This window comes from Oncorhynchus nerka, unplaced genomic scaffold (assembly GCF_034236695.1).
Source record: "Oncorhynchus nerka isolate Pitt River unplaced genomic scaffold, Oner_Uvic_2.0 unplaced_scaffold_1346, whole genome shotgun sequence".
Classification (NCBI taxonomy): Eukaryota; Metazoa; Chordata; class Actinopteri; order Salmoniformes; family Salmonidae; genus Oncorhynchus; species Oncorhynchus nerka.
The window spans coordinates 7,671-130,542 of record NW_027039999.1 but is presented as its reverse complement, the minus strand read 5'-3'; the positions used below and the strand labels follow the sequence as shown (position 1 = coordinate 130,542).

Sequence of the window (122,872 nt, the reverse complement as noted above, 5' to 3'; positions counted from 1 at the left end):
TCAATCCGGGGGTCTGTGGAGGTACTGCAGGGGTTCTCAATCCGGGGTCTGTGGAGGTACTGCAGGGGTTCTCAATCAAGGGTCTGTGGAGGTACTGCAGGAGTCCTCAATCCGGGGTCTGTGGAGGTACTGCAGGGGGTTCTTAATCCGGGGTCTGTGGAGGTACTGCAGGGGTTCTCAATCCGGGGTCTGTGGAGGTACTGCAGGGGTTCTCAATCCGGGGTCTGTTCTGCAGGGTTCAATCCGGGTCTGTGGAGGTACTGCAGGGGTTCTCAATCCGGGGTCTGTGGAGGTACTGCAGGGGTTCTCAATCCGGGGTCTGTGGAGGTACTGCAGGGTTCTCAATCCGGGGTCTGTGGAGGTACTGCAGGGGTTCTCAATCCGGGGTCTGTGGAGGTACTGCAGGGGTTCTCAATCCGGGGTCTGTGGAGGTACTGCAGGGTTCTCAATCCGGGGTCTGTGGAGGTACTGCAGGGTTCTCAATCCGGGGTCTGTGGAGGTACTGCAGGGGTTCTCAATCCGGGGTCTGGGAGGGTTCTGGGAAAATGCACTGGGGTTCTCAATCCGGGGTCTGTGGAGGAACTGCAGGGGTTCTCAATCCGGGGTCTGGGGAGGTACTGCAGGGGTTCTCAATCCGGGGTCTGTGGAGGAACTGCAGGGTTCTCAATCCGGGGTCTGTGGAGGTACTGCAGGGGTTCTCAATCCGGGGTCTGTGGAGGTACTGCAGGGTTCGCGGCACCCTGACTGTACTCGTTGCAATGTAAGACATTTGATAGGATTTTTACATGACAAAACCACTTTGCCTACTCTTAATTATTGCCTAATATAATGGAATGCATATTTTTTAACCAATTGTGATGGTTGTTACCGTTATATCAACACTCTCTTCACACCCGTTGAACAACTCTAAATATCTTTGGCATAGTAGGCATCAAGTCCCTTGCCAATAATGTTGCCTACAATGTTCATTTTCATTGAACACATATTACACCCCAGATACCTTCAATTGCCCAATTTATATCCATCCCCAATTTAGGAGTATTTTTAACAATATGATGTTGCGCTCCAAAGAGAGAACTTGAAATAACATGATGTAGATAATTAAATCATCAAAAGAAAACGTGTTTAGAAAACAAGGTTCCTTATAAAAAGGCTTCTATCACTTCCTTAAAATATGAAATCAATAAAAGTTATATATATTTTTGGGTTCAGTGAAGAAGAACCTCTAGAGTTCTGATCAACAAAAGGTTCATGTTTTGAGGATGTGAACCCAGCAGCCATCCAGTGGTCAGATCAATTCCACCTGTTTTTCCAGCGCCCGGCCCGGATTCGAACCAGCCACCTTCGGTCACAGCTCCAACTCCAACCTGAGTTAATCTTCAGAAATAAGCATGAGTTAATCTGCCAAAATGAAGACAAAATGCTATGCATACATGGTATCACTTGTTATGCATAATTATCATACATAACTCATCGCCAAAAGCACAAGACATACTGTTGCATGTAGGTCTATATTATTTATGGGTTGATCACATAGAAATATAAAAACATTATTTTTAACTACTGCAATGCAATTACATGTGGCTCAGGAACCACTGACTCACTGCATGATTCTATAGTATTATCAAGACACCTGCTGTTAACTCTTAACTACTTAGGACAGCTCACGAGGTGTCCTAAATATCTACTGACTAGGTGGGTAGGTAATTTAGGCAATGGGTAGGTAACTAGGTCATTTATACCCATAAGTGTAAAATGTCTTTATTCTCAGCACTTATACGACCAATTTTCTACTCAGACACTTTGGCCATATTGTCATAAAAAAACTGAATGTTTGATCTCAAAATGTTGTTATAATTTTGTAAAAATGTTTGTTAAACATAATAATAAAAAATGAATATTACTAATGTAACCCACTGTAAAGACTGGGTTTAGGTTATTGTGTTGCACTGCTCATGTCCGCGTTCTGGAACTGTCCGCGTCCCCGTACAGAACTGTCCGCGTCCACGTTCGGTGTGGATATTGTCCGGTTACGCGCAGAGTGGACTGAGGTGATCTTGGGGAATAAGTTTGTTTTAGTGTTGAGACACCGAAGTTTATTGTTCAATTTGCTTTTTTCTTTACGGTGAGGGACATTATGAGTGTAGCCAGATCCTTTTCACTCTCTATCCTCGTTTCATTTTGTGGTTCACCGGATTCATCATCGAGACGAGGGACAGACGAACGACCTGCTAACTAACCAAGCTAGTCGGTACAGCTCGGTAAGCTAGCTAGCTACTCTACCAGCAGCATCCTAGTTATCCTAGCTATTCGGTACAGCTCGGTAAGCTAGCTAGCTACTCTACCAGCAGCATCCTAGTTATCCTAGCTATTCGGTACAGCTCGGTAAGCTAGCTAGCTACTCTACCAGCAGCATCCTAGTTATCCTAGCTAGTCGTTACAGCTCGGTAAGCTAGCTAGCTACTCTACCAGCAGCATCCTAGTTACCATAGCTACCACTACATCATCACCGGCTCCCCGGTTGTTTCTTTAGTGTTTAAACCCTCTGTGTCCAAGGACCGAACTTTTGAATATTATTTTCAGGACGCCTCAATAGCAGGTATTGAACACCGGGTAAATAATCACTAGTCAGAACTTCAACCTCAGTATACATTCATTATAAAAAATATATTTAATATCTGATATTGTGAGTAAACAACCTCGAGAGTGCGTCTTCCAGCCCTCCAATAAATTACATCATTCAAACCCTCCCGGTTAGTAAATTTACCTCAACATCCCCCGGAGAAGGCAGAGTAACGACACCAGCCTTTTAGCGGGGCTGACAGACTGACTACAACGCTCGCGTCGATAAATTAATCTCGTCATTAAAAATGACACACTGCTCGCGCGTGTTAACTAACGTCTGGAAGTCAGTTCTATTTGTGAAACTCTTCTTATGTTTCCCCATCTGAGCTCAGAGTAGATGAGAGATATAATGTTTGTCTCTGTTGTGTTGAAGTCCAATCAAGCAGGAGAGACCAGCCTCCCCTGTTCCCAGCTGTGTGTCCATGAAGAGTGACCAGTCTATGCATCAACCTATACACTTTAGAGAGGGAGACTTTTCTACTGAACAAAGGTAAGAAGAACTCATGGGTCCTGGTCAGTGAGTTAAACAACACTGTCTCTAGTCATTTCTTCTCTCCCATTTTCCAAATCCTTTTGTCCATTTTCATAGTCCTAAAACAATATTAAACAAACACAACATTCCCTCATTGACTCAGTACTGGTACTCCTTATAGTCTCATTATTACCTCAACTACCTGGTACCCTGCACATTGACTCAGTACTGGTACTCCTTATAGTCTCATTATTACCTCAACTACCTGGTACCCTGCACATTGACTCAGGACTGGTACTCCTTATAGTCTCATTATTACCTCAACTACCTGGTACCCTGCACATTGACTCAGTACTGGTTCTCCTTATAGTCTCATTATTACCTCAACTACCTGGTACCCTGCACATTGACTCAGTACTGGTACTCCTTATAGTCTCATTATTACCTCAACTACCTGGTACCCTGCACATTGACTCAGTACTGGTACTCCTTATAGTCTCATTATTACCTCAACTACCTGGTACCCTGCACATTGACTCAGGACTGGTACTCCTTATAGTCTCATTATTACCTCAACTACCTGGTACCCTGCACATTGACTCAGTACTGGTACTCCTTATAGTCTCATTATTACCTCAACTACCTGGTACCCTGCACATTGACTCAGTACTGGTACTCCTTATAGTCTCATTATTACCTCAACTACCTGGTACCCTGCACATTGACTCAGTACTGGTTCTCCTTATAGTCTCATTATTACCTCAACTACCTGGTACCCTGCACATTGACTCAGTACTGGTACTCCTTATAGTCTCATTATTACCTCAACTACCTGGTACCCTGCACATTGACTCAGTACTGGTACTCCTTATAGTCTCATTATTACCTCAACTACCTGGTACCCTGCACATTGACTCAGTACTGGTACTCCTTATAGTCTCATTATTACCTCAACTACCTGGTACCCTGCACATTGACTCAGTACTGGTACTCCTTATAGCCTCATTATTACCTCAACTACCTGGTACCCTGCACATTGACTCAGTACTGGTACTCCTTATAGTCTCATTATTACCTCAACTACCTGGTACCCTGCACATTGACTCAGTTCTGGTACTCCTTATAGTCTCATTATTACCTCAACTACCTGTTACCCTGCACATTGACTCAGTACTGGTTCTCCTTATAGTCTCATTATTACCTCAACTACCTGGTACCCTGCACATTGACTCAGTACTGGTAATCCTTATAGCCTCATTATTCCGGTCGGTAACATTTGAGAGTGAGGCAAATATATAGCATTTTGCGGAAAAAAAACATGATTATTTGTCTCTCTGAAATGAAGACATCAAGTGATTTTAAACAAATACATATCTGTCATTGAACAACCCCATGATTAGATAGTGAACAACCCCATGATTAGATAGAGAACAACCCCATGATTAGATAGTGAACAATCCCATGATTAGATAGTGAACAACCCCATGATTAGCTAGTGAACAACCCCATGATTAGATAGTGAACAATCCCATGATTAGATAGTGAACAACCCCATGATTAGATAGTGAACAATCCCATGATTAGATAGTGAACAACCCCATGATTAGCTAGTGAACAACCCCATGATTAGATAGAGAACAATCCCATGATTAGATAGAGAACAATCCCATGATTAGATAGTGAACAATCCCATGATTAGATAGTGAACAACCCCATGATTAGATAGTGAACAACCCCATGATTAGATAGTGAACAACCCCATGATTAGATAGTGAACAACCCCATGATTAGATAGTGAACAACCCCATGATTAGATAGTGAACAACCCCATGATTAGATAGTGAACAACCCCATGATTAGATAGTGAACAACCCCATGATTAGATAGTGAACAATCCCATGATTAGATAGTGAACAACCCCATGATTAAATAGTGAACAACCCCATGATTAGATAGTGAACAACCCCATGATTAGATAGTGAACAACCCCATGATTAGATAGTGAACAACCCCATGATTAGATAGTGAACAACCCCATGATTAGATAGTGAACAACCCCATGATTAGATAGTGAACAACCCCATGATTAGATAGTGAACAACCCCATGATTAGATAGTGAACAACCCCATGATTAGATAGTGAACAACCCCATGATTAGATAGTGAACAACCCCATGATTAGATAGTGAACAACCCCATGATTAGATAGTGAACAACCCCATGATTAGATAGTGAACAACCCCATGATTAGATAGTGAACAACCCCATGATTAGATAGTGAACAACCCCATGATTAGATAGTGAACAATCCCATGATTAGATAGTGAACAACCCCATGATTAGATAGTGAACAACCCCATGATTAGATAGTGAACAACCCCATGATTAGATAGTGAACAACCCCATGATTAGATAGTGAACAACCCCATGATTAGATAGGGGACAACCCCATGATTAGATAGAGAACAACCCCATGATTAGATAGTGAACAACCCCATGATTAGATAGTGAACAATCCCATGTCATGATTAGATAGTGAACAACCCCATGTCATGATTAGATAGTGAACAACCCCATGTCATGATTAGATAGTGAACAACCCCATGATTAGATAGTGAACAATCCCATGATTAGATAGTGAACAACCCCATGATTAGATAGTGAACAACCCCATGATTAGATAGTGAACAACCCCATGATTAGATAGGGGACAACCCCATGATTAGATAGAGAACAACCCCATGATTAGATAGTGAACAACCCCATGTCATGATTAGATAGTGAACAATCCCATGATTAGATAGTGAACAACCCCATGATTAGCTAGTGAACAACCCCATGATTAGATAGGGGACAACCCCATGTCATGATTAGATAGTGAACAACCCCATGATTAGATAGTGAACAACCCCATGATTAGATAGTGAACAACCCCATGATTAGATAGTGAACAACCCCATGATTAGATAGTGAACAATCCCATGATTAGATAGTGAACAATCCCATGATTAGATAGTGAACAACCCCATGATTAGATAGTGAACAACCCCATGATTAGATAGTGAACAACCCCATGATTAGATAGTGAACAACCCCATGATTAGATAGTGAACAACCCCATGATTAGATAGTGAACAACCCCATGATTAGATAGTGAACAACCCCATGTCATGATTAGATAGTGAACAACCCCATGATTAGATAGTGAACAACCCCATGATTAGATAGTGAACAACCCCATGATTAGATAGTGAACAACCCCATGATTAGATAGTGAACAACCCCATGATTAGATAGTGAACAACCCCATGATTAGATAGAGAAAAAACACACCAATCTCTTTCAGAAATGCTTTGAACAATAAAAGCTAATTTACTAACATTTCTGAAAAGTGATATATAGTGTTTTGGAATGAAACTCTTATGTTTCCCCATCTGAGCTCAGAGTAGATGAGAGATGTAATGTTTGTCTCTGTTGTGTTGAAGACCAATCAAGCAGGAGAGACCAGCCTCCCCTGTTCCCAGCTGTGTGTCTATGAAGAGTGACCGGTCTATGAATCCTCCTATATCCTTTAGAGAGGGAGACTTTTCTACTGAACAAAGGTAAGAAGTACTCATGGGTCCTGGTCAGTGAGTTAAACAACACTCTCTCTAGTCATTTCTCCTATCCCATTTTCCCATTTATTGTTGTTGTTTTCATAATCCATATGCTAATCCTTTTGTCCATTCTCATAGTCCTAAAACAATTAAACACACAACATTCCCTCCGTGTGTGTGTGTGTGTGTGTGTGTGTGTGTTTGTGTGTGTGTGTGTACTCCCTGGATGAGGAGATGTAATCTCATGTTTTGTCCACAGAAACCAACAGAAGAGATCAGAGTCAGAGATTCTCAGTGGTCAGTCTTCCCAGAGTCATCAAACAGACCTGGCCTCCATATTCAGTGTATGTGGTCCTGTTATGTACATTTGTTTTTGTTTACCTCAAGTAAAGTTGATCTGTCAATCATTCATTAATGTGTTAATGAGAAAGCATTTATTCTCTTGCTTAACTTATTTACTTTATTTATTTCAGATGCTTGAAGATAAAATTATGACATTTGTGAAGAACGAGCTGAAGATGTTCAAGAGGATTCTTAGTCCAGAATTCCCAGAAGGCTTTGAGAGTCAGAAACAGGATAAGGAAGTGGTGGATGCTGAAGATGAGAAGCAGGAGAGCAGTGCCAGAGAGGGGGCTCTGAAGATCACACTGCACATCCTGAGGAAAATGAACCAGAAGGAGCTCGCTGACACACTGGAGAAATGTAAGATCTGTCTGCCTCATGTTGAATGATGTTTTATAACATTTAAAAGCTGTAGCTAAAGTACAGCTAAAGTAGCTGTGTAACTACATGATATTGTAGCAGCCTTCACACTGTAATTGTTCAGAGTAAATAACTCACAGACACTAGAGAAGCTTTAACCAAGTTTAATTCTTCCCAGAGGGTCGGTACAGCTGTTATTCAGACAACAAAACATCTGACACAAGCACTGATATTTAACCCTTTCTCCTAGGCTGAGTCTCCTCCTCCCTTTCTCCTAGGCTGAGTCTCCTCCTCCCTTTCTCCTAGGCTGAGTCTCCTCCCTTTCTCCTAGGCTGAGTTTCCTCCTCCCTTTCTCCTAGGCTGAGTCCCCTCCTCCCTTTCTCCTAGGCTGTCTCCTCCTCCCTTTCTCCTAGGCTGTGTCTCCTCCTCCCTTTCTCCTAGGCTGAGTCCCCTCCTCCCTTTCTCCTAGGCTGTCTCCTCCTCCCTTTCTCCTAGGCTGTGTCTCCTCCTCCCTTTCTCCTAGGCTGAGTCTCCTCCTCCCTTTCTCCTAGGCTGAGTCTCCTCCTCCCTTTCTCCTAGGCTGAGTCTCCTCCTCCCTTTCTCCTAGGCTGAGTCTCCTCCTCCCTTTCTCCTAGGCTGAGTCTCCTCCTCCCTTTCTCCTAGGCTGAGTCTCCTCCTCCCTTTCTCCTAGGCTGAGTCTCCTCCTCCGCAGCCGAACAGCCAATGTATCTATGTTGCTATACAAACCTTAGTGATATCTGTTCTTCCTCACTGCATCTGAGTGCACTATATACCTTCCTCCTATACCCATTACCTTCTGGTGTAGACCCTCCACTATATACCTTCCTCCTATACCCATTACCTTCTGGTGTAGACCCTCCACTATATACCTTCCTCCTATACCCATTACCTTCCTCCTATAACCATTACCTTCTGGTGTAGACCCTCCACTATATACCTTCCTCCTATACCCATTACCTTCCTCCTATAACCATTACCTTCTGGTGTAGACCCTCCACTATATACCTTCCTCCTATAACCATTACCTTCTGGTGTAGACCCTCCACTATATACCTTCCTCCTATAACCATTACCTTCTGGTGTAGACCCTCCACTATATACCTTCCTCCTACAGATACCCATTACCTTCCTCCTATAACCATTACCTTCTGGTGTAGACCCTCCACTATATACCTTCCTCCTATACCCATTATCTTCTGGTGTAGACCTTCCACTATATACCTTCCTCCTATAACCATTACCTTCTGGTGTAGACCCTCCACTATATACCTTCCTCCTACAGATACCCATTACCTTCCTCCTATAACCATTACCTTCTGGTGTAGACCCTCCACTATATACCTTCCTCCTATACCCATTATCTTCTGGTGTAGACCTTCCACTATATACCTTCCTCCTATAACCATTACCTTCTGGTGTAGACCCTCTAAAGTCCCTCAGTAACATGAATAAGTATATTTCATATTCTCAAAACAACACCTAGTGACCTCATCAAGTAGCAGCAGGGATGTGTTGTGGTGATTCATTTAGAGAGAGAGAACATTAATAATACCATCAATAATACCAATAATAATATAATCAGTCACACCAGTCTGTAATGCATTATGAAAACATTTACACATTTATACAGTCAGTTAAGAGATAATAAATTATTATAATGTACAACTTTATAACAGTCCTACAATACTGTAGACATTAAAACAGACGTAATATTAATATCCTCTGTGTTATTTCTAGATTCAGATGAGCTTGCTGTGATTTGCCAACGTGAACTCAAATCTAATCTAAAGAAGAAGTTTCAATGTGTATTTGAGGGGATCGCTAAACAAGGAAACCCAACACTTCTCAATAAGATCTACACAGAGCTCTACATCACAGAGGGTGGAACAGGAGAGGTCAATAATGAACATGAGCTGAGACAGATTGAGACAACAACCAGGAAACAAGCAAGACCAGAGACTGCAATCAAATGTAACGACATCTTCAAACCCTTAACTGGACAAGACAAACGTATCAGAACTGTGCTGACAAAGGGAGTCGCTGGCATTGGAAAAACAGTCTCTGTGCAGAAGTTCATTCTGGACTGGGCTGAAGGAAAAGCAAATCAGGATGTCCAATTTGTATTTTCATTCCCTTTCCGGGAGCTGAATTTGATGAAAGGGGACAAACACACTTTCATTGAACTTCTTAATCACTTCTCAATGGAAACCAAACAATCAGGAATCTCCATCTACAACAAGTACAAAGTTCTGTTCATATTTGACGGTCTGGATGAGTGCCGACTGCCCCTAGACTTCCAGAAGAACAAGATCTGTTGGGACGTCACAGAGTCAACCTCAGTGGATGTTCTGCTGACAAATCTCATCAAGGGAAATCTGCTTCCCTCTGCTCTCCTCTGGATAACTACCCGACCTGCAGCAGCCAATAAGATCCCTTCAGGGTGTGTTGACCAGGTGACAGAGGTACGAGGGTTCAATGACCCACAGAAGGAGGACTACTTCAGGAAGAGATGTAGTGATGAGGACCTGGCCAGCAGAATCATCTCACACATAAAGACATCAAGGAGCCTCCACATCATGTGCCACATTCCAGTCTTCTGTTGGATTTCTGCAACAGTCCTTGAACACATGCTGAAACATAAGAGAGAAGAGATGCCCAAGACTCTGACTGAGATGTACACACACCTTGTGGTGTTTCATACCAAACAGAAGAATGCAAAGTATCTTGTGAAAGAAGAGACAGGTCCACACTGGAATAAAGAGAGCATTCTGTCACTGGGAAAACTGGCTTTTCAACAGCTTGTGAATGGCAATCTGATTTTCTATGAAGAAGACCTGAAGGAGGCTGGCATTGATGTCAGTGAAGCCTCAGTGTACTCAGGACTGTGCACACAGCTCTTTAAAGAGGAATGTGTGCTGTACCAGGACAAGGTGTACTGCTTTGTTCATCTGAGCATTCAGGAGTTTCTGGCTGCTGTATATGTGTTCCTCTCATTCATCAACAACAATCAGAATCTAATGGATGAACTGCAAACAAAGTCCAGTGTCTTTTCTTCACTGTTCAGAGAGAAGCCTAAAGTTACTGAAGTTACTTTCTACAAGAGTGCTGTGGATAAAGCCTTACAAAGTGAGACGGGAAACCTGGACCTTTTCCTCCGCTTCCTTCTGGGCCTCTCACTGGAGTCCAATCAGAAGCACTTACGAGGTCTACTGACAAAGACAAGAAGCAGCTCACAGAGCCATGAAGACACAGTCGAGTACATCAAGGAGAAGATCGGGGAGGATCTCTCTCCAGAGAGGAGCATCAATCTGTTCCACTGTCTGAATGAACTGAATGACCATTCTCTAGTGGAGGAGATCCAAAGATACCTGAGCTCAGGAAGTCTCTCAAAACCCAAACTGTCACCTGCACAGTGGTCAGCTCTGGTCTTTGTGTTGCTGACTTCAGAAAAGGAGCTGGATGTGTTTGACCTGAAGAAATACTCCAGATCAGAGGAAGGTCTTCTGAGGCTGCTGCCAGTGGTCAAAGCCTCCAGAGCTGTTCTGTGAGTAAATAAAATGACATATAAGAACTAATCATCAGGAAGAAATATTCAGTTTAGAGAAAAATATGTATTATAATATGTATATAATATTACATTGAAAAACATATTGAATAAATTCATTGATTTTCACATTAGTATAACATTATGACCATACAATTCTAGGAGACGGAAGATGAATCTATATGTTGTTTCGGATAATTAACCAAATGCATCTGCCATTGTCCTTCTACACTACTGGTGTTAAATTAGCAGTGTGTTTGTGAAGTTATTTTTTATTTATTTTTTACCTTTATTTAACTAACAAGTCAGTTAAGAACAAATTCTTATTTTCAATGATGGCCTAGGAACAAGGGTAAACTGCCTGTTCAGGGGCAGAACGACAGATTTGTACCTTGTCAGCTCGGGGGTTTGAACTTGCATCCTTCCGGTTCCTAGTCCAACGCTCTAACCACTAGGCTACCCTGCCGCCTCATGATGATCTCTTTGTCAGGCTGTCATTCTGTGGACTCACAGAGGAAGGCTGTGCTTCTCTGGTCTCAACTCTGGAGTCAAACCCCTCACACCTGAGAGAGCTGGACCTGAGTAACAATGACCTGAACGATTCAGGAGTGAAGCTGCTCTCTGCTGGACTGGGGAATCCCCACTGTAAACTGGAGACTCTGAGGTCAGTATTCCTGTAGTTGGTCAACAAGTGATAACTGTTCACCAGATCCACATGTGTTTACCAGACACACATAGTCCACACCATATGTGTTTGGACAGTGAAGCTTACAGTTTTAAATGTGGTGCTTCGCTAAATCTGATTCCTCACTGTCTGTCTTCTGACTGATACTGCTTTTTAAACTGGTCTGGTCAGTCTACTATAATATTTGTACTATACATGTTTCTATCTGCAGGCAATACTTTGATCATTTGTCATTTTTTATGATGATACACTATTTTATGAATATATATGGAAGGTTTCAGGACACTGATATATCTGAATATGTTGAAAAAATATACTGCCACTATTTTCACCACCAAAGAATAGCAGTGTGATTTAATATGATTTGACTCTTTGCAGGCTGTCAGGCTGTCTAGTCACAGAGGAAGGCTGTGCTTCTCTGGTCTCAGCTCTGAGGTCAAACCCCTCACACCTGAGAGAGCTGGACCTGAGCTACAATCACCCAGGAGACTCAGGAGTCAGACTGCTCTCTGCTGGACTGGAGGATCCACACTGCAGACTGGAGAAACTCAAGTATGTAGAGGGTTTATGTCAATGTTCATATCAGACATGTTTGACTTATCAGGCTAGTTAAGACAAACATTCTGACCACCACTTGGACAAAGTTATATGCTGACCGTGTGTGTGTGTGTGTGTGTCCAATGTGAAACACACACTGGACATATACACACACACGCGCACTGGACACAAATACACACACTGGACACACAAACACTGGACACACACACACACACACACACACTGGACACACACACACACACACACTGGACACACACACACACATACTGGAACCACACACACACACACTGGTCACACACACACAAACATTCTTGCCAACGCTTGACAGTGTGTGTGTGTGTGTCCAGTGTTTGTGTGTGTGTGTGTGTCCAGTGTTTGTGTGTGTGTGTGTGTTCAGGTGTATCCCTCAATGACTGTCTGTTCTTTCTGCATACCGCTACAGTGTGGAACATGGTGGAGAGAACAGAATGAAACCTGGGCTTAGAAAATGTGAGTGTTGACTGCTGTGAAGAATATGACTAAGAATAAGTCTTAATTCAAGTTAAGTCAAAGTCAAAGACCAACATCATTACTGACTTGGTCATATTAAATATCAGCTGTAGTTCTACAGAAGCAGAAATCAGGGACACCAAAGTTTACAAAGAGTTGCTTTGACGTGTGTGTGTGTGTGTGTGTGTGTGTGTGTGTGTGTGTCCAGAGTGTGTGTTTGTCCTGTGTGTGTGTGTCCTGTGTGTCGTGTGTGTGTGTGTGTGTGTGTGTGTGTGTGTGTGTGTGTTTGTGTGTCTGTGTGTGTGTGTGTCTGTGTGTGTGTGTGTGTGTGTGTAATTAATGTGAATAAAAATAAGTGTGTTTTATATTACCATACAGTATAACATATGATCATTCAACAAGTCTCAAGTTACCTTAACTTCTCCTTTTGATACCTAGAAACATCTACATTAAATGAATTAGTGAAAAGTGAGTTAACATTCTAATGTGAATGATGATGATTTCTAATATTGTGTCTGGTTTCATCCATCAGATGTCTGTGATCTCACACTGGATCCAAACACAGTAAACAGACACCTCTCTCTGTCTGAGGGGAACAGAAAGGTGACATGGAGGAGAGAGAAGCAGCCGTATCCTGATCACCCAGAGAGATTTGAGGACTGGCAGCAGGTGCTGTGTAGAGAGGGTCTGACTGGGCGCTGTTACTGGGAGGCAGAGTGGAGGGGAGGGGCTGTTATAGGAGTGACATATAAAGGAATAAACAGGAGAGGAGGGGGTGAGGACTGTTGTCTTGGATACATTGACAAGTCCTGGACTCTGATCTGCTCTGACAACAGTTACTCTGCCAGGCACAATAATAATCTCACTACCATAGACGTCCCCCCCTCCAGCTCCCACAGAGTAGGAGTGTATCTGGACTGGCCAGCCGGCACTCTGTCCTTCTATAGAGCCTCCTCTGACACACTGACCCACCTGAACACATTCACCTCCACATTCACTGAGCCCCTCTATCCACTCCTCAGTGTCCCTGAAATAATAGTAATTGTCACACAGACATTGTGATATACACACACACACACACACACTGGACACACACACACATTGGACACAGTGGACACACACAGACTGGACACACTGGACACACACACACTGGACACACACACACTGGACACACACACACTGGACACACACACACACACACACACACACTGGACACACACACACTGGACACACACACACACTGGACACACACACACACACTGGACACACACACACTGGACACACACACACACTGGACACACACACACACACACACACACACACTGGACACACACACACACTGGACACACACACACTGGACACACACACACACACTGGACACACACACACTGGACACACACACACACTGGACACACACACACTGGACACACACACACTGGACACACACACACACACTGGACACACACACACTGGACACACACACACACACTGGACACACACACACTGGACACACACACACACACTGGACACACACACACTGGACACACACACACACACTGGACACACACACACTGGACACACACACACACACTGGACACACACACACTGGACACACACACACACACTGGACACACACACACTGGACACACACACACACACTGGACACACACACACTGGACACACACACACACACTGGACACACACACACTGGACACACACACACACACTGGACACACACACACACACTGGACACACACACACACACTGGACACACACACACACACTGGACACACACACACACACTGGACACACACACACACTGGACACACACACACACACTGGACACACACACACACACACTGGACACACACACACACACTGGACACACACACACACACACACACACACACTGGACAAACACTCACACACACTGGACACACACTCACACACACTGGACACACACTCACACACACTGGACACACACACACACACACTGGACACACACTCACACACTGGACACACACACACACACACTGGACACACACACACACACTGGACACACACACACACACACTGGACACACACACACACACACACTGGACAAACACTCACACACACTGGACATACACTCACACGCACTGGACACACACTCACACACACTGGACACACACACACACACACTGGACACACACTCACACACTGGACACACACACACACACACACACTGGACACACACACACACACTGGACACACACTCACACACTGGACACACACACACACACACTGGACACACACTCACACACTGGACACACACACACACACACTGGACACACACACACACACACTGGACAAACACTCACACACACTGGACACACACTCACACACACTGGACACACACTCACACACACTGGACACACACACACACACACTGGACACACACTCACACACTGGACACACACACACACACACTGGACACACACACACACACACACTGGACACACACACACACACTGGACATACACACACACACACACACACACACTGGACACACACACACACGGACACACACACTGGACACACACACACACACTGTACACGAACACACACACACTTGACACACACACTGGATACACACACACACACACACACACACACACACACACTGGACAAACACACACACACACACACACACACACACACTACACACTGGACACACACACACACTGACACACACACACACACACACACACACACACTGGACACACACACACACACACTGGACACACACAGACACACACTGCCACAGACACACACACTGGACACACACACACACACACACACACACTGGACACACACTGGACACACAAACACACACATACACACACACGTTGGACACGGACACACACACACACACACACACACTGGACACACACACTGGACACACACACACACACACACACTGGACACACACACACACACACACACACACACACACACACAGAGGACACACACAGACACACACTGGACACACACACACACACACACACACTGCGCATCTTCCTATAGTTGTGAGAACCTTGACCCACGACCTCTCTTCCAATGTATTTAAACTCTTACAATAACACTGTTAAAATACCAATGTGTTGTCTTTTATGTTGAATAACAAATTGTACAATTATATACAATTATATCTGGACATACGCTCCATAGTTGTACAAGTATACAAGGATATATTGTACTTTTCATAATAAAACATACTTGAAACAAGAAAAGCTTGTTAATTGTGAAAACAGTTTGTTTATTGATTTTACGTTTCCTCTGTCAGGTTGATGTTAACCTGCGACTGGTTGAAACATGAAACAAATATGAAATGAAATACAAAACAATTAAATATGTGGAATAGAATTAAACAAATTGTACAATTAGTACAACAGAGTGTTGTGATGCAGGGTTACTATAGCAACATAGTGTTGTGATGCAGGGTCACTATAGCAACAGAGTGTTGTAATGCAGGATCACTATAGCAACAGAGTGTTGTAATGCAGGGTCACTATAGCAACAGAGTGTTGTAATGCAGGGTCACTATAGCAACAGAGTGTTGTAATGCAGGGTTACTATAGCAACAGAGTGTTGTAATGCAGGGTTACTATAGCAACGGAGTGTTGTGATGCAGGGTCGCTATAGCAACAGAGTGGTGTGATGCAGGGTCGCTATAGCAACAGAGTGTTGTAATGCAGGGTTACTATAGCAACAGAGTGTTGTAATGCAGGGTTACTATAGCAACAGAGTGTTGTAATGCAGGGTCACTATAGTAACAGAGTGTTGTAATGCAGGGTTACTATAGCAACAGAGTGTTGTGATGCAGGGTCGCTATAGCAACAGAGTGGTGTAATGCAGGGTCACTATAGCAACAGAGTTCTCTCTGCTGCTCTTTGCCCTCTCTCTCACTCTCTGCTCTCTGCTCTGCTGCTCTCTCTTTTCTCTGCTCTCTCTCTCTCTGCTCTCTCACTTTGCTTTCTCAGCCTGCTCTCTGCTCGCTCTCTCTCTGGAATCTCTCTCCCTCTGTTCTCTGCTCTCTTTTCTCTCTGTTCTCTGCTCTCTCTGCTTTGCTCTCTGTTCTCTGCTCTGCCCTCTCTCTCTGTGCTCGCCTCTCTCTGCTCTCTCCCTCTGCTCTCTCTTCTCTGCTCTCTTTCTGCTCGCTCTCTCTGCTCTCTCTGCTCTTTCTGTCCTCTCTCTGCTCTCTCGCTCTCTGCTCTCTGAATCTCTGCTCTCGCTCTGCTCTCTCAGCCTGCTCTCTCTCTGTTCTCTGCTCTCTCTCTGTTCTCTGCTCTCTGCTCTCTCTCTGCTCTGCTGTTCTTTCTTTTCTCTGCTCACTCTCTGCTCTTTCTCTCTCTTTTCTCTGCTCTCTCTGCCCTCTCTGCTCTCTGCTCTCTCTCTGCTTTATCTGCGCTCTCTCTGTTCTCTGCTCCCTCTCTCCCTTTGCTCTCTCTGCTCTCTGCTCTGCTGCTCTCTCTTTTCGCTGCTCTCTCTCTGCTCTCTGCTCTCTCTCTTTGCTTTCTGCTCTCTCTCTTCGCTCTTTGCTCTCTCTCTTTGCTCTCTGCTCTCTCTCTCTCTCTCAGCCTGCTCTCTGCTCGCTCTCTCTCTCTATGCTCCCTGTCTTTCCGCTCTCTCTGCTCTCTTCTCTCTGTTCTCTGCTCTCTCTCTCCCCCTGTTCTCTGCTTTCTCTCTCCCTCTGCCCTCTCTGCTCTCTTCTCTCTGTTCTCTGCTCTCTCGCTCTCTCTGCTCTCTTTTCTCTGTTCTCTGCACTCTCTGCTCTGCTCTCTCTCTCTCTTTCTCCCTCTGCTCTCTGTTCTCTGCTCTCTTCTCTCTGTTCTCTGCTCTCTCTCTCTCTGCTCTCTCTCTGCCCTCACTGTTCTATTTCACTCTGCTGTCTGCTCTCTCTGCTAATAGGCTACATGATACCTACAGTCAGTGTCCAGACTTCAGTTAATATTATAATAGGCTACATGATACCTACAGTCAGTGTCCAGACTTCAGTTACTATTATAATACGCTTCATGAGGTGAGACCTACAGTCAGTGTCCAGACTTCAGTTAATATTATAATCGGCTATAATATTTCCATCTGCATTTCAAAGGTGATATTATGTCTGAGCCTGGCAGGCTGTGGATAACAACAGTAAACAGGATATGAGGTTGAGGCTCCATAATAGTTTTTAAAGCTTTTTATTATTATTGTTTTTGTTTTCTCTCAGTGTTCGAGGTAATTTTTTTTCTAATTTCATGGTAATTGTCCAATTGGTTGTTACAGTCTTGTCTCATCACTGCAACGCCCGTACAGACTCTGGAGAGGCGAAGGTTGAGAGCCGTGCGTCCTCCGAAACACAACCCAACCAAGCTGCACTGCTTCTTGACACAATGCCCAGAAGCCAGCCGCACCAATGTGTCAGAGGAAACACCGTACACCGGCCGACCACGACCACAGGAGTCGCTAGTGCGGACATCCCAGCTGGCCAAACCCTCCCGTAACCCGGACAACGCTGGGCCATTTGTGCGCCGCCCCATGCGTCTCCCGGTCACGGCCGGCTGAGACAGAGCCTGGACTCAAACCCTGAATCTCTCGTGGCAAAGTTAGCACTGCAATGCTGTGCCTTAGACCACTGGTCCACTCGGGAGGCCCAAAAGAGTTGAGTCAGTTTGAACACTTGGTAGAGTTTCTGACATGTTGATTTAGTCAGTTACAACACTTGGTAGAGTTTCTGACATGTTGATTTAGTCAGTTACAACACTTGGTAGAGTTTCTGACATGTTGATTTAGTCAGTTACAACACTTGCTAGAGTTTCTGACATGTTGATTTAGTCAGTTACAACACTTGGTAGAGTTTCTGACATGTTGATTTAGTCAGTTACAACACTTGATAGAAAAAGTATGTCAGTTATGTCAGTCAATGCATTTCCAGTTATAAGGCTCTATAAATGTTACTGAATGACGTATCCATGTATTTCCAGTTATAAGGCTCTATAAATGTTACTGAATGACGTATCAATGCATTTCCAGTTATAAGGCTCTATAAATGTTACTGAATGACATATCAATGTATTTCCAGTTATAAGGCTCTATAAATGTTACTGAATGACGTATCAATGCATTTCCAGCAATTATTGAAAAAAAGGGTCTCAATGAAGATGTGCAGTTTCACATGTTTAGTGTAAATCGTCACATTTTTAGTGTAAATTGCCACGTGACCAGAGCTGTTTACTTCCTGGTTGCACCATGAGAAGAGGATGGCTGCATCAAAGCTCCCAAACTAAAGGTTAGTAAAGTATGTTAACATTCAGAAAGGACAAAGCTCATCATCTTTAAGGTGTCTAGTATTGATATATGCATTTGAAATTACCCGACTTTGTTCAGTGTGGTCATAGAATGAGTAAACATGTTGACGGCAACAATAGAGACCGGTGAGATAACACAGTACATCTAGTTAAACACATACTGATACACATACATAGTTATACACATACTGATACACATACATAGTTATACACATACTGATACACATACATAGTTCTACACATACTGATACACATACATAGTTCTACACATACTGATACACATACATAGTTCTACACAAACTGATACACATACATAGCTCTACACATACTGATACACATACATAGTTCTACACATACTGATACACATACATACTGATACACATATATAGTGATACACATACTGATACACATACATAGTTCTACACATACTGATACACATACATAGTTCTACACATACTGATACACATACATAGCTCTACACATACTGATACACATACATAGTTCTCCACATACTGATACACATACATAGTTCTCCACATACTGATACACATACATAGTTCTACACATACTGATACACATACATAGTTATACACATACTGATACACATACATAGTTCTACACATACTGATACACATACATAGTTCTACACATACTGATACACGTATCATTTTTAATCATTTTAGTCAATAAGATTCTTGCTACGTAAGCTCAACTTTCTGAACATTCGAGACGTGTAGTCCACTTGTCATTCCAATCTCCTTTGCATTAGCGTAGCCTCTTCTGTAGCCTGTCAACTATGTGTCTGTCTATCCCTGTTCTCTCCTCTCTGCACAGACCATACAAACGCTCCACACCGCGTGGCCGCGGCCACCCTAATCTGGTGGTCCCAGCGCGCACGACCCACGTGGAGTTCCAGGTCTCCGGTAGCCTCTGGAACTGCCGATCTGCGGCCAACAAGGCAGAGTTCATCTCAGCCTATGCCTCCCTCCAGTCCCTCGACTTCTTGGCACTGACGGAAACATGGATCACCACAGATAACACTGCTACTCCTACTGCTCTCTCTTCGTCCGCCCACGTGTTCTCGCACACCCCGAGAGCTTCTGGTCAGCGGGGTGGTGGCACCGGGATCCTCATCTCTCCCAAGTGGTCATTCTCTCTTTCTCCCCTTACCCATCTGTCTATCGCCTCCTTTGAATTCCATGCTGTCACAGTTACCAGCCCTTTCAAGCTTAACATCCTTATCATTTATCGCCCTCCAGGTTCCCTCGGAGAGTTCATCAATGAGCTTGATGCCTTGATAAGCTCCTTTCCTGAGGACGGCTCACCTCTCACAGTTCTGGGCGACTTTAACCTCCCCACGTCTACCTTTGACTCTTTCCTCTCTGCCTCCTTCTTTCCACTCCTCTCCTCTTTTGACCTCTCCCTCTCACCTTCCCCCCTACTCACAAGGCAGGCAATACGCTCGACCTCATCTTTACTAGATGCTGTTCTTCCACTAACCTCATTGTAACTCCCCTCCAAGTCTCCGACCACTACCTTGTATCCTTTCCCTCTCGCTCTCATCCAACACTTCCCACACTGCCCCTACTCGGATGGTATCGCGCCGTCCCAACCTTCGCTCTCTCTCCCCCGCTACTCTCTCCTCTTCCATCCTATCATCTCTTCCCTCTGCTCAAACCTTCTCCAACCTATCTCCTGATTCTGCCTCCTCAACCCTCCTCTCCTCCCTTTCTGCATCCTTTGACTCTCTATGTCCCCTATCCTCCAGGCCGGCTCGGTCCTCCCCTCCCGCTCCGTGGCTCGACGACTCATTGCGAGCTCACAGAACAGGGCTCCGGGCAGCCGAGCGGAAATGGAGGAAAACTCGCCTCCCTGCGGACCTGACATCCTTTCACTCCCTCCTCTCTACATTTTCCTCTTCTGTCGCTGCTGCTAAAGCCACTTTCTACCACTCTAAATTCCAAGCATCTGCCTCTAACCCTAGGAAGCTCTTTGCAACCTTCTCCTCCCTCCTGAATCCTCCTCCCCCTCCCCCCTCCTCCCTCTCTGCTGATGACTTCGTCAACCATTTTGAAAAGAAGGTCGACGACATCCGATCCTCGTTTGCTAAGTCAAACGACACCGCTGGTTCTGCTCACACTGCCCTACCCTGTGCTCTGACCTCTTTCTCCCCTCTCTCTCCAGATGAAATCTCGCGTCTTGTGACGGCCGGCCGCCCAACAACCTGCCCGCTTGACCCTGTCCCCTCCTCTCTTCTCCAGACCATTTCCGGTGACCTTCTCCCTTACCTCACCTCACTCATCAACTCATCCCTGACCGCTGGCTACGTCCCTTCCGTCTTCAAGAGAGCGAGAGTTGCACCCCTTCTGAAAAAACCTACACTCGATCCCTCCGATGTCAACAACTACAGACCAGTATCCCTTCTTTCTTTTCTCTCCAAAACTCTTGAAAGTGCCGTCCTTGGCCAGCTCTCCCGCTATCTCTCTCAGAATGACCTTCTTGATCCAAATCAGTCAGGTTTCAAGACTAGTCATTCAACTGAGACTGCTCTTCTCTGTATCAGGAGGCGCTCCGCACTGCTAAAGCTAACTCTCTCTCCTCTGCTCTCATCCTTCTAGACCTATCGGCTGCCTTCGATACTGTGAACCATCAGATCCTCCTCTCCACCCTCTCCGAGTTGGGCATCTCCGGCGCGGCCCATGCTTGGATTGCGTCCTACCTGACAGGTCGCTCCTACCAGGTGGCGTGGCGAGAATCTGTCTCCTCACCACGCGCTCTCACCACTGGTGTCCCCAGGTCTCTGTTCTAGGCCCTCTCCTATTCTCGCTATACACCAAGTCACTTGGCTCGGTCATAACCTCACATGGTCTCTCCTATCATTGCTATGCAGACGACACACAATTAATCTTCTCCTTTCCCCCCTCTGATGACCAGGTGGCGAATCGCATCTCTGCATGTCTGGCAGACATATCAGTGTGGATGACGGATCACCACCTCAAGCTGCACCTCGGCAAGACGGAGCTGCTCTTCCTCCCGGGAAGGACTGCCCGTTCCATGATCTCGCCATCACGGTTGACAACTCCATCGTGTCCTCCTCCCAGAGCGCTAAGAACCTTGGCGTGATCCTGGACAACACCCTGTCGTTCTCAACTAACATCAAGGCGGTGGCCCGTTCCTGTAGGTTCATGATCTACAACATCCGCAGAGTACGACCCTGCCTCACACAGGAAGCGGCGCAGGTCCTAATCCAGGCACTTGTCATCTCCCGTCTGGATTACTGCAACTCGCTGTTGGCTGGGCTCCCTGCCTGTGCCATTAAACCCCTACAACTCATCCAGAACGCCGCAGCCCGTCTGGTGTTCAACCTTCCCAAGTTCTCTCACGTCACCCCGCTCCTCCGCTCTCTCCACTGGCTTCCAGTTGAAGCTCGCATCCGCTACAAGACCATGGTGCTTGCCTACGGAGCTGTGAGGGGAACGGCACCTCAGTACCTCCAGGCTCTGATCAGGCCCTACACCCAAACAAGGGCACTGCGTTCATCCACCTCTGGCCTGCTCGCCTCCCTACCACTGAGGAAGTACAGTTCCCGCTCAGCCCAGTCAAAACTGTTCGCTGCTCTGGCCCCCCAATGGTGGAACAAACTCCCTCACGACGCCAGGACAGCGGAGTCAATCACCACCTTCCGGAGACACCTGAAACCCCACCTCTTTAAGGAATACCTAGGATAGGATAAAGTAATCCTTCTCACCCCCCCTTAAAAGATTTAGATGCACTATTGTAAAGTGGCTGCTCCACTGGATGTCATAAGGTGAATGCACCAATTTGTAAGTCGCTCTGGATAAGAGCGTCTGCTAAATGACTTAAATGTAAATGTAAATGATACACATACTGATACACATACATAGTTCTACACATACTGATACACAGACATAGTTCTACACATACTGATACACATACTGATACACATACATAGTTCTACACATACTGATACACAGACATAGTTCTACACATACTGATACACATACTGATACACATACATAGTTCTACACATACTGATACACATACTGATACACATACATAGTTCTACACATACTGATACACATACTGATACTCATACATAGTTATACACATACTGATACACATACTGATACACATACATAGTTAAACACATACTGATACACATACTGATACACATACATAGTTCTACACATACTGATACACATACTGATACACATACATAGTTCTACACATACTGATACACATACTGATACACATACATAGTTCTACACATACTGATACACATACTGATACATATACATAGTTATACACATACTGATACACATACATAGTTATACACATACTGATACACATACATAGTTATACACATACTGATACACATACATAGTTCTACACAAACTGATACACATACTGATACACATACATAGTTCTACACATACTGATACACATACATAGTTCTACACATACTGATACACATACATAGTTCTACACATCCTGATACACATACATAGTTCTACACATACTGATACACATACATAGTTCTACACATACTGATACACATACTGATACACATACTGATACACATACATAGTTCTACACATACTGATACACATACTGATACACATACATAGTTCTACACATACTGATACACATACTGATACACATACATAGTTATACACATACTGATACACATATATAGTTCTACACATACTGATACACATACATAGTTCTACACATACTGATACACATACATAGTTCTACACATACTGATACACATGCATAGTTATACACATACTGATACACATACTGATACACATACATAGTTATACACATACTGATACACATACATACTGATACACATACATAGTTCTAAACATACTGATACACATACTGATACACATACATAGTTATACATTTACATTTACATTTAAGTCATTTAGCACATACTGATACACATACATAGCTCTACACATACTGATACACATCCATAGTTCTACACATACTGATACACATACATAGTTCTATACATACTGATACACAGACATAGTTCTACACATACTGATACACATACATAGTTCTATACATACATAGTTATACACATACTGATACACATACATAGTTCTACACATACTGATACACATACTGATACACATACATAGTTATACACATACTGATACACATACTGATACACATGCTGATACACATACATAGTTATACACATACTGATACACATACATAGTTATACACACTGATACACATACATAGGTCTACACATACTGATACACATACATAGTTCTACACATACTGATACACATACATAGTTATACACATACTGATACACATACATAGTTCTACACATACTGATACACATACATAGTTATACACATACTGATACACATACATAGTTCTATACATACTGATACACATACATAGTTCTACACATACTGATACACATACATAGTTCTACACATACTGATACACATACATAGTTCTACACATACTGATACACATACATAGTTCTACACATACTGATACATGCATAGTTATACACATACTGATACACATACTGATACACATACATAGTTATACACATACTGATACACATACATAGTTATACACATACTGATACACATACATAGTTCTACACATACTGATAAACATACATAGTTCTACACATACTGATACACATACATAGTTCTACACATACTGATACACATACATAGTTCTACACATACTGATACACATACTGATACACATACATAGTTAAACACATACTGATACACATACTGATACACATACATAGTTCTACACATACTGATACACATACTGATACACATACATAGTTCTACACATACTGATACACATACTGATACACATACATAGTTCTACACATACTGATACACATACTGATACATATACATAGTTATACACATACTGATACACATACATAGTTATACACATACTGATACACATACATAGTTATACACATACTGATACACATACATAGTTCTACACAAACTGATACACATACTGATACACATACATAGTTCTACACATACTGATACACATACATAGTTCTACACATACTGATACACATACATAGTTATACACATACTGATACACATACATAGTTCTACACATACTGATACACATACATAGTTATACACATACTGATACACATACATAGTTCTATACATACTGATACACATACATAGTTCTACACATACTGATACACATACATAGATACACATACTGATACACATACATAGTTCTACACATACTGATACACATACATAGTTCTACACATACTGATACACATGCATAGTTATACACATACTGATACACATACTGATACACATACATAGTTATACACATACTGATACACATACATAGTTATACACATACTGATACACATACATAGATACACATACTGATACACATACATAGTTCTACACATACTGATAAACATACATAGTTCTACACATACTGATACACATACATAGTTCTACACATACTGATACACTATACATAGTTCTACACATACTGATACACATACTGATACACATACATAGTTAAACACATACTGATACACATACTGATACACATACATAGTTCTACACATACTGATACACATACTGATACACATACATAGTTCTACACATACTGATACACATACTGATACACATACATAGTTCTACACATACTGATACACATACTGATACATATACATAGTTATACACATACTGATACACATACATAGTTATACACATACTGATACACATACATAGTTATACACATACTGATACACATACATAGTTCTACACAAACTGATACACATACTGATACACATACATAGTTCTACACATACTGATACACATACATAGTTCTACACATACTGATACACATACATAGTTCTACACATACTGATACACATACATAGTTCTACACATACTGATACACATACATAGTTCTACACATACTGATACACATACTGATACACATACTGATACACATACATAGTTCTACACATACTGATACACATACTGATACACATACATAGTTCTACACATACTGATACACATACTGATACACATACATAGTTATACACATACTGATACACATATTTAGTTCTACACATACTGATACACATACATAGTTCTACACATACTGATACACATACATAGTTCTACACATACTGATACACATACTGATACACATACATAGTTCTACACATACTGATACACATACATAGTTCTACACATACTGATACACATACATAGTTCTACACATACTGATACACATGCATAGTTATACACATACTGATACACATACTGATACACATACATAGTTATACACATACTGATACACATACATACTGATACACATACATAGTTCTAAACATACTGATACACATACTGATACACATACATAGTTATACATTTACATTTACATTTAAGTCATTTAGCACATACTGATACACATACATAGCTCTACACATACTGATACACATCCATAGACTACACATACTGATACACATACATAGTTCTATACATACTGATACACAGACATAGTTCTACACATACTGATACACATACATAGTTCTATACATACATAGTTATACACATACTGATACACATACATAGTTCTACACATACTGATACACATACTGATACACATACATAGTTATACACATACTGATACACATACTGATACACATGCTGATACACATACATAGTTATACACATACTGATACACATACATAGTTATACACACTGATACACATACATAGGTCTACACATACTGATACACATACATAGTTCTACACATACTGATACACATACATAGTTATACACATACTGATACACATACATAGTTCTACACATACTGATACACATACATAGTTATACACATACTGATACACATACATAGTTCTATACATACTGATACACATACATAGTTCTACACATACTGATACACATACATAGTTCTACACATACTGATACACATACATAGTTCTACACATACATAGTTCTACACATACTGATACACATGCATAGTTATACACATACTGATACACATACTGATACACATACATAGTTATACACATACTGATACACATACATAGTTATACACATACTGATACACATACATAGTTCTACACATACTGATACACATACATAGTTCTACACATACTGATACACATACATAGTTCTACACATACTGATACACATACATAGTTCTACACATACTGATACACATACATAGTTCTACACATACTGATACACATGCATAGTTCTACACATACTGATACACATACTGATACACATACATAGTTCTACACATACTGATACACATACTGATACACATACATAGTTCTACACATACTGATACACATGCATAGTTATACACATACTGATACACATACTGATACACATACATAGTTATACACATACTGATACACATACATAGTTATACACATACTGATACACATACATAGTTCTACACATACTGATACACATACATAGTTCTACACATACTGATACACATACATAGTTCTCCACATACTGATACACATACATAGTTCTACACATACTGATACACATACATAGTTCTACACATACTGATACACATACATAGTTCTACATTTACATTTACATTTAAGTCATTTAGCACATACTGATACACATACATAGCTCTACACATACTGATACACATACATAGTTCTACACATACTGATACACATACATAGTTCTATACATACTGATACACATACATAGTTCTATACATACATAGTTCTACACATACTGATACACATACATAGTTCTATACATACTGATACACAGACATAGTTCTATACATACATAGTTCTACACATACATAGTTCTATACATACATAGTTCTATACATACATAGTTCTACACATACTGATACACATACATAGTTCTATACATACTGATACACAGACATAGTTCTATACATACTGATACACATACATAGTTCTATACATACTGATACACATACATAGTTCTATACATACATAGTTCTATACATACATAGTTCTACACATACTGATACACATACATAGTTCTATACATACTGATACACAGACATAGTTCTACACATACTGATACACATACATAGTTCTATACATACATAGTTCTACACATACTGATACACATACATAGTTCTATACATACATAGTTATACACATACTGATACACATACATAGTTCTACACATACTGATACACATACTGATACACATACATAGTTATACACATACTGATACACATACTGATACACATGCTGATACACATACATAGTTATACACACTGATACACATACATAGGTCTACACATACTGATACACATACATAGTTCTACACATACTGATATACATACTGATACACATACTGATACACATACATAGTTATACACATACTGATACACATACTGATACACATGCTGATACACATACATAGTTATACACATACTGATACACATACATAGGTCTACACATACTGATACATACATAGTCACATACATAGTTATACACATACTGATACACAGACATAGTTCTACACATACTGATACACATACTGATACACAGACATAGTTCTACACATACTGATATACATACTGATACACAGACATAGTTCTACACATACTGATACACATACTGATACACATACATAGTTCTACACATACTGATATACATACATACTGATACACATACATAGTTATACACATACTGATACACATACTGATACACATACATAGTTCTACACATACTGATATACACACATACTGATACACATACATAGTTATACACATACTGATACACATACTGATACACATACATAGTTCTACACATACTGATATACATACATACTGATACACATACATAGTTATACACATACTGATACACATACTGATACACATACATAGTTCTACACATACTGATACACATACATACTGATACACATACTGATACACATACATAGTTCTACACATACTGATACACATACTGATACACATACTGATACACATACATACTGATACACATACTGATACACATACATAGTTCTACACATACTGATATACATACATACTGATACACATACATAGTTATACACATACTGATACACATACTGATACACATACATAGTTCTACACATACTGATATACATACATACCGATACACATACATAGTTATACACATACTGATACACAGACATAGTTCTAAACATACTGATACACATACTGATACACATACATAGTTCTACACATACTGATACACATACTGATACACATACATAGTTCTACACATACTGATACACATACATAGTTCTACACATACTGATACACATACATAGCTCTACACATACTGATACACATACATAGTTCTATACATACTGATACACATACATAGTTCTACACATACTGATACACATACATAATTCTACACATACTGATACACATACATAGTTCTACACATACTGATACACATACATAGTTCTATACATACTGATACACATACTGATACACATGCTGATACACATACATAGTTATACACATACTGATACACATACATAGTTATACACACTGATACACATACATAGGTCTACACATACTGATACACATACATAGCTCTACACATACTGATACACATACATAGTTCTATACATACTGATACACATACATAGTTCTACACATACTGATACACATACTGATACACATACATAGTTCTACACATACTGATACACATACTGATACACATACATAGTTCTACACATACTGATACACATACATAGTTCTACACATACTGATACACATACTGATACACATACATAGCTCTACACATACTGATACACATACATAGCTCTACACATACTGATACACATACATAGTTCTATACATACTGATACACATACATAGTTCTACACATACTGATACACATACATAGTTCTACACATACTGATACACATACATAGTTATACACATACTGATACACATACTGATACACATGCTGATACACATACATAGTTATACACATACTGATACACATACATAGTTATACACACTGATACACATACATAGGTCTACACATACTGATACACATACATAGTTCTACACATACTGATACACATACTGATACACATACTGATACACATACATAGTTATACACATACTGATACACAGACATAGTTCTACACATACTGATACACATACTGATACACATACATAGTTCTACACATACTGATATACATACATACTGATACACATACATAGTTATACACATACTGATACACATACTGATACACATACATAGTTCTACACATACTGATACACATACATACTGATACACATACATAGTTATACACATACTGATACACAGACATAGTTCTAAACATACTGATACACATACTGATACACATACATAGTTCTACACATACTGATACACATACTGATACACATACATAGTTCTACACATACTGATACACATACATAGTTCTACACATACTGATACACATACTGATACACATACTGATACACATACATACTGATACACATACTGATACACATACATAGTTCTACACATACTGATATACATACATACTGATACACATACATAGTTATACACATACTGATACACATACTGATACACATACATAGTTACACATACTGATATACATACATACATACGATACACATACATAGTTATACACATACTGATACACAGACATAGTTCTAAACATACTGATACACATACTGATACACATACATAGTTCTACACATACTGATACACATACTGATACACATACATAGTTCTACACATACTGATACACATACATAGTTCTACACATACTGATACACATACATAGCTCTACACATACTGATACACATACATAGTTCTATACATACTGATACACATACATAGTTCTACACATACTGATACACATACATAATTCTACACATACTGATACACATACATAGTTCTACACATACTGATACACATACATAGTTCTATACATACTGATACACATGCTGATACACATACATAGTTATACACATACTGATACACATACATAGTTATACACACTGATACACATACATAGGTCTACACATACTGATACACATACATAGCTCTACACATACTGATACACATACATAGTTCTATACATACTGATACACATACATAGTTCTACACATACTGATACACATACTGATACACATACATAGTTCTACACATACTGATACACATACTGATACACATACATAGTTCTACACATACTGCTACACATACATAGTTCTACACATACTGATACACATACTGATACACATACATAGCTCTACACATACTGATACACATACATAGCTCTACACATACTGATACACATACATAGTTCTATACATACTGATACACATACATAGTTCTACACATACTGATACACATACATAGTTCTACACATACTGATACACATACATAGTTATACACATACTGATACACATACTGATACACATGCTGATACACATACATAGTTATACACATACTGATACACATACATAGTTATACACACTGATACACATACATAGGTCTACACATACTGATACACATACATAGTTCTACACATACTGATACACATACTGATACACATACTGATACACATACATAGTTATACACATACTGATACACAGACATAGTTCTACACATACTGATACACATACTGATACACATACATAGTTCTACACATACTGATATACATACATACTGATACACATACATAGTTATACACATACTGATACACATACTGATACACATACATAGTTCTACACATACTGATACACATACATACTGATACACATACATAGTTATACACATACTGATACACAGACATAGTTCTAAACATACTGATACACATACTGATACACATACATAGTTCTACACATACTGATACACATACTGATACACATACATAGTTCTACACATACTGATACACATACTGATACACATACATAGTTCTACACATACTGATACACATACATAGTTCTACACATACTGATACACATACATAGTTCTACACATACTGATACACATACATAGTTCTACACATACTGATACACATACATAGTTCTACACATACTGATACACATACATAGTTCTACACATACTGATACACATACATAGTTCTATACATACTGATACACATACATAGTTCTACACATACTGATACACATACATAGTTCTACACATACTGATACACGTACATAGTTCTACACATACTGATACACATACATAGTTCTATACATACTGATACACATACATAGTTATACACATACTGATACACATACATAGTTCTATACATACTGATACACATACTGATACACATACATAGTTATACACATACTGATACACATACATAGTTCTACACATACTGATACACATACTGATACACATACATAGTTCTACACATACTGATACACATACATAGTTATACACATACTGATACACATACTGATACACATACTGATACACAGACATAGTTCTACACATACAGCTACACAGACATAGTAATACACATATTGATACACATACTGATACACATACATAGTTCTACACATACTGATACATATACATAGTTCTACACATACTGATACACATACTGATACACATACCGATACACATACTGATACACATACTGATACACATACATAGTTCTACACATACTGATACACATACATAGTTATACACATACTGATACACATACATAGTTCTACACATACTGATACACATACTGATACACATACATAGTTCTACACATACATAGTTATACACATACTGATACACATACATAGTTATACACATACTGATACACATACTGATACACATACTGATACACATACATAGTTATACACATACTGATACACATACTGATACACATACATAGTTATACACATACTGATACACATACATAGTTATACACATACTGATACACATACTGATACACATACTGATACACATACTGATACACATACATAGTTCTACACATACTGATACACATACATAGATATACACATACTGATACACATACATAGTTCTACACATACTGATACACATACATAGCTCTACACATACTGATACACATACATAGTTATACACATACTGATACACATACATAGTTCTACACATACATAGTTCTACACATACTGATACACATAGTTATTGTTCTTCTACTCTGTTCTTTCTTTTAGTTTGACTTTGAGTCCAGTTCTGGATGTGTTGGATCTAGGTGACGGCCCAGACAAGGCAACATTGCAGTTATCCCTCAAAATGAGAAAGATGCTGTCCTCCGTTATTGTGATGGCGATGGGTCAGATATGGACTATGAGGGGGAGACAGGCCATTTGCCAGCCAGGCTGTTGAATGTATCTGCTGAACCTATCACGAACAGATCATGACAGGAACAACGTTATCAGTGATGATGACCTACCCCATCCACCACCCTCCCCCATCCACGACCCTCCCTCCCCCGTTGATAATGAAGAGCCAACGGCCTCTACTCGCCAGAGGGTCCAATCAGAAGAGCTAAGGGCCTCTACTCACCAGAGGGACCAGTCAGAAGAGTTAAGGGCCTCTACTCACCAGAGTCTCCAGTCAGAAGAGCCAAGGGCCTCTACTCACCAGAGGGTCCAATCAGAAGAGCTAAGGGCCTCTACTCACCAGAGGGTCCAGTCAGAAGACCCAAGGGCCTCTACTCACCAGAGGGTCCAGTCAGAAGAGCTAAGGGCCTCTACTCACCAGAGGGTCCAGTCAGAAGAGCTAAGGGCCTCTACTCACCAGAGGGTCCAGTCAGAAGAGCTAAGGGCCTCTACTCACCAGAGGGTCCAGTCAGAAGAGTTAAGGGCCTCTACTCACCAGAGGGTCCAGTCAGAAGAGCTAAGGGCCTCTACTCACCAGAGGGTCCAGTCAGAAGAGCTAAGGGCCTCTACAAGCCATAGGGGTCCAGTCAGAAGAGCTAAGGGCCTCTACTCACCAGAGGGTCCAGTCAGAAGAGCTAAGGGCCTCTACTCACCAGAGGGTCCAGTCAGAAGAGCTAAGGGCCTCTACTCACCAGAGGGTCCAGTCAGAAGAGTTAAGGGCCTCTACTCACCAGAGGGTCCAGTCAGAAGTGTTAAGGGCCTCTACTCACCAGAGGGTCCAGTCAGAAGAGTTAAGGGCCTCTACTCACCAGAGGGTCCAGTCAGAAGAGCTAAGGGCCTCTACTCACCAGAGGGTCCAGTCAGAAGAGCTAAGGGCCTCTACTCACCAGAGGGTCCAGTCAGAAGAGCTAAGGGCCTCTACTCACCAGAGGGTCCAGTCAGAAGAGCCAAGGGCCTCTACTCACCAGAGGGTCCAGTCAGAAGAGCTAAGGGCCTCTACTCACCAGAGGGTCCAGTCAGAAGAGTTAAGGGCCTCTACTCACCAGAGGGTCCAGTCAGAAGAGCTAAGGTCCTCTACTCACCAGAGGGTCCAGTCAGAAGAGCCAAGGGCCTCTACTCACCAGAGGGTCCAGTCAGAAGAGCCAAGGGCCTCTACAAGCCATAGGGGTCCAGTCAGAAGGGCAAAGCTGCGAGTGATCAAAAATAAAGAAGATTGAGTGTTCAAACGATCGAAGAGACCTGCCACCGCTGTGATTCCAGAACACATAGTATACAGCCCCAATGCTGTGATTCCAGAACACATAGTATACAGCCCCAATGCTGTGATTCCAGAACACATAGTATACAGCCCCAATGCTGTGATTCCAGAACACATAGTATACAGCCCCAATGCTGTGATTCCAGAACACATAGTATACAGCCCCAATGCTGTGATTCCAGAACACATTGTATACAGCCCCAATGCTGTGATTCCAGAACACATACTATACAGCCCCAATGGGGCGGCAGGGTAGCCTAGTGGTTAGAGCGTTGGACTAGTAACCAAAAGGTTGCAAGTTCAAATCCCCGAGCTGACAAGGTACAAATCTATCGTTCTGCCCCTGAACAGGCAGTTAACCCACTGTTCCTAGGCAGTCATTGAAAAAAAGGATTTGTTCTTTAACTGACTTGCCTAGTAAAATAAAGGTAAAAAAAAAAAACATTCATATTGTGTTGTATAAAAGGTTTTTGATGTGTAAAATAGTCACACTAGAATGTGACGAGGCATTCTAGTGGCAATGCTGGGGACTGCTAGTGACAGAGTTTTAAATGTGTTAATAACTGGGCTGGGGACTGCTAGTGAGAGTTTTAAATGTGTTAATAACTGGGCTGGGGACTGCTAGTGACAGAGTTTTAAATGTGTTATTAACTGGGCTGGGGACTGCTAGTGACAGAGTTTTATATGTGTTTATATCTGGGCTGGGGACTGCTAGTGACAGAGTTTTAAATGTGTTAATAACTGGGCTGGCGACTGCTAGTGACAGAGTTTTAAATGTGTTAATAACTGGGCTGGGGACTGCTAGTGACAGAGTTTTAAATGTGTTAACCTCTTAAGTCGACCCTCTACTTTTTTGAACATTCTGTTAAAAATCGCGCAACATTTCAGCGCCCTGCTACTCATGCCAGGAATATAGTATATGCATTTGCTTAGTCTGTGTGGATAGAAAACACTCAGACGTTTATAAAACTGGTTAAATCACTGCTGTGGCTTTACCAGAACGGCATTTACATCAAAAAGCACAGGAAAAACTGATCACTGAAAATGGGAAAATATATCCATGCGCTACTTGAACCCATTGATAAAGGTGAACCACAATTAATTGACTGAGGTTGCAGTACCTACAGCTTCCACACGGTGTCTAGAGTCTTGTCATTTCCCTTCGAGTTTTTTCTTGGTCAAACACATGCAGGGCACCGTATCTCCTCTGGTCTAGGACCGGATATTTTCGTTGAGTTTCTAGCCGGACATTTTTCCAGACGGACAGCTAATGATCTTTACATCGCCTCCTGATGAATTTTATCGCTTATTAACGTTTACTAATACCTAAAGTTGCATTACAAATGTATTTCGAAGTGTTTTGTGAAAGTTTATCGTCGACTTTTTGAATTTTAAAAAATGACGTTACGTTTTGAAACAATGTTTTTTTTGTTTATCACACAGTCTACATATAACGATATCTAGGCTTTATATGGACCGATTTAATCGAAATAAAGACCCAAATAGTGTTTATGGGACATCTAGGAGTGCCAACAAAGAAGATGGTGAAAGGTAATGAATGTTTTCTATTTTATTGTGCGGTTTGTGTAACGCCGAAATGCTAATTATTTTGTTTACGTCCCCTGTGGGTCTTTTGGGGTGTTACATGCTATCAGATAATAGCTTCTCATGCTTTCGCCGAAAAGCATTTTAAAAATCTGACTTGTTGCCTGGATTCACAACGAGTGTAGCTTTAATTCGATACCCTGCATGTGTATTTTAATGAACTTTTGAGTTTTAACTTAATACTATTAGCATTTAGCGTATCGCATTTGCATTTCCAGAGCTCTAGTTGGGACGCAAGCGTCCCGAGTAGAAGCAAGAGGTTAATAACTGGACTGGGGACTGCTAGTGACAGAGTTTTAAATGTGTTAATAACTGGGCTGGGGACTGCTAGTGACAGAGTTTTAAATGTGTTAATAACTGGGCTGGGGACTGCTAGTGACAGAGATTTAAATGTGTTAATAACTTGGTTGGGGACTGCTAGTGACAGAGTTTTAAATGTGTTAATAACTGGGCTGGGGACTGCTAGTGACAGAGTTTTAAATGTGTTAATAACTGGGCTGGGGACTGCTAGTAACAGAGTTTTAAATGTGTTAATAACTTGGCTGGAGACTGCTAGTGACAGAGATGTGTTAATAACTTGGTTGGGATACATAAGAACTTTGATAACTGCACAGGAGAAAAATGTTAATTCAGTAACATTATCCCACCGGTCACAATTGTGACCGACCATAAAACACACTTTTCAGCTACTTTTCCTTTAAAATGTCAAAAAATGATGATTGATTACTTCAAAGGGTTACTAATGACACTTGATTTGGATATTTTCATGTCTGGGAAAAGTGTGGGATTAAATGGGTCAACGGCACAGACAGATTTTTACCTTAACGGCTCGGGTATTCGAACCAGTGACCTTTCGGTTACTGATCGCAAGCAGTCTGACGATACCAACATATTGGACCATACAACCTGTATGGATGGTATATTATCAGATGCTAAATGAGTTTAACATAGTGGACCAAACAACCTGTATGGATGGTCCATATTATCAGATGTTAAATGAGTTTAACATAGTGGACAATACAACCTGTATAGATGGTCCATAGTATCAGATGTTAAATGAGTTTAACATAGTGGACCATACAACCTGTATAGATGGTCCATATTATCAGATGTTAAATGAGTTTAACATAGTGGACCATACAACCTGTATAGATGGTATATTATCAGATGTTAAATGAGTTTAACATAGTGGACCATACAACCTGTATGGATGGTCCATATTAACATATTGGACCATATAACCAATAAGCTATCTACATTATCACCTGTATCAACTGATGCAGCATAGTGGCTATAAACACATGGGCTGATAAACACTCCTAACAACCAGACCACTAGGAGGTGTCCACATGGTCTGATAAACACTCCTAACAACCCCACCACTAGGAGGTGTCCACATGGTCTGATAAACACTCCTAACAACCCCATCACTAGAAGGTGTCCACGTGGTCTGATAAACACTCCTAACAACCACACCACTAGGAGGTGTCCGCATGGTCTGATTAACACTCCTAACAACCAGACCACTAGGAGGTGTCCACATGGTCTGATAAACACTCCTAACAACCCCACCACTAGGAGGTGTCCACATGGTCTGATAAACATTCCTAATGACCAGACCACTAGGTGTCCACATGGTCTGATTAAAACTCCTAATGACCCGACCACTAGGAGGTGTCCACATGGTCTGATAAACACTCCTAACAAACCCACTCCTAACTCCTCTCTTTTAAAAAGCATGTGAAAAAGGTAATTCAAATAACCAAATTCAACCTAGCTAATTTCCGATTTATACGAAATTGTTTGACTACAGAGGTAGCAAAACTGTACTTCAATTCTATGATACTCCCCCACTTAACATACTGCTTGACTAGTTGGGCCCAAGCTTGCTGTACAACATTAAAACCTATTCAGTCTGTCTACAAACAGGCTCTCAAAGTGCTTGATAGGAAGCCCAATAGCCATCATCATTGTCACATCCTTAGAAAGCATGAGCTCTTGAGTTGGGAAAATCTTGTGCAATACACCGACGCATGTCTTGTATTCAAGATCCTTAATGGCCTGGCTCCCCCTCCACTCAATATTTTTGTTAAACAGAAAACCCAGACATATGGCAGCAGATCCACAAGGTCTGCCATGAGAGGTGACTGTATAGTTCCCCTAAGGAAAAGCACCTTTAGTAAATCTGCATTCTCTGTGAGAGCTTCCCATGTCTGGAATACACTGCCATCAGACACACATAACTGCACCACATATCACACTTTCACAAAATGCTTGAAGACCTGGCTAAAGGTCAATCAGATTTGTGAACATGGTCCCTAGCTGTGTGTTGCCGCTTTCCATGTTGTCTGTTGTCTGTAGCTTGTGAGGTGTGGAAACACTTTGTTGCTTTTATGAATTTTGTTTTGCTGCTTTTTGTTCTATGTTGCTCTGTCTGTATGCTATGTCTTGCTTGTCCTATGTTGCTATGTCTTGCTTGTTCTATGGTGCTATTGTCTATATTGTAATTGTTTTTAATAACCTGCCCAGGGACTGCGGTTGAAAATTAACCGGCTGGCTAAAACCGGCACTTTTACTGAAACGTTGATTAATGTGCACTGTCCCTGTAAAAATAAAATAAACTCAAACTCAAACTCAATGAATGTACCTGGAAAAAACGTTTTTCTAGAGGTGAATTAATTAATTAATGTTTAGGCTTATTGATAATCGTTATATCAATGAAGTATAATTTCAAAACATGAGCATAAAAACAGGTAATAATAAACATGAATCATCATTATATTACTTCACAGTAATCTGTTAAATGCTTTTTCAGTGTTTCCTCTTGTGTTAGCAGTGTGGAAAGGGACAGAAAGAAGCACACAGGAGTTTTCCTGTGAGGGGAGTGGTGGTGTATCCAGGGAGAAAACTAAACTAATCTTCTGAAATGTCATTTGTGGTCTTATGCTGCCATCTATTGGAATTATTACATTTACATTTAAGTCATTTAGCAGACGCTCTTATCCAGAGCGACTTACAAATTGGTGCTTTCACCTTATGACATCCAGTGGAACAGCCACTTTACAATAGTGCATCTAAGTCTCTTAAGGGGGGGGGGGTGAGAAGGTTTACTTTATCCTATCCTAGGTATTCCTTAAAGAGGTGGGGTTTCAGGTGTCTCCGGAAGGTGGTGATTGACTCCGCTGTCCTGGCGTCGTGAGGGAGTTTGTTCCACCATTGGGGGGCCAGAGCAGCGAACAGTTTTGACTGGGCTGAGCGGGAACTGTACTTCCTCAGTGGTAGGGAGGCGAGCAGGCCAGAGGTGGATGAACGCAGTGCCCTTGTTTGGGTGTAGGGCCTGATCAGAGCCTGGAGGTACTGAGGTGCCGTTCCCCTCACAGCTCCGTAGGCAAGCACCATGGTCTTGTAGCGGATGCGAGCTTCAACTGGAAGCCAGTGGAGAGAGCGGAGGAGCGGGGTGACGTGAGAGAACTTGGGAAGGTTGAACACCAGACGGGCTGCGGCGTTCTGGATGAGTTGTAGGGGTTTAATGGCACAGGCAGGGAGCCCAGCCAACAGCGAGTTGCAGTAATCCAGACGGGAGATGACAAGTGCCTGGATTAGGACCTGCGCCGCTTCCTGTGTGAGGCAGGGTCGTACTCTGCGGATGTTGTAGATCATGAACCTACAGGAACGGGCCACCGCCTTGATGTTAGTTGAGAACGACAGGGTGTTGTCCAGGATCACGCCAAGGTTCTTAGCGCTCTGGGAGGAGGACACGATGGAGTTGTCAACCGTGATGGCGAGATCATGGAACGGGCAGTCCTTCCCGGGAGGAAGAGCAGCTCCGTCTTGCCGAGGTTCAGCTTGAGGTGGTGATCCGTCATCCACACTGATATGTCTGCCAGACATGCAGAGATGCGATTCGCCACCTGGTCATCAGAGGGGGGAAAGGAGAAGATTAATTGTGTGTCGTCTGCATAGCAATGATAGGAGAGACCATGTGAGGTTATGACCGAGCCAAGTGACTTGGTGTATAGCGAGAATAGGAGAGGGCCTAGAACAGAGACCTGGGGGACACCAGTGGTGAGAGCGCGTGGTGAGGAGACAGATTCTCGCCACGCCACCTGGTAGGAGCGACCTGTCAGGTAGGACGCAATCCAAGCATGGGCCGCGCCGGAGATGCCCAACTCGGAGAGGGTGGAGAGGAGGATCTGATGGTTCACAGTATCGAAGGCAGCCGATAGGTCTAGAAGGATGAGAGCAGAGGAGAGAGAGTTAGCTTTAGCAGTGCGGAGCGCCTCCGTGATACAGAGAAGAGCAGTCTCAGTTGAATGACTAGTCTTGAAACCTGACTGATTTGGATCAAGAAGGTCATTCTGAGAGAGATAGCGGGAGAGCTGGCCAAGGACGGCACTTTCAAGAGTTTTGGAGAGAAAAGAAAGAAGGGATACTGGTCTGTAGTTGTTGACATCGGAGGGATCGAGTGTAGGTTTTTTCAGAAGGGTGCAACTCTCGCTCTCTTGAAGACGGAAGGGACGTAGCCAGCGGTCAGGGATGAGTTGATGAGTGAGGTGAGGTAAGGGAGAAGGTCACCGGAAATGGTCTGGAGAAGAGAGGAGGGGACAGGGTCAAGCGGGCAGGTTGTTGGGCGGCCGGCCGTCACAAGACGCGAGATTTCATCTGGAGAGAGAGGGAGAAAGAGGTCAGAGCACAGGGTAGGGCAGTGTGAGCAGAACCAGCGGTGTCGTTTGACTTAGCAAACGAGGATCGGATGTCGTCGACCTTCTTTTCAAAATGGTTGACGAAGTCATCAGCAGAGAGGGAGGAGGGGGGGGAGGGGGAGGAGGATTCAGGAGGGAGGAGAAGGTTGCAAAGAGCTTCCTAGGGTTAGAGGCAGATGCTTGGAATTTAGAGTGGTAGAAAGTGGCTTTAGCAGCAGCGACAGAAGAGGAAAATGTAGAGAGGAGGGAGTGAAAGGATGTCAGGTCCGCAGGGAGGCGAGTTTTCCTCCATTTCCGCTCGGCTGCCCGGAGCCCTGTTCTGTGAGCTCGCAATGAGTCGTCGAGCCACGGAGCGGGAGGGGAGGACCGAGCCGGCCTGGAGGATAGGGGACATAGAGAGTCAAAGGATGCAGAAAGGGAGGAGAGGAGGGTTGAGGAGGCAGAATCAGGAGATAGGTTGGAGAAGGTTTGAGCAGAGGGAAGAGATGATAGGATGGAAGAGGAGAGAGTAGCGGGGAGAGAGAGCGAAGGTTGGGACGGCGCGATACCATCCGAGTAGGGGCAGTGTGGGAGGTGTTGGATGAGAGCGAGAGGGAAAAGGATACAAGGTAGTGGTCGGAGACTTGGAGGGGAGTTGCAATGAGGTTAGTGGAAGAACAGCATCTAGTAAAGATGAGGTCGAGTGTATTTCCTGCCTTGTGAGTAGGGGGAAGGTGAGAGGGTGAGGTCAAAGAGGAGAGGAGTGGAAAGAAGGAGGCAGAGAGGAATGAGTCAAAGGTAGACGTGGGGAGGTTAAAGTCGCCCAGAACTGTGAGAGGTGAGCCGTCCTCAGGAAAGGAGCTTATCAAGGCATCAAGCTCATTGATGAACTCTCCGAGGGAACCTGGAGGGCGATAAATGATAAGGATGTTAAGCTTGAAAGGGCTGGTAACTGTGACAGCATGGAATTCAAAGGAGGCGATAGACAGATGGGTAAGGATGGAGCAACTGCAGTAGTACTGAATAATGTGTAATTCCTTACGAAAGTATTAATTACTCGGAATTTCAAAATATAAAATCTTCTAGTTAATTTGATCAATTTACATAAAATAACCATTTATAGCATAACAAACAATGAAACTGACAGACACCAAAAGTGATCAAATTAACTAGAAGATTTTATATTTTGGAATTGTGATACAGTGAGTGATACAGTGAGTTATAAGTGAAATAATCTGTCTGTAAACAATTGGGTTTTAATGACTTCCGGAAGTTTACATACACAACAATCGTTTACAGACAGATTATTTCACTTATAATTCACTGTATCACAATTGCAGTGGGTCAAAAGTTTACATACACTAAGTTGACTGTACCTTTAAACAGCTTGGAAAATTCCAGAAAATTATGTCATGGCTTTAGATGCATCTGATAAGCTAATTGACATTATTTGAGTCAGGTGTACCTGTGGATGTAATTCAAGGCCTACCTTTAAACTCAGTGCCTCTTTGCTTGACATCATGGAAAATCTACAGATATCAGCCAACAAATTGTGGACCTCCACAAGTCTGGTTCATCCTTGGGAGCCATTTCCAAATGCCTGAAGGTACCACGTTCATCTGTACAAACAATAGTACGCAAGTATAAACACCATGGGACCATGCAGCCGCCATACCGCTCAGGAAGGAGACGCGTTCTGTCTCCTAGAGATGAATGTGCGAAAAGTGCAAATCAATTCCAGAACAACAGCATAGGACCTTGTGAAGATGCTGGAGGACACAGGTACAATAGCATCAATATCCACAGTAAAACTTGTCCTATTTCAACATAACCTGAAAGGCCGCTCAGCAAGGAAGAAGCTACTGCTCCAAAACCACCATAAAAAAGCCAGACTACGGTTTGCAACTGCACATGGGGACAAAGATCATACTTTTTGGAGAAATGTCCTCTGGTCTGATGAAACAAAAATAGAACTGTTTGGCCATAATGACCATCATTATGTTTGGAGGAATAAGGGGATGCTTGCAAACCGAAGAACATCATTCCAACTTTGAAGCACGGGGTGGCAGCATCACGTTGTGGGGGTGCTTTGCTGCAGGAGAGACTGGTGCACTTCATAAAATAGATGGCATCATGAGGGAGGAAAATTATGTGGATATATTGAAGCAACATCTCTAAACATCAGTCAGGAAGTTAAAGCTTGGTCGCAAATGGGTCTTCCAAACGGACAATTACCCAAAGCATACTTCCAAAGTTGTGGCAAAATGGCTTAAGGACAAAAAAGTCAAGGTATTGGAGTGGCCATCACAAAGCCCTGACCTCAATCCTACAGAAAACATGTGGATAGAACTGAAAAAGCGTGTGCAAGGAGACCTACAAACCTGACTCGGTTACACCAGCTCTGTCAGGAGGAATGGGCCAAAATTCACCCAACTTATTGTGGGAAGCTTGTGTAAGGCTACCCGAAACATTTGACCCAAGTTAAACAATTTAAAGACACTGCTACCAAATACTAATTGAGTGTATGTAAACTTATGCCCCACTGAGAATGTGATGAAATAAATAAAAGCTGAAATAAATCATTGTCTATACCATTATTCTGACATTTCACATTCTTAAAATAAAGTGGTGATCTTAACTGACCTAAAACAGGGAATTTTTACTGGGATTAAATGTCAGAAATGGCAAAAAACTGAGTTTAAATGTATTTGGTATGTCAACTTCCGACTGTACATATATATGGGGTGGGCAGTCTATGTTTGTTTTTCTATGATTTGGGGATTTCTATGTTTCGGCCTAGTATGGTTCTAAATCAGAGGCAGGTGTCATTAGTTGTCTCTGATTGAGAATCATACTTAGGTAGCCTTGGTTTCACTGTGTGTTTGTGGGTGTTTGTTTCCGTGTCTGTGTTTTTTCGCCACACGGTACTGTTTCGGGTTTCGGTCGTTTATTGTTTTTTGTATTCAGTTGTTCATGTGTACTATTTCTTATTAAAAGAGCCACGCCGCATATTGGTCCTCCGATCCCTTACATATATATATATTTATATATATATAACTTTTTTATTTACCTTTCAAAGCAGAATTACGTTCCCATTGTTCCTCAACTGTAGTGTTTTATTTAATCTCTAATTTTATCCGATGTAAAAAAAACACCATTTCATGTTTTGCAACATAAGACATAATTCAGCCGGTTGGTCACGTTTGGGAGAGGCATTTAAATAACATTTTGAGGGAAAAAACATGATTCTTTGTCTCTCTGAAATGAAACCATCAAGTGATAGACTTTAAACAAATGCATGTCTTTCATTGAACAACCCAATGCCATGATAGTGAAAAAACACACCAAGATATTTCACAATTTATTTAAAGAATAAAAGCTAATTTACCAACATTTCTGAAAAGTGATATATAGCGTTATGGAATGAAACTTGTTTCCCCATCTGAGCTCAGAGTAGATGAGAGATGTAATGTTTGTCTCTGTTGTGTTGAAGCCCAATCAAGCAGGAGAGACCAGCCTCCCCTGTACCCAGCTGTGTGTCCATGAAGAGTGACCGGTCTATGCTTCAACCTATACTGTTTAGAGAGGGAGACTTTTCTACTGAACAAAGGTAAGAAGAACTCATGGGTCCTGGTCAGTGAGTTAAACAACACCGTCTCTAGTCATTTCTCCTCCCATTTTCCCATTTATTGTTGTTGTTTTCATAATCAATAGGCTAATCATTTTATCCATTTTCATAGTCCTAAAACAATATTAAACAAAAACAACATTCCCTCGTGTGTGTGTGTGTGTGTGTGTGTGTGTGTGTGTGTGTGTGTGTGTGTGTGTGTGTGTGTGTGTGTGTGTGTGTGTGTGTGTGCACTCCCTGGATGAGGAGTGTGGTGGTTAATTTCTTTACTATCAAATGAGGAGAGACACACTTATCACACAAGTCAGAGTTACACATAAACTAAATCTTTAATAATACGAGCTTTGCAATAGCCTAGACTTGTCAATGATTCACCATTTATAATTATCCGTTGAGAGTGATAAATCAAAAGCACAAAGGTCTTTTATAGCCAAGATACACCCCTTTCAACATGACGAACAACAGATACATAGAAAGGTTAAGGCTCCAAACTAAAACTAAAACCATTTCTCCAACGGTAACATGAACTCATGCTCTTTCACCTAAAGATATCATACATCTTCTCTGTCACTTTTATGTCATAGAGGCCCATCATTAGTACACAATAGTTAACAGAATACTCTATTCTGTCGAAAAAAACAAACCCTGACGGGAGATATATGATTTATGTTTTGTCTGTGTGTGTGTGCACTCCCTGGATGAGGAGATGTAATCTCATGTTTTGTCCACAGAAACCAACAGGGGAGATCAGAGTCAGAGATTCTCAGTGGTCAGTCTTCCCAGAGTCATCAAACAGACCTGGACTCCATATTCAGTGTATGTGGTCCTGTTATGTACATCTGTATTTGTTTACCTCAAGTAAAGTTGATCTGTCAATCATTCATTAATGTGTTAATGAGAAAGCATTTCTTCTCTTGCTTAACTTATTTACTTTATTTATTTCAGTTGCTTGAAGAGAATATTATGACATTTGTGAAGAACGAGCTGAAGATGTTCAAGAGGATTCTTAGTCCAGAACTCCCAGAAGGCTTAGAGAGTCAGAAGCAGGATAAGGAAGTGGTGGATGCTGAAGATGAGAAGCAGGAGAGCAGTGCCAGAGAGGGGGCTCTGAAGATCACACTGCACATCCTGAGGAAAATGAACCAGAAGGAGCTTGCTGACACACTGGAGAAATGTAAGATCTGTCTGCCTCATGTTGAATGATGTTTTATAACATTTAAAAGCTGTAGCTAAAGTACAGCTAAAGTAGCTGTGTAACTCAATGATGCTGTAGCTGCCTTACCACAACACCTAGTGACCTCATCAAGTAGCAGCAGGGATGTGTTGTGGTGATTCATTTAGAGAGAGAGAACATTAATAATACCATCAATAATACCAATACTAATATAATCAGTCACACCAGTCTGTAATGCATTATGAAATCATTCACACATTTATACAGTCAGTTAAGATAATAAATTATTATAATGTAAAACTTTATAACAGTCCTACAATACTGTAGACATTAAAACAGATGTAATATTAATATCCTCTGTGTTATTTCTAGATTCAGATGATCCTGCTGTGATTTGCCAACGTGAACTCAAATCTAATCTAAAGAAGAAGTTTCAATGTATATTTGAGGGGATCGCTAAACAAGGAAACCCAACACTTCTCAATAAGATCTACACAGAGCTCTACATCACAGAGGGTGGAACAGGAGAGGTCAATAATGAACATGAGCTGAGACAGATTGAGACAACAACCAGGAAACAAGCAAGACCAGAGACTGCAATCAAATGTAACGACATCTTCAAACCCTTAACTGGACAAGACAAACCTATCAGAACTGTGCTGACAAAGGGAGTCGCTGGCATTGGAAAAACAGTCTCTGTGCAGAAGTTCATTCTGGACTGGGCTGAAGGAAAAGCAAATCAGGATGTCCAATTTGTATTTTCATTTCCTTTTCGGGAGCTGAATTTGATGAAAGGGGACAAACACACTTTCATTGAACTTCTTAATCACTTCTCAATGGAAACCAAACAATCAAGAATCTCAAACTACGACAAGTACAAAGTTCTGTTCATCTTTGATGGTCTGGATGAGTGCCGACTGCCCCTAGACTTCCAGAAGAACAAGATCTGTTGGGACGTCACAGAGTCAACCTCAGTGGATGTTCTGCTGACAAATCTCATCAAGGGAAATCTGCTTCCCTCTGCTCTCCTCTGGATAACTACCCGACCTGCAGCAGCCAATAAGATCCCTTCAGGGTGTGTTGACCAGGTGACAGAGGTACGAGGGTTCAATGACCTGCAGAAGGAGGAGTACTTCAGGAACAGATTCAGTGATGAGGACCTGGCCAGCAGAATCATCTCACACATAAAGACATCAAGGAGCCTCCACATCATGTGCCACATTCCAGTCTTCTGTTGGATTTCTGCAACAGTCCTTGAACACATGCTGGAAAATAAGAGAGAAGAGATGCCCAAGACTCTGACTGAGATGTACACACACCTTGTGGAGTTTCATACCAAACAGAAGAATGAAAAGTATCTTGGGAAAGAAGAGACAGATCCACACTGGCATAAAGAGAGCATTCTGTCACTGGGAAAACTGGCTTTTCAACAGCTTGTGAAGGGCAATCTGATTTTCTATGAAGAAGACCTGACAGAGGCTGGCATTAATGTCAATGAAGCCTCAGTGTACTCAGGATTGTGCACACAGCTCTTTAAAGAGGAATGTGTGCTGTACCAGGACAAGGTGTACTGCTTCGTGCATCTGAGCATTCAGGAGTTTCTGGCTGCTGTATATGTGTTTCTCTCATTCATCAACAACAATGAGAATCTAATTGACAAACCGCAAACAAACGACGAGCCTGAAGTTACTTTCTACAAGAGTGCTGTGGATAAAGCCTTACAAAGCGAGACAGGAAACCTGGACCTTTTCCTCCGCTTCCTTCTGGGCCTCTCACTGGAGTCCAATCAGAAGCACTTACGAGGTCTACTGACAAAGACAAGAAGCAGCTCACGGAGCCATGAAGAAACAGTCAAGTACATCAAAGAGAAGATCAGGGAGAATCCCTCTCCAGAGAGGAGCATCAATCTGTTCCACTGTCTGAATGAACTGAAAGACCATTCTCTAGTGGAGGAGATCCAAAGCTACCTGAGTTCAGGAAGTGTCTCCGAAGCCAAACTGTCACCTGCACAGTGGTCAGCTCTGGTCTTTGTGTTGCTGACTTCAGAAAAGGAGCTGGATGTGTTTGACCTGAAGAAATACTCCAGATCAGAGGAAGGTCTTCTGAGGCTGCTGCCAGTGGTCAAAGCCTCCAGAGCTGCTCTGTGAGTAAATAAAATGACATTTAAGAACTAATCATCAGGAAGAAATATTCATTATAAAATATGTATATAATATTATATTGAATAAATGCATTGATTTTCACATTAGTATAACAATATGACCATACAATTCTAGGAAACGGAAGATGAATCTATATGTTGTTTCAGAGAATAAACCAAATGCATCTACTATTGTCCTTCTACACTACTGGTGTTAAATTAACAGTGTGTTTGTGAAGTCATGATGATCTCTTTGTCAGGCTGTCAGGCTGTGGAGTCACAGAGGAAGGCTGTGCTTCTCTGGTCTCAGCTCTGGAGTCAAACCCCTCACACCTGAGAGAGCTGGATCTGAGTAACAATGACCTGAAGGATTCAGGAGTGAAGCTGCTCTCTGCTGGACTGGGGAATCCCCACTGTAAACTGGAGACTCTGAGGTCAGTATTATCAGATATGAAAGCACTTTATGTATGTAGTTCTCCCATTTGAAAAAGTCGTAATTATTCGGTTATATTCACTTATAGTGTATTAAAGTAGTCATACGTTTAGTATTTGGTCCCATATTCCATGCCTGCAGTGATTACATCAAGCTTGTGATTCTACTAACTTGTTGAATTCATTTGCAGTTTGTCTTGGTTGTGTTTGGGATGTTTTTCCTAATAGAAACTGAATGGTGAATAATGTCCTGTCATTTTGGAGTCACTTCACTTGTATTGTCAGTAAGAATAGAAGATGTTTCTGAACACTTCTACATTCATGTGGATGCTACCATAATTATGAATTAATCGTGAATGATGATGAATGAGAAAGTTAGAGGTACAAACATCATACCCCCTCTGGTATTGGTAATGGTGAGAGGTTAGCATGTTTTGTTGTAGCCTCTGTTATTGGTAATGGTGAGAGGTTAGTATGTTTTGTTGTAGCCTCTGTTATTGGTAATGGTGAGAGGTTAGTATGTTTTGTTGTTGTCTCTGTTATTGGTAATGGTGAGAGGTTAACATGTTTTGTTGTAGTCTCTGTTATTGGTAATGGTGAGAGGTTAGCATGTTTTGTTGTAGTCTCTGTTATTGGTAATAGTGAGAGGTTAGTATGTTTTGTTGTAGTCTCTGTTATTGGTAATGGTGAGAGGTTAACATGTTTTGTTGTAGCCTCTGTTATTGGTAATGGTGAGAGGTTAGCATGTTTTGTTGTAGTCTCTGTTATTGGTAATGGTGAGAGGTTAACATGTTTTGTTGTAGTCTCTGTTATTGGTAATGGTGAGAGGTTAGCATGTTTTGTTGTAGCCTCTTTAACTTTCTCACTCATTATTAGTCTAAATGGTGAAACAGATATGTATTAAAATACCCTCAAATAAAAGGTGACATTATATACTGTCACCTCATATGAAACATTTGATCTGAAATCCAAAATGCTGGAGTATAGAGACACATTTATTTACAGTGTAAGCAGGGAAAGCTAAGTGAAATATTTTAATACAACCTGTCTGTCATTGTATTTCTTCTGTGTTTCAGACTCACTGTCTGTAAACTCACAGACACATCCTGTAAAGTGTTGGCCTCAGCTCTGAGGTCAAACCCCTCACACCTGAGAGAGCTGGACCTGAGTAACAATGACCTGAAGGATTCAGGAGTGAAGCTGCTCTCTGCTGGACTGGGGAATCCCCACTGTAAACTGGAGACTCTGAGGTCAGTATTCCTGTAGTTGGTCAACAAGTGATAACTGTTCACTAGATCCACATGTGTTTACCAGACACACATAGTCCACACCATATGTGTTTGAGGTCAGTATAATATATATTGTGGACTGTATACTCAATACAATCTAAATCTGATACCTCACTGTCTAAATAGATATGGTGTGGACTGTATACTCAATACAATCTACATCTGATACCTCACTGTCTGTCTTCTGACTGATACTGATTTTTAAACTGGTCTGGTCAGTCTACTCACATATTTGTTAATATGCATCTTTCTATCTACAAGCAATACTTGGAAAATGTGTCATTTCTAGGCCTCTCTGGTCTGAGGCTAAACCCAACACGTTATTTGTGCACAGGTTACAGTGTAAGCAGAGAAAGCTAAGCGAAATATTTTAATACATCCTGTCTGTCATTGTATTTCTTCTGTGTTTCAGACTCACTGTCTGTAAACTCACAGACACATCCTGTAAAGAGTTGGCCTCAGTTCTCAGTTCAAACCCCTCACACCTGAGAGAGCTGGATCTGAGTAACAATGACCTGAAGGATTCAGGAGTGAAGCTGCTCTCTGCTGGACTGGGGAATCCCCACTGTAAACTGGAGACTCTGAGGTCAGTATTCCTGTAGTTGGTCAACAAGTGATAACTGTTCACCAGATCCACATGTGTTTACCAGACACACATAGTCCACACCATATGTGTTTGAGGTCAGTATAATATATATTGTGGACTGTATACTCAATACAATCTAAATCTGATAACTCACTGTCTAAATAGATATGGTGTGGACTGTATACTCAATACAATCTAAATCTGATACCTCACTGTCTAAATAGATATGGTGTGGACTGTATACTCAATACAATCTAAATCTGATACCTCACTGTCTAAATAGATATGGTGTGGACTGTATACTCAATACAATCTAAATCTGATACCTCACTGTCTAAATAGATATGGTGTGGACTGTATACTCAATACAATCTAAATCTGATACCTCACTGTCTAAATAGATATGGTGTGGACTGTATACTCAATACAATCTACATCTGATACCTCACTGTCTGTCTTCTGACTGATACTGCTTTTTAAACTGGTCTGGTCAGTCAACTCAAATATTTGTACTATAATGTTTCTATCTGCAGGCAATACTTTGATCATTTGTTATTTTTTATGATGATACACTATTTTATGAATATATATGGCAGGTTTCAGGACACTGATATATCTGAATATGTTGAAAACAATATACTGCCACTATTTTCACCACCAGAGAATATCAGTGTGATTTGAATATGATTTGACTCTTTGCAGGCTGTCAGGCTGTCTAGTCACAGAGGAAGGCTGTGCTTCTCTGGTCTCAGCTCTGGAGTCAAACCCCTCACACCTGAGAGAGCTGGACCTGAGCTACAATCACCCAGGAGACTCAGGAGTCAGACTGCTCTCTGCTGGACTGGAGAATCCACACTGCAGACTGGAGAAACTCAAGTATGTAGAGGGTTTATGTCAATGTTCATATCAGACATGTTGGACTTATCAGGCTGGTTAAGACAAACATTCTGACCCCCACTTAGGGCCTCATTATGAATGGTTAAGGTTTGGGAAACATGTCAATGGATATGGAGGGAAAGATGAAAAATTAAACAAGGTCTGAAAATAAAAGCTATTAATATATACTGTAACCCACCAATGAGAGAGGAAACATTCTGTTCTACCTCCTCTCCACCAATGAGAGAGGAAACATTCTGTTCTACCTCCTCTCCACCAATGAGAGAGGAAACATTCTGTTTATACCTCCTATCCACCAATGAGAGAGGAAACATTCTGTTTATACCTCCTCTCCACCAATGAGAGAGGAAACATTCTGTTCTACCTCCTCTCCACCAATGAGAGAGGTAACATTCTGTTCTACCTCCTCTCCACCAATGAGAGAGGAAACATTCTGTTCTACCTCCTCTCCACCAATGAGAGAGGAAACATTCTGTTTCTAAATCCTCTCCACCAATGAGAGCGGAAACATTCTGTTATACCTCCTCTCCACCAATGAGAGAGGAAACATTCTGTTCTACCTCCTCTCCACCAATGAGAGTTTATAACTCCTCTCCACCAAGGAAACATTCTGTTCTACCTCCTCTCCACCAATGAGAGGAAACATTCTGAGGAAACATTCTGTTTATAACTCCTCTCCACCAATGAGAGAGGAAACATTCTGTTATACCTCCTCTCCACCAATGAGAGAGGAAACATTCTGTTCTACCTCCTCTCCACCAATGAGAGAGGAAACATTATGTTTATAACTCCAATCCACCAATGAGAGAGGAACATTCTGTTTATACCTCCTCTCCACCAATGAGAGAGGAAACATTATGTTTATAACTCCTCTCTGCCAATGAGAGAGGAAACATTATGTTTATAACTCCTCTCCACCAATGAGAGAGGAAACATTCTGTTCTACCTCCTCTCCACCAATGAGAGAGGAAACATTATGTTTATAACTCCTCTCCACCAATGAGAGAGGAAACATTATGTTTATAACTCCTCTCCACCAATGAGAGAGGAAAAAATCTCCACCAATTTTTATTTTATTTTTATTTCACCTTTATTTAACCAGGTAGGCAAGCTGAGAACAAGTTCTCATTTACAATTACAATCTAAAAATCGCAAATGAAATGAAATAAATATGCCTGCTCTCAAGCTTATCCTTTTCTTAACAATCCTGTCGTCTCAGATTTTCAAAATATTTTGAACCAGAGAAAATCAATAATTTGTGTAAGAGTGGTGATAGCTAGCTTAGCATTTAGCGTTAGCATTTAGCACGCAACATATTCACAAAAACCAGCCAAGGAATCAAATAAAATAATTTACTTTTGAAGAACTTCAGATGTTTCAATGAGGAGACTCTCAGTTACATAGCAGATGTCCAGTTTTTCCTGAAAGATTCTTGTGTAGGACACATCGTTCCGTTTTGTTACTATGCATTTGGCTACCGAAACTAACCGAAAATTCAGTCACCTACACGTTGAACTTTTTTCCGAAATAACTCCATAATATCGACTGAAACATGGAAAACGTTGTTTGAATCAATCCTGAAGGTGGTTTGTCATATATCTCTCCATTGAAAGCCCAGTCCTTGAAGCCTGCTTTGTTCTCTGATTCGAATGGAAAAATACTGGGACCTGACTTTTGCGCACCAATTGCCACGCAGACACCAAGCGGGACACTTGGCAATTGTAGTCTCTTATGGTCAATCTTCCAATGATATGCCTACAAATACGTCACAATGCTGCAGAGACCTTGGGGAAACAAGATAAAGTGTCCGTTCATTCCTGTCGCATTCACAGCCATATAAGGCGATCATGGAAAACGTAGCCTCAGAAATCCTGTTCATTTCCTGGTCGGTCAAACATCTTGGTTTTGCCCGAAGCATTTGTTCTAGGGGACTCACAGTGAAAATCTTTGCAGTTCTGGAAACGTAAGAGTGTCTTCTTTCCAAAACTATCAATTCCAAGCATATTCGAGCATCTTTTCGTGACAAAATATTGCGCTTAAAACGGGCACGTCTTTTTATCCAAAAATGAAATACTGCCCCTATAGTACTAACTGGTTAAAGATGTTTATAAATAACCACGCTGCATTTTGGTCCTTCCCAGGAAGAAAGTCATTACATTCCCTCTCGCATGGAACCTCTTGTCTATAGATTTGGTCATCCCATTCCTCTTGATTTTGGTTTCCCTCTCCTCCTCATTTGGATATTTCAGTACTATTTGTTGAATCGGAACGATGGTCAATACTCCCACAATTCAATTGACCATTCAAGTTATCTTGTCCGTTATCTTGTCCGCATAGAATTCCCTTCCTGTCTCCCCACGCCTAGTTGATATCCTATTTGTACAAGATCACCGTCCTATCCTCCAGCACCTATTTAATATCCCTTCTTAATCTTGGGCGAACATGCCTCTCATGATTAAGTTTATTTTATTTACGGTATTGCACATTACCGCAGGTTTTTTTCGAACCTGCCAGTGTATATCGGTTATAAAAAAAACAGTGTATGTTGGTCATACAAAACCCTGTGGGAATAGCAAAGCTCCCATTATTGATCAATTCTACAAATTTTAGAACATCAAATCAAAGAACTTAAATCATTCCCCCCAGAATCGAGAATATAGGCTACTGACCTTGCCGCCGACTGGGAAAAGCACTGTTCGTTGGATCTAGTCACAGTCCCTGTCGGTCTGGGGTGTACACCGGCCTGGTCTTTTCCCTCAATTCAGAGGCCAGGTCTTAAATAACGGGACCCAACCCGCTCGTGCACGATTTTCGATGTACGACCTTCAGATGGCAGAGACGGGTATTTTAGATCCGGCTCGAAGGACCAATTGTTACAGGAATTAAATTCCTCTATGTTTTAATACCCAATTAAAATTAAACACTCTGTCAATTCCTAAGAATTTGTAAGACTCTGATTTGCATGAAATGGACAGAGACCAGTCTTAAAATCTATCAGCAGCGTTTATTCTCGAGAGTACTGAACATTTACATTACATTTAAGTCATTTAGCAGACGCTCTTATCCAGAGCGACTTACAAATTGGTGCTTTCACCTTATGACATCCAGTGGAACAGCCACTTTACAATAGTGCATCTAGGTCTTTTAAGGGGGAGGGGAGAAGGATTACTTTATCCTATCCTAGGTATTCCTTAAAGAGGTGGGGTTTCAGGTGTCTCCAGAAGGTGGTGATTGACTCCGCTGTCCTGGCGTCGTGAGGGAGTTTGTTCCACCATTGGGGGGCCAGAGCAGCGAACAGTTTTGACTGGGCTGAGCGGGAACTGTACTTCCTCAGTGGTAGGGAGGCGAGCAGGCCAGAGGTGGATGAACGCAGTGCCCTTGTTTGGGTGTAGGGCCTGATCAGAGCCTGGAGGTACTGAGGTGCCGTTCCCCTCACAGCTCCGTAGGCAAGCACCATGGTCTTGTAGCGGATGCGAGCTTCAACTGGAAGCCAGTGGAGAGAGCGGAGCAGCGGGGTGACGTGAGAGAACTTGGGAAGGTTGAACACCAGACGGGCTGCGGCGTTCTGGATGAGTTGTAGGGGTTTAATGGCACAGGCAGGGAGCCCAGCCAACAGCGAGTTGCAGTAATCCAGACGGGAGATGACAAGTGCCTGGATTAGGACCTGCGCCGCTTCCTGTGTGAGGCAGGGTCGTACTCTGCGGATGTTGTAGAGCATGAACCTACAGGAACGGGCCACCGCCTTGATGTTAGTTGAGAACGACAGGGTGTTGTCCAGGATCACGCCAAGGTTCTTAGCGCTCTGGGAGGAGGACACGATGGAGTTGTCAACCGTGATGGCGAAATCATGGAACGGGCAGTCCTTCCCCGGGAGGAAGAGCAGCTCCGTCTTGCCGAGGTTCAGCTTGAGGTGGTGATCCGTCATCCACACTGATATGTCTGCCAGACATGCAGAGATGCGATTCGCCACCTGGTCATCAGAGGGGGGAAAGGAGAAGATTAATTGTGTCATCTGCATAGCAATGATAGGAGAGACCATGTGAGGTTATGACAGAGCCAAGTGACTTGGTGTATAGCGAGAATAGGAGAGGGCCTAGAACAGAGCCCTGGGGGACACCAGTGGTGAGAGCGCGTGGTGAGGAGACAGATTCTCGCCACGCCACCTGGTAGGAGCGACCTGTCAGGTAGGACGCAATCCAAGCATGGGCCGCGTCGGAGATGCCCAACCCGGAGAGGGTGGAGAGGAGGATCTGATGCACTATTGTAAAGTGGCTGTTCCACTGGATGTCTTAAGGTGAAAGCACCAATTTGTAAGTCGCTCTGGATAAGAGCGTCTGCTAAATGACTTAAATGTTAATGTTAAATGTAAATGTTAAATGTTGATGGTTCACAGTATCGAAGGCAGCCGATAGGTCTAGAAGGATGAGAGCAGAGGAGAGAGAGTTAGCTTTAGCAGTGCGGAGCGCCTCCGTGATACAGAGAAGAGCAGTCTCAGTTGAATGACTAGTCTTGAAACCTGACTGATTTGGATCAAGAAGGTCATTCTGAGAGAGATAGCAGGAGAGCTGGCCAAGGACGGCACGTTCAAGAGTTTTGGAGAGAAAAGAAAGAAGGGATACTGGTCTGTAGTTGTTGACATCGGAGGGATCGAGTGTAGGTTTTTTCAGAAGGGGTGCAACTCTCGCTCTCTTGAAGATGGGAGGGACGTAACCAGCGGTCAGGGATGAGTTGATGAGCGAGGTGAGGTAAGGGAGAAGGTCACCGGAGATGGTCTGGAGAAGAGAGGAGGGGATAGGGTCAAGCGGGCAGGTTGTTGGGCGGCCGGCCGTCACAAGACGCGAGATGTCATCTGGGAGAGAGGGGAGAAAGAGGTCAGAGCACAGGGTAGGGCAGTGTGAGCAGAACCAGCGGTGTCGTTTGACTTAGCAACGAGGATCGGATGTCGTCGACCTTCTTTTCAAAATGGTTGACGAAGTCATCTGCAGAGAGGGAGGAGGGGGGAGGGGAGGAGGATTCAAGAGGGAGGAGAAGGTGGCAAAGAGCTTCCTAGGGTTAGAGGCAGATGCTTGGAATTTAGAGTGGTAGAAAGTGGCTTTAGCAGCAGAGACAGAGGAGGAAAATGTAGAGAGGAGGGAGTGAAAGGATGCCAGGTCCGCAGGGAGGCGAGTTTTCCTCCATTTCCGCTCGGCTGCCCGGAGCCCTGTTCTGTGAGCTCGCAATGAGTCGTCGAGCCACGGAGCGGGAGGGGAGGACCGAGCCGGCCTGGAGGATAGGGGACATAGAGAGTCAAAGGATGCAGAAAGGGAGGAGAGGAGGGTTGAGGAGGCAGAATCAGGAGATAGGTTGGAGAAGGTTTGAGCAGAGGGAAGAGATGATAGGATGGAAGAGGAGAGAGTAGCGGGGGAGAGAGAGCGAAGGTTGGGACGGCGCGATACCATCCGAGTAGGGGCAGTGTGGGAAGTGTTGGATGAGAGCGAGAGGGAAAAGGATACAAGGTAGTGGTCGGAGACTTGGAGGGGAGTTGCAATGAGGTTAGTGGAAGAACAGCATCTAGTAAAGATGAGGTCGAGCGTATTGCCTGCCTTGTGAGTAGGGGGAAGGTGAGAGGGTGAGGTCAAAAGAGGAGAGGAGTGGAAAGAAGGAGGCAGAGAGGAATGAGTCAAAGGTAGACGTGGGGAGGTTAAAGTCGCCCAGAACTGTGAGAGGTGAGCCGTCCTCAGGAAAGGAGCTTATCAAGGCATCAAGCTCATTGATGAACTCTCCGAGGGAACCTGGAGGGCGATAAATGATAAGGATGTTAAGCTTGAAAGGGCTGGTAACTGTGACAGCATGGAATTCAAAGGAGGCGATAGACAGATGGGTAAGGGGAGAAAGAGAGAATGACCACTTGGGAGAGATGAGGATCCGGTGCCACCACCCCGCTGACCAGAAGCTCTCGGGGTGTGCGAGAGCACGTGGGCGGACGAAGAGAGAGCAGTAGGAGTAGCGGTGTTGTCTGTGGTGATCCATGTTTCCGTCAGTGCCAAGAAGTCGAGGGACTGGAGGGAGGCATAGGCTGAGATGAACTCTGCCTTGTTGGCCGCAGATCGGCAGTTCCAGAGGCTACCGGAGACCTGGAACTCCACGTGGGTCGTGCGCGCTGGGACCACCAGATTAGGGTGGCCGCGGCCATGCGGTGTGGAGCGTTTGCCTGATACCTTACCTGATACCTGGATTGGAGGTTTTGATTCAGTCAAGGAGGGCTTATGGATGTGGTCAGATGGGTCCAGATTTGACTACACTAACTGGAACATTGGTGAGCCCAATAACGCTGGAGAAGGAGAGGACTGTCTGCAGATGAACGCTGCAAGTGAGAAGTTCTGGTTCGACGTGCCCTGTGAGTGGAAGTTTAGATCTCTCTGTTCCAGAAGAATTTAGGCTAGGAAATGACCCAGCCACTTCAACTCTCACCTCCAGGGGTCAACAGTCTACTTCACCTCTCACCTCCAGGGGTCAACAGTCTACTTCACCTCTCACCTCCAGGGGTCAACAGTCTACTTCAACTCTCACCTCCAGGGGTAAACAGTCTACTTCACCTCTCACCTCCAGGGGTCAACAGTCTACTTCACCTCTCACCTCCAGGGGTCAACAGTCTACTTCACCTCTCACCTCCAGGGGTCAACAGTCTACTTCAACTCTCACCTCCAGGGGTCAACAGTCTACTTCACCTCTCACCTCCAGAGGTCAACAGTCTACTTCACCTCTCACCTCCAGGGGTCAACAGTCTACTTCACCTCTCACCTCCAGGGGTCAACAGTCTACTTCACCTCTCACCTCCAGGGGTCAACAGTCTACTTCACCTCTCACCTCCAGGGGTCAACAGTCTACACTTCAATACTCAAACCAAGATCTGTCACTCACTGCAGATCACCATGACCTAAACTTGTGATGAAACTGTGTGATGTTGCTAATCCTGCTTTTGAAATTAAAGATAAATGACTGAATAGTTTTTCTTCATTTCCTATTGCTTAACTAGTTGGCATGGCACATCAGTTAGTCAATGGTAAGATATTATAAACTAGAATAAAGACAATCTCTCAATAACATGAACCTGCATCACTAAAAATAATTGATACATTTTTTTTATTTTACCAGGCAAGTCAGTTAAGAACAAATTCTTATTTTCAATGACGGCCTAGGAACAGTGGGTTAAAACTGCCTTGTTCAGGGGCAGAACGACAGATCAGACCTTGTCAGGTCGGGGATTTGAACTTGCAACCTTTTGGTTACTAGTCCAATGCTCTAACCACTGTTAATCTCTCAATAACATGAACCTGCATCACTAAAAATAATTGATACATGATAAAACCTTATCATACTGTTAATAATGATTAACACTCTTCCTAACAGACCATTTGTTTCTGAATGGTTTAGATGCAGGAAATTCCAGTTATATAACTATTAACATGAATTATCAGCTTTTTAAAATAATTTATTAATGCATTTTTTATGGTTTAGTAATTATGCATACAATTAATAAATACTTAGTAGATATTCAATGAATTATTTATTTATTCAGGTTAACTAATGCATTAACTAATGTACCATTATTGTAAAGTGTTACCGTTCCCTGTCTTTCATATCTGAGGCTAAATCCATGAGAGAGAGAGAGAGAGATTATATTTCTCCCTAGAATGAAGGACTGAAGATGCTCTGAGATTAAACAGGGAATGTGTCGAGAGAGAGAGAGAGAGAGAGAGAGAGAGAGAGAGAGCTATTCTATTTCTCCCCTGAATGAAGGACTGAAGATTAAAAAGCAGATTAGAAAGAAAAGGCGGAGTCACAGGGACGGAGACACAACAATAAGATAGAGAGAGTCAATCACACAACAATAAGATAGAGAGAGACCCTCACACAACAATAAGATAGGGAGAGACCCTCACACAACAATAAGATAGGGAGAGACCCTCACACAACAATAAGATAGGGAGAGTCCCTCACACAACAATAAGATAGAGTCCTCACACAACAATAAGGAGAGTCCCTCACACAACAATAAGATAGAGAGAGACCCTCACACAACAATAAGATAGGGAGAGTCCCTCACACAACAATAAGATAGAGAGAGACCCTCACACAACAATAAGATAGGGAGAGACCCTCACACAACAATAAGATAGGGAGAGACCCTTACACAACAATAAGATAGGGAGAGTCCCTCACACAACAATAAGATAGGGAGAGTCCCTCACACAACAATAAGATAGAGAGAGACCTGGGACTGGGAAGTTCTCCGTGTCCCAGGCAAGGTCTCCCCCATGGTATCAGACCTATGGTTTCATACAATCACATGGTATCAGACCTATGGTATCAGACCTATGGTTTCATACAGTCACATGGTATCAGACCTATGGTTTCATACAATCACATGGTATCAGACCTATGGTTTCATACAATCACATGGTATCAGACCTATGGTATCAGACCTATGGATTCATACCATCACATGGTATCAGACCTATGGTATCAGACCTATGGTTTCATATAATCACATGGTATCAGACCTATGGTTTCATACCATCACATGGTATCAGACCTATGGATTCATACAATCACATGGTATGAGACCTATGGTTTCATACCATCACATGGTATCAGACCTATGGATTCATACAATCACATGGTATCAGACCTATGGTTTCATACAATCACATGGTATCAGACCTATGGTTTCATACAATCACATGGTATCAGACCTATGGTTTCATACCATCACATGGTATCAGACCTATGGTTTCATACAATCACATGGTATCAGTCCTATGGTTTCATACAATCACATGGTATCAGACCTATGGTTTCATACAATCACATGGTATCAGTCCTATGGTTTCATACAATCACATGGTATCAGACCTATGGATTCATACAATCACATGGTATCAGACCTATGGTTTCATACCATCACATGGTATCAGACCTATGGATTCATACAATCACATGGTATCAGACCTATGGATTCATACAATCACATGGTATCAGACCTATGGATTCATACAATCACATGGTATCAGACCTATGGATTCATACAATCACATGGTATCAGACCGATGGTATCAGACCTATGGATTCAGACAATCACATGGTATCAGACCTATGGTTTCATACCATCACATGGTATCAGACCTATGGTTTCAGGACTGTAACATTCTAATAATTTATTAAAACACATTTCCTTATCAATCCACCCTTAAATAACTAGATGATACATCCTGAAACTAATATCCTACAAGGAAACATAACAAATAATCCTAATTAATACAAGGGAATATAATGTACATCAGATATTCATGACTGTTATCGGTCTAAATCCCATTGTAACACTTCCGTTAGGATTTGTATTACAAGCTTCATAACAATACGGTCTCATCCCTCCAAAATAACAGTCTCATCCAACACTGGCTCCTCATAGCTGAAAGAAACGGAATCCTCTGCCGGCCCTTGAAGCTCAAACTCGTCATCACACAGACCAGCGCTCGAAATCGGTACCCCATTAATAAAGTAGTGTAGACTACAGTAGACTACATAGACCTCTTTTACCCATTAATAACGTAGTGTAGACTACAGTAGGCTACATAGACCTGTTTTACCCATTAATAAAGTTGTGTAGACTACAGTAGGCTACATAGACCTGTTTTACCCATTAATAAAGTAGTGTAGACTACAGTAGGCTACATAGACCTGTTTTACCCATGAATAAACTAGTGCAGACTACAGTAGGCTACATAGACCTGTTTTACCCATTAATAAAGTAGTGTAGACTACATAGACCTGTTCTACCCATTAATAAAGTAGTGTAGACTACAGTAGGCTACATAGACCTGTTTTACCCATTAATAAAGTAGTGCAGACTACAGTAGGCTACATAGACCTGTTTTACCCATTAATAAAGTAGTGTAGACTACAGTAGGATACATAGACCTGTTTTACCCATTAATAAAGTAGTGTAGACTACATAGCCCTGTTCTACCCATTAATAAAGTAGTGTAGACTACAGTAGGCTACATAGACCTGTTTTACCCATTAATAAAGTAGTGTAGACTACAGTAGGCTACATAGACCTGTTTTACCCATTAATAAAGTAGTGTAGACTACATAGACCTGTTCTACCCATTAATAAAGTAGTGTAGACTACAGTAGGCTACATAGACCTGTTTTACCCATTAATAAAGTAGTGCAGACTACAGTAGTCTACATAGACCTGTTTTACCCATTAATAAAGTAGTGTAGACTACAGTAGTATACATAGACCTGTTTCACCCATTAATAAAGTAGTGTAGACTACAGTAGGCTACAAAGACCTGTTTTACCCATTAATAAAGTAGTGTAGACTACATAGACCTGTTCTACCCATTAATAAAGTAGTGTAGACTACAGTAGGCTACATAGACCTGTTTTACCCATTAATAAAGTAGTGTAGACTACATAGACCTGTTCTACCCATTAATAAAGTAGTGTAGACTACAGTAGGCTACATAGACCTGTTTAACCCATTAATAAAGTAGTGTAGACTACAGTAGTCTACATAGACCTGTTTTACCCATTAATAAAGTAGTGTAGACTACAGTAGGCTACATAGACCTGTTTTACCCATTAATAAAGTAGTGTAGACTACAGTAGGCTACATAGACCTGTTTTACCCATTAATAAAGTAGTGTAGACTACAGTAGGCTACATAGACCTGTATTACCCCATTAATAAAGTAGTGTAGACTACAGTAGGCTACATAGACCTGTTTTACCCATTAATAAAGTAGTGTAGACTACAGTAGGCTACATAGACCTGTTTTACCCCATTAATAAAGTAGTGTAGACTACAGTAGGCTACATAGACCGGTTTTACCCCATTAATAAAGTAGTGTAGACTACAGTAGGCTACATAGACCTGTTTTACCCATTAATAAAGTAGTGTAGACTACAGTAGGCTACATAGACCTGTTTTACCCATTAATAAAGTAGTGTAGACTACAGTAGGATACATAGACCTGTTTTACCCATTAATAAAGTAGTGTAGACTACATAGCCCTGTTCTACCCATTAATAAAGTAGTGTAGACTACAGTAGGCTACATAGACCTGTTTTACCCATTAATAAAGTAGTGTAGACTACAGTAGGCTACATAGACCTGTTTTACCCATTAATAAAGTAGTGTAGACTACATAGACCTGTTCTACCCATTAATAAAGTAGTGTAGACTACAGTAGGCTACATAGACCTGTTTTACCCATTAATAAAGTAGTGCAGACTACAGTAGTCTACATAGACCTGTTTTACCCATTAATAAAGTAGTGTAGACTACAGTAGTATACATAGACCTGTTTCACCCATTAATAAAGTAGTGTAGACTACAGTAGGCTACAAAGACCTGTTTTACCCATTAATAAAGTAGTGTAGACTACATAGACCTGTATTACCCCATTAATAAAGTAGTGTAGACTACAGTAGGCTACATAGACCTGTTTTACCCATTAATAAAGTAGTGTAGACTACATAGACCTGTTCTACCCATTAATAAAGTAGTGTAGACTACAGTAGGCTACATAGACCTGTTTAACCCATTAATAAAGTAGTGTAGACTACAGTAGTCTACATAGACCTGTTTTACCCATTAATAAAGTAGTGTAGACTACAGTAGGCTATATAGACCTGTTTTACCCATTAATAAAGTAGTGTAGACTACAGTAGGCTACATAGACCTGTTTTACCCATTAATAAAGTAGTGTAGACTACAGTAGGCTACATAGACCTGTATTACCCCATTAATAAAGTAGTGTAGACTACAGTAGGCTACATAGACCTGTTTTACCCATTAATAAAGTAGTGTAGACTACAGTAGGCTACATAGACCTGTTTTACCCCATTAATAAAGTAGTGTAGACTACAGTAGGCTACATAGACCGGTTTTACCCCATTAATAAAGTAGTGTAGACTACAGTAGGCTACATAGACCTGTTTTACCCATTAATAAAGTAGTGTAGACTACAGTAGGCTACATAGACCTGTTTTAACCATTAATAAAGTAGTGTAGACTACAGTAGGCTACATAGACCTGTTTTACCCCATTAATAAAGTAGTGTAGACTACAGTAGGCTACATAGACCTGTTTTACCCATTAATAAAGTAGTGTAGACTACAGTAGGCTACATAGACCTGTTTTACCCATTAATAAAGTAGTCTAGACTACAGTAGGCTACATAGACCTGTTTTACCCCATTAATAAAGTAGTGTAGACTACAGTAGCCTACATAGACCTGTTTTACCCATTAATAAAGTAGTGTAGACTACAGTAGGCTACATAGACCTGTTTTACCCATTGATAAAGTAGTGCAGACTACAGTAGGCTACATAGACCTGTTTTACCCATTAATAAAGTAGTGTAGACTACATAGACCTGTTTTACCCCATTAATAAAGTAGTGTAGACTACAGTAGGCTACATAGACCTGTTTTACCCATTGATAAAGTAGTGCAGACTACAGTAGGCTACATAGACCTGTTTTACCCATTAATAAAGTAGTGTAGACTACAGTAGGCTACATAGACCTGTTTTACCCATTAATAAAGTAGTGTAGACTACAGTAGGCTGCATAGACCTGTTTTACCCATTAATAAAGTAGTGTAGACTACAGTAGGCTACATAGACCTGTTTTACCCATTAATAAAGTAGTGTAGACTACAGTAGGCAACATAGACCTGTTTTACCAATTAATAAAGTAGTTTAGACTACAGTAGGCTACATAGACCTGTTCTACCCATTAATAAAGTAGTGTAGACTACAGTAGGCTACATAGACCTGTTTTACCCATTAATAAAGTAGTGTAGACTACAGTAGGCTACATAGACCTGTTTTACCCATTAATAAAGTAGTGTAGACTACAGTAGGCTACATAGACCTGTTTTACCCATTAATAAAGTAGTCTAGACTACAGTAGGCTACATAGACCTGTTTTACCCCATTAATAAAGTAGTGTAGACTACAGTAGCCTACATAGACCTGTTTTACCCATTAATAAAGTAGTGTAGACTACAGTAGGCTACATAGACCTGTTTTACCCATTGATAAAGTAGTGCAGACTACAGTAGGCTACATAGACCTGTTTTACCCATTAATAAAGTAGTGTAGACTACAGTAGGCTACATAGACCTGTTTTACCCATTAATAAAGTAGTGTAGACTACAGTAGGCTGCATAGACCTGTTTTACCCATTAATAAAGTAGTGTAGACTACAGTAGGCTACATAGACCTGTTTTACCCATTAATAAAGTAGTGTAGACTACAGTAGGCAACATAGACCTGTTTTACCAATTAATAAAGTAGTTTAGACTACAGTAGGCTACATAGACCTGTTCTACCCATTAATAAAGTAGTGTAGACTACAGTAGGCTACATAGACCTGTTTTACCCATTAATAAAGTAGTGTAGACTACAGTAGGCTACATAGACCTGTTTTACCCATTAATAAAGTAGTGTAGACTACAGTAGGCTACATAGACCTGTTTTACCCATTAATAAAGTAGTGTAGACTACAGTAGGCTACATAGACCTGTTTTACCCATTAATAAAGTAGTGTAGACTACAGTAGGCTACATAGACCTGTTTTACCCATTAATAAAGTAGTGCAGACTACAGTAGGCTACATAGACCTGTTTTACCCATTAATAAAGTAGTGTAGACTACAGTAGGCTACATAGACCTGTTCTACCCATTAATAAAGTAGTGTAGACTACAGTAGGCTACATAGACCTGTTTTACCCATTAATAAAGTAGTGCAGACTACAGTAGGCTACATAGACCTGTTTTACCCATTAATAAAGTAGTGTAGACTACAGTAGGCTACATAGACCTGTTATACCCATTAATAAAGTAGTGTAGACTACAGTAGGCTACATAGACCTGTTTTACCTGTTAATAAAGTAGTGTAGACTACAGTAGGCTACATAGACCTGTTTTACCCATTAATAAAGTAGTGTAGACTACAGTAGGCTACATAGACCTGTTTTACCCATTAATAAAGTAGTGTAGACTACAGTAGGATACATATACCTGTTATACCCATTAATAAAGTAGTGTAGACTACAGTAGACTACACAGACCTGTTTTACCCATTAATAAAGTAGTGTAGACTACAGTAGGCTACATAGACCTGTTTTAACCATTAATAAAGTAGTGTAGACTACAGTAGGCTACATAGACCTGTTTTACCCCATTAATAAAGTAGTGTAGACTACAGTAGGCTACATAGACCTGTTTTACCCATTAATAAAGTAGTGTAGACTACAGTAGGCTACATAGACCTGTTTTACCCATTAATAAAGTAGTCTAGACTACAGTAGGCTACATAGACCTGTTTTACCCCATTAATAAAGTAGTGTAGACTACAGTAGCCTACATAGACCTGTTTTACCCATTAATAAAGTAGTGTAGACTACAGTAGGCTACATAGACCTGTTTTACCCATTGATAAAGTAGTGCAGACTACAGTAGGCTACATAGACCTGTTTTACCCATTAATAAAGTAGTGTAGACTACATAGACCTGTTTTACCCCATTAATAAAGTAGTGTAGACTACAGTAGGCTACATAGACCTGTTTTACCCATTGATAAAGTAGTGCAGACTACAGTAGGCTACATAGACCTGTTTTACCCATTAATAAAGTAGTGTAGACTACAGTAGGCTACATAGACCTGTTTTACCCATTAATAAAGTAGTGTAGACTACAGTAGGCTGCATAGACCTGTTTTACCCATTAATAAAGTAGTGTAGACTACAGTAGGCTACATAGACCTGTTTTACCCATTAATAAAGTAGTGTAGACTACAGTAGGCAACATAGACCTGTTTTACCAATTAATAAAGTAGTTTAGACTACAGTAGGCTACATAGACCTGTTCTACCCATTAATAAAGTAGTGTAGACTACAGTAGGCTACATAGACCTGTTTTACCCATTAATAAAGTAGTGTAGACTACAGTAGTAGGCTACATAGACCTGTTTTACCCATTAATAAAGTAGTGTAGACTACAGTAGGCTACATAGACCTGTTTTACCCATTAATAAAGTAGTGCAGACTACAGTAGGCTACATAGACCTGTTTTACCCATTAATAAAGTAGTGTAGACTACAGTAGGCTACATAGACCTGTTATACCCATTAATAAAGTAGTGTAGACTACAGTAGGCTACATAGACCTGTTTTACCTGTTAATAAAGTAGTGTAGACTACAGTAGGCTACATAGACCTGTTTTACCCATTAATAAAGTAGTGTAGACTACAGTAGGCTACATAGACCTGTTTTACCCATTAATAAAGTAGTGTAGACTACAGTAGGATACATATACCTGTTATACCCATTAATAAAGTAGTGTAGACTACAGTAGACTACATAGACCTGTTTTACCCATTAATAAAGTAGTGTAGACTACAGTAGGCTACATAGACCTGTTTTACCCATTAATAAAGTAGTGTAGACTACAGTAGGCTACATAGACCTGTTTTACCCCATTAATAAAGTAGTGTAGACTACAGTAGGCTACATAGACCTGTTTTACCAATTAATAAAGTAGTGTAGACTACAGTAGGCTACATAGACCTGTTTTACCCATTAATAAAGTAGTGTAGACTACAGTAGGCTACATAGACCTGTTTTAGCCATTAATAAAGTAGTGTAGACTACAGTAGGATACATAGACCTGTTTTACCCATTAATAAAGTAGTGTAGACTACAGTAGGCTACATAGACCTGTTTTACCCATTAATAAAGTAGTGTAGACTACATAGACCTGTTCTACCCATTAATAAAGTAGTGTAGACTACAGTAGGCTACATAGACCTGTTTTACCCATTAATAAAGTAGTGTAGACTACAGTAGGCTACATAGACCTGTTTTACCCATTAATAAAGTAGTGTAGACTACATAGACCTGTTCTACCCATTAATAAAGTAGTGTAGACTACAGTAGGCTACATAGACCTGTTTTACCCATTAATAAAGTAAAGACTACAGTAGGCTACATAGACCTGTTTTACCCATTAATAAAGTAGTGTAGACTACAGTAGGCTACATAGACCTGTTTTACCCATTAATAAAGTAGTGACTAGACTACATAGACCTGTTCTACCCATTAATAAAGTAGTGTAGACTACAGTAGGCTACATAGACCTGTTTTACCCATTAATAAAGTAGTGCAGACTACAGTAGGCTACATAGACCTGTTTTACCCATTAATAAAGTAGTGTAGACTACAGTAGTATACATAGACCTGTTTTACCCATTAATAAAGTAGTGTAGACTACAGTAGGCTACAAAGACCTGTTTTACCCATTAATAAAGTAGTGTAGACTACATAGACCTGTATTACCCCATTAATAAAGTAGTGTAGACTACAGTAGGCTACATAGACCTGTTTTACCCATTAATAAAGTAGTGTAGACTACAGTAGGCTACATAGACCTGTTTTACCCATTAATAAAGTAGTGTAGACTACAGTAGGCTACATAGACCTGTTTTACCCATTAATAAAGTAGTGTAGACTACAGTAGGCTACATAGACCTGTTTTACCCATTAATAAAGTAGTGTAGACTACAGTAGGCTACATAGACCTGTTTTACCAATTAATAAAGTAGTTTAGACTACAGTAGGCTACATAGACCTGTTTTACCCAATAATAAAGTAGTGTAGACTACAGTAGGCTACATAGACCTGTTTTACCCATTAGTAAAGTAGTGTAGACTACAGTAGGCTACATAGACCTGTTTTACCCATTAATAACGTAGTGTAGACTACAGTAGGCTACATAGACCTGTTTTACCCATTAATAAAGTAGTGTAGACTACAGTAGGCTACATAGACCTGTTTTACCCATTAATAAAGTAGTGTAGACTACAGTAGGCTACATAGACCTGTTTTACCCATTAATAAAGTAGTGCAGACTACAGTAGGCTACATAGACCTGTTTTACCCATTAATAAAGTAGTGTAGACTACAGTAGGCTACATAGACCTGTTATACCCATTAATAAAGTAGTGTAGACTACAGTAGGCTACATAGACCTGTTTTACCCATTAATAAAGTAGTGTAGACTACAGTAGGCTACATAGACCTGTTTTACCCATTAATAAAGTAGTGTAGACTACAGTAGGATACATATACCTGTTATACCCATTAATAAAGTAGTGTAGACTACAGTAGACTACATAGACCTGTTTTACCCATTAATAAAGTAGTGTAGACTACAGTAGGCTACATAGACCTGTTTTACCCATTAATAAAGTAGTGTAGATTACAGTAGGCTACATAGACCTGTTTTACCCCATTAATAAAGTAGAGTAGACTACAGTAGGCTACATAGACCTGTTTTTCCAATTAATAAAGTAGTGTAGACTACAGTAGGCTACATAGACCTGTTTTACCCATTAATAAAGTAGTGTAGACTACAGTAGGCTACATAGACCTGTTTTAGCCATTAATAAAGTAGTGTAGACTACAGTAGGATACATAGACCTGTTTTACCCATTAATAAAGTAGTGTAGACTACAGTAGGCTACATAGACCTGTTTTACCCATTAATAAAGTAAAGTAGACTACATAGACCTGTTCTACCCATTAATAAAGTAGTGTAGACTACAGTAGGCTACATAGACCTGTTTTACCCATTAATAAAGTAGTGTAGACTACAGTAGGCTACATAGACCTGTTTTACCCATTAATAAAGTAGTGTAGACTACATAGTCCTGTTCTACCCATTAATAAAGTAGTGTAGACTACAGTAGGCTACATAGACCTGTTTTACCCATTAATAAAGTAGGCTTCATAGACCTGTTTTACCCATTAATAAAGTAGTGTAGACTACAGTAGGCTACATAGACCTGTTTTACCCATTAATAAAGTAGTGTAGACTACATAGACCTGTTCTACCCATTAATAAAGTAGTGTAGACTACAGTAGGCTACATAGACCTGTTTTACCCATTAATAAAGTAGTGCAGACTACAGTAGGCTACATAGACCTGTTTTACCCATTAATAAAGTAGTGTAGACTACAGTAGGCTACATAGACCTGTTTTACCCATTAATAAAGTAGTGTAGACTACAGTAGTATACATAGACCTGTTTTACCCATTAATAAAGTAGTGTAGACTACAGTAGGCTACAAAGACCTGTTTTACCCATTAATAAAGTAGTGTAGACTACATAGACCTGTATTACCCCATTAATAAAGTAGTGTAGACTACAGTAGGCTACATAGACCTGTTTTACCCATTAATAAAGTAGTGTAGACTACAGTAGGCTACATAGACCTGTTTTACCCATTAATAAAGTAGTGTAGACTCCAATAGGCTACATAGACCTGTTTTACCCATTAATAAAGTAGTGTAGACTACAGTAGGCTACATAGACCTGTTTTACCCATTAATAAAGTAGTGTAGACTACAGTAGGCTACATAGACCTGTTTTACCCATTAATAAAGTAGTGTAGACTACAGTAGGCTACATAGACCTGTTTTACCCCATTAATAAAGTAGTGTAGACTACAGTAGGCTACATATACCTGTTTTACCCATTAATAAAGTAGTGTAGACTACAGTAGGCTACATAGACCTGTTTTACCCATTAATAAAGTAGTGTAGACTACAGTAGGCTACATAGACCTGTTTTACCCATTAATAAAGTAGTGTAGACTACAGTAGGCTACATATACCTGTTTTACCCATTAATAAAGTAGTGTAGACTACAGTAGGCTACATAGACCTGTTCTACCCATTAATAAAGTAGTGTAGACTACAGTAGGCTACATAGACCTGTTTTACCCATTAATAAAGTAGTGCAGACTACAGTAGGCTACATAGACCTGTTTTACCCATTAATAAAGTAGTGTAGACTACAGTAGGCTACATAGACCTGTTATACCCATTAATAAAGTAGTGTAGACTACAGTAGGCTACATAGACCTGTTTTACCCATTAATAAAGTAGTGTAGACTACAGTAGGCTACATAGACCTGTTTTACCCATTAATAAAGTAGTGTAGACTACAGTAGGATACATATACCTGTTATACCCATTAATAAAGTAGTGTAGACTACAGTAGACTACATAGACCTGTTTTACCCATTAATAAAGTAGTGTAGACTACAGTAGGCTACATAGACCTGTTTTACCCATTAATAAAGTAGTGTAGACTACAGTAGGCTACATAGACCTGTTTTACCCCATTAATAAAGTAGTGTAGACTACAGTAGGCTACATAGACCTCTTTTACCAATTAATAAAGTAGTGTAGACTACAGTAGGCTACATAGACCTGTTTTACCCATTAATAAAGTAGTGTAGACTACAGTAGGCTACATAGACCTGTTTTACCCATTAATAAAGTAGTGTAGACTACAGTAGGCTACATAGACCTGTTTTACCCATTAATAAAGTAGTGTAGACTACAGTAGGCTACATATACCTGTTTTACCCATTAATAAAGTAGTGTAGACTACAGTAGGCTACATAGACCTGTTCTACCCATTAATAAAGTAGTGTAGACTACAGTAGGCTACATAGACCTGTTTTACCCATTAATAAAGTAGTGCAGACTGGTTGTTGGTTCTGACTACGTCATTTCCGGTCACAACTTGCAGGCTTGTTTTCGAGTTGCTGTGCGTTTTGTTGCCAACCTATTTTGCCTATTTTGCTACCTGACAACTTTACGGTTTTCACTTTTTAATTACCGTTCATATATTTATTTATTTTTTCCTCAACTTTTTCACTCCGGACGCTTTATCTGGACACGATTCGTCAGGACCTCCAACAGCCGAAGCTAAGTAGTAACATTAACATGATGCCTTCTAATTGCAGCCGCTGTGCTCGCCTTACGGCGAGGATAGCTGTACTGCAAGCCCAGCTTCAGACGCAATCGTTAGGCAAGGGTAATTTTAGTGTAGGAAAGGATGAAACAGCGTCTGTGCCACCAGTAAGTACAGATAGTAGTATAAATCCCCTGGCACAGTCCCCGCAGCCGGACAATTTTCTCACGGTTTCTGGAAGGAAATGCTGTAGGAACGCTCAACCGGTGTCGCTCATTCAGCCGACAGAAACTTTCAACCGGTTTTCCCCATTAAGCAGCGGGTCGGTGTCAGAGGCCGAGTCTTCTCTGGTCTCTACTCCTCCCGTTACGGGGTCTGAGACGCCGAAGCTTCCCACCATTAGCTCTGACAAATTGAAAACTCTAGTCATTGGCGACTCCATTACCCGCAGTATTAGACTTAAAGCGAATCATCCAGCGATCATACACTGTTTACCCGGGGCAGGGCTACCGACGTTAAGGCTAATCTGAAGATGGTGCTGGCTAAAGCTAAAACTGGCGAGTGTAGAGAGTATAGAGATATTGTTATCCACGTCGGCACCAACGATGTTAGGATGAAACAGTCAGAGATCACCAAGCGCAACATAGCTTCTGCGTGCATATCAGCTAGAAAGATGTGTCGGCATCGAGTAATTGTCTCTGGCCCCCTCCCAGTTAGGGGAGTGATGAGCTCTACAGCAGAGTCTCACAACTCAATCGCTGGTTGAAAACTGTTTTCTGCCCCTCCCAAAAGATAGAATTTGTAGATAATTGGCCCTCTTTCTGGGACTCACCCACAAACAGGACCAAGCCTGACCTGCTGAGGAGTGACGGACTCCATCCTAGCTGGAGGGGTGCTCTCATCTTATCTACCAACATAGACAGGGCTCTGACTCCTCTAGCTCCACAATGAAATAGGGTGCAGGCCAGGCAGCAGGCTATTAGCCAGCCTGCCAGCATAGTGGAGTCTGCCACTAGCATAGTCAGTGTAGTCAGCTCAGCTATCACCATTGAGACCGTGTCTGTGCCTCGACCTAGGTTGGGCAAAACTAAACATGGCGGTGTTCGCCTTAGCAATCTCACTAGGATAAAGACCACCTCCATTCCTGTCATTACTGAAAGAGATCATGATACCTCACTTCTCAAAATAGGGCTACTTAATGTTAGATCCCTTACTTCAAAGGCAATTATAGTCAATGAACTAATCACTGATCATAATCTTGATGTGATTGGCCTGACTGAAACATGGCTTAAGCCTGATGAATTTACTGTGTTAAATGAGGCCTCACCTCCTGGCTACACTAGTGACCATATCCCCGTGCATCCCGCAAAGGCGGAGGTGTTGCTAACATTTACGATAGCAAATTTCAATTTACAAAAAAAAAAAAAAATGACGTTTTCGTCTTTTGAGCTTCTAGTCATGAAATCTATGCAGCCTACTCAATCACTTTTTATAGCTACTGTTTACAGGCCTCCTGGGCCATATACAGCGTTTCTCACTGAGTTCCCTGAATTCCTATCGGACCTTGTAGTCATTGCAGATAATATTCTAATCTTTGGTGACTTTAATATTCACATGGAAAAGTCCACAGACCCACTCCAAAAGGCTTTCGGAGCCATCATCGACTCAGTGGGTTTTGTCCAACATGTCTCTGGACCCACTCACTGTCACAGTCATACGCTGGACCTAGTTTTGTCCCATGGAATAAATGTTGTGGATCTTAATGTTTTTCCTCATAATCCTGGACTATCGGACCACCATTTTATTACGTTTGCAATTGCAACAAATAATCTGCTCAGACCCCAACCAAGGAACATCAAAAGTCGTGCTATAAATTCACAGACAACACAAAGATTCCTTGATGCCCTTCCAGACTCCCTCTGTCTACCCAAGGACGCCAGAGGACAAAAATCCGTTAACCACCTAACTGAGTATCTCAATTTAACCTTGCGCAATACCCTAGATGCAGTTGCACCCCTAAAAACTAAAAAAATGTCTCATAAGAAACTAGCTCCCTGGTACACAGAAAATACCCGAGCTCTGAAGCAAGCTTCCAGAAAATTGGAACGGAAATGGCGCCACACCAAACTGGAAGTCTTCCGACTAGCTTGGAAGGACGGTACCGTGCAGTACCGAAGAGCCCTTACTGCTGCTCGATCATCCTATTTTTCTAACTTAATTGAGGAAAATAAGAACAATCCGAAATTCCTTTTTGATACTGTCGCAAAGCTAACTAAAAAGCAGCATTCCCCAAGAGAGGATGACTTTCACTTTAGCAGTGATAAATTCATGAACTTCTTTAAAGGAAAAGATGATGATTATTAGAAAGCAAATTACGGACTCCTCTTTAAACCTGCGTATTCCTCCAAACCTCAGTTGTCCTGAGTCTGCACAACTCTGCCAGGACCTAGGATCAAGAGAGACGCTCAAGTCTTTTAGTACTATATCTCTTGACACAATGATGAAAATAATCATGGCCTCTAAACCTTCAAGCTGCATACTGGACCCTATTCCAACTAAACTACTGAAAGAGCTGCTTCCTGTGCTTGGCCCTCCTATGTTGAACATAATAAACGGCTCTCTATCCACTGGATGTGTACCAAACTCACTAAAAGTGGCAGTAATAAAGCCTCTCTTGAAAAAGCCAAACCTTGACCCAGAAAATATAAAAAACTATCGGCCTATATCGAATCTTCCATTCCTCTCAAAAATTTTAGAGAAGGCTGTTGCGCAGCAACTCACTGCCTTCCTGAAGACAAACAATGTATACGAAATGCTTCAGTCTGGTTTTAGACCCCATCATAGCACTGAGACGGCACTTGTGAAGGTGGTAAATGACATTTTAATGGCAACGGACCGAGGCTCTGCATCTGTCCTCGTGCTCCTAGACCTTAGTGCTGCTTTTGATACCATCGATCACCACATTCTTTTGGAGAGATTGGAAACCCAAATTGGTCTACACGGACATGTTCTGGCCTGGTTTAGATCTTATCTGTCGGAAAGATATCAGTTTGTCTCTGTGAATGGTTTGTCCTCTGACAAATCAACTGTACATTTCGGTGTTCCTCAAGGTTCTGTTTTAGGACCACTATTGTTTTCACTATATATTTTACCTCTTGGGGATGTTATTCGAAAACATCATGTAAACTTTCACTGCTATGCGGATGACACACAGCTGTACATTTCAATGAAACATGGTGAAGCCCCAAAATTGCCCTCGCTAGAAGCATGTGTTTCAGACATAAGGAAGTGGATGGCTGCAAACTTTCTACTATTAAACTCGGACAAAACAGAGATGCTTGTTCTAGGTCCCAAGAAACAAAGAGATCTTCTGTTGAATCTGACAATTAATCTTAATGGTTGTACAGTCGTCTCAAATAAAACTGTGAAGGACCTCGGCGTTACTCTGGACCCTGATCTCTCTTTTGAAGAACATATCAAGACCATTTCGAGGACAGCTTTTTTCCATCTACGTAACATTGCAAAAATCAGAAACTTTCTGTCCAAAAATGATGCAGAAAAATTAATCCATGCTTTTGTCACTTCTAGGTTAGACTACTGCAATGCTCTATTTTCCGGCTACCCGGATAAAGCACTAAATAAACTTCAGTTAGTGCTGAATACGGCTGCTAGAATCCTGACTAGAACCAAAAATTTGATCATATTACTCCAGTGCTAGCCTCTCTACACTGGCTTCCTGTCAAAGCAAGGGCTGATTTCAAGGTTTTACTGCTAACCTACAAAGCATTACATGGGCTTGCTCCTACCTATCTCTCTGATTTGGTCCTGCCGTACATACCTACACGTACGCTACGGTCACAAGACGCAGGCCTCCTAATTGTCCCTAGAATTTCTAAGCAAACAGCTGGAGGCAGGGCTTTCTCCTATAGAGCTCCATTTTTATGGAACGGTCTGCCTACCCATGTCAGAGACGCAAACTCGGTCTCAACCTTTAAGTCTTTACTGAAGACTCATCTCTTCAGTGGGTCATATGATTGAGTGTAGTCTGGCCCAGGAGTGGGAAGGTGAACGGAAAGGCTCTGGAGCAACGAACCGCCCTTGCTGTCTCTGCCTGGCCGATTCCCCTCTTTCCACTGGGATTCTCTGCCTCTACCCTGTTACGGGGCTGAGTCACTGGCTTACTGGGGCTCTCTCATGCCGTCCCTGGGGGGGTGCGTCACCTGGGTGGGTTGATTCACTGTTGTGGTCGGCCTGTCTGGGTTGGCGCCCCCTTGGGTTGTGCCGTGGCGGAGATCTTTGTGGGCTATACTCGGCCTTGTCTCAGGATGGTAAGTTGGTGGTTGAAGATATCCCTCTAGTGGTGTGGGGGCTGTGCTTTGGCAAAGTGGGTGGGGTTATATCCTTCCTGTTTGGCCCTGTCCGGGGTGTCCTCGGATGGGGCCACAGTGTCTCCTGACCCCTCCTGTCTCAGCCTCCAGTATTTATGCTGCATTAGTTTATGTGTCGGGGGCTAGGGTCAGTTTGTTATATCTGGAGTACTTCTCCTGTCCTATTCGGTGTCCTGTGTGAATCTAAGTGTGCGTTCTCTAATTCTCTCCTTCTCTCTTTCTTTCTCTCTCTCGGAGGACCTGAGCCCTAGGACCATGTCCCAGGACTACCTGACATGATGACTCCTTGCTGTCCCCAGTCCACCTGGCCATGCTGCTGCTCCAGTTTCAACTGTTCTGCCTTACTATTATTCAACCATGCTGGTCATTTATGAACATTTGAACATCTTGGCCACGTTCTGTTATAATCTCCACCCGGCACAGCCAGAAGAGGACTGGCCACCCCACATATGCTCTCTCTAATTCTCTCTTTCTTTCTCTCTCTCTCGGAGGACCTGAGCCCTAGGACCGTGCCCCAGGACTCCCTGACATGATGACTCCTTGCTGTCCCCAGTCCACCTGACTGTGCTGCTGCTCCAGTTTCAACTGTTCTGCCTTATTATTATTCGACCATGCTGGTCATTTATGAACATTTGAACATCTTGGTCATGTTCTGTTATAATCTCTACCCGGCACAGCCAGAAGAGGACTGGCCACCCCACATAGCCTGGTTCCTCTCTAGGTTTCTTCCTAGGTTTTGGCCTTTCTAGGGAGTTTTTCCTAGCCACCGTGCTTTTACACCTGCATTGTTTGCTGTTTGGGGTTTTAGGCTGGGTTTCTGTACAGCACTTTGAGATATCAGCTGATGTACGAAGGGCTATATAAATAAATTTGATTTGATTTGATTTGCAGACTACAGTAGGCTACATAGACCTGTTTTACCCATTAATAAAGTAGTGTAGACTACAGTAGGCTACATAGACCTGTTATACCCATTAATAAAGTAGTGTAGACTACAGTAGGCTACATAGACCTGTTTTACCCATTAATAAAGTAGTGTAGACTACAGTAGGCTACATAGACCTGTTTTACCCATTAATAAAGTAGTGTAGACTACAGTAGGATACATATACCTGTTATACCCATTAATAAAGTAGTGTAGACTACAGTAGACTACATAGACCTGTTTTACCCATTAATAAAGTAGTGTAGACTACAGTAGGCTACATAGACCTGTTTTACCCATTAATAAAGTAGTGTAGACTACAGTAGGCTACATAGACCTGTTTTACCCCATTAATAAAGTAGTGTAGACTACAGTAGGCTACATAGACCTGTTTTACCAATTAATAAAGTAGTGTAGACTACAGTAGGCTACATAGACCTGTTTTACCCATTAATAAAGTAGTGTATACTACAGTAGGCTACATAGACCTGTTTTAGCCATTAATAAAGTAGTGTAGACTACAGTAGGCTACATAGACCTGTTTTACCCATTAATAAAGTAGTGTAGACTACAGTAGGCTACATAGACCTGTTTTACCCATTAATAAAGTAGTGTAGACTACAGTAGTATAAATAGACCTGTTTTACCCATTAATAAAGTAGTGTAGACTACAGTAGGCTACAAAGACCTGTTTTACCCATTAATAAAGTAGTGTAGACTACATAGACCTGTATTACCCCATTAATAAAGTAGTGTAGACTACAGTAGGCTACATAGACCTGTTTTACCCATTAATAAAGTAGTGTAGACTACAGTAGGCTACATAGACCTGTTTTACCCATTAATAAAGTAGTGTAGACTACAGTAGGCTACATAGACCTGTTTTACCCATTAATAAAGTAGTGTAGACTACAGTAGGCTACATAGACCTGTTTTACCCATTAATAAATTAGTGTAGACTACAGTAGGCTACATAGACCTGTTTTACCCATTAATAAAGTAGTGTAGACTACAGTAGGCTACATAGACCTGTTCTACCCATTAATAAAGTAGTGTAGACTACAGTAGGCTACATAGACCTGTTTTACCCATTAATAAAGTAGTGCAGACTACAGTAGGCTACATAGACCTGTTTTACCCATTAATAAAGTAGTGTAGACTACAGTAGGCTACATAGACCTGTTTTACCCATTAATAAAGTAGTGTAGACTACAGTAGTATAAATAGACCTGTTTTACCCATTAATAAAGTAGTGTAGACTACAGTAGGCTACAAAGACCTGTTTTACCCATTAATAAAGTAGTGTAGACTACATAGACCTGTATTACCCCATTAATAAAGTAGTGTAGACTACAGTAGGCTACATAGACCTGTTTTACCCATTAATAAAGTAGTGTAGACTACAGTAGGCTACATAGACCTTTACCCATTAATTTTACCCATTAATAAAGTAGTGTAGACTACAGTAGGCTACATAGACCTGTTTTACCCATTAATAAAGTAGTGTAGACTACAGTAGGCTACATAGACCTGTTTTACCCATTAATAAAGTAGTGTAGACTACAGTAGGCTACATAGACCTGTTTTACCCATTAATAAAGTAGTGTAGACTACAGTAGGCTACATAGACCTGTTCTACCCATTAATAAAGTAGTGTAGACTACAGTAGGCTACATAGACCTGTTTTACCCATTAATAAAGTAGTGCAGACTACAGTAGGCTACATAGACCTGTTTTACCCATTAATAAAGTAGTGTAGACTACAGTAGGCTACATAGACCTGTTTTACCCATTAATAAAGTAGTGTAGACTACAGTAGTATAAATAGACCTGTTTTACCCATTAATAAAGTAGTGTAGACTACAGTAGGCTACAAAGACCTGTTTTACCCATTAATAAAGTAGTGTAGACTACATAGACCTGTATTACCCCATTAATAAAGTAGTGTAGACTACAGTAGGCTACATAGACCTGTTTTACCCATTAATAAAGTAGTGTAGACTACAGTAGGCTACATAGACCTGTTTTACCCATTAATAAAGTAGTGTAGACTACAGTAGGCTACATAGACCTGTTTTACCCATTAATAAAGTAGTGTAGACTACAGTAGGCTACATAGACCTGTTTTACCCATTAATAAATTAGTGTAGACTACAGTAGGCTACATAGACCTGTTTTACCCATTAATAAAGTAGTGTAGACTACAGTAGGCTACATAGACCTGTTTTACCCCATTAATAAAGTAGTGTAGACTACAGTAGGCTACATATACCTGTTTTACCCATTAATAAAGTAGTGTAGACTACAGTAGGCTACATAGACCTGTTTTACCCATTAATAAAGTAGTGTAGACTACAGTAGGCTACATAGACCTGTTTTACCCATTAATAAAGTAGTGTAGACTACAGTAGGCTACATAGACCTGTTTTACCCATTAATAAAGTAGTGTAGACTACAGTAGGCTACATAGACCTGTTTTACCCATTAATAAAGTAGTGTAGACTACAGTAGGCTACATAGACCTGTTTTGCCCCATTAATAAAGTAGTGTAGAATACAGTAGGCTACATAGACCTGTTTTACCCCATTAATAAAGTAGTGTAGAATACAGTAGGCTACATAGACCTGTTTTACCCATTAATAAAGTAGTGTAGACTACAGTAGGCTACATAGACCTGTTTTACCCATTAATAAAGTAGTGTAGACTACAGTAGGCTACATAGACCTGTTTTACCCATTAATAAAGTAGTGTAGACTACAGTAGGCTACATAGACCTGTTTTACCCATTAATAAAGTAGTGTAGACTACAGTAGGCTACATAGACCTGTTTTACCCATTAATAAAGTAGTGTAGACTACAGTAGGCTACATAGACCTGTTTTACCCATTAATAAAGTAGTGTAGACTACAGTAGGCTACATAGACCTGTTTTACCCATTAATAAAGTAGTGTAGACTACAGTAGGCTACATAGACCTGTTTTACCCATTAATAAAGTAGTGTAGACTACAGTAGGCTACATAGACCTGTTTTTACCCACCAATAAAAATACAGAGAAATAACCATTAAAATTATAATTGAATAGAGATATTGGTGATTTTATGAACTTCATCAGATCTAAATGATTTTATTATCACTGAATGTATTATGTACTAATCAAATGGGTTAAACATGTTATTAAATTTGTAGTGTAGACCTATTCATTGTGCTAATATTATATGCTAATTATGTTCATTTGTAGTGTAGACCTATTCATTGTGCTAATATTGTATGTTAATTATGTTCTGGCCGACTGACTTTAACTCAGAAAACAATTGTCCCGAAGCCAAACCTAGTTGACCAACCCTGTTTTATAGTATTCCATGGCCTTTACTGGCCAACTGCTGTTATGGTTATGATATACTATGGTGTTGTGTCACTAGACTTTGACCAGATATTATTACATCCAAAGATCAACTGAACCTAGAACATAGATACAGAGACACTTGTCATCAGGAAGGTGATCTCTCAGCACAACGGAAAATATCTCAATGACTTGCCATGTTCTGGTTGTGAATTCAGGCTACAAGGTAAGAATCTTCCCAGGGATTATTGTAAAGTGTGAAAAGACATTAAATGTCTGGTGTTATTTTAGTATAGTGAATGACAGTAAAACACTCAGATGTAACAGTCCATTTCACCTGGGACAGCTACGTGACAGTTCAATCATACAAAATGGCGCTAACTGGGTGTAGTCAAGTCACATTCAATAACATGTTGTTCATATAGCTAACTGGGTGTAGTCAAGTCACATTCAATAACATGTTGTTCATATAGCTAACTGGGTGTAGTCAAGTCACATTCAATAACATGTTGTTCATATAGCTAACTGGGTGTAGTCAAGTCACATTCAATAACATGTTGTTCATATAGCTAACTGGGTGTAGTCAAGTCACATTCAATAACATGTTGTTCATATAGCTAACTGGGTGTAGTCAAGTCACATTCAATAACATGTTGTTCATATAGCTAACTGGGTGTAGTCAAGTCACATTCAATAACATGTTGTTCATATAGCTAACTGGGTGTAGTCAAGTCACATTCAATAACATGTTGTTCATATAGCTAACTGGGTGTAGTCAAGTCACATTCAATAACATGTTGTTCATATAGCTAACTGGGTGTAGTCAAGTCACATTCAATAACATGTTGTTCATATAGCTAACTGGGTGTAGTCAAGTCACATTCAATAACATGTTGTTCATATAGCTAACTGGGTGTAGTCAAGTCACATTCAATAACATGTTGTTCATATATTCGTATATCGCGATTATTTTACAATTTGTATATTTCATGTATAAATTGTAAGTCGTCTTTCAGAATATCAGAACATTTGTTGTTTTCTAAATTCCAATGAGCTCCTGCTTCCTGTGTAATTTGGTATGAAACCACTGAACAGACTATTATTAACATTAATATTATGAACTGAATTCAGTAACAGCATCATAATATCATACCTGTTGAACAAAGCAACACACTAGAATGAGAGAAATTAATAAAAGAGAAAGAGAGACATTATTATTCAATAATTACTGTGTTAACCACAACCAACATGTTGGATCTCTGTTTAGTTGTCACTGTGTTAACCACAACCAACATGCTGGATCTCTGTTTAGTTGTCACTGTGTTAACCACAACCAACATGCTGGATCTCTGTTTAGTTGTCACTGTGTTAACCACAACCAACATGTTGGATCTCTGTTTAGTTGTCACTGTGTTAACCACAACCAACATGTTGGATCTCTGTTTAGTTGTCACTGTGTTAACCACAACCAACATGCTGGATCTCTGTTTAGTTGTCACTGTGTTAACCACAACCAACATGTTGGATCTCTGTTTAGTTGTCACTGTGTTAACCACAACCAACATGCTGGATCTCTGTTTAGTTGTCACTGTGTTAACCACAACCAACATGCTGGATCTCTGTTTAGTTGTCACTGTGTTAACCACAACCAACATGTTGGATCTCTGTTTAGTTGTCACTGTGTTAACCACAACCAACATGCTGGATCTCTGTTTAGTTGTCACTGTGTTAACCACAACCAACATGCTGGATCTCTGTTTAGGGATCAGTGCTCTAAAATGAGTCTCTCTGGAGAGAAAGAGGAGGGGGGCCCTGCCTCTAAAAGGAATGTCTCTGGGGAGAGAGAGAAAGGGGGCCCTGCCTCTAAAAGGAATGTCTCTGGGGAGAGAGAGAAAGGGGGCCCTGCCTCTAAAAGGAATGTCTCTGGGGAGAGAGAGGAGGGGGCCCTGCCTCTAAAAGGAATGTCTCTGGGGAACATGAATCTAAGAGGTGAGAGGACCATTTGTTAAAGATTTTATGAATTGTTTATATCCAAAACACAATGTCCACCATCTTTTCACAGTTGTGTTTTTTCATTTTACATTTACATTTAAGTAATTTAGCAGACGCTCTTATCCAGAGCGACTTACAAATTGGTGCATTCACCTTATGACCTCCAGTGGAACAGTAGTGCATCTAAATCTTTTAAGGGGGGGGTGAGGGGGGGTGAGAAGGATTACTTTATCCTATCCTAGGTATTCCTTAAAGAGGTGGGGTTTCAGGTGTCTCCGGAAGGTGGTGACTCCGCTGTCCTGGCGTCGTGAGGGAGTTTGTTCCACCATTGGGGGGCCAGAGCAGCGAACAGTTTTGACTGGGCTGAGCGGGAACTGTACTTCCTCAGTGGTAGGGAGGCGAGCAGGCCAGAGGTGGATGAACGCAGTGCCCTTGTTTGGGTGTAGGGCCTGATCAGAGCCTGGAGGTACTGAGGTGCCGTTCCCCTCACAGCTCCGTAGGCAAGCACCATGGTCTTGTAGCGGATGCGAGCTTCAACTGGAAGCCAGTGGAGAGAGCGGAGGAGCGGGGTGACGTGAGAGAACTTGGGAAGGTTGAACACCAGACGGGCTGCGGCGTTCTGGATGAGTTGTAGGGGTTTAATGGCACAGGCAGGGAGCCCAGCCAACAGTGAGTTGCAGTAGTCCAGACGGGAGATGACAAGTGCCTGGAATAGGACCTGTGCCGCTTCCTGTGTGAGGCAGGGTCGTACTCTGCGGATGTTGTAGAGCATGAACCTACAGGAACCTTGATGTTAGTTGAGAACGACAGGGTGTTGTCCAGGATCACGCCAAGGTTCTTAGCGCTCTGGGAGGAGGACACAATGGAGTTGTCAACCGTGATGGCGAGATCATGGAACGGGCAGTCCTTCCCGGGAGGAAGAGCAGCTCCGTCTTGCCGAGGTTCAGCTTGAGGTGGTGATCCGTCATCCACACTGATATGTCTGCCAGACATGCAGAGATGCGATTCACCACCTGGTCGTCAGAAGGGGGAAAGGAGAAGATGAATTGTGTGTCGTCTGCATAGCAATGATAGGAGAGACCATGTGAGGTTATGACAGAGCCAAGTGACTTGGTGTATAGCGAGAATAGGAGAGGGCCTAGAACAGAGCCCTGGGGGACACCAGTGGTGAGAGCACGTGGTGAGGAGACAGATTCTCGCCACGCCACCTGGTAGGAGCGACCTGTCAGGTAGGACGCAATCCAAGCGTGGGCCGCGCCGGAGATGCCCAACTCGGAGAGGGTGGAGAGGAGGATCTGATGGTTCACAGTATCGAAGGCAGCCGATAGGTCTAGAAGGATGAGAGCAGAGGAGAGAGAGTTAGCTTTAGCAGTGCGGAGCGCCTCCGTGATACAGAGAAGAGCAGTCTCAGTTGAATGACTAGTCTTGAAACCTGACTGATTTGGATCAAGGAGGTCATTCTGAGAGAGATAGCTGGAGAGCTGGCCAAGGACGGCACGTTCAAGAGTTTTGGAGAGAAAAGAAAGAAGGGATACTGGTCTGTAGTTGTTGACATCGGAGGGATCGAGTGTAGGTTTTTTCAGAAGGGGTGCAACTCTCGCTCTCTTGAAGACGGAAGGGACGTAGCCAGCGGTCAGGGATGAGTTGATGAGCGAGGTGAGGTAAGGGAGAAGGTCTCCGGAAATGGTCTGGAGGAGAGAGGAGGGGATAGGGTCAAGCGGGCAGGTTGTTGGGCGGCCGGCCGTCACAAGACGCGAGATTTCATCTGGAGAGAGAGGGGAGAAAGAGGTCAGAGCACAGGGTAGGGCAGTGTGAGCAGAACCAGCGGTGTCGTTTGACTTGGCAAACGAGGATCGGATGTCATCGACCTTCATTTCAAAATGGTTGACGAAGTCATCTGAAGAGAGGGAGGAGGGGGGGGAGGGGGAGGAGGATTCAGGAGGGAGGAGAAGGTGGCAAAGAGCTTCCTAGGGTTAGAGGCAGATGCTTGGAATTTAGAGTGGTAGAAAGTGGCTTTAGCAGCAGAGACAGAAGAGGAAAATGTAGAGAGGAGGGAGTGAAAGGATGCCAGGTCCGCAGGGAGGCCAGTTTTCCTCCATTTCCGCTCGGCTGCCCGGAGCCCTGTTTCATCAGAAATTAAGGCTGATGGGTAAAATATTACTGTTTAGACATTTTACTGAGAACATCACAGCAAGATTAAACTAATATTATTCTCTAGATTCTCCCATTTTAATTTGCACCATAAAGCCCCACAGTGGAGGTGTCATAATACCCATAACACCTAGCGGTCAAACAGGGAAATGGTTCCAATAGTTTTATAGAGCCCCACAGTGGAGGTGTTATAATACCCATAACACCTAGCGGTCAAATAGGGAAATGGTTCCAATAGTTTTGTAGAGCCCCACAGTGGAGGTGTCATGATACCCATAACACCTAGCGGTCAAATAGGGAAATGGTTCCAATAGTTTTGTAGAGCCCCACAGTGGAGGTGTTATAATACCCATAACACCTAGCGGTCAAATAGGGAAATGGTTCCAATAGTTTTGTAGAGCCCCACAGTGGAGGTGTCATGATACCCATAACACCTAGCGGTCAAATAGGGAAATGGTTCCAAAAGTTTTATAGAGCCCCACAGTGGAGGTGTCATGATACCCATAACACCTAGCGGTCAAATAGGGAAATGGTTCCAATAGTTTTGTAGAGCCCCACAGTGGAGGTGTCATGATACCCATAACACCTAGCGGTCAAATAGGGAAATGGTTCCAATAGTTTTATAGAGCCCCACAGTGGAGGTGTCATGATACCCATAACACCTAGCGGTCAAACAGGGAAATGGTTCCAATAGTTTTATAGAGCCCCACAGTGGAGGTGTCATAATACCCATAACACCTAGCGGTCAAATAGGAAAATGGTTCCAATAGTTTTATAGAGCCCCACAGTGGAGGTGTTATAATACCCATAACACCTAGCGGTCAAACAGGGAAATGGTTCCAATAGTTTTATAGAGCCCCACAGTGGAGGTGTCATGATACCCATAACACCTAGCGGTCAAACAGGGAAATGGTTCCAATCGTTTTTCCAATAGAAAACATGAGCTGGAGCACACCCAGATATTTTTTTATGTGGAGGTTCTAGCTAACGGCTAATAAACTATAAGATATAAATAATAAATTGAGTCGCACTCCATATACTGTATAAACTCCATATATAAACTCCATATATAAACTCCATATATAAACTCCATATATAAACTCCATATACTGTATAAACTCCATATATAAACTCCATATATAAACTCCATATATAAACTCCATATACTGTATAAACTCCATATATAAACTCCATATACTGTATAAACTCCATATATAAACTCCATATATAAACTCCATATACTGTATAAACTCCATATATAAACTCCATATATAAACTCCATATATAAACTCCATATATAAACTCCATATACTGTATAAACTCCCTATATAAACTCCATATACTGTATAAACTCCATATATAAACTCCATATACTGTATAAACTCCATATATAAACTCCATATACTGTATAAACTCCATATATTAACTCCATATATTATCTCCATATATAAACTCCATATATAAACTCCATATATAAACTCCATATATAAACTCCATATACTGTATAAACTCCATATATTAACTCCATATATAAACTCCATATATTAACTCCATATATAAACTCCATATATAAACTCCATATATTAACTCCATATATAAACTCCATATATAAACTCCATATATAAACTCCATATATAAACTCCATATATAAACTCCATATATAAACTCCATATACTGTATAAACTCCATATATAAACTCCATATATAAACTCCATATATTAACTCCATATATAAACTCCATATATAAACTCCATATATAAACTCCATATATAAACTCCATATATTAACTCCATATATAAACTCCATATATAAACTCCATATATAAACTCCATATACTGTATAAACTCCATGTATAAACTCCATATATAAACTCCATATATAAACTCCATATATAAACTCCATATGTATAAACTCCATACTAAAGCTCCATAAACTCATATATAAACTCCATATATAAACTCCATATATTAACTCCATATATAAACTCCATGTATAAACTCCATATATAAACTCCATATATAAACTCCATATATTAACTCCATATATAAACTCCATATATAAACTCCATATATAAACTCCATATATAAACTCCATATATTAACTCCATATATAAACTCCATATATAAACTCCATATATAAACTCCATATACTGTATAAACTCCATGTATAAACTCCATATATAAACTCCATATATAAACTCCATATATAAACTCCATATATAAACTCCATATATTAACTCCATATATAAACTCCATATATTAACTCCATATATAAACTCCATGTATAAACTCCATATACTGTATAAACTCCATGTATAAACTCCATATATAAACTCCATATATAAACTCCATATATTAACTCCATATATAAACTCCATATATAAACTCCATATATTAACTCCATATATAAACTCCATGTATAAACTCCATATACTGTATAAACTCCATATATAAACTCCATATATAAACTCCATATATTAACTCCATATATAAACTCCATGTATAAACTCCATATACTGTATAAACTCCATGTATAAACTCCATATATAAACTCCATATATAAACTCCATATATAAACTCCATATATAAACTCCATATATAATTTACCAACGTTTCAGCATCATTGTGTCTTCAGGATGATGTCATGAATACTTGAACCAGGTTATGTAGACAAACAGTGCAATTAGTGCAACTAATGTCAATAGTGAGGGGTGTGTCATAATTACTAAACCAATGACAATAGAGAGGGGTGTGTCATAATTATTAAGTTAATTAGAATTAATTAGTGAAACTGTTTTAAAAAACGATAGTTTATGGCATATTGAATATATTAGTCTATTGTTATCATATGAAAACATAACTGAATATTGTACATCATATTAGCATCAACATACATTATTGTACATCATATTAGCATCAACATACATTATTGTGCATCATATTAGCATCAACATACATTATTGTACATCATATTAGCATCAACATACATTATTGTACATCATATTAGCATCAACATACATTATTGTACATCATATTAGCATCAACATACATTATTGTACATCATATTAGCATCAACATACATTATTGTTTAGTTCAATTTCACCTATTTAATTGTTCCCTATTTCAGTTCATGTTTTGTTCCATGTAATCTTTTGGTTCTTAATGCATAATAAGCATCATCACCAGGAGGAACATATTGGATGCTGATCTGGTCAGCTGTCGAAAGAAGATATCAATTTAAAGAGAGAATTGTTCATCAGGGCCTGAGATCAAAGTCAATATTCACACCACTAGGGGTCAGTGTTTTTAGGATATCCAGCAAGCCTCCCTTTGTCGTAAGTAGGATCTCCATGTTACCTCCTCTGTAGTAGTAGGATCTCCATGTTACCTCCTCTCCTCTGTAGTAGTAGGATCTCCATGTTACCTCCTCTCCTCTGTAGTAGTAGGATCTCCATGTTACCTCCTCTCCTCTGTAGTAGTAGGATCTCCATGTTACCTCCTCTCCTCTGTAGAAGGAGGATCTCCATGTTACCTCCTCTGTAGAAGGAGGATCTCCATGTTACCTCCTCTGTAGTAGGAGGATCTCCATGTTACCTCCTCTGTAGTAGGAGGATCTCCATGTTACCTCCTCTCCTCTGTAGAAGGAGGATCTCCATGTTACCTCCTCTGTAGAAGGAGGATCTCCATGTTACCTCCTCTGTAGTAGGAGGATCTCCATGTTACCTCCTCTGTAGAAGGAGGATCTCCATGTTACCTCCTCTCCTCTGTAGAAGGAGGATCTCCATGTTACCTCCTCTCCTCTGTAGAAGGAGGATCTCCATGTTACCTCCTCTCCTCTGTAGTAGTAGGATCTCCATGTTACCTCCTCTGTAGTAGGAGGATCTCCATGTTACCTCCCCTCCTCTGTAGTAGGAGGATCTCCATGTTACCTCCTCTGTAGTAGGAGGATCTCCATGTTACCTCCTCTCCTCTGTAGAAGGAGGATCTCCATGTTACCTCCTCTGTAGAAGGAGGATCTCCATGTTTCTCCTCTCCTTGGTAGAGCAACATGCTCAACGCCACACTTATAGACCACCAGTGGGGGTTACTTGAAGAGGTGTGTGATGTGTTTTCTGATTGTAGAATATTCCAGTGCTTTTTTCAGGATTGCTTACATTTTCTCCCAGTACTTGGTAAACTTGGTGCAAAAGACGGTTGTTGTTTTAAAGTAATTCCTCTCTTGGTTTTTGAGATATTTTCATCATTGCAGCATCAAGAGTTTTGAGTTTTGTCCTTGTAGCCTCTAGTCCTTCCTCTCATTTTGAATTTATCTGTCTTGCTTTTTGCATTGCTGTCAAAATCCAATAGTTTTTCCACCATACAGTTTCCTCTGGGGGAAGTGTAGAAACACTGAAAATAAGGGATGTTTCGTGTAGGGTGGTTATTTTTTTATTTAACTAGGCAAGTCAGTTAAGAACAAATTCTTATTTTCAATGATGGCCTAGGAACAGTGGGTTAACTGCCTGTTCAGGGGCAGAACGACAGATTTGTACCTTGTCAGCTCCGGTGTTTGAACTTGCAACCTTGCGGTGACTAGTCCAACGCTCTAACCACTAGGCTACACTGCCGACCATAAAGCATCAGTTATAGCAATATGATGGACCATGAAGCATCAGTTATAGGCTACAAGCAGCAATATGATGGACATAAAATAGCATACAACTACAGACTATATGATTGCCATTATTTTCTAAAATGGTCTCATTACTTTAGTTAGCTATATATCTCATATTAGGGCTGTGTTGATTTGGGAGAGCAAAAAAATAGTGATTATAGCAGGTATTGAACCCCGGGTAAATAATCACTAGTCAGAACCTCAACCTCAGTATACATTCATTATAAAAATCATCTTAATATCTGATATTGTGAGTAAACAACCTCGGAATAGAAAAGACAAGAGTGCGTCTTCCAGCCCTCCAATAAATTACATAATTCAACCCTCCCGGTTAGTAAATTTACCTCAACATGCCCCCGGAGAAGGTAGAGTAACGACACAAGCTTTTTAGTGGGGCTGCCAGACTGACTACAACGCTTGCTGAGTTGACTAATAGCGAGAGAAGGCAGAGCAGCTCGATGATGGTCGATTAATTTGACAGTGAATGTACCTGGAAAATATATTTTTCTAGACCAGAGGTGACTAAATTCCTTTTCAGGTTTATTGATAATTGTTATATTAATGAAGTATCATTTCAAAACATGAGCATAAAACCAGGTAATAATAAACATGAATCATCATTATATTACTTCACAGTAATCTGTTAAATGCTTTTTCAGTCCTTCCTCTTGCGTTAGCAGTGTGGAAAGGGACAGAAAGAAGCACACAGGAGTTTTCCTGTGAGGGGGAGTGGTGGTGTATCCAGGGAGAAACTAAACTAATCTTCTGAAATGTCATTTGTGTTCTTATGCTGCCATCTATTGGAATTATGTCGCATCTGCAGTAGTACCGAATAATGTGTAATTATTTACTAAAGTAGTAATTACTCAGAATTGCAAAATACAAAATGTTCTAGTTCATTTTACCACTTACAAAAAATAAAAATAAAATAAAAATAACCATTATAGCTTAAAAACAGACAATTCAAATGACATCAACTAAAAACACCATACATTTAGATAATTAATTATATATATATATTATATATACAGTATATCACAAAAGTGAGTACACCCCTCACATTTTTGTACATATTTGAGTATATCTTTTCATGTGACAACATTGAAGAAATGACACTTTGCTACAATGTAAAGTAGTGAGTGTACAGCTTGTATAACAGTGTAGATGTGCTGTCCCCTCAAAATGTCCAATTTGGGCCCAATTAGCCATTTTCCCTCACGCGGTCATGTGACTCGTTAGTGTTACAAGGTCTCAGGTGTTTGTAAGGCTTTCTTCTGGGACGACAGCCATGCAGACCAATTTGATGCAGTGTATGGCATATGTACCTATGAGGAACATTACAGGCCTCTCTCATCTTTTTAAGTGGGAGAACTTGCACAATTGGTGGCTGACTCATTTTTGCCCCACTGTGTGTATATATATATATATAAATATATATATTTTTAAATTAACATTATCTGCCAAAGTAAAGCCCTGTAGACAAAGAAGAGCTCTGCAGCAGGTACCAAAATATTCAAAGGACATTTGCTCAAAAGTGACGTTACAAGTTTATCATCTTTCAAAGCAGAATGACTTTCTCATTGCACCTCAACTGTAGTGTGCGATATACCAAAGCTAATTTGCAAACATTTCTGTAAAGTGATATATAGCGTTTTGGTATAAAACTCTTCTCAAGTTTCCATATCTGAGCTCAGAGGAGATGAGAGATGTAATGTTTGTCTCTGTTGTGTTGAAGACCAATCAAGCAGGAGAGACCAGCCTCCCCTGTTCCCAGCTGTGTTTCCATGAAGAGTGACCGGTCTATGGAACCTCCTATAATGTTTAGAGAGGGAGACTATTCTACTGAACAAAGGTAAGAAGAACTCATGGGTCCTGGTCAGTGAGTTAAACAACACTGTCTCTAGTCATTTCTCCTCCCATTTTCCCATTTATTGTTGTTGTTTTCATAATCCATAGGCTAATCCTTTTGTCCATTTGCATAGTCCTAAAAAAATATTAAACAAACACAACATTCCCTCCCTCTGTGTGTGTGTGTGTGTGTGTGTGTGTGTGTGTACTCCCTGGATGAGGAGATGTAATCTCATGTTTTGTCCACAGAAACCAACAGGAGAGATCAGAGTCAGAGATTCTCAGTGGTCAGTCTTCCCAGAGTCATCAAACAGACCTGGACTCCATATTCAGTGTATGTGGTCCTGTTATGTACATTTGTTTCTTGTTTACCTCAAGTAAAGTTGATCTGTCAATCATTCATTAATGTGTTAATGAGAAGCATTTAGTCTCTTGCTTAACTTATTTACTTTATTTATTTCAGTTGCTTGAAAAGAAAATGATGACATTTGTGAAGAACGAGCTGAAGCTGTTCAAGAGGAATCTTAGTCCAGAACTCCCAGACGGCTTTGAGAGTCAGAAGCAGGATAAGGAAGTGGTGGATGCTGAAGATGAGAAGCAGGAGAGCAGTGCCAGAGAGGGGGCTCTGAAGATCACACTGCACATCCTGAGGAAAATGAACCAGAAGGAGCTTGCTGACACACTGGAGAAATGTAAGATCTGTCTGCCTCATGTTGAATGATGTTTTATAACATTTAAAAGCTGTAGCTAAAGTACAGCTAAAGTAGCTGTGTAACTCAATGATATTGTAGCAGCCTGAACACAACACCTAGTGACCTCATCAAGTAGCAGCAGGGATGTGTTGTGGTGATTCATTTAGAGAGAGAGAGAATATTAATGATACCATCAATAATACCAATAATATATAATAATAACAATAATAATAACACCAGCTTGTAATGACATAATATTAATATCCTCTGTGGTATTTCTTCATTCAGATGATCTTGCTGTGATTTGCCAACGTGAACTCAAATCTAATCTAAAGAAGAAGTTTCAATGTGTATTTGAGGGGATCGCTAAACAAGGAAACCCAACACTTCTCAATAAGATCTACACAGAGCTCTACATCACAGAGGGTGGAACAGGAGAGGTCAATAATGAACATGAGCTGAGACAGATTGAGACAACAACCAGGAAACAAGCAAGACCAGAGACTGCAATCAAATGTAATGACATCTTCAAACCCTTAACTGGACAAGACAAACTTATCAGAACTGTGCTGACAAAGGGAGTCGCTGGCATTGGAACAACAGTCTCTGTGCAGAAGTTCATTCTGGACTGGGCTGAAGGAAAAGCAAATCAGGATGTCCAATTTGTATTTTCATTCCCTTTTCGGGAGCTGAATTTGATGAAAGAGGACAAACACACTTTCATTGAACTTCTTAATCACTTCTCAATGGAAACCAAACAATCAAGAATCTCAAACTACAACAAGTACAAAGTTCTGTTCATCTTTGTTGGTCTGGATGAGTGCCGACTGCCCCTAGACTTCCAGAAGAACAAGATCTGTTGTGACGTCACAGAGTCAACCTCAGTGGATGTTCTGCTGACAAATCTCATCAAGGGAAATCTGCTTCCCTCTGCTCTCCTCTGGATAACTACCCGACCTGCAGCAGCCAATAAGATCCCTTCAGGGTGTGTTGACCAGGTGACAGAGGTACGAGGGTTCAATGACCCACAGAAGGAGGAGTACTTCAGGAAGAGATTCAGTGATGAGGACCTGGCCAGCAGAATCATCTCACACATAAAGACATCAAGGAGCCTCCACATCATGTGCCACATTCCAGTCTTCTGTTGGATTTCTGCAATAGTCCTTGAACACATGCTGAAACATAAGAGAGAAGAGATGCCCAAGACTCTGACTGAGATGTACACACACCTTGTGGTGTTTCATACCACACCGAATGAAAAGTATCTTGGGAAAGAAGAGACAGGTCCACACTGGGATAAAGAGACCATTCTGTCACTGGGGAAACTGGCTTTTCAACACCTTGTGAAAGGCAATCTGATTTTCTATGAAGAAGACCTGAAAGAGGCTGGCATTGATGTCAATGAAGCCTCAGTGCACTCAGGATTGTGCACACAGCTCTTTAAAGAGGAATGTGGGCTGTACCAGTACAAGGTGTTCTGCTTTGTTCATCTGAGCATTCAGGAGTTTCTGGCTGCTGTATATGTGTCCCTCTCATTCATCAACAACAATGAGAATCTAATGGATGAACTGCAAACAAAAGACGAGTCTGAAGTTACTTTCTACAAGAGTGCTGTGGATAAAGCCTTACAAAGTGAGACAGGAAACCTGGACCTTTTCCTCCGCTTCCTTCTGGGCCTCTCACTGGAGTCCAATCAGAAGCACTTACAAGGTCCACTGACAAAGACAAGAAGCAGCTCACAGAGCCATGAAGAAACAGTCAAGTACATCAAGGAGAAGATCAGAGAGAATCCCTCTCCAGAGAGGAGCATCAATCTGTTCCACTGTCTGAATGAACTGAATGACCATTCTCTAGTGGAGGAGATCCAAAGCTACCTGAGCTCAGGAAGTCTCTCAGAACACAACCTGTCACCTGCACAGTGGTCAGCTCTGGTCTTTGTGTTGCTGACTTCAGAAAAGGAGGTGGATGTGTTTGACCTGAAGAAATACTCCAGATCAGAGGAAGGTCTTCTGAGGCTGCTGCCAGTGGTCAAAGCCTCCAGAGCTGTTCTGTGAGTAAATAAAATGACATTTAAGAACTAATCATCAGGAAGAAATATTCAGTTAGAGAAAAATATGTATTATAATATATTTTTATTTCACCTTTATTTAACCAGGTAAGCAAGTTGAGAACAAGTTCTCATTTACAATTGCGACCTGGCCAAGATAAAGCAAAGCAGTTCGACACATACAACGACACGGAGTTACACATGGAGTAAAACAAACATACAGTCAATAATACAGTAAAAAAAACAAAACAAAAAAACAAGTCTATATACAATGTGAGCAAATTAGGTGAGAAGGGAGGTAAAGGCAAAAAAGGACATGGTGGCAAAGTAAATACAATATAGCAAGTAAAACACTGGAATGGTAGTATTGCAATGGAAGAATGTGCAAAGTAGAAATAAAAAAATAATGGGGTGCAAAGGAGCAAAATAAATAAATTAATTAAATACAGTTGGGAAAGAGGTAGTTGTTTGGGCTAAATTATAGGTGGGCTATGTACAGGTGCAGTAATCTGTAAGATGCTCTGACAGTTGGTGCTTAAAGCTAGTGAGGGAGATAAGTGTTTCCAATTTAAGAGATTTTTGTAGTTCGTTCCAGTCATTGGCAGCAGAGAACTGGAAGGAGAGGCGGCCAAAGAAAGAATTGGTTTTGGGGGTGACTAGAGAGATATACCTGCTGGAGCGTGTGCTACAGGTGGGAGATGCTATGGTGACCAGCGAGCTGAGATAAGGGGGGACTTTACCTAGCAGGGTCTTGTAGATGACATGGAGCCAGTGGGTTTGGCGACGAGTATGAAGCGAGGGCCAGCCAACGAGAGCGTACAGGTCGCAATGGTGGGTAGTATATGGGGCTTTGGTGACAAAACGGATTGCACTGTGATAGACTGCATCCAATTTGTTGAGTAGGGTATTGGAGGCTATTTTGTAAATGACATCGCCAAAGTCGAGGATTGGTAGGATGGTCAATTTTACAAGGGTATGTTTGGCAGCATGAGTGAAGGATGCTTTGTTGCGAAATAGGAAGCCAATTCTAGATTTAACTTTGGATTGGAGATGTTTGATATGGGTCTGGAAGGAGAGTTTACAGTCTAACCAGACACCTAAGTATTTGTAGTTGTCCACGTATTCTAAGTCAGAGCCGTCCAGAGTAGTGATGTTGGACAGGCGGGTAGGTGCAGGTAGCGATCGGTTGAAGAGCATGCATTTAGTTTTACTTGTATTTAAGAGCAATTGGAGGCCACGGAAGGAGAGTTGTATGGCATTGAAGCTTGCCTGGAGGGTTGTTAACACAGTGTCCAAAGAAGGGCCGGAAGTATACAGAATGGTGTCGTCTGCGTAGAGGTGGATCAGAGACTCACCAGCAGCAAGAGCGACCTCATTGATGTATACAGAGAAGAGAGTCGGTCCAAGAATTGAACCCTGTGGCACCCCCATAGAGACTGCCAGAGGTCCGGACAGCAGACCCTCCGATTTGACACACTGAACTCTATCAGAGAAGTAGTTGGTGAACCAGGCGAGGCAATCATTTGAGAAACCAAGGCTGTCGAGTCTGCCGATGAGGATGTGGTGGTTGACAGAGTCGAAAGCCTTGGCCAGATCAATGAATACGGCTGCACAGTAATGTTTCTTATCGATGGCGGTTAAGATATCGTTTAGGACCTTGAGCGTGGCTGAGGTGCACCCATGACCATCTCTGAAACCAGATTGCATAGCAGAGAAGGTATGGTGAGATTCGAAATGGTCGGTAATCTGTTTGTTGACTTGGCTTTCAAGACCTTAGAAAGGCATGGTAGGATAGATATAGGTCTGTAGCAGTTTGGGTCAAGAGTGTCCCCCTTTGAAGAGGGGATGACCGCAGCTGCTTTCCAATCTTTGGGAATCTCAGATGACACGAAAGAGAGGTTGAACAGGCTAGTAATAGGGGTGGCAACAATTTCGGCAGATAATTTTAGAAAGAAAGGGTCCAGATTGTCTAGCCCGGCTGATTTGTAGGGGTCCAGATTTTTCAGCTCTTTCAGAACTTCAGCTGAATGGATTTGGGAGAAGGAGAAATGGGGAAGGCTTGGGCGAGTTGCTGTTGGGGGTGCAGTGCTGTTGACCGGGGTAGGAGTTGCCAGGTGGAAAGCATGGCCAGCCGTAGAAAAATGCTTATTGAAATTCTCAATTATGGTGGATTTATCAGTGGTGACAGTGTTTCCTATCTTCAGTGCAGTGGGCAGCTGGGAGGAGGTGTTCTTATTCTCCATGGACTTTACAGTGTCCCAGAACTTTTTAGAGTTAGTGTTGCAGGAAGCAAATTTCTGCTTGAAAAAGCTAGCCTTGGCTTTTCTAACTGCCTGTGTATAACGGTTTCTAGCTTCCCTGAACAGCTGCATATCACGGGGCTGTTCGATGCTAATGCAGAACGCCATAGGATGTTTTTGTGTTGGTTAAGGGCAGTCAGGTCTGGGGAGAACCAAGGGCTATATCTGTTCCTGGTTCTAATTTTCTTGAATGGGGCATGTTTATTTAACATTGTTAGGAAGGCATTTAAAAAAAATATCCAGGCATCCTCTACTGACGGGATGAGATCAATATCCTTCCAGGACACCCCGGCCAGGTCGATTAGAAAGGCCTGCTCGCTGAAGTGTTTCAGGGAGCGTTTTTACAGTGATGAGTGGAGGTCGTTTGACCGCTGACCCATTACGGATGCAGGCAATGAGGCAGTGATCGCTGAGATCTTGGTTGAAGACAGCAGAGGTGTATTTAGAGGGGAAGTTGGTTAGGATGATATCTATGGGGGTGCCCGTGTTTAAGGCTTTGGGGGGGTACCTGGTAGGTTCATTGATAATTTGTGTGAGATTGAGGGCATCAAGTTTAGATTGTAGGATGGCTGGGGTGTTAAGCATGTTCCAGTTTAGGTCGCCTAGCAGCACGAGCTCTGAAGATAGATGGGGGCAATCAGTTCACATATGGTGTCCAGAGCACAGCTGGGAGCAGAGGGTGGTCTATAGCAGGCGGCAACGGTGAGAGACTTGTTTTTAGAGAGGTGGATTTTTAAAAGTAGAAGTTCAAATTGTTTGGGTACAGACCTGGATAGTAGGACAGAACTCTGCAGGCTATCTTTGCAGTAGATTGCAACACCGCCCCTTTAGCAGTTCTATCTTGTCTGAAAATGTTGTAGTTTGGAATTAAAATTTCTGAATTTTTGGTGGTCTTCCTAAGCCAGGATTCAGACACAGCTAGAACATCCGGGTTGGCAGAGTGTGCTAAAGCAGTGAAAAGAACAAACTTAGGGAGGAGGCTTCTAATGTTAACATGCATGAAACCAAGGCTATTACGGTTACAGAAGTCATCAAAAGAGAGCGCCTGGGGAATAGGAGTGGAGCTAGGCACTGCAGGGCCTGGATTCACCTCTACATCGCCAGAGGAACATAGGAGGAGAAGAATAAGGGTACGGCTAAAAGCAATAAGAATTGGTCGCCTAGAACGTCTGGAACAGAGAGTAAAAGGAGGTTTCTGGGGGCGATAAAATAGCATCAAGGTATAATGTACAGACAAAGGTATGGTAGGATGTGAGTACAGTGGAGGTAAACCTAGGTATTGAGTGATGAAGAGAGAGATATTGTCTCTAGAAACATCATTGAAACCAGGAGATGTCATTGCATGTGTGGGTGGTGGAACTAATAAGTTGGATAAGGTATAGTGAGCAGGACTAGAGGCTCTACAGTGAAATAAGCCAATAAACACTAACCAGAACAGCAATGGACAAGACATATTGACATTAAGGAGAGGCATCCTTAGTCGAGTGATCAAAAGGGTCCAGGGAGTGGAGAGGTTGGTTTGGGGGTCACGGCGATTTAGACAGCTAGCCAGGACATCGGTAGCAAGCTAGCATAGGATGGAGGTCTGTTGTTAGCCACCTCTTGCGTTCCGTCAGTAGATTAGTAGAGTTCCGTGTTGTAGAGGGGATTAGTCCAAATCACACAACAACAAAAAAATAAAAACAATAGATATAGTTATAGAGGCCCAAGAAGAAACATGTTAATAATAAAAATAAATAAATTGTCCGATTGTCTATTCTGAGAGCATCCGGTAAGACAGCTAACGGTTAGCAGGCCGCAGATGGGCATTCAAGGTAACGTCGCGACGGAGGAGCCAGCCGGATCTCCTTCGGGTAGATAACGTCGGCAGTCCAGTTGTGAAGGCCCGGAGGGGCTCCGTGTAGGCAGTAAAACGGGTCCGGATAGGTGACTGCAGCCCAGGAGTGATTGACGGAGCTCAGGAGTGGTTGACGGAGCTCGCTAGCCCGGAGTAATTGATGTTTGCTCCGGAATCGACGAAAGCAGATAGACACACGGATAGCAGCCAGCTAGCTGTGAGATCCGGGAGTGAATGTCCAGAGAGCAGTTGAAATCCAGGGACATGGAGAGAAAAATCGGTCCGGTATGTTCCGTCCGAGCCGCTGCGCCGTACAAAACTGGCGATAGATTTTCGAGTTAAAGGATAGCTAATGACCACAAACCGTGGTTAGCTGAATACGAACGAGTTGCCAGTAAAGAAGCTAACAAGCTTCTGATTAGCTTCTGGCTAGCTCCTGGCTAGCTTCTGGCTAGCTTCTTGGAGTTTCTGGCTAGCTTCTGGCTAGCTTCTTGGAGGATTGCAGATTTGATTGCAGATTTGAGGTAAATAATACGTATTTATACATATCAATTGGTGAGGCAGGTTGCAGGAGAGTGTATTGAAGATGAGTTGATGGAAAATAAAAATAAAATCTATGTGAAAAAAGTTGTAAGTATATATATATACAGGACACGACAAGACGAGGACAAAAGACGTCTGAACTGCTATGCCATCTTGGCAAAAAAAAAGAGTATATATAATATATTATTTTGAAAAACATATTGAATATATTCATTGATTTTCACATTAGTATAACAATATGACCATACAATTCTAGGAGATGGAAGATGAATCTATATGTTGTTTGCGAGAATAAACCAAATGCATCTGCCATTGTCCTTCTACACTACTGGTGTTAAATTAACAGTGTGTTTGTGAAGTCATGATGATCTCTTTGTCAGGCTGTCAGGCTGTGGAGTCACAGAGGAAGGCTGTGCTTCTCTGGTCTCAGCTCTGGAGTCAAACCCCTCACACCTGAGAGAGCTGGATCTGAGTAACAATGACCTGAAGGATTCAGGAGTGAAGCTGCTCTCTGCTGTACTGGGGAATCCCCACTGTAAACTGGAGACTCTGAGGTCAGTATTATCAGATATGAAAGCACTTTATGTATGTAGTTCTCCCATTTGAAAAGTCGTAATTATTCGGTTATATTCACTTATAGTGTATTAAAGTAGTCATAAGTTTAGTATTTGGTCCCATATTCCATGCCTGCAGTGATTACATCAAGCTTGTGATTCTACTAACTTGTTGAATTAATTTGCAGTTTGTCTTGGTTGTGTTTTAGATGTTTTCCTGATAGAAACTGAATGGTGAATAATGTCCTGTCATTTTGGAGTCACTTCACTTGTATTGTCAGTAAGAATAGAAGATGTTTCTGAACACTTCTACATTCATGTGGATGCTACCATGATGATGAATAATCAGGAATGAATCGTCAATGATGATGAATGAGAAAGTTAGAGAGGCACAAAGATCAGACCCACTCTGATATTGGTAATGGTGAGAGGTTAGCATGTTTTGTTGTTGCCTCTGTTGTTGGTAATGGTGAGAGGTTAGCATGTTTTGTTGTAGCCTCTGTTATTGGTAATGGTGAGAGGTTAGCATGTTTTGTTGTAGTCTCTGTTATTGGTAATGGTGAGAGGTTAGCATGTTTTGTTGTAGTCTCTGTTATTGGTAATGGTGAGAGGTTAGCATGTTTTGTTGTAGCCTCTGTTATTGGTAATGGTGAGAGGTTAGCATGTTTTGTTGTAACCTCTGTTATTGGTAATGGTGCAGGCTGTCATGCTGTCTGGTCAACCCCAACACATTATTTGTGCACAGGTTACAGTGTAAGCAGGGAAAGCTAAGCGTAATATTTTAATACATCCTGTCTGTCATTGTATGTCTTCTGTGTTTTCAGACTCACTGGCTGTAAACTCACAGACACATCCTGTGAATTGTTGGCCTCAGTTCTCAGTTCAAACCCCTCACACCTGAGAGAGCTGGATCTGAGTTTCAATGACCTGAATGATTCAGGAGTGAAGCTGCTCTCTGCTGTACTGGGGAATCCCCACTGTAAACTGGAGACTCTGAGGTCAGTATTCCTGTAGTTGGTCAACAAGTGATAACTGTTCACCAGATCCACATGTGTTTACCAGACACACATAGTCCACACCATATGTGTTTGGACAGTGAAGCCTATAGTTTTAAATGTGGTGCTCCAGCATTTTGGATTTGAGATACAATGTTTCATATTAGGAGACAGTACAGAATGTCACCTTTTATTTGAGGTTGATGGTGAGAGGTTAGCATGTTTTGTTGTAGCCTCTGTTATTGGTAATGGTGAGAGGTTAGCATGTTTTGTTGTATCCTCTGTTATTGGTAATGGTGAGAGGTCAGTATGTTTTGTTGTAGCCTCTGTTATTGGTAATGGTGAGAGGTTAGCATGTTTTGTTGTAGCCTCTGTTATTGGTAATGATGAGAGGTTAGCATGTTTTGTTGTAGCCTCTGTTATTGGTAATGGTGAGAGATTAGCATGTTTTGTTGTAGCCTCTGTTATTGGTAATGGTGAGAGGTTAGCATGTTTTGTTGTAGCCTCTGTTATTGGTAATGGTGAGAGGTTAGCATGTTTTGTTGTAGCCTCTGTTATTGGTAATGATGAGAGGTTAGCATGTTTTGTTGTAGCCTCTGTTATTGGTAATGGTGAGAGGTTAGTATGTTTTGTTGTAGCCTCTGTTATTGGTAATGGTGAGAGGTGAGCATGTTTTGTTGTAGCCTCTGTTATTGGTAATGGTGAGAGGTTAGCATGTTTTGTTGTAGTCTCTGTTATTGGTAATGGTGAGAGGTTAGCATGTTTTGTTGTAGCCTCTGTTATTGGTAATGGTGAGAGGTTAGCATGTTTTGTTGTAACCTCTGTTATTGGTAATGGTGCAGGCTGTCTGGTCAACCCCAACACATTATTTGTGCACAGGTTACAGTGTAAGCAGGGAAAGCTAAGCGTAACATTTGAATACAACCTGTCTGTCATTGTATGTCTTCTGTGTTTCAGACTCACTGTCTGTAAACTCACAGACACATCCTGTAAAGTGTTGGCCTCAGTTCTCAGTTCAAACCCCTCACATCTGAGAGAGCTGGATCTGAGTTTCAATGACCTGAATGATTCAGGAGTGAAGCTGCTCTCTGCTGGACTGGGGAATCCCCACTGTAAACTGGAGACTCTGAGGTCAGTATTCCTGTAGTTGGTCAACAAGTGATAACTGTTCACCAGATCCACATGTGTTTACCAGACACACATAGTCCACACCATATGTGTTTGGACAGTGAAGCTTACAGTTTTAAATTTGGTGTTATGCTCCAGCATTTTGGATTTGAGATAGAATGTTTCATATTAGGAGACAGTACAGAATGTCACCTTTTATTTAAAGGTATTCATCCATATACAGTCGTGGCCAAAAGTTTTGAGAATGACACAAATAGTAATTTCCACAAGGTTTGCTGCTTCAGTGTCTAGATATTTTTGTCAGATGTTACTATGGAATACTGAAGTATAATTACAAGCATTTCATACGTGTCAAAGGCTTTTATTGACAATTACATGAAGTTGATGCAAAGAGTCAATATTTGCTGTGTTGACCCTTCTTTCTCAAGACCTCTGCAATCCGCCCTGGCATGCTGTCAATTAACTTCTGGGCCACATCCTGACTGATGGCAGCCCATTCTTACATAATCAATGCTTGAGTTTGTCAGAATGTGTGGGTTTTTGTATATCCACCCGCCTCTTGAGGGTTGACCACAAGTTCTCAATGGGATTAAGGTCTGGGGAGTTTCCTGGCCATGGACCCAAAATATCAATGTTTTGTTCCCCAGGCCACTTAGTTATCACTTTTGCCTTATGGCAAGGTGCTCCATCATGCTGGAAACGGCATTGTTCGTCACCAAACTGTTCCTGGATGGTTGGGAGAAGTTACTCTTGGAGGATGTGTTGGTACCATTCTTTATTCATGGCTGTGTTCTGAGGCAAAATTGTGAGTGATCCCACTCCCTTGGCTGAGAAGCAACCCCACACATGAATGGTCTCAGGATGCTTTACTGTTGGATGACACAGACTGATGGTAGCGCTCACCTTGTCTTCTCCGGACAAGCCTTTTTCCGGATGCCCCAATCAATCGGAAAGGGGATTCATCAGAGAAAATGACTTTACCCCAGTCCTCAGCAGTCCAATCGCTGTACCTTTTGCAGAATATCAGTCTGTCCCTGATGTTGTTCCTGGAGAGAAGTTGCTTCTTTGCTGCCCTTCTTGACACCAGGCCATCCTCCAAAAGTCTTTGCCTCACTGTGCGTGTAGATGCACTCACACCTGCCTGCTGACATTCCTGAGCAAGCTCTGTACTGGTGGTGCCCCGATCCCGCAGCTGAATCAACTTTAGGAGACGGTCCTGGTGTTTGCTGGACTTTCTTGGGCACCCTGAAGCCTTCTTCACAACAATTGAACTGCTCTCCTTGAAGTTCTTGATGATCTGATAAATGGTTGATTTAGGTGCAATCTTACTGGCAGCAATATCCTTGCCTGTGAAGCCCTTTTTGTGCAAAGCAATGTTGACGACACAAGTTTCCTTGCAGGTAACCATGTTTGACAGAGGAAGAACAATGATTCCAACCACCACCCTCCTTTTGAAGCTTCCAGTCTGTTATTCGAACTCAATCAGCATGACAGAGTGATCTCCAGCCTTGTCCTGAGGCAGCAGACTGTATATTTTACCGTTTAGATATGAAAGCACTTTATGTATCTAAACTCATCAAAAAAAGAAACATCCCTTTTTCAGGACCCTGTCTTTCAAAGATAATTTGTAAAAATCCAAATAACTTCACAGATCTTTTTTGAAAAGGGTTTAAGCACTGTTTCCCATGCTTGTTCAATGAACCATAAACAATTAATGAACATGCACCTATGGGACGGTCGTTTAGACATTTACAGCTTACAGACGGTAGGCAATGAAGATCACAGTTATGAAAACTTAGGACACTAAAGAGGCCTTTCTACTGACTCTGAAAAACACCAAAAGAAAGATGCCCAGGGTCCCTGCTCAGTTGCATGAACGTGCCTTAGGCATGCAGCAAGGAGGCATGAGGATTGCAGATGTGGCCATGGAAATAAATTGTGATATCTGTACTGTGAGACGCCTAAGACAGCGCTACAGGGAGACAGGATGGACAGCTGATCGTCCTCGCAGTGGCAGACCATGTGTAACAACACCTGCGCAGGATCGGTACATCCGAACATCACACCTGCGGTACAGGTACAGGATGGCAACAACAACTGCCCGAGTTACACCGGAACGCACAATCCCTCCTCCAGTGCTCAGATGGTCCGTAATAGGCTGAGAAACATCTGGCTGGACTGAGGGCTTGTACACCTGTTGTAAGGCAGGTCCTCCCCAGAAATCACTGGCAACACCGTCGCCTATAGGCACAAACCCACTGTCGCTGGACCAGACAGGACTGGCAAAAAGTGCTCTTCACTGACGAATCGCGGTTTTGGCTTTTGGTGATGGTCGTATTCGCATTTATCGTCGAACGAATGAGCGTTACACCGAGGCCTGTACTCTGGAGTGGGATCGATTTGGAGGTGGAGGGTCCGTCTTGGTCTGGGGAGGTGTCTCACAGCATCATTTGACTGAGTTTGTTGTCATTGCAGGCAATCTCAAAGCTGTGCGTTACAGGGAAGACATCTTCCTCCCTCATGTGGTACCCTTCCTGCAGGCTCATCCTGACATGACCATCCAGCATGATAATGCCACCAGCCATACTGCTTGTTTTGTGCGTTTTTTATTTATTTTATTTCACCTTTATTTAACCAGGTAAGCAAGTTGAGAACAAGTTCTCATTTACAATTGCGACCTGGCCAAGATAAAGCAAAGCAGTTCGACACATACAACGACACAGAGTTACACATGGAGTAAAACAAACATACAGTAAAAAAAACAAGTCTATATACAATGTGAGCAAATTAGGTGAGAAGGGAGGTAAAGGCAAAAAAGGCCATGGTGGCAAAGTAAATACAATATAGCAAGTAAAACACTGGAATGGTAGTTTTGCAATGGAAGAATGTGCAAAGTAGAAATAAAAATAATGGGGTGCAAAGGAGCAAAATAAATAAATTAATTAAATACAGTTGGGAAAGAGGTAGTTGTTTGGGCTAAATTATAGGTGGGCTATGTACAGGTGCAGTAATCTGTAAGATGCTCTGACAGTTGGTGCTTAAAGCTAGTGAGGGAGATAAGTGTTTCCAATTTAAGAGATTTTTGTAGTTCTGCTCCAGTCATTGGCAGCAGAGAACTGGAAGGAGAGGCGGCCAAAGAAAGAATTGGTTTTGGGGGTGACTAGAGAGATATACCTGCTGGAGCGTGTGCTACAGGTGGGAGATGCTATGGTGACCAGCGAGCTGAGATAAGGGGGACTTTACCTAGCAGGGTCTTGTAGATGACATGGAGCCAGTGGGTTTGGCGACGAGTATGAAGCTTAGGGCCAGCCAACGAGAGCGTACAGGTCGCAATGGTGGGTAGTATATGGGGCTTTGGTGACAAAACGGATTGCACTGTGATAGACTGCATCCAATTTGTTGAGTAGGGTATTGGAGGCTATTTTGTAAATGACATCGCCAAAGTCGAGGATTGGTAGGATGGTCAATTTTACAAGGGTATGTTTGGCAGCATGAGTGAAGGATGCTTTGTTGCGAAATAGGAAGCCAATTCTAGATTTAACTTTGGATTGGAGATGTTTGATATGGGTCTGGAAGGAGAGTTTACAGTCTAACCAGACACCTAAGTATTTGTAGTTGTCCACGTATTCTAAGTCAGAGCCGTCCAGAGTAGTGATGTTGGACAGGCGGGTAGGTGCAGGTAGCGATCGGTTGAAGAGCATGCATTTAGTTTTACTTGTATTTAAGAGCAATTGAGGCCACGGAAGGAGAGTTGTATGGCATTGAAGCTTGCCTGGAGGGTTGTTAACACAGTGTCCAAAGAAGGGCCGGAAGTATACAGAATGGTGTCGTCTGCGTAGAGGTGGATCAGAGACTCACCAGCAGCAAGAGCGACCTCATTGATGTATACAGAGAAGAGAGTCGGTCCAAGAATTGAACCCTGTGGCACCCCCATAGAGACTGCCAGAGGTCCGGACAGCAGACCCTCCGATTTGACACACTGAACTCTATCAGAGAAGTAGTTGGTGAACCAGGCGAGGCAATCATTTGAGAAACCAAGGCTGTCGAGTCTGCCGATGAGGATGTGGTGGTTGACAGAGTCGAAAGCCTTGGCCAGATCAATGAATACGGCTGCACAGTAATGTTTCTTATCGATGGCGGTTAAGATATCGTTTAGGACCTTGAGCGTGGCTGAGGTGCACCCATGACCAGCTCTGAAACCAGATTGCATAGCAGAGAAGGTATGGTGAGATTCGAAATGGTCGGTAATCTGTTTGTTGACTTGGCTTTCAAGACCTTAGAAAGGCATGGTAGGATAGATATAGGTCTGTAGCAGTTTGGGTCAAGAGTGTTCCCCCCTTTGAAGAGGGGGATGACCGCAGCTGCTTTCCAATCTTTGGGAATCTCAGATGACACGAAAGAGAGGTTGAACAGGCTAGTAATAGGGGTGGCAACAATTTCGGCAGATAATTTTAGAAAGAAAGGGTCCAGATTGTCTAGCCCGGCTGATTTGTAGGGGTCCAGATTTTTCAGCTCTTTCAGAACTTCAGCTGAATGGATTTGGGAGAAGGAGAAATGGGGAAGGCTTGGGCGAGTTGCTGTTGGGGGTGCAGTGCTGTTGACCGGGGTAGGAGTTGCCAGGTGGAAAGCATGGCCAGCCGTAGAAAAATGCTTATTGAAATTCTCAATTATGGTGGATTTATCAGTGGTGACAATGTTTCCTATCTTCAGTGCAGTGGGCAGCTGGGAGGAGGTGTTCTTATTCTCCATGGACTTTACAGTGTCCCAGAACTTTTTAGAGTTAGTGTTGCAGGAAGCAAAAAAAAAAAAGGAAGCGTGATTTCCTGCAAGACAGGAATGTCAGTGTTCTGCCATGGCCAGCGAAGAGCCCGGTTATCAATCCCATTGAGCACATCTGGGACCTGTTGGATCAGAGGGTGAGGACGAGGGCCATTCCCCCCAAAATGTCCGGGAACTTGCAGGTGCCTTGGTTGAAGAGTGGAGTAACATCTCTCAGATGCACTGCAGTACTTAATGCAGCTGGTGGCCACACCAGATACTGACTGTTACTTTTGATTTTGACCCCCCCCTTTGTTCAGGGACACATTATTCCATTTCTGTTAGTCACATGTCTGTGGAACTTGTTCAATTTATGTGTCAGTTGTTGAATGTTATGTTCATACAAATATTTACACATGTTAATTAAGTTTGCTGAAAATAAACGCAGTTGACAGTGAGAGGACGTTTCTTTTTATGCTGAGTTTAGTTCTCCCATTTGAAGAAGTCTTAATTATTTGGTCAAATTAATTTAGTCAAAAGTTTAGTATTTGGTCACATATTCCATGCCTGCAGTGATTACATCAAGCTTGTGATTCTACTAACTTGTTGAATTAATTTGCAGTTTGTCTTGGTTGTGTTTTGGATGTTTTTCCTGATAGAAACTGAATGGTGAATAATGTCCTGTCATTTTGGAGTCACTTCACTTGTATTGTCAGTAAGAATAGAAGATGTTTCTGAACACTTCTACATTCATGTGGATGCTACCATGATGATGAATAATCAGGAATGAATATTAGCATGTTTTGTTGTAGCCTCTGTTATTGGTAATGGTGAGAGGTTAGCATGTTTTGTTGTAGCCTCTGTTATTGGTAATGGTGAGAGGTTAGTATGTTTTGTTGTAGCCTCTGTTATTGGTAATGGTGAGAGGTTAGCATGCTTTGTTGTAGCCTCTGTAACTTTCTCACTCATTATTATTCATGATTCTTTCATGATTTTTCTTAATCATGACATCATCAGGATTAATGTATTATTGTTTAGAAACATGTTATCTACTCTCTTAGACAGAAAAGTTACTCCACTCATCATCCACCATTTTATTATTGGGCAAAACACAACCCAAAAAACGACCAAATACTAATCTTTAGACTACTTTAATACACTATAAGTAAATTTGTCAGATTACTTATGTCTTCTTCTAATGGGGAGACTGGAAACATAAAGTGTTTTCATTTCAAAACGTGAAACAGAAATGTATTAAAATATCCTCAAATAAAAGGTGACATTATATACTGTCACCTCATATGAAACATTTGATCTGAAATCCAAAATGTTGGAGTATAGAGCCACATTTAAAATGTTAGCTTCACTGTCTAAATAGATATGGTGTGGACTGTTTACTCAATAAAATCTAAATCTGATACCTCACTGTCTAAATAGATATGGTGTGGACTGTTTACTCAATACAATCTAAATCTGATACCTCACTGTCTAAATAGATATGGTGTGGACTGTTTACTCAATACAATCTAAATCTGATACCTCACTGTCTGTCTTTTGACTGCTACTGCTTTTTAAACTGGTCTGGTCAGTCTACTATAATATTTGTACTATACATGTTTCTATCTGCAGGCAATACTTTGATCATTTGTCATTTTTAATGATGATACATTAATTTACGAATAGATATGGAAGGTTCCATATGTTGAAAAAATATACTGCCACTATTTTCACCACCAAAGAATAGCAGTGTGATTTTAATATGATTTGACTCTTTGTCAGGCTGTCAGGCTGTGGAGTCACAGAGGAAGGCTGTGCTTCTCTGGTCCCAGCTCTGGAGTCAAACCCCTCACACCTGAGAGAGCTGGATCTGAGTAACAACGACCTGAAGGATTCAGGAGTGAAGCTGCTCTCTGCTGGACTGGGGAATCCCCACTGTAATCTGGAGACTCTGAGGTCAGTATTCCTGTAGTTGGTCAACAAGTGATAACTGTTAACCAGATCCACATGTGTTTGGACAGTGAAGCTTACAGTTTAACATTTGTGTTTGTTGTGTTTGCAACCTTCCGGTTACTAGTCCAACGCTCTAACCACCCTGCCGCCCATTTGGTGCTCCAGCATGTTGGATTTGAGAATGTTTCATATTAGGTGACAGTACAGAATGTCACCTTCTATTTAAAGGTACTCATACATATATATATTTTACTATTTAGAAATGAAACACTTTATGTATCTAGTTCTCCCATTTGAAAAAGTCTTAGTTATTTTGGATAAATTATTTTAGTCATAAGTTTAGTATTTGGTCCCATGTTCCAAGCCTGCAGTGATTACATCAAGCTTGTGATTCTACTAACTTGTTGAATTAATTTGCAGTTTGTCTTGGTTGTGTTTTAGATGTTTTCCTAATAGAAACTGAATGGTGAATAATGTCCTGTCATTTTGGAGTCACTTCACTTGTATTGTCAGTAAGAATAGAAGATGTTTCTGAACACTTCTACATTCATGTGGATGCTACTATGATTATGAATAATCATGAATGAATCGTGAATGATGATGAATGAGAAAGTTACAGAGGCACAAAGATCAGACCCCCTCTGTTATTGGTAATGGTGAGAGGTTAGCATGTTTTGTTGTAGCCTCTGTTATTGGTAATGGTGAGAGGTTAGCATGTTTTGTTGTAGCCTCTGTTATTGGTAATGGTGAGAGGTTAGCATGTTTTGTTGTAGCCTCTGTTATTGGTAATGGTGAGAGGTTAGCATGTTTTGTTGTAGTCTCTGTTATTGGTAATGGTGAGAGGTTAGCATGTTTTGTTGTAGCCTCTGTTATTGTTCATGTAGGCTGTTGACTACTTTAATACTTTGAGTGAATTGGTCAGAATACTTATGACTTCTTCAAATAGGGGGACTAGATACATAAAGTGCTTTTATTTTTCTAAAGGTTGAATCAGATATGTATTCAATTATCCTCAAATAAAATGTGACATTACTGTCAGGGTTTTCCTCTGGTGAAGTAGAGGAGGACCAATACGCAGCGTGGTTATATTGACTCATGTTTAATAAAAACAGATAAACATGAACACTACAAAACAATAAACGTGGAAAACCAAAAACAGCCCTATCTGGTGCAAAACACAGAGACAGGAACAATCACCCACAAACACACAGTGAAATCCAGGCTACCTAAGTATGATTCTCAATCAGAGACAACTAATGACACCTGCCTCTGATTGAGAACCATACTAGGCCGAAACATAGAAATACCCTAAACATAGAAAAACAAACATAGACTGCCCACCCACCTCACGCCCTGACCATACTAAATAAATACAAAGCAAAGGATATAAAGGTCAGAACGTGACATATACTGTCACCTCACATGAAACATTTAATCTGAAATCCAAAATGTTGGAGAATAGAGCCACATTTAAAATGTTAACTTCACTGTCAAAATAGATATGGTGTGGACTGTATACTCAATACAATCTAAATCTGATTCCTCACTGTCTAAATAGATATGGTGTGGACTGTATACTCAATACAATCTAAATCTGATACCTCACTGTCTAAATAGATATGGTGTGGACTGTATACTCAATACAATCTGAATCTGATACCTCACTGTCTAAATAGATATGGTGTGGACTGTATACTCAATACTATCTAAATCTGATTCCTCACTGTCTAAATAGATATGGTGTGGATAATTTGTCATTTCTAATAATGATACATTCAATATATGAATATGTATGGCAGGTTTCAGGACACTGATATATCTGAATATGTTAAAACATTTACTGCCACTCTGTTCCCCACCAAAGAATATCAGTGTGGTTTTAATATGATTTGACTCTTTGCAGGCTGTCAGGCTGTCTAGTCACAGAGGAAGGCTGTGCTTCTCTGGTCTCAGCTCTGAGGTCAAACCCCTCACACCTGAGAGAGCTGGACCTGAGTAACAATGACCTGAAGCATTCAGGAGTGAAGCTGCTCTCTGCTGGACTGGGGAATCCCCACTGTAAACTGGAGACTCTGAGGTCAGTATTACCAGACACACATAGTCCACACCATATGTGTTTGGACAGTGAAGCCTACAGTTTTAAATGTGGTGCTTTGCTTCAGCATTTTGGATTTGAGATACAATGTTTCATATTAGGAGACAGTACAGAATGTCACCTTTTATTTGAGGGAATTCATACATATACAGTTGTGGCCAAAAGTTTTGAGAATGACACAAATAGTAATTTCAAAAAAGTTTGCTGCTTCTGTGTCTTTACATATTTTTGTCAGATGTTACTATGGAATACTGAAGTATAATTACAAGCAATTCATAAGTGTCAAAGGCTTTTATTGACAATTACATGAAGTTGAAGCAAAGAGTCAATATTTGCAGTGTTGACCCTTGTAGTCATTGCAGATAATATTCTAATCTTTGGTGACTTTAATATTCACATGGAAAAGTCCACAGACCCACTCCAAAAGGCTTTCGGAGCCATCATCGACTCAGTGGGTTTTGTCCAACATGTCTCTGGACCCACTCACTGTCACAGTCATACGCTGGACCTAGTTTTGTCCCATGGAATAAATGTTGTGGATCTTAATGTTTTTCCTCATAATCCTGGACTATCGGACCACCATTTTATTACGTTTGCAATTGCAACAAATAATCTGCTCAGACCCCAACCAAGGAACATCAAAAGTCGTGCTATAAATTCACAGACAACACAAAGATTCCTTGATGCCCTTCCAGACTCCCTCTGCCTACCCAAGGACGCCAGAGGACAAAAATCCGTTAACCACCTAACTGAGTATCTCAATTTAACCTTGCGCAATACCCTAGATGCAGTTGCACCCCTAAAAACTAAAAAAATGTCTCATAAGAAACTAGCTCCCTGGTACACAGAAAATACCCGAGCTCTGAAGCAAGCTTCCAGAAAATTGGAACGGAAATGGCGCCACACCAAACTGGAAGTCTTCCGACTAGCTTGGAAGGACGGTACCGTGCAGTACCGAAGAGCCCTTACTGCTGCTCGATCATCCTATTTTTCTAACTTAATTGAGGAAAATAAGAACAATCCGAAATTCCTTTTTGATACTGTCGCAAAGCTAACTAAAAGCAGCATTCCCCAAGAGAGGATGACTTTCACTTTAGCAGTGATAAATTCATGAACTTCTTTGAGGAAAAGATTATGATTATTAGAAAGCAAATTACGGACTCCTCTTTAAACCTGCGTATTCCTCCAAACCTCAGTTGTCCTGAGTCTGCACAACTCTGCCAGGACCTAGGATCAAGAGAGACGCTCAAGTCTTTTAGTACTATATCTCTTGACACAATGATGAAAATAATCATGGCCTCTAAACCTTCAAGCTGCATACTGGACCCTATTCCAACTAAACTACTGAAAGAGCTGCTTCCTGTGCTTGGCCCTCCTATGTTGAACATAATAAACGGCTCTCTATCCACTGGATGTGTACCAAACTCACTAAAAGTGGCAGTAATAAAGCCTCTCTTGAAAAAGCCAAACCTTGACCCAGAAAATATAAAAACTATCGGCCTATATCGAATCTTCCATTCCTCTCAAAAATTTTAGAGAAGGCTGTTGCGCAGCAACTCACTGCCTTCCTGAAGACAAACAATGTATACGAAATGCTTCAGTCTGGTTTTAGACCCCATCATAGCACTGAGACGGCACTTGTGAAGGTGGTAAATGACATTTTAATGGCAACGGACCGAGGCTCTGCATCTGTCCTCGTGCTCCTAGACCTTAGTGCTGCTTTTGATACCATCGATCACCACATTCTTTTGGAGAGATTGGAAACCCAAATTGGTCTACACGGACATGTTCTGGCCTGGTTTAGATCTTATCTGTCAGAAAGATATCAGTTTGTCTCTGTGAATGGTTTGTCCTCTGACAAATCAACTGTAAATTTCGGTGTTCCTCAAGGTTCTGTTTTAGGACCACTATTGTTTTCACTATATATTTTACCTCTTGGGGATGTTATTCGAAAACATAATGTAAACTTTCACTGCTATGCGGATGACACACAGCTGTACATTTCAATGAAACATGGTGAAGCCCCAAAATTGCCCTCGCTAGAAGCATGTGTTTCAGACATAAGGAAGTGGATGGCTGCAAACTTTCTACTATTAAACTCGGACAAAACAGAGATGCTTGTTCTAGGTCCCAAGAAACAAAGAGATCTTCTGTTGAATCTGACAATTAATCTTAATGGTTGTACAGTCGTCTCAAATAAAACTGTGAAGGACCTCGGCGTTACTCTGGACCCTGATCTCTCTTTTGAAGAACATATCAAGACCATTTCGAGGACAGCTTTTTTCCATCTACGTAACATTGCAAAAATCAGAAACTTTCTGTCCAAAAATGATGCAGAAAAATTAATCCATGCTTTTGTCACTTCTAGGTTAGACTACTGCAATGCTCTATTTTCCGGCTACCCGGATAAAGCACTAAATAAACTTCAGTTAGTGCTGAATACGGCTGCTAGAATCCTGACTAGAACCAAAAATTTGATCATATTACTCCAGTGCTAGCCTCTCTACACTGGCTTCCTGTCAAAGCAAGGGCTGATTTCAAGGTTTTACTGCTAACCTACAAAGCATTACATGGGCTTGCTCCTACCTATCTCTCTGATTTGGTCCTGCCGTACATACCTACACGTACGCTACGGTCACAAGACGCAGGCCTCCTAATTGTCCCTAGAATTTCTAAGCAAACAGCTGGAGGCAGGGCTTTCTCCTATAGAGCTCCATTTTTATGGAACGGTCTGCCTACCCATGTCAGAGACGCAAACTCGGTCTCAACCTTTAAGTCTTTACTGAAGACTCATCTCTTCAGTGGGTCATATGATTGAGTGTAGTCTGGCCCAGGAGTGGGAAGGTGAACGGAAAGGCTCTGGAGCAACGAACCGCCCTTGCTGTCTCTGCCTGGCCGATTCCCCTCTTTCCACTGGGATTCTCTGCCTCTACCCTGTTACGGGGCTGAGTCACTGGCTTACTGGGGCTCTCTCATGCCGTCCCTGGGGGTGCGTCACCTGGGTGGGTTGATTCACTGTTGTGGTCGGCCTGTCTGGGCTGGCGCCCCTTGGGTTGTGCCGTGGCGGAGATCTTTGTGGGCTATACTCGGCCTTGTCTCAGGATGGTAAGTTGGTGGTTGAAGATATCCTCTAGTGGTGTGGGGGCTGTGCTTTGGCAAAGTGGGTGGGGTTATATCCTTCCTGTTTGGCCCTGTCCGGGGTGTCCTCGGATGGGGCCACAGTGTCTCCTGACCCTCCTGTCTCAGCCTCCAGTATTTATGCTGCATTAGTTTATGTGTCGGGGGGCTAGGGTCAGTTTGTTATATCTGGAGTACTTCTCCTGTCCTATTCGGTGTCCTGTGTGAATCTAAGTGTGCGTTCTCTAATTCTCTCCTTCTCTCTTTCTTTCTCTCTCTCGGAGGACCTGAGCCCTAGGACCATGCCCCAGGACTACCTGACATGATGACTCCTTGCTGTCCCCAGTCCACCTGGCCATGCTGCTGCTCCAGTTTCAACTGGCCTGGGCCCTAGGACCATGTCCCAGGACTACCTGACATGATGACTCCTTGCTGTCCCCAGTCCACCTGGCCATGCTGCTGCTCCAGTTTCAACTGTTCTGCCTTACTATTATTCAACCATGCTGGTCATTTATGAACATTTGAACATCTTGGCCACGTTCTGTTATAATCTCCACCGGCACAGCCAGAAGAGGACTGGCCACCCCACATATGCTCTCTCTAATTCTCTCTTTCTTTCTCTCTCTCTCGGAGGACCTGAGCCCTAGGACCGTGCCCCAGGACTACCTGACATGATGACTCCTTGCTGTCCCCAGTCCACCTGACTGTGCTGCTGCTCCAGTTTCAACTGTTCTGCCTTATTATTATTCGACCATGCTGGTCATTTATGAACATTTGAACATCTTGGTCATGTTCTGTTATAATCTCTACCCGGCACAGCCAGAAGAGGACTGGCCACCCCACATAGCCTGGTTCCTCTCTAGGTTTCTTCCTAGGTTTTGGCCTTTCTAGGGAGTTTTTCCTAGCCACCGTGCTTTTACACCTGCATTGTTTGCTGTTTGGGGTTTTAGGCTGGGTTTCTGTACAGCACTTTGAGATATCAGCTGATGTACGAAGGGCTATATAAATAAATTTGATTTGATTTGATTTGATTTTTCAAGACCTCTGCACTCTGCCCTGGCATGCTGTCAATTACCTTCTGGGCCACATCCTGACTGATGACAGCCCATTCTTGCATAATCAATGCATGGAGTTTGTCAGAATTTGTGGGTTTTTGTTTGTCCACCCGCCTCTTGAGGATTGACCACAAGTTCTCAATGGGATTAAGGTCTGGGGAGTTTCCTGGCCATGGACCCAAAATATTGATGTTTTGTTCCCTGAGCCACTTAGTTTTCACTTTTGCCTTATGACAACTTGCTCCATCATGCTGGAAATGGTATTGTTCGTCACCAAACTGTTCCTGGATGGTTGGAAGAAGTTGCTCTTGGAGGATGTGTTGGTACCATTCTTTATTCATGGCTGTGTTCTTAGGCAAAATTGTGAGTGATCCCACTCCCTTGGCTGAGAAGCAACCCCACACATGAATGGTCTCAGGATGCTTTACTGTTGGCATGACACAGACTGATGGTAGCGCTCAACTTGTCTTCTCCGGACAAGCCTTTTTCCGGATGCCCCAAACAATCGGAAAGGGGATTCATCAGAGAAAATGACTTTACCCCAGTCCTCAGCAGTCCAATCCCTGTACCTTTTGGAGAATATCAGTCTGTCCCTGATGTTGTTCCTGGAGAGAAGTTGCTTCTTTGCTGCCCTTCTTGACACCAGGCCATCCTCCAAAAGTCTTCACCTCACTGTGCATGCAGATGCACTCACACCCGCCTGCTGCCATTCCTGAGCAAGCTCTGTACTGGTGGTGCCCCGATCCCGCAGCTGAATCAACTTTAGGAGACGGTCCTGGTGTTTGCTGGACTTTCTTGGGCACCCTGAAGCATTCTTCACAACAATTGAACCGCTCTCCTTGAAGTTCTTGATGATCCGGTAAATGGTTGATTTAGGTGCAATCTTACTGGCAGCAATATCCTTGCCTGTGAAGGCCTTTTTTGTGCAAAGCAATGATGACGACACAAGTTTCCTTGCAGGTAACCATGTTTGACAGAGGAAGAACAATGATTCCAAGCACCACCCTCCTTTGAAGCTTCCAGTCTATAATTCGAACCTAATCAGCATGACAGAGTGATCTCCAGCCTTGTCCTTGTCAACACTCACACCTGTGTTAGCAAGAGAATCACTGACATGATGTCAGCTGGTCCTTTTGTGGCAGGGCTGAAATGCAGTGGAAATGTTTTTGGGGGGATTCAATTCATTAGCATGGCAAAGAGGGACTTTGTAATTAATTGCAGTTCATCTGATCACTCTTCATAACATTCTAGAGTATACGCAAATTGCCATCATACAAACTGAAGCATCAGACTTTGTGGATATTAATATTTGTGTCATTCTCAAAACGTTTTGCCACGACTGTATATTTTACAGTTTAGATATGAAAGCACTTTATGTATCTAAAGTCATCAAAAAAGAAACATCCCTTTTTTCAGGACCCTGTCTTTAAAAGATAATTTGTAAAAATGCAAATAACTTCACAGATCTTTATTGTAAAGGGTTTAAGCACTGTTTCCCGTGCTTGTTCAATGAACCATAAACAATTAATGAACATGCACCTGTGGGGCGGTCGTTTAGACACTAACAGCTTACAGACAGTAGGCAATTAAGGTCACAGTTATAAACACTTAGGACACTAAAGAGGTCTTTCTACTGACTCTGAAAAACACCAAAAGAAAGATGCCCAGGGTCCCTGCTCAGTTGCATGAACGTGCCTTAGGCATGCAGCAAGGAGGCATGAGGATTGCAGATGTGGCCATGGAAATAAATTGTGATGTCTGTACTGTGAGACACCTAAGACAGCGCTAAAGGGAGACAGGATGGACAGCTGATCGTCCTCGCAGTGGCAGAACACGTGTAACAACACCTGCGCAGGATCGGTACATCCGAACATCACACCTGCGGGACAGGTGCAGGATGGCAACAACAACTGCCCAAGTTACACCGGAACACACAATCCCTCCATCAGTGCTCAGATTGTCCGTAATAGGCTGAGAAAGGCTGGACTGAGGGCTAGTACACCTGTTGTGAAGCAGGTCCTCCCCAGACATCACTGGCAACAACGTCGCCTATGGGCACAAACCCACTGTCACTGGACCAGACAGGACTGGCAAAAGTGCTCTTCACTGACGAGTCGTGGTTTTGTCTCACCAGGGGTGATGGTCGATTTGCGTTTATCGTCGAAGGAATGAGCGTTACACAGAGGCCTGTACTCTGGAGCGGGATCGATTTGGAGGTGGAGGGTCCGTCATGGTCTGGGGCGGTGTGTCAGTATCATCGGACTGAGCTTGTTGTCATTGCAGGCGATCTCAACGCTGTGCGTTACAGGGAAGACATCTTCCTCCCTCATGTGGTACCCTTCCTGCAGGCTCATCCTGACATGACCCTCCTTCATGACAATGCCACCAGCCATACTGCTTGTCCTGTGCGTGATTTCCTGCAAGACAGGAATGGCAGTGTTCTGCCATGGCCAGCGAAGAGCCAGGTTATCAATCCCATTGAGCAGATCTGGGACCTGTTGGATCGGAGGGTGAGGGCCATTCCCCCAAAACATGTCCGGGAACTTGCAGGTGCCTTGGTGGAAGAGTGGGGTAACATCTCACAGCAAGAACTGGCAAATCTGGTCCAGTCCATGAGGAGGAGATGCATGGCAGTACATAATGCAGCTGGTGCCACACCAGATACTGAATTACTTTTGATTTTGACCCCCTTTTTCAGGGACACATTATTCCATTTCTGCTAGTCACATGTCTGCGGAACTTGTTCAGTTTATGTGTCAGTTGTTGAATGTTGTTATGTTCATACAAATATTTACACATGAAGTTTTATTAAGTTTGCAGAAAATAAACGCAAATGACAGTGAGAGAACGTTTCATTTTTGCTGAGTTTAGTGTTGGGTCACATATTCCATGCCTGCAGTGATTACATCAAGCTTGTGATTCTACTAACTTGTTGAATTAATTTGCAGTTTGTCTTGGTTGTGTGTTGGGTGTTTTCCTAATAGAAACTGAATGGTGAATAATGTCCTGTCATTTTGGAGTCACTTCACTTGTATTGTCAGTAAGAATAGAAGATGTTTCTGAACACTTCTACATTCATGTGGATGCTACTAAAATTATGAATAAACATGAATGAATCGAGAATAATGATGAATGAGAAAGTTACTGAGGCACAAAGATCAGAATAAATGCTGACCCCCCCTGTTATTGGTAATGTTGAGAGGTTAGCATGTTTTGTTGTAGCCTCTGTTATTGGTAATGGTGAGAGGTTAACATGTTTTGTTGTAGCCTCTGTTATTGGTAATGGTGAGAGGTTAGCATGTTTTGTTGTAGTCTCTGTTATTGGTAATGGTGAGAGGTTAGTATGTTGTGTTGTAGCCTCTGTTATTGGTAATGGTGAGAGGTTAGTATGTTTTGTTGTATCCTCTGTTATTGGTAATGGTGAGAGGTTAGCATGTTTTGTTGTAGTCTCTGTTATTGGTAATGGTGAGAGGTTAGCATGTTTTGTTGTAGCCTCTGTTATTGGTAATGGTGAGAGGTTAGCATGTTTTGTTGTAGCCTCTGTTATTGGGCAAAACACAACCAAAAACACAACCAAAACAAACTGCAAATGCAACCAACGAGTTTACGACCAAATACTAAACTTTTGACTACTTTAATACACTATAAATAAATTGGTCAGAATACTTATGTCTTCTTCTAATGGGGAGACTGGAAACATAAAGTGTTTTCATTTTTAATCGTGAAACACATATGTATTAAAATATCCTCAAATAAATATATTCCTCATATGAAACATTTGATCTGAAATCCAACATGTTTGAGTGTTTTGTCACATTTAAAATGTCAGTTTCACTGTCTAAATAGATATGGTGTGGACTGTTTACTCAATACAATCTAAATCTGATACCTCACTGTCTAAATAGATATGGTGTGGACTGTATACTCAATACAATCTAAATCTGATACCTCACTGTCTAAATAGATATGGTGTGGACTGTATACTCAGTACAATCTAAATCTGATACTTCACTGTCTAAATAGATATGGTGTGGACTGTTTACTCAATACAATCTAAATCTGATTCCTCACTGTCTAAATAGATATGGTGTGGACTGTTTACTCAATACAATCTAAATCTGATACCTCACTGTCTAAATAGATATGGTGTGGACTGTATACTCAATACAATCTAAATCTGATACCTCACTGACTGTCTTTTGACTGATTCTGCTTTTTAAACTGGTCTGGTCAGTCTACTATAATATTTGTACTTTACATGTTTCTATCTGCAGGTGATGATTTGATCATTTGTCATTTTTAATGATGATACATTAATTTACGAATAGATATGGAAGGTTCCATATGTTGAAAAAATATACTGCCACTATTTTCACCACCAAATAATAGCAGTGTGATTTTAATATGATTTGACTCTTTGCAGGCTGTCAGGCTGTCTAGTCACAGAGGAAGGCTGTGCTTCTCTGGTCTCAGCTCCGAGGTCAAACCCCTCACACCTGAGAGAGCTGGACCTGAGTAACAATGACCTGAAGGATTCAGGAGTGGATCTGCTCTCTGCTGGACTGGGGAATCCCCACTGTAAACTGGAGACTCTGAGGTCAGTATTCCTGTAGTTGGTCAACAAGTGATAACTGTTCACCAGATCCACATGTGTTTACCAGACACACATAATCCACATCATATGTGTTTGGACAGTGAAGCTTACAGTTTTAAATGTGGTGCTTTGATCCAGCATTTTGGATTTGAGACAGAATGTTTCAAATTGGGAGACAGTACAGAATGTCACCTTTTATTTAAAGGTATTTTCATACATATCTATTTTACTGTTTATAAATGAAAACACTTTATGTATCTAGTTCTCCCATTTGAAAAAGTCATAATATTTTGGATAAATTATTTTTGTCAAAAGTTTAGTATTTGGTCCCATATTCCATGCCTGCAGTGATAACATCAAGCTTGTGATTCTACTAACTTGTTGAATTCATTTGCAGTTTGTCTTGGTTGTGTTCTGGATGTTTTTCCTAATAGAAACTGAATGGTAAATTATGTCCTGTCATTTTGGAGTCACTTCACTAGTATTGTCAGTAAGAATAGAAGATGTTTCTGAACACTTCTACATTCATGTGGATGCTACTATGATTATGAATAATATTGAATGAATCGTGATGAATGAGAAAGTTACTGAGGTACAAAGGTCAGACCCCCTCTGTTATTGGTAATGGTGAGAGGTTAGCATGTTTTGTTGTAGTCTCTGTTATTGGTAATGGTGAGAGGTTAGTATGTTTTGTTGTAGCCTCTGTAATTGGTAGTGGTGAGAGGTTAGCATGTTTTGTTGTAGCCTCTGTTATTGGTAATGGTGAGAGGTTAGCATGTTTTGTTGTAGTCTCTGTTATTGGTAATGGTGAGAGGTTAGCATGTTTTGTTGTAGCCTCTGTTATTGGTAATGGTGAGAGGTTAGTATGTTTTGTTGTAGCCTCTGTTATTGGTAATGGTGAGAGGTTAGCATGTTTTGTTGTATCCTCTGTTATTGGTAATGGTGAGAGGTTAGCATGTTTTGTTGTAGCCTCTGTTATTGGTAATGGTGAGAGGTTAGCATGTTTTGTTGTAGCCTCTGTTATTGGTAATGGTGAGAGGTTAGCATGTTTTGTTGTAGCCTCTGTTATTGGTAATGGTGAGAGGTTAGCATGTTTTGTTGTAGCCTCTGTTATTGGTAATGGTGAGAGGTTAGTATGTTTTGTTGTAGCCTCTGTTGTTGGTAATGGTGAGAGGTTAGCATGTTTTGTTGTAGCCTCTGTTATTGGTAATGGTGAGAGGTTAGCATGTTTTGTTGTAGTCTCTGTTATTGGTAATGGTGAGAGGTTAGCATGTTTGGTTGTAGCCTCTGTTATTGGTAATGGTGAGAGGTTAGCATGTTTTGTTGTAGTCTCTGTTATTGGTAATGGTGAGAGGTTAGCATGTTTTGTTGTAGCCTCTGTTATTGGTAATGGTGAGAGGTTAGCATGTTTTGTTGTAGCCTCTGTTATTGGTAATGGTGAGAGGTTAGTATGTTTTGTTGCAATGATAACACTATGCAATGATAACACTATGCAATGATAATACTTACTATGCAATGATAATACTATACCATGATAATACTATGCAATGATAATACTATGCAATGATAACACTGCAATGATAATATTTACTATGCAATGATAATACTATTCAATGATAATACTATTCAATGATAACACTATTCAATGATAACACTATGCAATGATAACACTGCAATGATAATACTATGCAATGATAATACTATGCAATGATAATACTTACTATGCAATGATAACACTATGCAATGATAACACTATGCAATGATAATACTTACTATGCAATGATAATAATTACTATGCAATGATAATACTATGCAATGATAACACTATGCAATGATAATACTATGCAATGATAACACTATGCAATGACAACACTGCAATGAAAATACTATGCAATGATAATACTATGCAATGATAACACTATGCAATGATAATACTTACTATGCAATGATAACACTATGCAATGATAACACTATGCAATGATAATACTTACTATGCAATGATAATACTTACTATGCAATGATAATACTATGCAATGATAATACTATGCAATGATAATACTATGCAATGATAACACTATGCAATGATAATACTATGCAATGATAATACTGCAATGATAACACTATGCAATGATAATACTTACTATGCAATGATAACACTATGCAATAATAATACTATGCAATGATAACACTGCAATGATAACACTATGCAATGATAACACTATGCAATGATAATACTGTGCAATGATAATACTATGCAATGATAATACTATGCAATGATAACACTGCAATGATAACACTATGCAATGATAATACTGTGCAATGATAATACTATGCAATGATAATACTTACTATGCAATGATAACACTATGCAATAATAATACTATGCAATGATAATACTTACTATGCAATGATAACACTATGCAATGATAATACTATGCAATGATAATACTTACTATGCAATGATAACACTATGCAATAATAATACTATGCAATGATAACACTATGCAATAATAATACTATGCAATAATAACACTATGCAATGATAACACTGCAATGATAATACTGTGTAATGATAATACTATGCAATGATAACACTATGCAATGATAACACTATGCAATGATAACACTATGTAATGATAATACTATGCAATGATAATACTATGCAATGATAACACTATGCAATGACAACACTATGCAATGATAACACTATGCAATGATAATACTATGTAATGATAACACTATGCAATGATAATACTATGCAATGATAATACTTACTATGCAATGATAACACTATGCAATAATAATACTATGCAATGATAACACTATGCAATGATAACACTATGCAATGATAATACTTACTATGCAATGATAACACTATGCAATAATAATACTATGCAATGATAATACTTACTATGCAATGATAACACTATGCAATGATAACACTATGCAATGATAATACTATGCAATGATAACACTATGCAATGATAATACTATGCAATGATAATACTTACTATGCAATGATAACACTATGCAATGATAATACTATGCAATGATAATACTTACTATGCAATGATAATACTATGCAATAATAATACTATGCAATGATAATACTATGTAATAATAATACTATGCAATGATAACACTATGCAATAATAATACTATGCAATGATAACACTATGCAATAATAATACTATGCAATGATAACACTATGCAATGATAACACTGTGCAATGATAATACTGTGCAATGATAATACTATGCAATGATAATACTATGCAATGATAATACTATGCAATGATAACACTATGCAATGATACCACTATGCAATGATAACACTATGCAATGATAATACTATGCAATGATAATACTATGCAATGATAACACTATGCAATGATACCACTATGCAATGATAACACTATGCAATGATAACACTGTGCAATGATAATACTGTGCAATGATAATACTATGCAATGATAACACTATGCAATGATAATACTATGCAATGATAACTCTATGCAATGATAATACTTACTATGCAATGATAACACTATGCAATGATAACACTATGCAATGATAATACTATGCAATGATAATACTATGCAATGATAACACTATGCAATGATACCACTATGCAATGATAACACTATGCAATGATAACACTGTGCAATGATAATACTGTGCAATGATAACACTATGCAATGATAACACTATGCAATGATAATACTGTGCAATGATAACACTGCAATGATAATACTATGCAATGATAATACTATGCAATGATAACACTATGCAATGATACCACTATGCAATGATAACACTATGCAATGATAATACTATGCAATGATAATACTGTGCAATGATAACACTATGCAATGATAATACTATGCAATGATAACACTATGCAATGATAATACTTACTATGCAATGATAACACTATGCAATGATAATACTGTGCAATGATAACACTGCAATGATAATACTATGCAATGATACCACTATGCAATGATAACACTATGCAATGATAACTCTATGCAATGATAATACTTACTATGCAATGATAACACTATGCAATGATAACACTATGCAATGATAATACTATGCAATGATAATACTGTGCAATGATAACACTATGCAATGATAACACTATGCAATGATAACACTATGCAATGATAATACTATGCAATGATAATACTGTGCAATGATAACACTATGCAATGATAATACTTACTGAGCAATGATAACACTATGCAATGATAATACTATGCAATGATAACACTATGCAATGATAATACTATGCAATGATAATACTGTGCAATGATAACACTATGCAATGATAATACTTACTGTGCAATGATAACACTATGCAATGATAACACTATGCAATGATAATACTGTGCAATGATAACACTATGCAATGATAATACTGTGCAATGATAACACTATGCAATGATAATACTGTGCAATGATACCACTATGCAATGATAATACTTACTATGCAATGATAACACTATGCAATGATAATACTATGCAATGATAATACTATGCAATGATAACACTATGCAATGATAATACTGTGCAATGATACCACTATGCAATGATAATACTGTGCAATGATACCACTATGCAATGATAATACTGTGCAATGATACCACTATGCAATGATAATACTTACTATGCAATAATAATACTGTGCAATAATAATACTATGCAATGATAATACTATGCAATGATAATACTGTGCAATGATAATACTATGCAATGATAATACTATGCAATGATAATACTATGCAATGATAATACTGTGCAATGATACCACTATGCAATGTTAATACTGTGCAATAATAATACTATGCAATGATAATACTATGCAATGATAATACTATGCAATGATACCACTATGCAATGATAATACTGTGCAATAATACCACTATG

General features: G+C 41.0%; 2 protein-coding genes and 1 long non-coding RNA gene across 8 annotated transcripts; all 3 read left to right on the top strand.

Moving 5' to 3' along the window:
* Positions 1-1,347: 1,347 nt before the first annotated feature.
* On the top strand, positions 1,348-98,744 carry LOC135568893 (NACHT, LRR and PYD domains-containing protein 12-like). 6 transcript variants are annotated; one of them, XM_065015675.1, is made up of 13 exons: positions 1,348-2,261; positions 2,999-3,115; positions 6,583-6,699; positions 6,953-7,037; positions 7,167-7,395; positions 9,154-10,960; positions 11,451-11,624; positions 12,024-12,197; positions 48,208-48,381; positions 49,456-49,629; positions 50,081-50,254; positions 50,957-51,130; positions 98,076-98,742. In XM_065015675.1, exons 2-13 carry the CDS (start codon positions 3,048-3,050, stop codon positions 98,299-98,301), a joined length of 3,576 nt encoding a protein of 1,191 aa, XP_064871747.1. In that variant the 5' UTR covers positions 1,348-2,261; positions 2,999-3,047; the 3' UTR covers positions 98,302-98,742. The 6 variants fall into 6 exon arrangements, with proteins under 6 accessions (XP_064871747.1, XP_064871748.1, XP_064871746.1 ...); XM_065015676.1 differs by lacking the exon at positions 1,348-2,261 and having other exon boundaries at positions 2,408-3,115; positions 9,160-10,960; positions 98,076-98,743; XM_065015674.1 differs by lacking the exon at positions 1,348-2,261 and having other exon boundaries at positions 2,408-3,115.
* Positions 89,854-93,022, top strand: LOC135568894 (NLR family CARD domain-containing protein 3-like). Its single transcript, XM_065015680.1, has 4 exons — positions 89,854-90,280; positions 90,526-90,610; positions 90,740-90,968; positions 91,257-93,022. Exons 1-4 carry the CDS (start codon positions 90,213-90,215, stop codon positions 93,020-93,022), a joined length of 2,148 nt encoding a protein of 715 aa, XP_064871752.1. The 5' UTR covers positions 89,854-90,212.
* Positions 98,745-98,959: 215 nt separating the features above from the next.
* On the top strand, positions 98,960-109,054 carry LOC135568895 (uncharacterized). Its single transcript, XR_010462760.1, has 3 exons — positions 98,960-99,247; positions 100,202-100,375; positions 108,984-109,054. It is a non-coding gene; the product is annotated as an uncharacterized LOC135568895 (long non-coding RNA).
* Positions 109,055-122,872: the final 13,818 nt, after the last annotated feature.

What these genes read in the sequence shown, in the direction of transcription:
- LOC135568893 (XM_065015675.1), top strand. Translation starts at nt 3,048, where the DNA reads ATGAAGAGTGACCAGTCTATGCATCAACCTATACACTTTAGAGAGGGA. An exon ending in GACTTTTCTACTGAACAAAG is followed by an intron (nt 6,700 to 6,952) that starts GTAAGAAGTACT and finishes TTTTGTCCACAG; the next exon opens with AAACCAACAGAAGAGATCAG. An exon ending in TGCAGACTGGAGAAACTCAA is followed by an intron (nt 51,131 to 98,075) that starts GTATGTAGAGGG and finishes TCTCTTTGTCAG; the next exon opens with GCTGTCAGGCTGTGGAGTCA.
- LOC135568894 (XM_065015680.1), top strand. Translation starts at nt 90,213, where the DNA reads ATGAAGAGTGACCGGTCTATGGAACCTCCTATAATGTTTAGAGAGGGA. An exon ending in GACTATTCTACTGAACAAAG is followed by an intron (nt 90,281 to 90,525) that starts GTAAGAAGAACT and finishes TTTTGTCCACAG; the next exon opens with AAACCAACAGGAGAGATCAG. An exon ending in ACCTGGACTCCATATTCAGT is followed by an intron (nt 90,611 to 90,739) that starts GTATGTGGTCCT and finishes TATTTATTTCAG; the next exon opens with TTGCTTGAAAAGAAAATGAT.